This window comes from Oncorhynchus kisutch, linkage group LG10 (genome assembly GCF_002021735.2).
Source record: "Oncorhynchus kisutch isolate 150728-3 linkage group LG10, Okis_V2, whole genome shotgun sequence".
NCBI classification, from domain to species: domain Eukaryota; kingdom Metazoa; phylum Chordata; class Actinopteri; order Salmoniformes; family Salmonidae; genus Oncorhynchus; species Oncorhynchus kisutch.
Window position 1 is genome coordinate 20,564,926 of NC_034183.2, and position 114,235 is coordinate 20,679,160.

The following is a 114,235-nucleotide window of genomic DNA, read 5'->3' on the forward strand; positions in this document are numbered from 1 at the left end:
GCCTGAATTCTAACATAAGATGTTCTGTTATTGTTATTAACCATTAATGACAGATACATTTGTCAAGTCTTGTTCAGAACATTTTTAACTACAGTGGAATTTGTGAATCAAATTCTGTTGTAGTACAGAATGACATACAATCACAGTGCTCATCTGTCTTTGCCCCCCCCCCCCCCCCCCCCAGAGTGGACAATGAATGGCCTATCTGTCAGTGAGCTATGCTGCCTGTTCTGCTGCCCCCCCTTTCCGAGCCGTATTGCTGCCAAGCTTGCCTTCCTGCCTCCTGAGCCTACATATTCCCTCCTCCCAGACCTAGAGGGGTCTGTAGCCCCGGGGACAGCAGGGACCGCAGGGCTGAGATCCAGAGCTAGTGGGGTACCTGGAGCTGCTGTAGGGGGTTCAGTCAGCACTGGTCCTGCAGAAGGAAAATGGAAGCTCCACCTGACAGAGCGAGCCGAGTTCCAGTATTCCCAGAGAGAACTGGATGCTACAGATGTGTTCCTTACCCGCTCCAGTCGTGGAAACAGAGTGGGATGCATGTACATCCGCTGTGCCCCCACTGCCAGGTTAGTCACACGTGTGTATGTGTGTACACACCTTGGCTCATTGAGGCTCTATTGTTTCACCATGTGTCACACATCCTCTGATAAACTCACCCCCTGTTCCTCTTGTGTTGTTTTTGTTATGCCATTATTTTGCTTGTGTGCTATTTCTTTACTTCCTGTACTTGCTTCCTCATTGTGTCAGGCTATCTCAAACCTGTTCTCTTCCTGCTTTCCTCATTCATTGTTCATGCCATCTTCTTTGACCTACCGATACCATTCTCCTTGTTTTTACCCCAATTCATGCTCTCATTTTTTGCCTGTGGTTTTGTAAGATGATATTGGTGAGTTGTGATAATCTAATTTGTCTATTGGTGATCGATAGTCTGGTTTTCAGAGTTTATACATTATGTTTTCACATGGTATGGCTTCAGGTAGCCTACTTGTTGCACCTGTTGATTTATTTCAGTAATCAGCTCAATTGATTGGCGAAGGCATGGACTGGGTCCTGTTACACTTGATGTAGTGCCAGTGTCACACGTGAATGTAATATGGCACTCATTGTTCAGGGTATTTTGAGTAAAAAGCCCAAGAGCAAAGCAATTACTTACTGTATGGGAGGGGCCAAGTCTCTTTAGGGAATAGAGAGTATCCAGTGGCTTTAGGGAGCACAGCTTGCATTCCTGAATAGAAAGCACATGGCTGATGCTTGGGGAATAGCAACCCTATTATTCATGTAATACAGAACAAGTAAAAAGACAGGAGTTAAACTTAGTGAACTAGTCCTCTCTTCAGTCTGTGGCCGTAACCGGTTTACCTTAATCAGCACATTCAAGTCCCATTCAAATCGGTAATTCCTGAGGTTTTAATGGGAATCTGCTGTTCACACAGTACAGGTCAGGATAGGTAAAAAGACCAGGTACGGTCTATCTTGGTAACCTAGTTGTCTCTCTGTGGCCTTTCTCACCAGGTTCACAGTGCTGTTCTCTCACGGCAATGCAGTGGACCTTGGCCAGATGAGCAGCTTCTATATCGGCCTGGGAACGCGTATCAACTGCAATATCTTCTCCTACGACTACTCCGGCTACGGTGTCAGCACGGGCAAGCCTTCAGAGAAGAACCTCTACGCTGACATTGACGCCGCCTGGCAGGCCCTGCGCACACGGTACTTACCCAACTCACAGGGCTCTGGGCAGGCTGGAGCTCTATACATCATCATGTCAGGGAGGGACGGCTGTGTCGTCAGTGGGAGATGTCACCTTACAGAGAAGGGGGGGGGGGGTGTAATGTCACACAATGACAGGCTCATGCAGCTAATGGACTGTCTCATTAGTTTGATGGGATGCTGTGTTATCAATGGCTGTCCTTGGATAGATGTTATGGAGCTACAGCTGGTTTTTATGTTATGCGTGCCATGTTCGCAGACATTTTACTCCTAGATCTATATGATAAAAGTATGTTATCATTATATATTATCATAGTTTAGGCTTCATAGGAGTGAAGCTTTCCTAGCTTTTCCCTGACATGATTGTGTTTAATTCCTCTTTTTTTCCTGGTTGTGATCAGATATGGCATCAGCCCAGAGAACATAATCCTGTACGGGCAGAGCATTGGCACCGTGCCCACGGTCGACCTGGCATCTCGGTATGAGTGTGCTGCCGTGGTGCTCCACTCCCCCCTCACCTCTGGCATGCGGGTGGCCTTCCCAGACACCAAGAAGACCTACTGCTTTGATGCTTTCCCCAAGTGAGTAACCTATAACACCATAATCCTTATCTCTTTATCTTCAACTCTGACTGCTTGTCTGTCTGCCTTTTGGCATTTTCACATAATATCACATGATGAGATTAGGAAATAAGTGTAGAAATGTAAGTGTCAAAAGATTTGTCCAACTAAAAGAAGAAGAACTGCAATCTCTTTCATGTATTACATTATTCAGTCTCTCTCTCTCTCTCTCTATGGGGAAACAGCCTCATCACATCTGAGTCACAACTGAGTCATCTCTCACTCTGCATCAGATCATAAGCAGGTGTTGTAAACACTGACTCCTCCAGTCATTTTATCATATCATCACCCTTTATTATGTAAAGTGTGATGGTGTGGTATTTGAGCCATTAGAATCACGTTTGTTCACTGAATAGAATTCCATTACAGTCCAGTACAGTACCAGGCAGTGCCAGTGTAGGAGTAGAGTAGGTGACGAGGATGCCTCTGCTCTGTGGTGAAAGCCTCCAGTGTTCTCCTCCACCCCCCTGAGTTCTCCCACCACTGGGTGCCTGTTGCCTAGCTGGCTCTCCCCACTCTTCAGCCCACACTGACTCCCATACTCCAGGAGTAGGTAACTAGAATCAGCCGAGGACCGATGTCCAAGCGGATGGTCGGGGGCCAGAAAATTCTGATCATTTGTACACTTGAACAAGTATTTATAGGAATACAACGTTTTTGCTGAGTTCCTTGTGATTTGTCTTTTTTGATAAACTAAAATCACTCGCAGGCCGGTTTTGGCCCGCAGGCCGCCTGTTTTCGACCCCTGCCATATGCCATCCGGTCAGTGGACTCCCAGTAATGTAATACTAGCTTGGTTCAGAACTGTATGTGCTTATAGCCAACCCACAGTTATGTGTGGGACAGAGGGAGGACTATGAGTACTCTCTTCCTTCTGAACTAGTTGATTGAGCTGAGCTGGGAGATGCATTTACATGCAGCAATATTGTGCTCTCGTTTATCTACTGTCTGTCCTGTTTGTTCCTCGACCTGTTTGGCAACAGTCGCTGGTCAGTGCTCACAGTTGCAGAGGGCAGATTGCACTAACAGGCCATGCTAGAACAGACAGACGTCTGTACAACGCTTTCTGTCCACGGTTATCCTTTAAGAACATACTTAGTTATAACAGTGTTGTTACACACATGGTAATCTAGTGACTACCTTTGCTTCCCTTATCCCCAGTCTCTAACTCCATTTCCTCTCTCTCTATCAGCATTGAGAAGGTGTCTAAGATCACGTCGCCGGTGCTGATCATCCACGGGACGGAGGACGAGGTGATCGACTTCTCCCACGGTCTGGCTCTGTTCGAGCGCTGTCCAAAGGCCGTGGAACCACTCTGGGTGGAGGGGGCGGGACACAATGACATCGAACTGTACAGCCAGTACCTGGAGCGCCTGCGCCGCTTCATTGGCCAGGAGCTGGCCGCACAGCACGCCTGATACCACCTGAGCCCCCAGTCCTCCTCTGGCTCCGTGCTGTTCCCCTGGTCGGAGTGGGTCAAGCCTGGCCTCTCAGAATGAATAATCATTCACCTTTTGGTCAACTTTGTCTGGATGCTCTCAGCCCTGTCTTTTTGTTGTTTTCCATCTTTTCTGTCTCTGTCATTAATACTGGTCAGGGATTCTCTAGTCCACCTCCCGCCCCGGGGACAGTGCAAGAATGCAACCCAGAGACATGGAGGGCTCTCTACTGGTCTGTCTAAAGCCCCTCTCTCTTACCCCAGCCTAACACAACCTCAGATAGGTCAGGTGTTCCAAACATGTACTGTTTAACCTCTTCTGAGACATTTACACATGATTCAACTTTAACTAACAACCCTAACATGGACAAATAATTGTGTGATGAATATTTGTCATTTTATCTTTTATAACACATGACACTGAGCCACTACTTTACAAATCATGTGGTATTGACAGATTAGTATAACTGTCCTGTTTGAAAGCAGGTTTTTTGCTCATGTTTTGTGTGGAATCTTCTTAGCTCTCTCTCGTTTACAATTAAGATGTCAGATTAATAGTCTATGAATCATTTGTTTCATAGACATATAAATCAGACATTTTTATCATTATTAAGCATAGATTCATTTGAATCCATAAAGTGATTAGAGCAAAAAGTTGCTGGATTTTTGCTTTGGCTGAAGTTCAGCCAAATTAATTGTTTCAAAAGCATTCTTAAGTCTCTTGCATATCTCTAAGGCACTATTGATTTCTAGCTTGGCAACCACTCTTATGTTTCTAGCTTGGCAACCACTCTTATGTTTCTAGCATGGCAACCGCTCTTATGTTTCACGCACTGAACTAAATTCACCTCTTACTGGGTTTCTGTCTGAAATGGTAGTTCCACATCCAGCTTCAGATGTTTTCAAAGGCTTTTTTGTTAGTGATTTACAGAGTTGTACAAACAATTTCACTTTAGGTATTTCTAAATCAGTGAGTTTATTTCATACCTCCAAAAACACTAAATCATTGTGAATCACTAAGCTTTTGCCAGTAATGGCCATTCACATAGTAAATTGGGTCGGGTCAGTTGAGACTAAGCTGGATGGAGTATTAACTGAACTTGCTGCTAAAGATTAGGATAAAATGGATTGAAAAGGGTCACACTCTCCACATCCATTAATGCAGCTTAGTTTGATGGGAAATTGAACAGTCATACATGTTTCAATAATGTTTTTTACGCTGTACAGTAGAGTGGAGCCAATACACGCTGCTGGTCCCATATGACATTTGAAAACACTTATTCAGCCATGTCATGTTACATGTGTGATTAGTTTCTTGTTTACTTCATTTTAGGGTAAATAACACTTCATTATAACATTAGTAGAGCTATGGAATAGGATGTGCTCTATTTTGTTATTGACCACGTTTATTTTGAGCAGGCTCCCTTTTCAGCTCCAACTAGCCCTTTTCACTCACTTCATCCTGTTGCCACACTATTTCAGACAGACTTGGGATTCCACCATTTCTGTCCGTCTGTGTGTGAAAGTTGACTTGGACGAATGCCCAACTTCTCTGGCATATGGGGTCCACCACCACAAGATAGTGGAGATCCTTGGGTTGGGTTTTGGGGGAGTCAGGATAACATGTTCATAGAAACCAAAGTTTAACAGGAAATGTTCTGTCTTGAACAAAGCGGGCCTGCTTTTCTAATGGTATGTTCATCAGAACCAAAGAGAAAGTCCATCACATCACCCATAGTACATGGGTTTCTTATCAGCCACTGCATACAGTTAGGGAACAAAAGTGAGTGTTTACTCCCTATGATGGACTATTGTATCGAGAATACAAGCAATACAACTGATTTCTGTGTCTGGGTGGTCTGAGAGAGGAGCATGTGTCTGGGAGGTAGGGTTGCAAAATTCTGGGAACATAGAAGAAATTCACTTGTTTTCCCGAAATCCCAGTTGGAGGGTTCCCCGGACGCAGGAGGGAGTAAGCAGGACTCAAGTCATCCATCCAGGACTCATGGAAAACAAGGGAATTTATTGAAAGTTCACAGAATTTTGCAACCCTAGTGGGAGGTGACGGACTGACTGTACTTCGAGTGTGAGACGAGTTCCAGACCCACATTCAGAGCTTTTGTTTGAAGAAACTAAGTTATGGAAATCCATTTTTGTAATCAAACGTAATGTGGCTTCAAATGTATTCAGATCCCTTGACTTTTTCTACATTTTGTTAGGTTACAGCCTTATTCTAAAGTTGATGAAATTGTTTTTTTTTTCCCTCATCAAGCTACACATAATACCCCATAATGACAAAGCAAAAACAGGTTTAAACATTTTTGCTATTTTATTTTAAAAAATCAAACGTAAATATAACATTTACAAAAGTATTCAGACCATTTACTCAGTACTTTGTTGAAGCACCTTTGGCAGAGATTACAACCTCGAGTCGTCTTGGGTATGACGCTACAAGCTCGGCACACCTATATTTGGGGAGTTTCTACCATTCTTCTCTGCAGGTTCTCTCAAGCTCTGTCAGGTTGGATGTGGTGCGTTGCTGCACAGCTATTTTCAGGTCTCTCCAGAGATGTTTGATCGGGTTCAAGTCCGGGCTCTGGCTGGTCCACTCAAGGACATTCAGAGACTTGTCCCGAAGCCACTCCTGCATTGTCTTGGCTGTGTGCTTCGGGTCGTGGTCCTGTTGGAAGGTGAACCTTCACCCCAGTCTGAGGTCCTGAGTGCTCTGGAGCAGGTTTTCATCAAGGATCTCTGTACTTTGCTCTGTTCATCTTTGCCTCGATCTTGACTAGTCTCCCAGTCCCTGCCTCTGAAAAACATCCACACAGCAAGATGCTTCCACCACCACGCTTCCCTGCAGGGATGGTGACTGGTTTCTTCTAGATGTGACACTTGGCATTCAGGCCAAAATGTTCAATCTTGGTTTCATCAGACCAGAGAATCTTGTTTCTCATGATCTGAGTCTTTAGATGGCTCATGGCAAACTCCAAGCTGCCATGTGCCTTTTACTGAGGAGTGGCTTCCGTCTTGCCACTCAACCATAAAGGCCTGATTGGTGGAGTGCTGCAGAGATGGTTGTCCTTCTGGAAGGTTCTCATCTCCACAGAGGAACTCTACAGCTCTGTTAGTGGGACCATCGGGTTCTTGGTCACCTCCCTGACTCCTTCTCCCCCGATTGCTTAGTTTGGCCGGGCGGCCAGCTCTAGGAAGAGTCTTGGTGGTTCCAAACTTCTTCCATGTAAGAATGATGGAGGCCACTGTGTTCTTGGGGATCTTCAATGCTGCATAAATGTTTTGGTACCCTTCTCCAGATCTGTGCCTTGATATACAATCCTGTCTTGGAGCTCTACGGACAATTCCTTCGACCTCATGGCTTGGTTTATGCGCTGACATGCACTGTCAACTGTGGGACATTTATATAGAAAGGTGTGTGCCTTTCCAAATCATGTCCAATCAATTGAATTTACCACAGGTGGACTCCAATCAAGTTGTAGAAACATCTGAAGGATGATCAATAGAAACAGGATGCACCGGAGCTCAATTTCGAGTCTCATAGCAAAGGGTCTGAATACTTATTTTGCATAAGGTATCTGGTTTTTATTTGTAATACATTTACACACTTTTAGAAAACCCTGTTTTTGCTTTCTCATTATGGTGTATTGTGTTTAGATTGCTGAGGATTTATATCTATTTAATCCATTTTAGAACAAGGCTGTAACATAACAAAATGTGGAAAAAGTCAATGGGTCTGAATATTTTCCGAAGCCACTGTATGTGCTATCTCTGGATAATTTTTTGGGGTGAGTATTTGGATCCAAGGTGATGATGGGTTGGTGTGTTATTCTATCCAGTTATGCATTGTTTATTATTTACAACCGTGTTATGTTACATTATAGAAATGTTTTATCTTTACTCCAAAAATAAAAACAAACATCATGAATTGATAAAATAAACCTTCTGTGTCTGTCGTGATTCCTATTATGTTTCTCACATTGATATAGAACTGATCTCTGTAAATTATGTTTAAGTCAACTCTATTCACCATTTTCCCATTAATCTTTGTGATTCACCTTTGGAATGCTATAAAGAGCGAGCAGCATAAGTGTTGGAATAGGCCTCAGAGGGCTCGTCTACCAGCTGCTATACGGCTGGTGGGTTTTACGGGCTCCTAACCAACTGTGCAATTTTGTACTTAATGTTGCTGCTACCGTCTCTTATGACCGAAAAGAGCTTCTGGACATCAGAACAGTGATTACTCACCTTGAACTGGACGAAGATTTCTTATTTATCATTGGAAAACAAACTGGACAATCTACGATTAAGACTCTCCTACCAACGGAACATTAAACTGTAATATCTAATGTTTCACTGAGACGTGGTTGAACGACACAGGTAATATAGAGCTGGCTGGCTTCTCGATGTATTAGCAGGACAGAGCAGCTATGTCTGGTAAGATGAGGGGTGGGGGTGTGTGTCTATTTGTCAATATCTGCTGGTGCGCGATGTCTAATATTAAAGAAGTCTCGAGTTATTGTTTCGCTTGAGGTAGAATACCTCACGATAAGCTGTAGACCACACTATCTACCAATAGAGTTCTCATCTATATTATTTGTAGTCGTCTATTTACCACCACAAACCGATGCTTGCACTAAGACCGCACTCAACGAGCTGTATAAGGCCATTAGCGAACAAGAAAATGCTCATCCAGAAGTGGCGCTCTTAGTGGTCGGGGACTTTAATGCAGGCAAACAAATCAGTTTTAACCTAATTTCTACCAGCATGTCACATGTGCAACCAGAGAAAGAAAAAAATCTAGACCACCTTTACTCCATACATAGATCTCCCTCGCCCTCCATTTTGCAAATCTGACCATAATTATATCCTCCTGATTCCTGCTAACAAGCAAAAACTAAAGCAGGAAGTACCAGTGACTCACTGGTATACGGAATACAGAAGTGGTCAGATGATGCGGATGCTACGCTACAGGACTGTTTTGCTAGCAACGACTGGAATAAGTTCCCTGGATTCATCCAATGGCATTGAGGAGTATATCACCTCAGTCACGGGCTTCATCAACAAGTGCATCGACGACGTCGTCCCCACAGTGACCATATGTATTTCCCAAACAGAAGCCATGGATTACAAGCAACATCTGCAAAGAGCGGGACACTAATCCGGACACTTATATGAAATCCCGCTATGCCATCAGACGAACCATCAAACACGCAAAGCTTCAATAGAGGACTAAGATTAAATCCTACTACACCGGCTCTGACGCTCGTCGGATGTGGCAGGGTAAGAAAAATATTACGGACTACAAAGTAAAACCCAGCCGCCGAGCTGCCGTGTCGCGAAATACCTGTTATACTCGCTTCGAGGCAAGCAACACTGAAGCATGCATGAGAGCACCGGCTGTTCCAGACAACTGCGATCACGCTCTCCGTAGCCTTTAAACAGGTCAACATTCACAAAGCTGCTGGGCCAGACGGATTACCAAGACGTGTACTCAAAGCATGTGCGGACAAATTGGAAAGTGTCTTCACTGACATTTTCAACCTCTCCCTGAGTCTGTAATACCTACATGTTTCAAACAGATGACCATAGTCCCTGTGCCCAAGAAAGTGAAGGTAACCTGCCTAAATGATTACCGCCCCGTAACACTCACGTCAGTACCCATGAAGTGCTTTTAAAGGCTGGTCATGGCTGACATCAACACCATCATGCCGTAAACCACAGATGACGCAATCTCAATCGCACTCCACACTGCACTTTCCCACTTGGACAAAAGGAACACCTATGTGAGAATGCTGATCATTGACTACAGATCAACATTCAACACCATAGCTCAATACAAAGCTCATCACTAAGCTAAGGACCCTGGGACTAAAAACCTCCCTCTGCAATTGGATCCTGGACTTCCTGACGGGCCACCCCCAGGTAGTAAGAGTAGGCAACAACACATCTGCCATGCTGATCCTCAACACTGGGGCCCCTCAGTGGTGCGTGCTTTGTCCCCTCCTGTACTCCCTGTTCAACTACGACTGCGTGGCCAAGCACAACTCCAACACCATCATTATGTTTGCTGACAACATAACAGTGGTAGGCTTGATCACCGACAACGATGAGACAGCCTATAGAGAGAAGGTAAGAGACCTGGCAGTGTGGTGCTAGGACAACAACCTCTCTCTCAATGTGAGCAAGACAAAGGAGCGGATCGTGGACTATAGGAAAAGGATGGCCGAACAGGCCCCCATTAATATCGACGGGGCTGAAGTGGAGCGGGTCGAGAGTGTCAATTTCCTTGGTGACCACATCACCAACGAACTATTATGGTCCAAACACACCAAGACAGTCGTGAAGAGGGAACGACAAAACCTTTCCCCCTCAGGAGGCTGAAAATTTTTGGCAGGGGTCCCCAGATCCTCAAAATTATACAACTGCTCCATTGAGAGTATCCTGACCGGTTGCATCACTAGGCGGTGTCAGAGGAAGGCCCAAAAAATGGTCAAAGACTCAAGTCACCCAAGTCATAGACTGTTCTCTTTGCTACCCCAGGGTAAGCGGCACCGGAGCCCCGAGTCCAGGACCAAAAGGCTCTTTAAAAGCTTCTAGCCCAAGCCATAAGACTGCCAAACAATTAATCAAATGGTCACCCGGACTATATACATTGACTGACCCCCCCCCCCCCCACCGCCGCTGCTACTCACAGTTTATTATCTATGCATGGTCACTTTACAAATTACTTTGACGAACCTGTACCCCCGCACATTGGCTCGGTACCGGTACCACCTCTATATAGCCTCGTTATTGCTATGTCATTTTCTTGTAACTTTTTTTCCCACTTTAGTTTATTTAGTAAATATGTTATTAACTGTTTCTTGAACTTCAACATTCTTATTGGCAGACTTGACAGCCTTGGTTTCTCAAATGATTGCCTCACCTGGTTTACCAACTACTTCTCTGATAGAATTCAGTGTGTCAAATCGGAGGGCCTGTTGTCCGGAACTCTGACAGTCTCTATGGGGGTGCCACAGGGTTCAATTCTCGGGCCGACTCTCTTTTCTGTATACATCAATGATGTTGCTCTTGCTGCTGGTGATTCTCTGATCCACCTCTACGCAGACGACACCATTCTGTATACTTCTGGCCCCTCCTTGGACACTGTGTTAACTAACCTCCAGACGAGCTTCAATGCCATACAACTCTCCTTCCGTGGCCTCCAACTGCTCTTAAACCTAAGTAAAACTAAATGCATGCTATTCAACCGATCACTGCCCGCACCTGCTCACCCGTCCAGAATACGTGGACAACTACAAATACCTGGGTGTCTGGTTAGACTGTAAACTCTCCTTCCAGACTCACATTAAGCATCTCCAATCCAAAATTAAATCTAGAATCGGCTTCCCATATCGCAACAAAGCATCCTTCACTCATGCTGCCAAAGATACCCTCGTAAAACTGACCATCCTACCGATCCTCGACTTCGGTGATGTCATCTATAAAATAGCCTCCAACACTCTACTCAACAAACTGGATGCAGTCTATCACAGTGCCATCCGTTTTGTCACCAAAGCCCCATACACTACCCACCATTGCGACCTGTACGCTCTCGTTGGTTGGCCATCGCTTCATACTCATCACCAAACCCACTGGCTACAGGTTATCTACAAGTCTCTGCTAGGTAAAGCCCTGCCTTATCTCAGCTCATTGGTCACCATAGCAGCACCCACTCATAGCACGCGCTCCAGTAGGTATATTTCACTGGTCACCCCAAAGCCAATTCCTCCTTTGGCCGTCTTTCCTTCCAGTTCTCTGCTGCCCATGACTGGAACGAATTGCAAAAATCTCTGAAGCTGGAAACTCACATCTCCCTCACTAGCTTTAAGCACCAGCTGTCAGAGCAGCTTACAGATCACTGCACCTGTACATAGATGGGCTGTTTACCTACCTCATCCCCATACTGGTATTTATTTATTTATATATTTTGCTCCTTTGCACCCCAGTATCTCTACCTGCACATTCATCCTCTGCCGATCTACCATTCCAGTGTTTAATTGCTATATTGTAATTTACTTTGCCACCATGGCCTATTTATTTCCTTAACTTACCTCATTTGCACTCACTGTATATAGACTTTTTGTTTTCTTTTGTTCTATTGTATTATTGACTGTATGTTTTGTTTATTCCATGTGTAACTCTGTGTTGTTGTATGTGTCAAATTGCTACGCTTTATCTTGGCCAGGTCGCAGTTGCAAATGAGAACTTGTTCTCAACTAGCCTACCTGGTTAAATAAAGGTGAAAAAAAACTGCATTGTTGGTTAAGGGCTTGTAAGTAAGTATTTCACAGTAATGTCTACACTTGTTGTATTCCACGCATGTGACAAATAAATTTTATTTTATTTGACCAGAGAAGAGGGAATGGTAATTGGGGAGCCCAACAGATGTGCTTAGCTATTATCTATGACAAAAATATTAAAATGACTGGTCTGTTTTCTATATACAAATGTTAGTCTCACCAACCTCTCTTCATAGAGCAGGAAGATGAGTAGGGGGATGTAGCACTGCCAGATGGATCGTAAGCCCTGCTCCACCTCCACCCCAAACACACAAGTGTCTCCCAACTCTTCCTCAATGGGCTGCATAAATGAGCACAGTCTCTCTCACACAAATGCTCTTATGGATTGGCACTGGGATTAAGGCAGATGCAACAACACTCCCCTTCTGTCAGGCTGCAGTGTACAGCACAATAGGAAATTGGAGCAGAGTGACTCACTGTAGCATCACGATCACATCCACTGTCACCCATGCATCCATGATAATTTAAACACGCAGCTAGTAGGTTTCAAATTGAAATTGAGAAACATCCCACTCTGTTCTTGCAACCCATGTCAGATGCGTAATTATGTTAGTGGGCGTGCATTTTACCGTCTCCCAATACACCACAATGACCCGACCAGAGTCACACTGTACGTTGGTGGACCTGAGAATTTGCCAGCTGGTAAGTGACACTGACTATCGCACTCTCCAGTTGTTAAAAATAAGCGACATGTTGATAGCTGTGTCAAGGTCTTAGGTAAATTCTCTCACCTGAAGTCGCATATAAGGACACGCACAGGTATGTGCGTAGTTTAGCAGTTAGTTTACCATCCTCCAAAGAATGTACTGTATATTATATTGACAAGATATTCCAGTGACCGTGCTCATAATGGAAATACATGTCCTTGAAGATGGGAGGAGAGATCAGGTGGGACAATTCTTGCCAATAAGAGGGCAGATAGAGGACTAATCTTTGGATCTATGCAATTATAGCGTCTGTGACCTCATTGGCAGTGCCATCAAAGCTATCTTCATTTTAAAGTAGCACATTTTCTTCTTCATTTGCTGATTGCTCCCAACCAATAGGAATCCCCAACCAGTTGACTACTTTAAAATGGTGGAAGCCCTCAATAGAGTGGTGAGGGGGAGCTCCTCACACCCTTTGTGTCCAGAAGTAATTTAGCCATTAATTGTACTCATTGTGCTCTGTAGAGTTGCTATTTTCTCCAGTTTTCTTGTGTCAATGAACTTGTGCTTACTAATTATATTAATAAAGTTTGATTTAAAATCAACAAATACAATAGTCAGTTTAAAAAAAGTTTGTTACAACACTGTGTACATACAGTTGCCGTCGGAAGTTTACATACACTTTGGTTGGAGTCATTAAAACTCGTTTTTCAACCACCACAAATGTCTTGTTAACAAACTATAGTTTTGGCAAGTCGGTTAGGACATATATTTTGTGCATGACACAAGTAATTTTTCCAACAACTGTTTACAGACAGATTATTTAACTTATAATTCACTGTATCACAATTCTAGTGGGTCAGAAGATTACATACACTAAGTTGACTGTGCCTTTAAACAGCTTGGAAAATTCCAGAAATTTTTGTCATGGCTTTAGAAGCTTCTGATAGGCTAATTGATATCATTTGAGTCAATTGGAGGTGTACCTGTGGATGTATTTCAGGCCTACCTTCAAACTCAGTACCTCTTTGCTTGACATCATGGGAAAATCAAAAGAAATCAGCCAAGACCTCAGAAAAAAAAGTTGGCCTCCACAAGTCTGGTTCATCCTTGGGAGAAATTTCCAAATGCCTGAAGGTACCACGTTCATCTGTACAAACAATAGTACGCAAGTATAAACAACTTGGGACCACACAGACGTCATACCACTCAGGAAGGAGACGCGTTCTGTCTCCTAGAGATGAACATACTTTGGTGCGAAAAGTACAAATCAATCCCAGAACAACAGCAAAGGACCTTGTGAAGATGCTGGAGGAAATATCCAAAAGTAAAAGTAAAAGTATCTATATCCACAGTAAAACGAGTCCTATATTGACATAACCTGAAAGGTTGCTCAGCAAGGAAGAAGCCGCTGCTCCAAAACCGCCATAAAAAAGCCAGACTACGGTTTACAACTGCACATGGGGACAAAGATCGTACTTTTTGGAGACAGCTCTGCTCTGATGAAACAAAAATAGAACTGTTTGGCCATAATAACCATCGTTATGTTTGGAGGAAAAAGGGGAGGCTTGCAAGCCGAAGAACAACATCCCAACCGTGAAGTAAGGGGGTGGCAGCATCATGTTGTGGTGGGGCTGTGCTGCAGGAGGGACTGGTGCACTTCACAAAATAGATGGCATAATTTTTGGAAAATGATGTGGATATATTGAAGCAACATCTCAAGACATCAATTAGGAAGTTAAAGCTTGGTCTAAAATGGGTCTTCCAAATGGACAATGACCCCAAGCATACTTCCAAAGTTGTGGCAAAATGGCTTAAGGACAACAAAGTCAAGCTATTGAAGTGGCCATCACAAAGCCTTGGCCTCAATCCTATAGAACATTTTTGGGCAGAACTGAAAAAGCGTGTGAGAGCAAGGTGGCCTACAAACCCAACTCCGTTACACCAGCCCTGTCAGGAGGAATGGGCCAAAATTCACCCAACATATTGTGGGAAGCTTGTGGAAGGCTACCCGAAACGTTTGATCCTAGTTAAACCATTTAAAGGCAATGCTACCAAATAAAACATTTGATCCTAGTTAAACAATTTAAAGGCAATGCTACTAATTGAGTGTATGTAAACTTCTGACCCACTGGCAATGTGATGAAAGAAATAAAAGCTGAAATAAATAATTCTCTCTACTATTATTCTGACATTTCACATTCTTAAAATAAAGTGGTGATCCTAACTGACCTAAAACAGGGAATCTTTTACTTGGATTAAATGTCAGGAATTATGAAAATATGAGTTTAAATGTATTTGGCTAAAGTGTATGTAAACTTCAGATTTAATTTGTATCTGGCTGTGTCAGTACATATCCCATCGAGCCAAGCAGGGAGAGGCTGCTCATTGTCACAAAACCAATCAGAAACGTCCAGTTTACCGTACACCAATGACGCCGGTGGATCTAAAATGTTTACTTGGGTCCGCGATAAGTAGCAATATAATCCTTTGCCACCGTTTTTTTACGACAGATATCTTGAACCAGTCATGATAACTCAATAAATAATTTGAGTTTCTTTCCCACAAATGTCTTAGTTACATGATTGTATAACTAGAAAAATAGTTTTAATTTTGAAGGTGCAGTAATTATGAAGTTTGGCAATGAGGACGAAAACTAGCATAGTCAACTAGTGTAGCCAGGGATTAGAAGTTTGGAGACAGATTGTAGTTTTTATGCCCTGATATCAGGAGTTGGCAGCGTAAAAGTTTGATTAAACAATTCAGACAAACAAATCAGATGACTTATATTTAAGGAGAGTGAATACAATATACAATCCCGAAATCAGCAATACAATTGTCAATAGTAAAACAAAGCTTAAAACAATGATTGAGTGGACCCTGAATATAGAAAATTAATGGTGAAATCACTTCCAATGTCCATGCTAAAATTAGTTATATCCATGATGACCAACTCAGACAGTCGTTTTTTGGTAAATTGCCAAAATGCCACTTGCATCAATTTATACGAGTGCAGTCGCATCGTTTTTAGGCTACGTTCGATCGCAGGAAAGTGTCGTACCAGAAGTGGTAAATAAGGACAGACAGGTAGGCCTATGTGCATACCTTAGCAGTTAGCCTCCATGCTTCGTCAACTATTGGCTACAGTCCAATGTAATAGACATCTGAGCGCTAAAAGGATGCATTGGTGGAAAAAGTATCCAATTGTCATACTTGAGTAAAAGTATTGATAATTTAATGGGAAGTTACTCAAATAGGCTACCCTGGGCTACCCATTTACAAAATAATCCCTAGTGGTTAGAGCGTTGGACTAGTAACCGAAAGGTTGCAAGATCAAATCCCGAGCTGACAAGGTACAAATCTGTCGTTCTGCCCCTGAACCAGGCCGTTAACCCACCGTTTCTAGGCCGTCATTGAAAATAAGAATTTGTTCTTAACTGACTTGCCTAGTTAAATAAAGGTAAAAGTCAGCCAGTAAAATACTTGAGTAAAACACTTAAGAATCAATAGTAAAAGTATAAATCATTTAAAATTCCTATTATTTAGCAAAGCTGTTTATTAAAAAAATTCAGATAGCCAGGGTCCCACTCCAACACTCAGACATTATTTACAAAAGATGCATGTGTTTAGTGAGTCCACCAGACCAGAGGCAGTAGGGATGACCAAGTGTTCTCTTGATAAGTGTGTGAATGACTATTTTCCTGTGCTGCTAAGCATTTAAAATGTAATGAGTACTTTTGGTAGTCAGGGAAAATGGTGTAAAAAGTACAATATTTTCTTTAGGAATTTACACCACTGCTTAAAGCAGCAATCTGCAGTTGCTACATCATTTTTTGGGACAAATGAATGCTATGTACCCATTGATTCTTCAATAATATTATTAATGCCTCATGAGCTTAGTTAAACTGTTGTACATCAGAACCTAAAATATACGATTGTTTACAAACATTGGAGTAAAACAAAGGAAATGTAAACAAACACTACATAGCCTCACAACATGGTTAAAACTATAATTTTGATATAATGGATGGTCAGTACTTGCATCTATAGCTCGGGCTATGAATTTGAGAGTGGTTACATTTCTCCAGCTCCATCCCTCAGTTTTTTACCCAAAACAGGGGCGGGAAATTTCTTATTGTTTCAACTGCAGATTGCATGGAAATTATTCAAGTAAAAGTGAAAGTCACCCAGTAAAATAGTACTTGAGTAAAATTCTAAAAGTATATATATTTTTAAATATACTTAAGTATCAGAAGTAAAAGGAAATGCTAAACTATACTTAAATGCTATAAATCATTTCACATTCCTTATAAGCCAACCAGACTGCACCATTTTTTTATTTGACAGACTCCAGCACTCAGACATCATTTACAAACAAAGCATTTGTGTTTAGTGAGTCCACCAGATCAGAGGCAGTAGGGATGACAACATGTTCTCGATAAGTGTATGAATTAGACCATTTTCTTCCTTCTAAACATTTAAATGTAATGAATACTTTTGGGTGGCAGGAAACATGTAAAGAATTACATGATTACATTAGGAATTTAATGGAGTAAAAGTTATCAAAAATATAAATAGTAAAGTACAGATACCCCCCAAAAAACAAGAATTTCTTCAATACAGGTTTACTTAATTACTTTACACCACTGAGGGTATGCGTGTTGCATACAGAGTAGCAAGTATGTTGGTTGTGAATAATAACAGTTTCTTCATCCCATCCCAGGTGAGAAGCCCTACAACTGCTCCTGGCCCGACTGACGAGAAGTTCTCCCGTTCTGATGAACAATTCCGCCACCGGTGGACTCACACGGGCGAGAAATGGTTCCAGTGCATACTGTGTGCCATGCGCTTCATGCGAAATGACCACCTGCTCAAACATGCCCGTCTCCACCCTGGCTTCGAACTGTCCATGATCAGTCGTTAGGGGGAGTAAGGCCTGGGGTTTATTCATTAGTCAGATTCTGTTCAAAAACATTTCTCCAAACAGAAAACATTTAGCAAAGAAAACAAGAGTTTCTATTGGACAAATTCAGGTAGGTTCTGTTTGCTTCCGTTTGGTTTCTAGAGTAAACGGTAGCAAAATGTTTTGCGAAAGACCAAACGTTTTGCAATGGAATCCGACTAATGAATACACCCCTGGTCAGACCAATGGATAACTAGATCTCCACTGTGGGGAAGCAGAAGTACAGGATAGGAGAGGAAGAGTTTCTGTAGCCGTGCCCTGGTCCCAGATCTGTCTTAAGAAAACTCCTGTGATTATTGTCATGATGCCATACATTCATGTTTGGCTTGACAAGGACCACACATGGCACAGCAGAGTTGGCTAAAGCACACATACAGATGGGATCAGGTAGCCTACTTCACTCAGCCAACTCTTGGATTTGGTATGGTATTTGACTGGTAATCTGAGCTCTGAAAGACAGGCCGAAGACATACCATTTTCCAACGATTGAGAAAGCCCTTTCTGATTACAGTTTATTTTTTCTCACTTTGGTGCATTTCACAAGTATATGGTACATTTTTACCACGCTTTGTACAGAACATCAAAAATGCATTTGTTTTGAAACTCTGCAGGTTTTTCTATTGACTAGGTTCAACACCCAATCAGTTATTCACCAAACTTAAACAGTGTTTCATCTAGAAATACATGTTCATATTAAGTAGTAGCTTTTAACAATGCAATACTCATTACTTTTAGTATGATTGTCTTCTCATTTGTTAAAATACATATAATTGACTTAATCCAACTGCTCTTAATTGATAATCATTGAACTATTTGGTAAACCTATTTAGATTTAACAGATTGAGAACACAATGAAAATGTTTGATAAGTATAAACACACATACATATATACACACACACAGTAATGTACTATTATGACTTATGATTTTACTCCACAGTAAATAAATACAAAAATCTGATAGACAAGATGTGTAATGCATCCCCTATACAGTAAACATATATCCAAAATGAAGTCTTTCAGTGGGGTTTTTCACACTGCTTTGCTAAAATTGAATTGGCCAACACAGTAATGTAATACCTTAATAAAATGGCATGTACATAGGCGGCCTTTAAAACCAAAGTGACAGTGAGTCCACACATTGTAAGTGACCCCAGAGGGAATCGAACCCACCACTCTGGTGTTGCTAGTTCCATTTTCTTACTACACAACTGAGCCACACAGGACCACTACAATACAACACATGTGGAAGGTATATGATCGCCATTCCCGTGAGCGTGCCACCCTCCTCCAGGCCATGGATGAGGCATGCAATGACATCAATCCAGACCTACAGTATGACAGGCTTTGATTCGCCTTGCCAAAAGGGATTTTCTGAAATTATGTGAATGAGAACCTATGGCCAAATGCTCAAGACAGACTTTATGTAAACTAATGCGGCCAAATGTCATGTTTCTTTCATTTGATTACAGTACACCTACAGTGGCTTGTGAAAGTATTCACTCCCTTGGCATTTTTCCTATTTTGTTGCCTTACAACCTGGAATAAAACATTTATTTTTGGGGAGGTTTGTATAATTTGATTTACACAACATGCCTGCCACTTTGAAGATGCAAAATATTTTTTGGTGAAACAAGAAATACAAAAAAATAAAAAATAAATAGCATGCATAACTATTCACCCCCCCCCAAAGTCAATATTTTGTAGAGCCACCTTTCTCAGCTGCAAGTCTCTTGGGGTGTCTCTAAGCTTGGCACGTCTAGCCACTGGGACTTTTGCCCATTCTTCAAGGCAAAACTGCTCCAGCTCCTTCAAGTTGGATGGGTTCTGCTGGTGAACATCAATCTTTAAGTCATACCACAGATTCTCAATTGGATTGAGGTCTGGGCTTTGAGTAGGCCATTCCAATATATTTACATTTTCCCCTTAAACCACTAGTGTGTTGCTTTAGCAGTATTCTTAGGGTCATTGTCCTGCTGGAAGGTGAACCTCTGCCCCAGTCTCAAATCTCTGGAAGACTGAAACAGGTTTCCCTGTATTTAGCGCCATCCATCATTCCTTCAATTCTGACCAGTTTCCCTGTCCTTGCCGATCAAAAACATCCTCACAGCATGATGTCACCACCATGCTTCACTGTGGGGTTGGTGTTCTCGGGGTGATGGGAGGTGTTGGGTTTGCGCCTGACATAGTATTTTCCTTGATGGCCAAAAAGCTACATTTTAGTCTCATCTGACCAGAGTACCTTCTTCCATATATTTGGGGAGTCTCCCACGTGCATTTTGGCAAACACCAAACATGTTTGCTTATTTTTTTCTTTAAGCAATAGCTTTTTTCAGGTATTCCAATCACCGCTGTGGAGCTTTGTAGCTCCTTCGGGGTTATCTTTGGCCTCCTTGATTAATGCCCTCCTTGCCTGGTCCGTGAGTTTTGATGGGCAGCCCGCTCTTGGCAGGTTTGTTGTGGTGCCATATTCTTTCCATTTTTTAATAATGGATTTGATGGTGCTCTGTGGGATGCTCAAATTTGTTATATTTTTTATAACCCCAACCCTGATCTGTACTTCTCCCCCACTTTGTCCCTGACCTGTTTGGCGAGCTCCTTGGTCTTCATGGTGCCGCTTGCTTGGTGGTGCCCCTTGCTTAATGGTGTTGCAGACTCTGGGGCCTTTCAGAACAGATATTTTATACACACACAGATTCTGTGACACTTAAATAAAGTCCACCTGTGTGCAATCTAATTATGTGACTTCTGAAGGTAATTGGTTGCACCAGATCTTATTTAGGGGCTTCATAACAAAGGGGGTGAATACATATGCTTCTCGGTTTTTATTTTTTGAAACAAGTTATTTCTTTCTATTCACTTCACCAATTTGAACTATTTTGTGTATGTTACATGAAATTCCCCACCCTAAAAATTAAGTACAGGTTGTAATGCAACAAAATGTTGTAATTACATCTGAACAATACATTTATTTTAGAAATCAATGAAAGAGGTCTTCAATCATCACACATGGGATAGGAACAATGGACATTTTATTTAACATTTTTGATGGATCAATTTTGATAGTGCAAATGTAAATTACAGTACAGTAGAATATTACTGTCATGACTGTCCAGTGAGGAGCCAAATGGGTCAGATCAGCTTGGCAATGGATGACAGTAACCAGACATTCTCTTACCGACAGAAGATGGGAGGGAGCTGCTGCCAGGTTGACAGCTCACGCCCAGTTATAAATTAAAAGGGGAAGACTCTCTCCCCCCTCCAGTATTAACCAAAGGAATGTACTTTGTTAACATACTTTCCCCGCCAAAACTCAAACGCACTCAAGTGAATACTGGAACAATATTTCTAACATAAGAATGTTGGAACTGGTCAGTGGTGAGCAATAGAAAACTAAATGTCATTAAGTGTTAAAAGGAAATACTGTAACTTGAAAAGTATATACACTACATGCATGAAGTCTCCATCCTTAATGTTGTATATGAAATATGAACATATTTTTGTTAAGATATGGATGAGATTTAAGAAGGCTGGGATTTTTGCAAATGCAGGAGGTTACGACTGTTCAGAATGATATGAGACGAGGTTATGATTAATACGTTGACTGTTTTATGGATGCGATAGGTAAAGACCTTAAGAGTTTAATTCGGGAGATGGTAACTCTAAACAATCGTTCTCGTGGTGCCCCAAATCCTAATGAGTTAATTGTTACCAGTGGCGATTTTTGCATGTAAATCTTGGTGGGGCAAAACAAAAAAAGGTGGAATGCATGCCAGCAAAGCCACTGCACAACACAAAACAATACCTGAATAGCACTATACAACACTTAACAATACCTGAATTGCACTATACCACTGCTACACCTGGCTATCAGTGGAGCCTTCTCTGGTAGTGAAACAATTCAGCCTCAATTACGGACTTAATAAAATATAGCTGGCTTGTCCCATGTAAATATCATTTGTTTTTTTGTATGGCTGACTTGCAAACAAATGTGGTTTCTACTGACAATTGAGATGCACAAACTATGGCATAAGGGGACGACAAGCGGATAAGAGGCAATCCGTCATTTCGATTGACAATGAGCAAGCTAGGACGGACGTAGTCAATATAACTATTTGTTGAGCACTTTTGAAATGTATAGCGACAGAATTCAGTACATGGGCCGTTCTTACAGTGTTCTCCCTGTACACCAAGTCAGAACCGTAGGATAAATAAAAGGGGGCAAATAAGCAGACAATGAAAGCTCTTACAATATTCAATGATTATATTTCTCAAGAACAGGTTATAGACTACATGTGCACCAAGTCAGAACACTAGGTGGAATTAAGAGGTGAAAAAATATACCAAATTATTAGGGTGAGTCACATGGGCTACTAACAGCTTACCACACAACATACACTTATTTATACTGTAGCTAAGAAAGTAATACTATCTCGCTAGCATATTACATAATTTATTCAGCCGATAGTTTTGGGCTCGTTGTGCTGTGCTCACTTGAACAGGAAAGTGGCGCGGCGGTCCTTCATGGGCAAATTTGGTCAATTCTCTGGATTTATGGTGCTTTCAAGACAACTGGGAACTCCGGGGGGGTTGAATCATGATGACATCAGTGATTTTCAGGTCGTAGCACTAGAAAGAGGCCCGAGATCCCGATTTACAATTCCAAGTTGGATGATCGTTCAAAACGTATTTTCCCAGCCGTAGCTTGTCCTTGTAAGACGGTTCTGACTTAGAATATGTGGACAACTACAAATACCGAGGTGTCTGGTTAGACCATAAACTCTCATTCCAGACTCACATTAAGCATCTCCAATACAAAATAAAATCTAGAATCGGCTTCCTATTTCGCAACAAAGCCTCATTCACTCATGCTGCCAAACATAACCTCATAAAACTGACTATCCTACCAATCCTTGACTTTGGCGATGTCATTTACAAAATAGCCTCCAACACTCTACTCAGCAAACTGGATGTAGTCTATCACCGTGCCATCCTTTTTGTCACCAAAGCCCCATACACTACCCACCACTGCGACCTGTACGCTCTTGTTAGCTGGCCCTCGCTTCATACTCGTCACCAAACCCACTGGCTCCAGGTCATCTATAAGTCTTCGCTAGGTAAAGCCCCACCTTCTCAGCTCACTGGTTACCATAGCAACCATAGCAAGCGCTCCAGCAGGTATATTTCACTGGTTACCCCCAAAGCCAACACTTCCTTCGGCTGCTTTTCCTTCCAGTTCTCTGCTGCCAATGCACGGAATTGGAAAAAAATGTATCACTGAAGATGGAGACCTAGATCTCCCTCGCGAACTTTAAGCATCAGCTGTTAGAGCATCTTACTGATCAATGTACCTGTACACAGCCAATATGTAAATACAACACCCAACTACCTCATCCCAATATTATTTATCTTTTTGCTACCCAGTATCTACTTGCACATCTATCACTCCAGTGTTGACGCTAAATTGTAATTATTTCGCCACTATGGCTTATATATTGCCCTACCTCCCTAATCTTACTGCATTTGCACACACTGTATATAGATTTTCTATTGTGTTATTGACTGTACGTTTATCCCATGTGTAACTCCGTTGTTTTTGTCGCACTGCTTTGCTGTATCTTGGCCAGGTCGCAGTTGTAAATGAGAACTTGTTCTCAACTGGACTATCTGGTTAAATAAAGGTGAAATAAAAAAATTAATGTTTATTTTCTCAAGGTTAAAAAGATTTGCCTAAAATGCTTTTGTAAAAGATTTAAAGTAAAATCCTTAAAATAAAATAAGTGTTTGATACTGCATTCAAACGAAATTGCACTTGAGCAGTAGCTTTGAGAGGTCATAACTGCATTGAAGTCAGTAGAAATGTCTTTAACTCAAAGTCCACAAATTCTATTGTGCTTTACAGGACTTCTCATTGTAGCACTTTATTTTATGGTAAAGAAATGACCAAGTAGATAATTAAATGGTAATTACACTGTAATAACCCATTTGTTACACTACTTGTTTGTACCAGAATAATATTTGGAAGTATCGTTCAACTCCGTAAATCTTATAAGTTGTTAAAGGGTCGAACAAATAAACAACATCATAGTAATGATCATTTATTTAGATAGAGAATTTTGGCAGTGAAGACACACAGAAACTGAGTTCATTAGAGAAAATTCACAAGTGTTGCATGAGAATCAACACAGGGAGAATCGACCACAGTACATCTTGCCCAGCATTTAGTACTGAATGACCAATAACAGTCCAGTACACTGCTCAGTGAGATGGCCAGAATGTCAGTATTAGAGAATGAGCGTTATAGTAATAACCAGTGTGATGGAGAGAATAGATGAAACATAGGAGTGTATATGGTAGGGACCGGTTTTCACTGTGTGGGTTAGACAGGTGGAGGTGTTAATGCTGGTTAGGCAGTGTGGGAGAGCCGGTATCCGTGGGATTCCGTTAAAAGGGGGGTGGGTGTCAGTGTGTAGAGGCCTCGGCACAGGAGGAACTGAATTAGTGTCAGTGTGTAGAGGCCTCGGCACAGGAGGAACTGAATTAGTGTCAGTGTGTAGAGGCCTCGGCACAGGAGGAACTGAATTAGTGTCAGTGTGGGCTAGTGTGAAAATGTAATTCATATCGACTGTGACAAACTATTGGGGGTGAGTGTTTGTTTGGGTGAGGCTCGGTGCACAGGGAGCTGGCTGTTCAGAATGTTGTAGATAGAAAAGTAATGTAAGAACGGACATGTCTATTCTGAATGACAGTCTGTTCTGCACAGTACATTTCCAACTGAACATCCTGTAAGAGGTTCGGCACACATTACAGTTCCTGCAAATGGAGTACAACTCAATACGTAAATGTCGTATTTGTCAAAATGGGCGGTTTCTTTTTTGCCTGCTACGCAGATTTTCACTGCTCAAAGTTTGAAATGAAACGTACTATTCCTTACCCCCTGGTGGGAGGCACTCATGTAGATAATGAGGCTGTATCACGCCAAACTCACTTGGTTAAAATGAAACCAGAAACATAGTTCCTCTTTCGGCACAAAGTTGTTTCTCTTCACAAAATTATCATCAACTTATAAATTGCAACAACATTTTTTTTAACAAGCACCAGTTCTGGTATAAATCCTTGAAAACAAAAGTGCTGAATGTACAGACGCCGTTTATAAACTTTCAAACCGCAACATTTTCTCAAAGCTCCATGGAAAAATGTGTAGCTACAATTGTAAGAAATGAACTTTAAAATTAAAAAAAGTGACACCAAGAAAAGGGCTCTAAAATGCTGACCCACGGCCACATTCAGCCACGTTGAGAGGCTGAACAGAATCGGAATTAACATACAATTTAAAAACATTGTCCTCAGTCACCCTCTACAAGTTTGATTGACATACACTGGTGTACAAAACATGAGGAACACTTTCCTAATATTGCGTTGCACCCCATTTTGCCCTCTGTTGAAAGTGTACCACAGGGATGTTTTTGACACTCAAACCGGTGTGCCTGGCACCTACTACCATAGCCCATTCAAAAGGCACTTAAATCTTTTTGTGTCTTGCCCATTCACCCTCGGAGTGGCAAACACATAATCCATCTCTCAATTATTGCAAGGCTTAAATATCTTTAACCTGTGTCCTCCCCTTCATCGACACTGATTGAAGTGGATTTAACAGGTGACATCAATAAGGGATCATAGCCTTCACCTGGTCAGTGTCATGGAAAGAGGTGTTCCTAATGATTTGTTCATTGTGTGTGACACGGTTTTCTGCCCTGTAAAAAAAAAAAAAAATCTAAGAGAAACTAAATGATACTCCATTTTGATCTGAGGTGAAAAGAGTTTAAGATTAGGTCACTCATTCCATCTACTTCCCACCTCCCGAAGTCACCCAAACACTAAGAAATGCATTTCTATTAGGACTGCTAATCAATGCGTCAGGCAGCGCAATCCGGGCCTCACAGAGACCCATCCTATTTGTGTCACTACACCATAGAGGTGAGATAGGACAGCTAGACAATATTAAAAAGGAAATATCTTGTTAAAACCAAGTAGTATCCTATCAAACAGCTCACAATGAGGTGCAGCCCCACGTGGTACACAGTGGACAGGAAGGCCACAGTCTGCTACTGGTGTGGGGGAGGGGGGCACAGCGGTGGGGGTCCGATTGGGGACAAGGGAATAGGTAATTCAGAGTCTACCTCATTGACTTGAACTCATTCCCCATGTTTGGTCCTTGTCAGTCTCCCAGCATATCGGGGGGGGGGGGGGGCTGGAGCACTGTACAGCAGTGCAGCAGGAAGTCAAAGTTGGCTGAGGTGTTCATGGCATAACACAGGCTTACTAGGATGATGCAGGAGGCCTGGGTGTTTTAGGCAAGGGACATGGCCAACAGGAAGACCAAGCGACAGTACATGCAGGGAGGGCCAGGCTGTGTTTCACTCAACGGGGAACTGGCTGCTGAGGAGTCAACTCCCTGGAACAGTCTGGTGACAGAGGGGAAATGATCAGGTAAAAAAAAGGACCATCTGTATGGGTCAGATACATCTAATATAAAAACATTTAAAAAACACTGATAACTGATTCCTGTTCAAACCTGTCAAAGACCAAGTTTACAAATCTGATTGAATTCCTCTGACTACGTCTATTTCAGGGTAGATTTATTTTAAATACATGTTAATTACAGTAAACCTCATAGAGGGAGATCAGTGTTAGTCAGGTCAATCGAGCAGACACTAAGATCATTAATGACTAACTAATTAGTAAGTTAAGAACAGGTTGTAAATGACTAACCTGTCACCTATTCTCAAAGTTGAAGAGTTCCCCTTGCAGGGAACAAAAATGACAGTGTGAAAGACTGAACGCTGGTAACACGCTGTGCTGGTGAGACAAACAGAGGTGAAGGACGAGAAAAACTGCCCAAAAATACTAATGAAACACATGCTCTAGATGCAAAAAGCAGTTAGTCACAACACATACAGGAGAAGTCTCTACAACAGTCACAGTCGGGGGAGCCTATTGGGTGCACGCGCTTGTTTTTTTTTATGGGTCTAATTGTAAAGACATGTCATTTAACAGTAAAAATTTATTACATTTTAATGTGGAAAGAACACAAATAGTAATGATGTGGTCATCTGATTAGCTAGCATCAATCATGTCACCAGAATAAAACCCTTGATATTTATTGGAAAGGGGTAACAAGCCTTTCCAATAAAGCATCACCACACTGTGAAGTTCATCATAACTCATTTAATCTATAGCCTAATAAACTGCATGCTTTACCGAGTGGGAAGACCACACCATATCATCTCATAATACCACGTTTACTTCAATTTGATGGTTATTATATAAATATTTGCACATAACGGAATTTCTATCATAAATTCTCATAATTAATTTGACAGACAAGATCCACCTTGTCGAGAGTGTTTTGTTTTGTCAAATTGGAAAGTTTGCCAACAAATTAGGTGTTTCCATCAGGCCTGTCGTGACATTTATCTGGCATGTACATTACTTACATTACTAAGGTTGGATGGAAACCTGGTTATTGTAAAAAAAAAAGATTTCACTTAAATCAGCTACCTGCAGCTGTGCACATTCATCTACACAAATATAATTCCAGCATCCATTTGATGAATGGAAATCTGTTCCAAACACCATAATGACATTCATCGATTGCTATTAGGCCTACTACTAGTGGATGATTGCTATTAGGCCTACTACTAGTGGATGATTGCTATTAGGCCTACTACTAGTGGATGATTGCTATTAGGCCTACTACTAGTGGATGATTGCTATTAGGCCTACTACTAGTGGATGATTGCTATTAGGCCTACTACTAGTGGATGATTGCTATTAGGCCTACTACTAGTGGATGATTGCTATTAGGCCTACTACTAGTGGATGATTGCTATTAGGCCTACTACTAGTGGATGATTGCTATTAGGCCTACTACTAGTGGATGATTGCTATTAGGCCTACTACTAGTGGATGATTGCTATTAGGCCTACTACTAGTGGATGATTGCTATTAGGCCTACTACTAGTGGATGATTGCTATTAGGCCTACTACTAGTGGATGATTGCTATTAGGCCTACTACTAGTGGATGATTGCTATTAGGCCTACTACTAGTGGATGATTGCTATTAGGCCTACTACTAGTGGATGATTGCTATTAGGCCTACTACTAGTGGATGATTGCTATTAGGCCTACTACTAGTGGATGATTGCTATTAGGCCTACTACTAGTGGATGATTGCTATTAGGCCTACTACTAGTGGATGATTGCTATTAGGCCTACTACTAGTGGATGATTGCTATTAGGCCTACTACTAGTGGATGATTGCTATTAGGCCTACTACTAGTGGATGATTGCTATTAGGCCTACTACTAGTGGATGATTGCTATTAGGCCTACTACTAGTGGATGATTGCTATTAGGCCTACTACTAGTGGATGATTGCTATTAGGCCTACTACTAGTGGATGATTGCTATTAGGCCTACTACTAGTGGATGCCAAGTTTCCCCCAAAAATGTTTTTTTTATTTATTTTTTTAAATACATGAAATGTTTCATAAATTTCCTTCAATACACAAGTGGCTGAATCTCAGCGCGAGCAAACAAGCATATCAGTCTGTGTAGCCCATATATCCAGTGCTGTCTCGCCCAAAATACTATGACAGGCGCCATTTCGCTCGCAAGGATGCTTTCTCCAGTGAGATTGATGCGTTATGCTCTTGTCTTGGTCTAATTATAAATATTTAGTGACCCCCCGCTCCCCAGTTTGCCTATTCAGGGGAATAGATCATCCCTGTGGCTCCCCCGTAATTCGCACTCCTTGTATCTAGCATGGTCAGTCAGGTCTGTCAGGAAGGTGCCCAGGTAAGGTATTGTCCCCTGCAGTGCACCCTGTGAAAAGTAAAAGCATAGGATAAACCATACCAATACATCTGCAGCCACTGCCAAGCTTCTCACTTTGACCTCCCTCCTTAAAATGTAAACACAAACAGGGCCTTGAACACAAACTGCCAGTGGCTTGCTCCATCTCTCACCATTTCGTTTTCCCTCTGGAATCGTTTGGGACTGTGTTTCTGGTGCTCCTTAGCACAGCCTACCTGATTGACAAACTTAGAGGTGCCCTCCTGTAGTGGAAAAAGTAGATCGCAGTAGTGATTTGATATTTACACAATCAATTAAATCATAAATCAATCAACCACTACACCAATAGCCAAACCTTCTCATATAATTGTATTAATTAACAGCGCAGTCTCTCACCCCCCATCAGCAGCTCTCGGCTCGTCAGGTAGTTGTTGTGATGTGAGAAGACGTCTGATAGCTCCTCAAACGTAGACATGCTGTCTCTGGGGGAATTACATAGAGAAAAGATTAGAACTAATTGGGAATGCATTGGAACTCCTCCACATAAGTTGTGACGAATCAGTTCATATGCATTCAGGTTGTGAAAGAGACTCACTTGGGCACCCAGGACCAGGCCCTCTTCAGTCTGTAGAGTGGGTTGGACTGCAGTGCAGACACAATGGCACGCAGCGAGGAGAAGTTCTTAAGCACGCGACACTCCTGAGCGATGTCTATCCAGCGCTTGATGACCCGTGCCCTGAGAAGCGGGTGGATCTGGCGTCGGTGCAGTATGGTGCTGACCACACATGCTGCCACAGCGTTGAACTGGGTGATGGTGGCACGGATGGTGGGAGCACTGTGCTTGTTCTGTTTCTTATCCCTCTGGGACCAGATGGAGCCCAGGCAGTGGTGAGGAATCACCTTATTGAACAACAACTGGAAACAGACAAACTAATTAAGCCGTGTTCACATTGGCTTAATTTCGTAGGTGGTTTGAAGTCCGGTAGAAATCTGATTCCTTGTCCATGTGACTTGTGTCTGAACGGTCAAATCTTATATATTTGCCCTCAAGTTGTTTTTAGACTTATTTGTCATATCTTGTTGCTTGCTAGCTACTCTAACAGTTTGACAAGAACATGTGGTAGCTAACTAGCCTGTTAATTGTTTACAAACAAATTAATGTGCTAGAACGCTAAACAGCTACCTAGCTAGCTAGTTGATTGCTGTGGCTAGCCTAAAATAATTTGTTTTGAAAGTTGAATCAACTTATCCTGAGCTTTTAAAAGTGTTCTTACACTATCATTTTGAACATTCAAAGCAACTGGGAAGATTCCATGCCAGGTATTGTTGTCACCTTAGCTTTCTACATAACCTCTGAGTAATAGGATGCACGAGCACCACCACCAATCAGCCTACACCACTGCGCACACCCATCATTACTATGCCAACTAGCGTAGCCATGTCAGGAAATGGCTGCTGTCTGAAAACAAACAAATCCGATTTGGTCTCTTGTAACTTACTGTTTGGACAGTACGTAGTCCAAAACGGATTTGAAAAAACCCAACAGATTTTAGCATTAAGGCCTGCATTGTGAATAAGGCTTTAGACTATTAGGTTGCGTTCATACGGGCAGCCCAACTCTGATCTTTCGTCCACTAATTGGTCGTTTGACAAATCACATTAGATTTTCACATCAGATCTTTTCAGAGCTGATCTGATTGGTCAAAAGACCAAACAGTGAAAATAAGAGAATTGGGCTTCCTGTCTAGACACAGGCATAGTATTAAAACACTTAAACGTATATTTATCGTGCATTGTTCAAATCCCACCTGGGAATCCATACTCCCACCCAGACCCCCTCCCTCAGCCTTTCCTTACCACATCCATATAGGTCAGTTGCTCTGCCACCAAATCTATATCAAATGACATGAAGTCCTCCTGGACCTCAATCTCCACTTCCTCATCCTCACACAGGCCGAAGGAGCGTATGCTGTCAAAACCGCTGGAGAAACCTACCAGGAGTAATGATCAGATTAATGATGGAAGGCCAAACATGGAGATCAAATCAAAGTTTATTTGTCACGAGCGCCAAATACAACAGGTGTAAACCAGGTGTAAATGCTTACTTACAGGCTCTAACCAATGGTGCCAGAAAAAGGTGTGTGAGTGTGTAGGTAAGTAAAGAAATAAAAAAAACAGTAGAAAGACATTTGAAAAAAAAACAGTAGCAAGGCTAAAAACAGACACCTGTTGGTCAGGCTTATTGAGGTAGTATGTACATGTAGGTATTGTTAAAGTGACTGTACATATATGATGAACAGAGAGTAGCAGAAGCGTAAAGAGGGATTGGAGGGTGGTGGGACACAATGCAGATAGCCCGGTTAGCCACTGTGCGGGAGCACTGGTTGGTCGGGCCAATTTAGGTAATATGTACATGAATGTATAGTTAAAGTGACTAAGCATAAGATAAACAGAGAGTAGCAGCAGCGTAAAAGAGGGGTTGGGGGGGTGGCACACAATGCAAATAGTCAGTGTAACCATTTGGTTAAGAGTCTTTTGGCTTGGGGGTAAAAACTGTTGAGAAGCCTTTTTGTCCTAGACTTGGCACTCTGGTACCGCTTGCCATGCAGTAGTAGAGAACAGTCTATGACTGGGGTGGCTGGGGTCTTTGACAATTTTTAGGGCCTTCCTCTGACACCGCCTGGTGTAGAGGTCCTGGATGGAAGGCAGCTTTGCCCCAGTGATGTACTGGGCCATACGCACTACCCTCTGTAGGGCCTTAGGCCAAGCAATTGCCGTACCAGGCAGTGATGCAACCGATCAGGATGCTCTCGATGTTGCAGCTGTAGAACCTTTTGAGGATCTCAGGACCCATGCCAAATCTTATTAGTTTCCTGAGGGGGAATAGGCTTTGTCGTGCCCTCTTCACAACTGTCTTGGTGTGTTTGGAACAATCTAGTTTGTTGTTGATGTGGACACCAAGGATTTTGAAGCTTTCAACCTGCTCCACTACAGCCCCGTCGATGAGAATGGGGACGTGCTCGGTGCTCCTTTTCCTCTAGTCCACAATCATCTCCTTAGTCTTGGTTACGTTGTGGAATAGGTTGTTCTGGCACCACCCGGCCAGGTCTCTGACCTCCTCCCTATAGGCTGTCTCGTCGTTGTCAGTGATCAGGCCACTGTTGTGTCGCCAGCAAACTTAATGGTGTTGGAGTCGTGCCTGGCCATGCAGTCATGGGTGAACAGGGAGTACAGGAGGGGACTGAGACATGCATCTCTGGGGAGCTCCAGTGTTGAGGATCAGCGTGACAGATGTGTTGCTACCTACCCTCACCACCTGGGGGCGGCCTGTCAGGAAGTCCAGGATCCAGTTGCAGAGGGAGGCGTTTAGTCCCAGGATCCTTAGCTTGGTGATGAGCTTTGAGGGTACCATGGTGTTGAACGCTGAGCTGTAGTCAATGAACAGCATTCTCATATAGGTGTTCCTTTTGTCCAGGTGGGAAAGGGCAGTGTGGAGTGCAATAAAGATTGCTTCATCTGTGGATCTGTTTGGGCGGTATGCAAATTGGAGTGAGTCTAGGGTTTCTGGGATAATGGTGTTGATGTGAGCCATTACCAGCATTTCAAAGCACTTCATGGCTACGGACGTGAGTGCTACGGGTCTGTAGTCATTTAGACAGGTTGCCTTCGTGTTCTTGGGCACAGGGACTATGGTGGTCTGCTTGAAACATGTTGGTATTACAGACTCAATCAGGGACATGTTGAAAATTTCAGTGAAGACACCTACCAGTTGGTCAGCACATGCCCGGAGCACATGTCCTGGTAATCAGTCTGGCCCCGCAGCCTTGTGTATGTTGACCTATTTAAAGGTCTTACTCACGTCGGCTACGGAGAGCGTGATCACACGGTCGTCCGGAACAGCTGATGCTCTCATGCATGCCTCAGTGTTGCTTGCCTCGAAGCGAGCATAGAAGTGGTTTAGCTCATCTGGTAGGCTCGTGTCACTGGGCAGCTCACGGCTGTGCTTCCCTTTGTAGTCTGTAATAGTTTGCAAGCACTGCTACATCCGACGAGCGTCGGAGCCGGGGTAGTATGATTCAATCTTAGCCCTGTATTTGCCTGTTTGATGGTTCGTCGCAGGGCATAGCGTGATTTCTTGTAAGCTTCCGGGTTAGAGTCCCGCACCGTGAAAGCGGCAGCTCTACCCTTTAGCTCAGTGTGAATGTTGCCTGTAATCCATGGCTTCTGGTTGGGGTATGTACGTACAGTCACTGTGGTGACAACGTCCTCAATGCACTTATTGATAAAGCCAGTGACTGATGTGGGGTATTCCTCAATGTCATAGGAAGAATCCCGGAACAAGTTCCAGTCTGTGATAGCAAAGCAGTCCTGTAGTTTAGCATCTGCTTCATCTGACCATTTTTTTAAAAGACAGAGTCACTGGTGCTTCGCTTCCTGCTTTAATTTTTGCTTGTAAGCAGGAATCAGGAGGATAGTGTTGTGGTCGGATTTACCAAATGGAGGGCGAGGGAGAGCTTTGTACGCGTCTCTGTGTGTGGAGTATAGGTGATCTAGAACGTTTTTCCTCTGGTTGCACATTTAACATGTTGATAGAGATTTGGTAGAACTGATTTAAGTTCCCCTGCATTAAAGTCTCCGGCCACTAGGAGCGCCGCCTCTGGGTGAGTGGTTTCCTGTTTGCTTATTTCCTTATACAGCTGACTGAGTGCAGTCTTAGTGCCAGCATCTGTCTGTGGTGGTAAATAAACAGCCATGAAAAGTATAACTGAGAACTCTCTAGGCAAGTAGTGTGGCCTGCAGTTTATCACAATATACTCAACTTCAGGTGAGCAAAATCTATTGACTTCCTTAGATTTCGTGCACCAGCTGTTTACAAATATGCAGAATACGGTTGCAGAAACAGTGTACAAAATAATTTACAAATATCGCGAAAAACCCCCACATAATAGCACAATTGGTTAGGAGACAGTAAAACGGCAGCCATCTCCTCCGGCGCCATCTAATAAAAGGTATTTTTAGAGAGAAAGAGAGAGATAAAAACTAAAGAATTGAGAGGATAGAGTACTAATTAACGAGATATCTTACTGTTCCACCCACCCTCTGAGTCTACATCCAGACTGGCCTCAGCCTTCAGCTGCTCCAGTAGACTCTGTGCTTTACGCATGGGCTCCGATCCAGGCAGGGCCCTCTGTAGGTAGGCCATCACCCTGTGGAGGCAGGGGTAGGATGGAGGCTCCTGGAAGTCCTCTCGATACTGGCCCATCCAGGCTCTCAAGATGGAGGCAAGGGCACTAAGGGGGATGAGGGGCAGCAAGAGTCAGGGAGGGCTGCTGGGGGTAAGCTGCTGCTGACAGAGGGCAAAGCAGACAGAAAAGCTACACAGTAACAACTCAACTTCACTTGAATCAATATGGAAATCAAGCGAAGACAGACCAAGTAAAGCAGGAGATGTTGAGAAATCTTACATCCGAACAGTTCCTTTGGTTTCAGAGGGTCTACATTGCTCAGTCTGTCCTTCACTATCCTCTGGAATTCCATACCTGAGAGAAAGACAACAAAAAAATTCAGCACCACTATCTACCATCAGTCTAAAAGCAGTGAGACCAGTAAGTCTCCTCAGCCTCTTCATATAGAGCAGTAGTGTTCTTCAACCATGGTTCTGGAGAGCCACAGTCTATACACACTTTGTCTCAGCTCAACACTTACACATACGTGACTTCATCAAAATCATGTTGATTATTGAACTAGGTGTTATAGCACTATGACTGGGACAAAAGCCTGCACACACTAGGTCCCACCAGGACCAGCTGTTGTCAGCTCCTGCTATACACTCTAGCCACCCTGTGCCCCCAGCCCAGAACCAGACGTACTTGTCTAGCAGTAACTGCAGCACGGTGTGCGTGCTGGCGAAGGTGCGGTATGTGGACAGGAAGATGCTGGTGTAGGTGAGGTCATTGCCCCGGAACCCCGTCAGCAGGGTCTCTACCAGCCGCTCCAGAGTTCCAGCACGGATCTTCCAGGTTTCTAGCTGACTCACCGTGTGGCCGGGTGGCAGCCGGTCTCCCGTTGCCTGTGACGAGACAAGATGGAAAGAACCAGGGATATTAGAACAATGAGAACGGTGAAAGAGGTTGAGACAAAGGCACCCTATATTTACATTTTTAGGCAGATGTGTCAGAGTATAGTCTCTGCTGGGAGAAAGGGAGTTGGCGAGAGAGAAACGGGAGAGGGCGAGAGAGAAACGGGAGAGGGCGAGAGAGAAAAGGGAGAAGAGAGAAAAAAGGGAGGAGAGAAAAAAAAGGGAGAAGAGAGAAAAAAGGGAGAAGAGAGAAACCTTTGTGCTGCTAGCGCGCTACAATAGGGAACTACAACAGGTGACCTTGCTGAGGCGTAGGCTGGCACGCTGCTGGGCGCAGGGGAGTGTGGAGGCATAGCGACTCCTCAGCTGGACAGGCCACCCCGCCGTGCCTCGCACACGCAGCAGGAAGTCAAAGTTTGCAGAGGTGTTCATGGCGTAAAACATATTAGCGGTGTCAGGAATCACCAGTTCTGGAAAACGAAGGATATTATGACAATATTATCACAAGTCGGTAATTACAAATGAAAGTATGAAAGACTGAGTGTGTGATATTTGAGTGACAGGGAGAATATTTGTACCTCTTTCGTCAGAGATGACCTGCACCAGCTCGTATCCCTCCCCAGGCTCACTCTCCAGGTTGTGTTTGGCCACGGCTCTAGAGATCACTGCTGGAGTCTTATCCTGACTCGTCAACTGGGGAGGGAACAACACCATGTACCAATCAAAAACCACTAAAAGGGTTCCATACATTTATTAAAAATGTCTTGGCCATCTGAATCAAAGTACTAATCTCCTGCTGAGACGTACCATGATGCTCTTGTAGAGGTTGCCGTTGCCGTTGCCCTGCTCCAGGCTGACTCTGATGATGCAGGCGTCCTGAGCCTGGGTGTTGTAGGCAGGGGGCAGGGGAGAGGAGGGGGACATGGGCGTCAGGGAGAGCAACCGTCTTGTGTGTGACTGCCTGGTGACAGAGGGAAAATGTTCAGGTTAAGAAGAAAGGACCATCTATAATGGGTCAGATAAATCTAAATATAAAACACACTGATATAACTGATTCCTGCTAATACATATTGGGCTATATTTGAACTAATCTAAAGCAATGGTAAATATTAGTGCTGGCGGTAGAGTTATAGGTTCAGGGTGTCTCCAAAATATTTTTGCTATTTTCACAAACTGAATAATGACACAAAAGGACTGGGTTTTGATAAATAAACAAGTTAAGGGTGTGTCAAAGACTGGCCCCTCACTGGCCTATCAATGTGCTCCATGGTTAAATATGTGCTTGCTTCAAGTTGTGTATTCCCAGTATTGAGTTGTTAGTCCATTAAATAGTTCACCCCATATTTGCTAAATATGTTGAACATGTTTGCTGTCCACATGGTTCTAATTGCATTGCTAAACATAGGCTATAGCATTCACACTGATATAGGAGCTAGGCCTACTATAAATTGTAGTCTGGACATCTGCCACTAGCACAGTCAGTGTAGTCAGCTCAGCTACTCCCATTGAGACCGTGTCTGTGCCTCGACCTAGGTTGGGTAAAACTAAACATGGCGGTATTCGCCTTAGCAATCTCACTAGAATAAAGACCTCCTCCATTCCTGCCATTATTGAAAGAGATCGTGATACCTCATCTCAAAATAGGGCTACTTAATGTTAGATCCATCACTTCAAAGGCAGTTATAGTCAATGAACTAATCACTGATCATAATATTGATGTGATTGGCCTGACTGAAACATGGCTAAAGCCTGATGAATTTACTGTGTTAAATGAGGCCTCACCTCCTGGTTACACTAGTGACCATATCCCCGTGCATCCCGCAGAGGTGTTGCTAACATTTACGATAGCAAATTTCAATTGACCAAAAAAAAGAAAGACGTTTTCGTCTTTTGAGCTTCTAGTCATGAAATCTATGCAGCCTACTCAATCACTTTTTATAGCTACGGTTTACAGGCCTCCTGGGCCGTATACAGCGTTCCTCACGGAGTTCCCTGAATTCCTATCGGACCTTGTAGTCATAGCAGATATTCTAATTTTTGGTGACTTTAATATTCACATGGAAAAGTCCACAGACCCACTCCAAAAGGCTTTCGGCGCCATCATCGACTCAGTGGGTTTTGTCCAACATGTCTCTGGACCTTCTCACTTCCACAGTCATACTCTGGATCTAGTTTTGTCCCATGGAATAAATGTTGTGGATCTGAATGTTTTTCCTCATAATCCTGGACTATCGGACCACCATTATATTATGTTTGCAATTGCAACAAATAATCTGCTCAGACCCCACAACCAAGGAGCATCAAAAGTCATGCTATAAATTCTCAGACAACAAAGATTCCTCGATGCCCTTCCAGACTCCCTCTGCCTAGCCAAGAACGTCAGAGGACAAAAATCAGTTAACCACCTGAGGAACTCAATTTCACCTTGCGCAATACCCTAGATGCAGTTGCACCCCTAAAAACATTTGTCATAAGAAACTAGCTCCCTGGTATACAGAAAATACCCGAGCTCTGAAGCAAGCTTCCAGAAAATTGGAACGGAAATGGCGTCACACCAAACTGGATGTCTTCCGACTAGCTTGGAAAGACCGTACCGTGCAGTATCGAAGAGCCCTCACTGCTGCTCGATCATTCTATTTTACCAACTTGAGGGAAATAAGAACAAGCCGAAATTTATTTTTGATACTGTTGCAAAGCAAACTAAAAAGCAGCATTCCCCAAGTGAGGATGGCTTTCACTTCAGCAGTAATAAATTCATGAACTTCTTTGAGGAAAAGATCATGATTATTAGAAAGCAAATGACGGATTCATCTTTAAATCTGCGTATTCCTCCAAAGCTCAGTTGTCCTGAGTCTGCACAACTCTGCCAGGACGTAGGATCAAGAGAGACACTCAAGTGTGTAAGTACTATATCTCTTGACACAATGATGAAAATAATCATGGCCTCTAAACAATCAAGCTGCATACTGGACCCTATTCCAACTAAACTACTGAAAGAGCTGCTTCCTGTGCTTGGCCCTCCTATGTTGAACATAATAAAACGTCTCTCTCTCCCCGGGATGTTTACCAAACTCACTAAAAGTGGCAGTAATAAAGCCTCTTGAAAAAGCCAAACCTTGACCCCGAAAATATAAAAAACTAAAAATCGGCCTATATCGAATCTTAAATTCCTCTCAAAAAATGTTAGAAAAAGCTGTTGCGCAGCAACTCACTGCCTTCCTGAAGACAAACAATGTATACGAAATGCTTCAGTCTGGTTTTAGACCCCCTCACAGCACTGACACTGCACTTGTGAAGGTGGTAAATTATCTTTTTATGGCATCAGACCGAGGCTCTGCATCTGTCCTCGTGCTCCTAGACCTTAGTGCTGCTTTTGATACCATCGATCACCACATTCTTTTGGAGAGATTGGAAACCCAAATTGGTCTACACGGACTAGTTCTGGCATGGTTTAGATCTTATCTGTCGGAAAGATATCAGTTTGTCTCTGTGAATGGTTTGTCCTCTGACAAATCAACTGTACATTTCGGTGTTTCTCAAGGTTCCGTTTAGGACCACTATATATATATATATATATTTTACCTTTTGGGGATGTCATTCAAAAACATAATGTTAACTTTCACTGCTATGCGGATAACACACAGCTGTACATTTCAATGAAACATGGTGAAGCCCCAAAATTTCCCTCGCTAGAATCCTGTGTTTCAGACATAAGGAAGTGGATGGTTGCAAACTTTCTACTTTTAAACTCGGACAAAACAGAGATGCTGGTTCTAGGTCCCAAGAAACAAAGAGATCTTCTGTTGAATCTGACAATTAATCTTGATGGTTGTACAGTCGACTCAAATAAACCCGAAGAAAAAAAACCTGTGTTACTCTGGACCCTGATCTCTCTTTTGACGAACATATCAAGACTGTTTCAAGGACAGCTTTTTTCCATCCATAACATTGCAAAAATCAGAAACTTTCTGTCCAAAAATTATGCATAAAAATTAATCCATGCTTTTGTTACTTCTAGGTTAGACTACCGCAATGCTCTACTTTCCAGCTACCCGGATAAAGCACTAAATAAATTTCAGCTAGTGCTAAATACGGCTGCTAGAATCCTGACTAGAACCAAAAAATATGTTCATATTACTCCAGTGCTAGCCTCCCTACACTGGCTTCCTGTTAAGGCAATGGCTGATTTCAAGGTTTTACTGCTAACCTACAAAGCATTACATGGGCTTGCTCCTACCCATCTTTCTGATTTGGTCCTGCCGTACATACCTACACGTACGCTACTGTCAAGACGCAGGCCTCCTAGAATTTCTAAGCAAACAGCTGGAGGCAGGGCTTTCTCCTATAGAGCTTTTTATGGAATGGTCTGCCTACCCATATGAGAGACGCAGACTCGGTCTCAATCTTTAAGTCTTTACTGAAGAATCATCTCTTCAGTGGGTCAAATGATTGAGTGTAGTCTGGCCCAGGAGTGTGAAGGTGAACGGAAAGGCTCTGGAGCAACGAACTGCCCTTGCTGTCTCTGCCTGGCCGGTTCCCCTCTTTCCACTGGGATTCTCTGCCTCTAACCCTATTACTGGGGCTGAGTCACTGGCTTACTGGTGCTCTTCCATGCAGTCCCTAGGAGGGGTGCGTCACTTGAGTGGGTTGAGTTGCTGACGTTGTCTTCCTGTCTGGATTGGCGCACCCCCCCCCCCCCCTTGGGTTGTGCCGTGGCGGAGATCTTTGTGGGCTATACTCAGCCTTGTCTCAGGATGGTAAGTTGGGGGTTGAAGATATCCCTCTAGTGGTGTGGGGGCTGTGCTTTGGTAAAGTGGGTGGGGTTATATCCTTCCTGTTTGTCCCTGTCCGGGGGTATCATCGGATGGGGCCACAGTGTCTCCTGACCCCTCCTGTCTCAGCCTCCAGTATTTATGCTGCAGTAGTTTATGTGTCGGGGGCTAGGGTCAGTCTGTTATATCTGGAGTATTTCTCCGGTCTTATCCGGTGTCGTGTGAATTTAAGCATGCTCTCTCTAATTCTCTCTCTTTCTTTCTCTCGGAGGACCTGAGCCCTAAGACCATGCCTCGGGACTACCTGGCATGATGAATCCTTGCTGTCCCCAGTCCACCTGGCCGTCCTGCTGCTCCAGTTTCAACTGTTCTGCCTGTGGCTATGGAACCCTGACCTGTCCCAGACTTGCTGTTTTCAACTCTCTAGAGACAGCATGAGCGGTAGAGATACTCTCAATGATCGGCTATGAAAAGCCAGCTGACATTTACTCCTGAAGTGCTGACTTGTTGCACCCTTGACAACTACTGTGAATATTATTATTTGACCATGCTGGTCATTTATGAACATTTGAACATCTTGGCCATGTTCTGTTATAATCTCCACCCGGCAGAGCCAGAAGAGGACTGGTTCCTCTCTAGGTTTCGGCCTTTCTAGAGAGTTTTTCCTAGCCACCGTGCTTCTACACCTGCATTGCTTGCTGTTTGGGGTTTTAGGCTTGGTTTCTGTACAGCACTTTGATATATCAGCTGATGTAAGAAGGGCTATATAAGTCAGTTTGATTTGATTAACTTTTCCAATGCTAGTTAAAGGATGCAGTTTCCCATTGAATTAACTACAAAAAAGGTAAGATGTTTTTTAAATTCTAGTGCTGCTCTGCAAACAAGGTTGTTAGCTAGCTAGCTCTGGTCCAACTTTAATCAAACTCTGAAGTTCAAAGACGTTTCAAAGTTATAATTCTGTGGGACGAAGATAATGCATGTCATAAAAAGATGCCCAGCGGCAAGCTTCCTCCATCCGCTCTTGCAAAATCTCTGTTGCATCTCACGCCCTACACTGTGACTGGCAGCACTATGATTAAACCATGCCGTTACGGCAAAATACAATTTGCTCTTAACAACTTCCCTATATAGCTTAGAAAAATCTGCCATAGCAAGCTGCTCCATCCGCACTGATTGGTGAAGTAATTTAATGTCAAACTAAATGTTTAAAAATATATTTACATTTCAGAGGTTAAAAAAGGAACAGAAAAGAACGTTTGTCTTTTTTTGAAAAATTTTCTGTTTAGAAAGAAAAGATTGGAACCAAAATTGGAAAACTACCATACACAAACAGACCCCATTTCAAAAGAAACAAGCACTCAGTAAGATCAGGTGTGGCCAATTAGGGGGCGCAGCCAATATGCCTGAAGACACTTAAGAGTTTTGTTGATGCTGAGAACGGAATGTGTTTATTTTACCTCCTTTTTTTTCTCCCCAAATTTGTGATATTCAATTGCAATCTTGTCTCATCGCTGCAACTCCCCTGTACTGAGAATGTTCCGAAGCAAGCAACAATCATGGTGTAGGTGTCCTGGAGGGCGCCTACACCATGATTGTTGCTTGCTTTGGGACATATCCAATATCACAGGAAGGCCATAAAGATCATCAAGGACAACCACCCGAGCCACTGCCTGTTCACCCCGCTACCATCCAGAAGGAGAGGTCAGTACAGGTGCATCAAAGCTGGGAACGAGAGACTGAAAAACAGCTTCTATCTCAAGGCCATCAGACTGTTAAACAGCCACCACTAACATTGAGTGGCTGCTGCCAACACATTGAATCAACTCCAGCCACTTTAATAATGGGAATTGATGGAAATTGATGTAAAATATATATCACTAGCCACTTTAAACAATGCTACTTAATATAATGTTTACATACATTACTCATCTCATATGTATATGTATATACTGTACTCTATCATCTACTGCATCTTTATGTAATACATGTATCACTAGCCACTTTAAACTATACCACTTTGTTTACATACCCTACATTACTCATCTCATATGTATATACTGTACTCGATACCATCTACTGCATCTTGCCTATGCCGTTCTGTACCATCACTCATTCATATATCTTTATGTACATATTCTTTATCCCTTTACACTTGTGTGTATAAGGTAGTAGTTTTGGAATTGTCTCATCGTTAGGTTGTTAGGTTAGATTACTCGTTGGTTATTACTGCATTGTCGGAACTAGAAGCACAAGCATTTCGCTACACTTGCATTAACATCTGCTAACCATGTGTATGTGACAAATAAATTTGATATGCAGAAGGTTGTGGGAAGGTGGTATGCAAAATAATCATAGGACAACCACACTCTCACCAAGCTCTAAGAAACATCTGTTCTCAGAACATTATGTGCTACCTGGGTAAAGCTCCAATATAAAGAGAAAGGGTGAACGTCCACTCACCATTATACTGCTTTCAAATGTAATGTTTTGTAAACATAATGGAACCATCTTACAGATCATATTTGCACTTTTCCAGAAATAGCCGATGAAATTGCATTGCAGTCGAGCCATAAACCCATGACAACAATATTTCTAAATAAGATCGGGTCAGAAGCACGATATCATAAAATCCCTTCGCTCGTTCCATGGCACTGTGCACACGTACTGTAGGCCTAAATGTCTTTATGCGTACCAGTCGCACATCTATCTATACAATATACTAGGCTCCGGTCAATTGTATCATTGCCCATGTGCGAAGCAGATTTTTAAAAATCTGATGTTGATATGGCATTACAGGAAGATTGAAGAGATTGGAATTGCGTGTCTTTGGTAATCAGGGGTGCTCTTTGAAAATAGGGATGGAGAGCCTACTTAAACAAGCAAAATGCAGGTATGTCAATAATGAAAAGGCATGAGGACAAAAACCTCCAACATATTTCGAAGCACTATGTAGACCATTTAAAACCCATTTATTCATAGGCTACTTTTGAGTAAATGTCCAAGTTAAAGAGACACCTTTGCGATTCTGCTAAACTAGCCTTGATTGGGGGCAGGGTAGGCTTTGCTTGTTTTTTTTTTATGCAAATAAACAATAAACAAAAAGGGGGGGAACTAATCATTTTTGGACATTTCTAAATACGAGATTCACCGGCATAAAATTCACATCGCTCCTTCCATGGGCACCGTGCTTCATGGCTGGATAGGCTACACTTCCACTCTCAAAATCAATGCCATTATCAACTGCATTACCCACAACCTGCTTTTTGTGAGTCTGAAAAACGTCCCATTAGCGCTGCATGAAATTGTCACTTTGGGGTTGTTTTTAGGACACAACTTAAATATTGCCACCCCTCCCAACTCAGCTGATTTTAGACAGATAAATTGACAGAACTGCCATTAGAGCTGGAAAATGCCAGTGTTCCAGTTAACGTCACAAAATTGCAAACTAACAAGAGTTTGACACTTAAGCCTCCTCAGCAGTCAGACAGAAATAGAGACCAATAAGGCTACGGTTCCAAATCTGATTGTAGTCAACAGAATTTGATCATGTCTATTATTTCAGGTTAGATTTATTTTAAATCCCAATGTTACGTACAGTACACATCATGTTAAGTCCTCCAGTGTGTACTTACTGGCTAAGTCTCTTGACAATGCCCTTGCAAAGTTTGCATAAAGTCTTACTTCTGTCTCCCACTCCTTCAATGTCACACGACATGGCATGGCTGCAGAAGACAGAGAATAATCATGATATCACTACTACCAGTCCACTTATCCCGAGTAGGAGTCAAACAATCAGAAAGACATGGAGCAGAGAGGATAGAGGAAGTAAGATCTGATTTAGAGAGAGTGTGAATGATTACTGACACTTGTACCTCTCCTCCTCTCTGTGTTGAGGCTGGCCCTTGAACCAGCGCAGGAAGGCAGCATTGGCAATAAGACAGTAGCTGTTACACGCAGACTGCAGCAGCTTGATCCGAGCTATCACCTCAAACTCCCGCAGAGTCAGAGAGAGATCAAGGTCACAGTCAATTTTTTATTTAACTAGGCAAGTCAGTTAAGAACAAATTCTTAACGTAAAAAGCTGACTACTAACAATGACCTTTCACCCTTTACCTAATTAGTGGGTTAGAACGGGTTAAAAATGACACTCACCCTTCGCATCTTCTCAAAGTTGATTAGCCCCCCCTGCAGAGAACACAAAGAGGAGTGTGAAAGACTGAACAATGATACCACACTGTGCTGGCTAGACAAACAGTGGTGGTAGACTAAAAACTGTCAAACACATTCCTCAAATACTCATGCTCTATATGCAAACAGCGGCCACAACACACAGGAGAATTCTACAATCAAACAGAATGAGTGAGTAGGATGATAGTAAGGCTCACCTCTACTAGGTCTGACCGGGCCGTATCTAACATGGTCAGGTCTGTCAGGAAGGTGCCCAGGTAAGGTATCGTCCCCTGCATGGCACCCTGGGAGGAGAGACGGAGCAATGGTTCAAAATCATACCGATACATCAGCAGGCACAGCCAAGCGTATCTCACTGACTCCCCTCCTGAAACAAACAGGGCCTTGACCACAAACTGCCAGTGGCTTGTAGCTTGCTCCATCTCTCACCATTTCTAATTTCCTCTGGAATCGTTTGTGAGTGTGTTTCTGGTGCTCCTCAGCACAGCCTACCTGATTGGCAAACTTAGAGGTGCCCTCCTGTAGGGGAAAAAGTAGATGTGTAACTATCAAATCACTACTACATTCAATCACTACACCAAAAACCAAACCCTCTCATATGATGGTATTAAAAGAGCAGAGTCTCACCCTCATCAGCAGCTCTTCACTGGTCAGGTAGAGTTTGTGATGGAAGATGTCTGATAGCTCCCCAAATGAAGACATGCTGTCTCTGGGGAATTACATAGAGAAAGACTAGAACTAATTGGGAATGCATAGGAACTCCTCCACATGAGTTGTGACTAATCAGTTCATATGCATTCAGGTTGTGAAAGAAAGACTCACTTGGGCACCCAGGACCAGGCCCTCTTCAGTCTGTAGAGTGGGTTGGACTGCAGTGCAGACACAATGGCACGAAGAGAGGAGAAGTTCTTAAGCACGCGACACTCCTGAGCGATGTCTATCCAGCGCTTGATGACCCGTGCCCTGAGAAGCGGGCGGATCTGTTGTCGGTGCAGTATGGTGCTGACCACACACACTGCCACAGCGTTGAACTGGGTAATGGTGGCACGGATGGTGGCACCACTGTGCTTGTTCTGTTTCTTATCCCTCTGGGACCAGATGGAGCCCAGGCAGTGGTGAGGAATCACCTTCTTGAACAACTGGAAACAGACTAAATTTGACTATTAGTATTAAAACAACATATACTGATCCTGCATTGTTCCAATCCCACCAGTAACAGTCTCCTCAGCCTCTCAATGTAGAGCAGTAGTGTTATTCAACCATGGTTCTGGAGAGCCACAGTCTATACACACTTTGTCTCAGCTCAACACTTACACATACGTGACTTCATCAAAATCATGTTGATTAGATGATTTCTGAACCAGGTGTTATAGCACTATGACTGGGACAAAGCCCCATATACTACCCACCATTGCGACCTGTACGCTCTCGTTGGCTGGCCCTCGCTTCATACTCGTCGCCAAACCCACTGGCTCCATGTCATCTACAAGACCCTGCTAGGTAAAGTCCCCCCTTATCTCAGCTCGCTGGTCACCATAGCATCTCCCACCTGTAGCACACGCTCCAGCAGGTATATTTCTCTAGTCCCAAAACCAATTCTTTCTTTGGCCGCCTCTCCTTCCAGTTCTCTGCTGCCAATGACTGGAACGAACTACAAAAATCTCTGAAACTGGAAACACTTATCTCCCTCACTAGCTTTAAGCACCAACTGTCAGAGCAGCTCACAGATTACTGCACCTGTACATAGCCCACCTATAATTTAGCCCAAACAACTACCTCTTTCCCAACTGTATTTAATTTTTATTTATTTATTTTGCTCCTTTGCACCCCATTATTTTTGTTTCTACTTTGCACATTCTTCCATTGCAAAACTACCATTCCAGTATTTTACTTGCTATATTGTATTTACTTTGCCATCATGGCCTTTTTTGCCTTTACCTCCCTTCTCACCTCATTTGCTCACATTGTATATAGACTTGTTTATACTGCATTATTGACTGTATGTTTGTTTTTACTCCATGTGTAACTCTGTGTCGTTTTATCTGTCGAACTGCTTTGCTTTATCTTGGCCAGGTCGCAATTGTAAATGAGAACTTGTTCTCAACTTGCCTACCTGGTTAAATAAAGGTGAAATAAAAAAATTAAATAAAAATTTTTAAAAAAGCCTGCACTCACTAGGTCCCACCAGGACCAGCTGTTGTCAGCTCCTGCTATACACTCTAGCCACCATGGGCCCCCAGCCCAGAACCAGACGTACTTGTCTAGCAGCTGCAGCACGGTGTGCGTGCTGGCGAAGGTGCGGTATGTGGACAGGAAGATGCTGGTGTAGGCAAGCTTATCGTCCCTGAATGCCATCAGTAGGGTCTGCACCAGCCCCTCCAGTGTTCCTTCCCGGATCTTTACAGCTGGTTTCCTTTCTTTCACAACCCTCCACCTGCAATGGGACAAGATGTAAAGAACCAGGGATAGGTGTTGAGACAACGACACCCTATATTTAATTCTAAGCCGATTTGGGAGAGAGAACTTGCTGCTACAACAAGAAACACCCCAATCTGATTGTAATCATGGAACAGAGCGCCCCTCATTGAGCCTGTCCTCTGGCTCAAAGAGGGAGGCAAAGAGGACAGCAGACTCTGTCCAACTTACCAGCTCTTTACTCTCAGTCAGCACTGCTCTCTGGCAAATATCTAGCCACTGGAAATGTACTGACTGCCGAGTAGCAAAAATATACATTCACACTGTATTTGCATAGAATTTCTAGTTGGATGGCACTCTGAAAAGTGCCACAACAGTAAAAAAAAAGCACCAGTGTGGCTCACCGTTTACATCATCTTGCTTTCCACTAAACAAATAATATTACAAGGCAACAGAAAACAAAACCACCACACAGACAATAGCTAGGTTTCCATCCAACTTTCATGCAAATATTCTAAAATCCACATACATTTTCCCACCAGACATGTGTCCGTCAAATGTACTTGTTGCAGATTAAAAGCTGTGCACAAAAAATAACCAGCTAAATGGGTTTCAATCGCATTTTCAACTCTACTGATGGTTTTGTCAAAAACAATGTTGGGTCATGTACTCACTCAGGTCATGGCAGGTACACGCTAGCCAACAGCTTGCAGATAATGGCCTACATGTGATTATTATGGACATTTTTATTTGTCAAACGGCAGCCAAGCATTGATCATCATGTCACCAGAATAAGACCCTCAATATTTATTGTAAAGGAGCAACAAGCTCATCACCTTGCACTTTCACCACCCTGTGAAGTTCGTAATTTGTCATCTGTAGCATAATAAACTGCATGGTTTCCTGAGTCGTAGTGGGAGGACCACACACATCGTCATCGCTTGACTCTTGGAAAGTTCACAAATGTGTTGTTTCCATCAGGCCAGTCGTGACATTTTTTAACCAACGTTTACTTTACTCGCATACAACAACAAAAGTTTGGACAGAAACCTGGTTATAGTGTTGCTTTCACTGGCTTACTCATATACATAACTCCCACTCAGGACCTGGATAATGCTCTAATGTTCTGAGCACAAATTGCTTCGCCTTGCTTGTGGTAGGCTGGATGAAAGTTTCATCATCCAATTATTTCAGAGCTACAGAAGTGCAAGTTTCACCATTGCACAGATTGTGGTGATACATTGGCACAATAATTATTAGAATATGGCAAATATGAGTACATTCTTGCATTCTAGCCATGCCTGCCAGCCTACCTGAGACAGGAAACCAATAGGTTGGAGGGGATAATGGCTGTTGCCAATTTAATAAATGCACAATTAGACTAAATGGGTAATGGAAAGACTTCAACCACCTACATTTTTATTCGACATTCCAGGTCTTTGCGACTCATATATTTTTAGCTGTGACGTCATTACATCCATCTGTTGTTAATATACAGTTACAGATCAATGGAAATGCACCGCAGCGGGCAATTGTTGCCTCAATGTTCTATGCAAACACTCTACATGTCGGGAAAAAAAGTCTGGTTTATTTTCTCATCCATAGACTATTTAGCTGCAAGACAATAACACAGCAAGGCAAATAAACCAAACCTTTTTGGGGGAACTCAGTTGGTCTCACTTTACTGTTGAGAATTAGAATAGAATACACAAGGTGTACTTTCAAATTTTGGTTGCGCAACAGCAGTCACTCAATTAGCCCATGTCAGCAAAACATTTCTAGATTGGTAAATTCGTCTAGCGGCCAGCTATCTAAACTTGTAGTGAGTATAGTCGAAAAACCGACCAGGGTGGGCCCCATTGATAATCAGTTATATTTATAAACCGAAAACATTTTCCTCTATCCTATGGCAAAATGTTTAGAGTTGTTGGAAATGAACTGTAAAACTGCTAATTTCTCTCCGCCCCCTGGCAAAACGCGCCGAATTGCAGGGGAAAAAAACTAACTTCCATTTGTTCTCTTCACTGTCACGAGTAAATGTTTTGATCGCATGGTGGGGCGCATGTGGGTACACAGACCCACGAACCACTGCAGGCCCCTCATGAGTTCAGTTTTTTTTTGTGGTCCCCACTGCTTAAAGTTGCCCCTCCCTGGTCTAGAGGGTGTAAGGAGTGTCGAATTTGATCAACAATTTTACTAATTTGCTACCCACGTGAGGCTTATTAATCGAATAGAAGTTTGATAATGGTTAGGTTTTACGAATGCACCGATACGTTTTGGAAACGTTAAAAAAGCCACTATCAGAAATGTGCCAGTTCACACGAGTACGTGGTCACTAATTGGCTAGAATGGCCCCAATTGATCTCGCCTCCCTTCTATCTTTTGATTATTTATTTATTTTAATTTTTAGAACAGTAACTCGACTGGCTTGTCAATATAATAAAATATTTTAACTCAATGTTATAATGTACCCCTCTATTCCATTATCTGTTACATTCCCAAGCCTAATAGCCCATCAACCTCCAGCCTCTAAAGATGACTCTTAAAACGCAAAATAGTCTGCAGCACAGAAAGAAAAAAAAAACTTTCTTACCATCTTAATTTTTCAGGTGAATCTCATGACCAGCGCTTTATGATCCGAGGACAGCATCAGAATACGGTAAATCTACCCTGGGCAGAAATATTTCAAGTCCCCAGCCACATGGTCCTGCTCTGTAAAATATTTTCTCCTCCACTACACACACACACAATCTGTCACAAATCTGTCTGCATTGTCCCCACTTGGTTTCAAATCTTCTTGTTCTCCTTCTGTGGATTTTATATGGCGGATGGCAACCAACGTTAAGGCGCATTACTGCCACCAACTGTACTGGAGTGTGGACCATTGTCAAGGAAGGCAGAGAGGAAGGGGAGCGGGAGGGATATTTCGGCCAACAATGTCTTCTCCAGCAGGCGGCATTTTTTTCGCTCACCAAGCTTGAATTTTTGTGCGAAGTTTATTTGGTCAAATATAAGTTTTGTAATGCTTAGGTTGTTATGAGTATACCGATTTATAAGTAGGACAAGTGACATCCCAGCAACTGTGATAAAAAAAACACACTTTATATTGGAGTTGTGCCAGTTAGTTCTATAGGGAATCCTTGGGACATCTCTAACCTTAACCCTTACAGGTACCTTAACCATTTTACATTTCAACATCTATAGAGCCCCACAGTGCTGGTGTCATAATACCCATAAAACCTAGCGGTCAGACGGAAATGGTTTGTTGTTTTTTTCCCCCATTCATTTTTCCCATAGGGAATTTTAGAAACAATTCAAATAAGGGCTGTGTTTCATGTAGGCTTACCCTGGTGGAAAAACAATTGGAACCATTTCTGTTTGACCTCTAGGTTTTATGGGTATTATAAAACCTCCACTCTATAGAAGTTGAAACAAAAATGGTTAAGGTACCATTTGGGTAAGGGGTTAAGGTTAGGGACATCTCAAAGTTTCTGTATAGCCAGCATAAACTAGTAGCTAGCTGGGAAGGGCTTTTGACGACTGACTGAACTGAATCCATTAGTCTCCACTCGACTCTCAGCTGTGTGACATTCATCATCAATTTGGGCACCAAATTAAACCCTCTTCAGACATCTATCCAACATATTAGCCCAACACATAATACATTTCTGAAATCCTCAGATGTTTCCTAATCACACAAAATGTAATTGTCATTGGGGTACAATAATAATGGTGTCCCAGTCTACCAATTGCGAACTGAAAATATGGTTTTGATTCAATATACACAAATGGGTGTGTCATGTCTCCTGTGAATATGAGGCATGATTTTTTTTCAGTTAGGAAACATCTTGAGGATTTCAGAAATGTATCATGTGTTGGGCTAATATGTTGGAAAGATGTTGAAAGAGGTTACAGAAGATGGAAACGCAAAATGTGTCCCACTATTTCCGAATTCTCCCTACACAATTAAATACTGGGTCACCTGAAGATTTATTCAGCATCTCATTTAAGCTTTTCTCTTCAACACCATTATTCCTTTAATGTACACTGAGCAAAAATAAACACAACATGCAACAATTTCCAAAATTTGACAGAGACAGTCAGGAAATCAGTCGATTGAAATAAATTCATTAGGCCCTAGTCTATGGATTTCACATGACTGTGAATACAGATATGCATCTGTTGGTCACAGATACCTTAAAAAAGGTGGGGGCATGGATCAGAAACCAGTCCGTATCTGGTGTGACCACCATTTATCTCATGCAGTGCAACAAATTTCCTTTGTAAAGTTGATCAGGCTGTTGATTGTGGCCTGTGGAATGTTGTCCATTCCTCTTCAATGGCTGTGCGAAGTTTCTGGATATTGGTGGGAATACGCTGTCATACACATCGATCCAGAACATCCCAAACGTGCTCAATGGGTGACATGTCTGGTGAGTATGCAGGCCATGGAAGAACTGGGAAATGTTCAACTTCTAGGAATTGTGTACTGATCCTTGCGACATGAGCAAGTGAATTTATCATCCTGAAACGTGAAGTAATGGCGGTGGATGAATGCCACGAAAATAGGCTTCAGGATCTCGTTAAATTGATAAATGCAATTGTGTTCGTTGTCCGTAGCTAATGCCTGCCCATACCATAACCTGACCACCACCATGGGCACTCTTCACAATGTTGACATAACCAAACCTTACATGATGTCTGCCATCTGCCCGGTACAGTTGAAACCGGGATTCATATGCTGGAGAAGTGTGTTCTTCATGGGTCAGTGGCCATCGACGGTGAGCATTTGCCCACTGAAGTCGGTTACGATGCCGAACTGGAGTCAGGTCAAGACCCGGTGAGGACGAAGATTACGCAGGTGAGATTCCCTGAGACTGTTTCTGACAGTTTGTGCACAAATTCTTTGGCTGTTCAAACCCAGTTTTATCAACTGTCCAGGTGGCTGGTCTCCGATGATATCACAGGTGAAGAAGCCAAATGTGGAAGTCCTGGCGTGGTTACACGTGGTCTGTGGTTGTGAGGCCGGTTTGACGTACTGGCAAATTCTCTAAAATGACGTTTGGAGGCAGCTTATGGTAAAGAAATGAACTTTCAATTCTCTGGCAACAGATCTGGTGGACATTCCTGCAGTCAGCATGCCAATTACACGCTCCCCCAACTTGAGACATTTGTGGCATTGTTGTCTGATAAAACTGCACCTTTTAGAGTGGCCTTCTGTCCCAAGCACAAGGTGCACCTGTTTAATGATCATGCTGTTTAATCAGCTTCTTGATATGCCACACCTGTCAGGTGGATGGATTATCTTGGTAAGAATAAATGCTCACTAACAAGGATGTAAAAAAAATTGTGCACAGAATGAGAAATAAGCTTTTTGTGCATATGGAACATTTCTGGGTTTTATTTCAGCTCATGAAACACGGGACCAGCACTTTATATGTTGTGTTTTATAGTTTTTTTCTCCAGTGTAATAACAATCTCTCCCTTTCCCTCCCATATTGCTGGCACTGAAATAGAATGTGTTCCATTGTCTCCACCTACCAATTTCCATGTTTTGTTGAGCATTGTGTGGCCCAGTCACAGCCATGTGATTACACTTTCCTACCTTCTCTCTCAAACCGAGGACCTCCCCACCTTTTCCTGGATATTATACAGGCGTCTTCCCTTTCCCACCCTGTTCCACACCTCTTGCCATTTGTTTTTAACCGCTGTTTATCAACCCTTTGGCTTCTGCTTTACTAATAATTCCATTTCAACATTAGGATGTTTGAGAGCCTGCTCGGTGAGAACATCCACCTCCTTATTCATCTCTACTCCCACCCATCTGTCCCACCCTATACAAGAACTGCACAATCTCATACAATACATCTTGTCTGCTTTTAGACACAAATTAATTTAAGCTCATCAGTGCTGCACAGGAGTCAGAGCAGACCTTGTCTGGCCTCACCTCCTCCATCCACTCAACAGTCAATAGTATGACCAGCAACTCCATTGCTCTGTTTGTCACTGCCACCTTAAACTCAGGAACACTAAAAGCTGCAACTGTCGTCCCTGTTTTAGGGTCCTTAGAGCCATCTGTGAATATATTCAAGCAAGCATTGTACTGTGTTAATTGTTCACTTACAAAATGTACTTGATCTACTCCTTCCTCTCAAGCAACCCTAAGTCATTAGCTGAGGGAGGAACCAATGTGGGATAGCAGGAAAAACCACAGAGAGGCTGAACTCCTTCCCAAACAGCCCCATCTCTCTCGCATTGCCATTACCTATCCTCAGTCTCCCTTCTGCCTCTTCATGTGTTGCTGTTGAATGGCTGAGCTCTGCCCAGTGCACTGCAGTCGTGGTCCTCCCCATAACTCATCCTCTTTCCACTTTCTTTTTTCAGGGAGAAAATGAAAGATACAATCTGACATATATTATAACGTGTACGCTGGGAAGCAAGTACAGGGAGTGCAAATGTAATAATAAATAGTACAAAAAGCATACAGACATGAAACAGAGTCAATAACACCTGAGGAAAGAACCAAGAACCAACATAATAGTTTAGCGCCATCGAGCATTCTGTGAAAATTACGCTTGAATGCTTGTGTGTAAATCTTAAGCCAGATTGTCCTAGCAGAGTGAATGAATGCAAGGAAGACTGGCGATGCAGTCACTACTGTGTATTGTTTGTGAATAGTGTATGTGTGGGAGAATAGTGAACAACTGTTACACTGTGTATGTGTTTGCACATGTAGTCAACCACTTGTGTGAGTCAGTGGAGAGATTGAAATCAGGTGGTCAAATATTTGGAGAGTTTTATGAAGCTATTAGGATGATCGATAGTAGTATGTCTCTCGTAATAACTTCAGCCACACAATGCACTGAGTGAGCCATGTACTGTACTAATAGGACTAGGCTGCTAGAGGACAATGGGAGCCCTGTGAGGGGTTTCTCTCTGTGGGAGAGTAGGCTGGTCATGCCGTGGCCCATGTCCTCTGACTCTCATACACTGGCCCATGCAACACACGTCACACAGCATCACACACAACGTCACACACAGTGTCAGTCGGTACCCACACACATACAGGTCAGCCACGGTGTCACTGGCCCCCAAACAGCTCAGTCCAGGGTGGCTGCAAGTGGGGCTGGAGGCTGCCTGCCTGTAGGGTCAGGGGTCCAGGGAAGCCCTGTGTACCCTGTCTGGAGGCCAGTTCCCAGGCTGGCCCGACCCACCATCCTCAGGTCTGGGAAGCATCGACAGGCAGTGGGAAAGGTTGTGACCCCTGGCCCTCCCCTGGAGACAGTTGTGACCCCTGGCTCTCACCTGGAGACAGTTGTGACCCCTGGCTCTCCCCTGGAGACAGTTGTGACCCCTGGCTCTCCCCTGGAGACAGTTGTGACCCCTGGCTCTCCCCTGGAGACAGTTGTGACCCCTGGCTCTCCCCTGGAGACAGTTGTGACCCCTGGCTCTCCCCTGGAGACAGTTGTGACCCCTGGCTCTCCCCTGGAGACAGTTGTGACCCCTGGCTATCCCCTGGGGACAGTTGTGTTGCTCTCAGAGGGAATAATGTCATCCTTCTGCTCACAACACTTCTTCTGTCAAAGTGACAGGCGCGGCTCAGATCAACTGGACCAATGAGAATACGTCTTCCATTTCACAAGAGTTGGTTTGGGATGCAGAGAGAGCGAGGGCTGTTCAATGGCCCAATCGATGCAGTTTGGCGCTGCAGTGTTCAGATTAAGTAAGAGACTGTTTGTACTGCGTCTGCTGCTTGGGGATGAGAAAGCCACCTATCTGATTGATTGACGGTACTAAGATCCTACAGATATTATAATCCAGAGCAAGTCTGTGGAAAAGGAAGTTTGTTTATCTGAGGTGCCGGAGGAGGGGTACTGTTTTTCCTGAGATCTGATACGTTAAATACACAGCACAGACTGGGGTACTGGACAGAGGGGTCAGCTCTCCCCCTGGCTTGACCCCTGGACACCCGGCCTCCAGACTTCCCTCTTGGGGACCCACATCACTCTCCCCCATCCTCCCCTCTGTCTCTCTGCCACAGAACCAGGACAGGGATCAGCAGCGTGGAGTGGAGCGGGACAAAAACAGGAGAAGCGCAGTGCTGTTATTGCTCCACTGTGGGGGAAAAGGCACATTCCAAGAAATCTCCCACTTCCTGTCTCCAGCCTCTGGACTCCACAGCACCTGCTGTTCTCATACCTGACTGGCTGGGCTAGAGACATAAAAACTCAGGGAGGATGGGACAGGACAAGAGATGAAAGGACAGGAGAGGAACGGAGAGGAATCATAAAACCCTACATCAAGGGGACAGAACAGCAGCAGCTCACTCACTCACAGAGAAGATAAGAAAGGAAACACTCAGTACAGCACTATAGGGATCTAACTATCAGAGCCAACAGAGCCAACAGGGTTTACAGATCAGACAGTCAGACTGTGTGATATGGTTTGAAGCTGCTCTGTTTAAGTGAAGAGGATTAAGAGGTCCATGTCACAGAAAGTCTACTGTACTGTTGGAGAACATGTTGTTTAGTGTGTGTGTGTGTGTGTCATAGAGTTCACAGCATGGTCGGGAGCGCATAGAGAAGAGCAAGAAGGCAGAAGAGAAGAAGCCCAAAACAATAACAGAATCATCAGATTTAAAAAACTTAGGGGCTGATCCGGGAGAAAAGAACGGACACGAGTAGAGAGCTATAGGAGCCAGTGGATAAGGTTCAGCCACCATAGGTCTATCTGGCAAGAACAAAGTCCTGGATATCTTCAAACAATAACCATCAAGTGCCATGATGAAACTGGCTCTCATGAGGACTGCCACAGGACACAAAATACATCACCAGGCTGTGTAAGGGTTATTTGACCAAGAAGGAGAGTAATGGTGCTGCATCAGATGACCTGGCCTCCACAATCACCCGACCTCAATCCAATTGAGATGGTATGGGATGAGTTGGACTGCAGAGTGAAGGAAAAGCAGCCAACAAGTCCTCAACATATGTGGGAACTCCTTCAAGACTGTTGGAAAAGCATTCCAGGTGAAGCTGGTTGAGAGAATGCCAAGAGTGTGCAAAGCAGTCATCAAAGGTGGCTACTATGAAGAATCTCAAATATATTTTATATTTGAGCTTTTCAGTATTAGCTTATGCTTTCAGTGCTAGATTCATTCTCTGATCCTTTGATTGTGTGGACAACATGTCAGTTCATGCTGCAAGAGCTCTGATAGGTTGGAGGACGTCCTCCGGAAGTTGTCATAATTAATGTGTAAGTCTATGGATCGAGGTGAGAACCAAGAGCCTCCTAGGTTTTGTATTGAAGTCAATGTACCTAGAGGAGCACAGAAGCTAGCTGTCCTCTGGCTACACCCTGGCGCTACCCTACAGAGTGCTGTTGAGGCTATTGTAGACCATCATTGCAAAACTGTGTATTTTAATCAATTATTTGTTGACGTGAATATATTTAGTATAGTTTTATCTAAAAAGGATAACTTTTTAAATGTGTCACTATGTTATTTTTTATGAAATTCACTAAGGAGGATAGTCCTCCCCTTCCTCCTCTGAGGAGCCTCCACTGGTCTAATCAGTAGGGGAGATTCCATATTTACCTGGTTTTAATATAACTGAAAGTGCTGTTTGATACAAAGTACTGAATTTAGTGCAATGTGTGTCGTCAATTCTGTAAATAGGGGAACAACTTTGTCCCAAAATGTTGAATACATTTCTATGGGAAAGCCATCCATTCCTGGTGCTTTTCACAACACAAATGTTTTAACGGTATCTAATACTGTATATATTTTGGGGTGATCTCTGTTTTTAGTGATTCTTTTAGTCTGCAGATAATTGCTTCAGCGCTGTTGAGTCTAAGAAAGCTATAGGAGCCGTCCTAAATAAGTTCAAGAGTAAAAATGTGCTCAACAAATCGCATAATAAGTTGAATCGACTCAATAATGTGTGCAATAATAGTGTTTAACATTATTTTTGAATGACTACCTCATCTCTGTACCCCACATATACAAGTATCTCTAAGGTCCCTCTGTCGAGCAGTACATTTTAAACAAAGATTCAACCACAAAGACCAGGGAGGTTTACCAATGCCTTGCAAAGAAGGCCACCTATCATCAGTAGATGGGTAAAAAAAAGCAGACATTCAATATCCCTTTGAGCATAGTGACTTTGGATGGTGTATCAATACACCCAGTCACTACAAAGATACAGGCGTCCTTCCTAACTCAGTTGCCTGAGAGGAAGAAAAAACACTTTTCAATGGTGACTTTAAAACAGTTAGAGTTCAATGGCTGTGATAGGAGAAAACAGGATCGATCAACAACATTGTAGTTACTCCACAATATTAACCTAAATAACAGAGTGAAAAGAAGGAAGCCTGTACAGAATACAAATATTTCAAAACATGTATCCTGTTTGCAACAAGGTAAAACTGTACAAAAAATTGGCAAAGAAATGAACTATATGTTCTAAATAAAAAGCATTATGTTTGGGGGCAATCCCAATACATCACTGAGTTTTAGGACTCCCATATTGCTCCATGACACATTCAACTTTGCAATCAGGAAATTGTCCTAGAAATACCGATCCAGAGATAATTTTATTGCAATATGCTGTTTTGCACATTTGTAACTCCATTACTATGTAACCATCTCTTTGGATTATCTGCATTTTCATGAGGAAATATTACATCAAATGATACAAAAACTGCGAAAAGTGCAAATCAATCCCAGAACAACAGCAATGGACCTAGTGAAGATGCTGGAGGAAACCGGTACAAAAGTAACCATATCCACAGGAAAACGAGTCCTTTTTCAACATAACCTGAAAGGCCGCTCAGCAAGGAAGAAACCACTGCTCCAAAACTGCCATGATAAAAAAAGCCAGACTACGGTTTGCAGCTGCACATGGGGACAAAGATCGTACTTTTTGGAGACATGTCCTCTGGTCTGATGAAACAAAATAGAACTGTTTGGCCATAATGACCATTGTTATGTTTGGAGGAAAAAGGGGTAGGCCTGCAAGCCAAAGATCACCATCCCAACTGTGAAGCACGGGAGTGTCAGCATCATGTTGTGGGGGTGCAAAGCTGCAGGAGGGACTGGTGCACTTCACAAAATAGATGGCTTCATGGGGATGGGAAATTATGTGGATATATTGAAGCAACATCTCAAGACATCAGTCAGGAAGTTAAAGCTTGGTCGCAAAGGGGTCTTCCAAGTGAACAATGTAACCATTGTAACCCCAAGCATACTTCCAAAGTTGTGGCAAAATGGCTTAAGGACAACAAAGTTGTGATGGAGTGGCTATCACAAAGCCCTGACCTCAATCCTATAGAACATTTGTGGGCAGAACTGAAAAGGCATGTATGCGTGCCAGTTACACCAGTTACACCAGCTCTGTCAGGAGGAATGGGACAAAATTCACCCAACTTATTGTAGGAAGCTTGTGGAAGGTGACCTGAAACGTTTGACCCAAGTTAAACAATTTAAAGGCAATGCTACCAAATACTAAATTCTGACCCACTGGGAATGTAATGAAAAAAATAAAAGCAGAAATAAATCATTCTCTCTACTATTATTCTGAAGGGGGTCTGTAGGTAGCTTAAGACCATTTCTTTTGATTTTTAATATCTAACTCATTGCTAGAAAAAGCTTTGTCCAAATCGAATGTTAGGTACTATATTTATTGAATATTATATGAATCCTACAAAATAAAAATTGACCATTTGGGTGCAATCAATTAGCTTAATTTCTCAGATCAAAGTATACAGTATTTCCACAAAATAATGTTGCAGGAATGCTAATCTTATCTGTTTTTTAACATAATATTCTATTTCAGAACAATCTGTTATGGTGGGTGTCGTAATCCTCTTTCTTGTGATTTTTGAGGTGGAATGACCCCAAATACATACAGAGGGGAGTATGTTTTGGTAGTTTCATTGTTGGGCTGAGATGTGAGAGACCCTGTACAAAGGGATTCATGAAATTGACAGAAAAGTAGACAGTGACAGATGATTCAATGTCCAAAGTATACTAAGATTAACAGTCCAATGTGATTGTGTACAGTAATGATGGTCGAGGAGAGACGGAAAGCAGAGAGAGAGAGATCCACCTTCACAGGGAAATGTGACCTGTAGTTCTGCTGAGCTCTGTTTATACCTCAAATGTCAGTCTGTGTGGTTGTGGTGATTTAAGGAAACGGGAGGATAAGGAAGGGGTTTGTTGAGCACGAAATCGAAGCCTCATCTCTTGCTCCCACCAGCAATTCTGCTGCACAGTCACATGTAGTTAGCAGTGACCGCTGGTAACACACTGTTGCTTTCTCTGACCACCCCTGACCTGCTGAGTGGCCATCCATGCATTCAGGCAACCTGCATCACTGCTTCACAGTTTATCAGCCATGAAGCTGGAACATGACCCGTGGTTGTGTGTACGTGTGATGTGCTATTAGTGTGTGCTTATTACAGTGAGGTAAACAAATAACAGTTTATTATCCATGTCACTTTTAAGGTTTGCATGAGAGATGCAAGCATGGATGTCTATACCTATTGTATCCCTGAATCTTTTTAATATGGAATTTACTTAAACATTGTTGATATGGTGTTGGAAAATGTAGGTCTTTGGATGGTCTGTGTATGTTTGACCAATACAACTATTAGTAGGTCTGTGGCTCAGTATTAAAGGGCAATTCCACAATAACAGAGTGATATTGAGACTCGTATTTTTCACTTTAAAATGTATGTCAAACAAAAATCAATGATTGCAAAGTTAAACAAACCATACAACTCTATGCACAAGGATGACTTACATTTTGACAAAAACACATTTACTTGAAGAACAGTGCAAATGCAAAGTTTGTTCACAGAATGACGGCACAAACGGCACAAACCGTGATTCCATTACCAAACTTTGCATCAGCACTGTGTGTTTTTGTGGCATATTATAAGCTAGTTTTGGCACTGACACACCAAACAATGAGTCTGTTTGTGTTAGAGGCACTCTGAATCCTGTTTGTTGTATTGTTTATCAGAGATGGCACACTCTCTTAACCTATATTCTCTATTGGAATTACACAGGTATATGTATTATTGCCTTTTTGTTTATGACTGCTCTTCCTCCTGTTATTGGTTACAGGAGAAGTAATGCTCCAGTTGAACATTTTAATAGACTACAGTTACATAACATGTATGCCTGTTATGCATTTATGTCCACTAGTACTGCTCCCTTGGCATGTGAAGTGTTGTTGTAATGTGCCCTATTATCTCTCTCCCACCCTCCTCTCCCCTTCTTAAAGATCAGTTCTGAAACTAGGCGAGTCATAAAATAAAGCTGTGTTTGAACTCAGTTTTCACATGGCAGCGTTATTAACCTGCAAAACCCCCGTCTCGATGTTAACAGTGAAGAGGCAACTCCGGGATGCTTGCCTTCTAGGCAGAGTTGCAAAGAAAAAGCCATATCTCAGACTGGCCAATAACAAGAAAAGATTAAGATGGGCAAAAGGACACAGACACTGAACAGAGGAACTCTGCCTAGAAGGCCAGCATCCCGGAGTCGCCTGGTGAGTCAACATTTTGAGATGGTAGCTCATTCGAATATAATGTATTTGTTTTCCTATTTGTAACATTGTGTGGTGATTTTCACCTCCCTAGAGTGATGGGGAGGAAATAGTCTTCCTGGGGCCCAGAGTTTTTCCTGCTCTGGTAGGCTAATCTAACCAGGTAAATAAGCTGTAAAAAAACAAACTCTTTAAAAACAAACTCCTGGAAAAACTACTGCCCCTCTGGAAGATAAAAACATTACTTTGTTCCTCTTTTCAACACTTTTGACAATGAAAAGAAAGAAGCTTGTACAGAATATTCCAAAACATGCATCCAGTTTGCAATAAGGCCACCAAAGTAAATTAACTTTATGTCCTGAATACAAAGTGTTACATTTGGGACAAATCCACATCACTGAATACCACTCTTGTAACGGTTCTCTTGTGGTGAAGGAGAGTCGGACCAAAATGCGGCGTGTAGATTGCGATCCATGTTTAATAAACAAATGTAAAACACAAAACGTAACGAAAACCGAAACAGTCCTATCTGGTGCAAACACAGAGACAGGAACAAGGACACTAAGGACAATCACCCACCAAACACTCAAAGAATATGGCTGCCTAAATATGGCTCCCAATCAGAGACAACGATAAACACCTGCCTCTGATTGAGAACCACTTCAGACAGCCATAGACTTAACTAGAACACCCCACTAAGCTACAATCCCAATACATACACACCACATACAAAAACCCATGCCACACCCTGGCCTGACCAAATAAATGAGGATAAACACAAAATACTTCGACCAGGGCGTGACAACTCTTCATATTTTCAAGCATGGTGGTGGCTGGGTTATGTTATGGGTATGCTTGTCATCGACAAGGAGTATGAAGTTTTTTTAGGATAAAAAGAAACAGAATAGAGCTAAGCCCAGGCAAAATCCTAGAGGAAAACCTGGTTCAGTCTGCTTTCCAACAGACACTGGGAGACAAATTCACCTTTCAGCAGGACAATAACCTAAAACACAAGGCCAAATATACACTGGAGTTGCTTACCAAGAAGACATTGAATGTTCCTGAGTGACCTAGTTACAGTTCTGACTTAAATCGGCATAAAAATCTATGGTAAGACTTCAAAATGGCGGTCTAGCCATGATCAACAATCAACTTGACAGAGCTTTAAGAATTCTTTAAAGAATAATGTGCAAATATTTTACAATCCGGGTGTCAAAAGATCTTAAAGACTTACACAGAAAGACTGAGCTGTAATCTCTACCAAAGGTGATTCTAACATGTATTGAATATTTATGTAAATGAGATATTTCTGTATTTCATTTTCAATACATTTGCAAAAATTTCTAAACACATTTTCACTTCATCATTATGCGGTATTGTGCTAGATGGGGTGAAAAAAAATCAATTTTATCAAATTTTCTATCAGGGTGTAACACAACAAAATGTGGAATAAATCAAGGGGTAGAAATGGTTTTTGAAGGCACTGTATGAGTATTTTATTTTTAAGTTGTGGGAATGTGTTCCATATAAAACAGCTCAACATCTCAACTCCCCAGTGAATTATCATTATACCTACGTTTTCAGTAGAAATGTGCTCTTACCACATGTACCCTAATGATTTGCATGATACTAAAATAAATTATGCATGGTTTGTTGTAAGGTAGACCTAATGTAATTTTATATTCGTATTAGCGGGGTAATCATACATAAAAGTGTATGGACATATTATGTAAATAGAAATCTATTCCCGATAATTCTATTCAGTGACAATAAGCCCTTAGAATCTGTGTTTGAATGGCCCTGTTATGTAGCCCTATGGGCTATGGGTGATGGGCGACAGGTTCAACGTGCAGGTCAGACAGAGAGTTGTAAGGCTGAGCTGTCCCTGTTCCATGTCATGAGGGTGGCGACAGGTTCAACGTGCAGGTCAGACAGAGAGTTGTAAGGCTGAGGTGTCCCCGTTCCATGTCATGAGGGTGGCGACAGGTTCAACGTGCAGGTCAGACAGAGAGTTGTAAGGCTGAGGTGTCCCCGTTCCATGTCATGAGGGTGGCGACAGGTTCAACGTGCAGGTCAGACAGAGAGTTGTAAGGCTGAGCTGTCCCTGTTCCATGTCATGAGGGTGGCGACAGGTTCAACGTGCAGGTCAGACAGAGAGTTGTAAGGCTGAGGTGTCCCTGTTCCATGTCATGAGGGTGGCGACAGGTTCAACGTGCAGGTCAGACAGAGAGTTGTAAGGCTGAGCTGTCCCTGTTCCATGTCATGAGGGTGGCGACAGGTTCAACGTGCAGGTCAGACAGAGAGTTGTAAGGCTGAGCTGTCCCTGTTCCATGTCATGAGGGTGGCGACAGGTTCAACGTGCAGGTCAGACAGAGAGTTGTAAGGCTGAGCTGTCCCTGTTCCATGTCATGAGGGTGGCGACAGGTTCAACGTGCAGGTCAGACAGAGAGTTGTAAGGCTGAGCTGTCCCTGTTCCATGTCATGAGGGTGGCGACAGGTTCAACGTGCAGGTCAGACAGAGAGTTGTAAGGCTGAGCTGTCCCTGTTCCATGTCATGAGGGTCTAAGGCTGCGTTTACACAGGGAGATCAATTCTGATATTTTTCACACTACTTGGTCTTTTGACCAATCACATCACATCAAGACAGATAGAGCTGCTTCTTGGCACTTGGAAGATGATACTGTGCTCTGTTCTCCCACTCTCAGTGGTTGTATTCATGACCAGCGAGCATCCCTTGATTAAAAAAGTATAAAATAATAGCCAATCAGCCTTGAGCTAAACTGAGCGAGCTCAACTGTGAATGGTGCTGGTGCACCAAAAAAAGGGAAGCCAGTTTGGATTTGGCATCACACCTATCACATTGAGAGCGTACATAATTGACAGAAGAAACTTGAATTGTTGCACCTCGTTGTGTTGTCCTCTGGTGGCTGGCTGGCTAGCTAGCTAAAATTGTCCCTTTCCTAAATGAGCCATGGATGGAGATAGAGATTTGGACTTGTAGTTTTACTTAATTCTCCGTACTGGCCAATGATTATAATGGCGATTCTGATCCAACAATTAATTAATACATTTTTGTGCGCCTGGCCTGAGAGGTTTGAAGTTCAATATGTAGCTAGATGTACAAGGCACATTTTAACGAGCTAACGTTAACCATGAATGGAAGTTAGGCTAGCGAGCAAGCATTTTAGCCAGGTAGCCTTGGACAACAAAAAATAAAAGCGTGTACTGTATGACGGAGTGATAGACCGTTTCATCAACATGAAAGAGAGGAGGACGGCATTGGTGTTTCTCTACAAGTAGGGTGAGTCAACATGTTTTTTCTTCATGCACAAACGCGCGCGCACACACACACACAAATCAGAACCATGGACAGCCACATCATATTTAGCTTACGTTGATTGGACTAAATTGTTTTTGGTATATTTTAGTTGTCACTTTATTAGACTAAGCAGAAGTGATCTGAAGATGTTTAATTTGAAATGGAATAGTGGAGGCAGCTCCTGTTTTTTTTTTGCGACTTGTGGTAACTCTCCGTGGTTCTAAATCAATAGTTGTTCAATTGTCTTAAATGTGGGAATCATTAACTGGCTTGACCATGCTGTAGGTCATGTAACTGTCTGTTACATACAATATGCTTTGCGGACTTACCTGACAGAGGTTGCTCTCTGGTTTTGTAAAGAAACAAAGCTGTGGTGGAATTTATTCTGCACTGTGTCTACTTATTCTCTTGGCCTTTAGGCCATTATATCACGATCGCAAGGCATATGAACAGGTAATAGAGCAAACAACGCAATAGGCTAGGTTATTATATGGCTATCTTGAACTATCTGAAGCAATAGCAGATCAAGAGAGTAAATCTACAACGATGATGTGGTTTCCAAGGAAAAACAGAAAAGCTGACCAAGCACTCCTCCTTCCCATTTTGTCTTATATTCTTGCGCTTTCTTGTGAGGTTAAAATGTTTCCTTTCTAGCTCACTTTTTATTTCTTGGCACTGCAGTCATGTGTCAGTACGCCGTGTCAATGGATGTGGGTCATTTCGACACAAAGGAGAACTGAGTGTGTCTGTCAAAACACTGTCATTTAACAAACTCCCATAGCTACAACCCATGGTTGGAAACTGACACTCAATAGTCATTCATAGAAATGTGTTTCTGTGTTGACCTAAAAGTACGGAATAATGGTGACTACTACGCCAACCTTTTTAAAATCAAACAGGGAGGGGAGTGATGGGGCTGATGTCCAGGTGGGCAGTGCAGGGGGGTGTACAGGACAGTTATTCATATGCATGGTCAGCACTAGTGCAATCTGGCATGTCAGCATCTCACCCACTTGCAGTCAGAACCCTCCAGCCATAAAGTGTTTGCATATTTAGTGTGTCTATTTGAAGGTATTACGGTCTAGCACTATTTAATGTAGACTGGAGTCACATTTGGAGCGATCAGTGGTTATATGGATCCTTGTTTTGGTGCCGAGGGCAGCTCAAGACTAGATGAACACCGTAGAACACTCTGGATCAGCCTTTAATATTACCTCTCTGAAAGCTTTGGATATCAGTTCCCTTTAGGCACAGATCTAGGAGAAGCTATGTTAGAGGAAATGTAAAACTGACCTCCGCATGTAAGAGCCTTGTCATCCTACTCTTATAGGCAGTTCTAGGATCAGTTTGTATAACCCATGGTGTATCGTTGCCTGTGTGCTCCGCAAGATTACTGTGAGACAATGCGACCCCAGCCCGGTGGTCGTCCAGAGGGGAGGAGCTCTTAGTGTCTTAGTGGGGTTTACTGACAGGGGTGATGTTATTCCTCTGGAGCCTGGCCGGCTATATGAATCACTGTGCTGCTGAGGCCAGGAGGTCACTGGTAGAGCCTCACATAGGGCTCTGGGAACAGTAGATCAGAGACCAGGCTGAGACGGGCTGCTGAGACAGGAGAGAGGAGAGGAAGGGGCAGAGAGAAGGGGCAAGGCAAGAGAGAGGAGTGAAACACAGGAGGAAGGGGAGAAGATAAGAGTGAGGAGAAACACAATCCATGGGGATAAAGGGGAGAAAAGAGAGATGGAAGAGCATGTAGCAGTAAGGGTAGAGTACAGGAAGAAGAGCGAGGAAAGGAAGAGGTGGGGGAGAAAAGGGGAATGCAAAAAAAGTGGAGCGGGGAGTAACACATGAGGAAGAAAGGGGAGAGGGGTAGAACAGGGGAGAAACATGGAGGGAGAGGGGGGAAGCTGTAATCTACATGATTGAACAGTCATAGAGATTCCGCCTGTTAGTAGGCACTGACTTTGTGCTCTTTGATTTCTCAGCTCTTAGGTTTTATGAAGCTATGACCGATTATAACCCAAAGTCATACAAACAAGCAACTCCTCTGGCATTATTGCACCTGCACATTACATTGGAAAACCCAGTGCTGACTCTGGAGAAATTCACCATTTTACATACACACTGCCCCCTACTGGACACTGGACAGTGTGGTAAAAACACAAACAAACATGCACACACACTAATCTGCATGCGCAGACAACATAATTCACACACAGACAGATACAGCATGACACCCGGCCCACCTACACACAGGCACAATGTGTTCCAGACCCAACGTAGTCACATTAATGACAGTAGTAGTGGGAGTAAAGACATCGGGAAGTGATCACTCCCTGTATCTATCAGGCAGGCAGGCAGGCAGGCAGGCAGGCAGGCAGGCAGGCAGGCAGGCAGGCAGGCAGGCAGGCAGACAGACAGACAGACAGACAGACAGACAGACAGACAGACAGACAGACAGACAGACAGACAGACAGACAGACAGACAGACAGACAGACAGACAGACAGACAGACAGACAGACAGACAGACAGACAGACAGACAGACAGACAGACAGACAGACAGACAGACAGACAGACAGACAGACAGACAGACAGACAGACAGACAGACAGACAGACAGACAGACAGACAGACAGACAGACAGACAGACAGACAGACAGAGACAAACATTGGATGCTGAGAGGTACTTCCTAGTACTGCTTGCTATGCAATGATGCAATGACAGAGTTGCCACTGGGTTACTGTGAGACAATGCGACCCCAGCCCGGTGGCTCTCTGGCTCTAACTGGTGCCAATGCTTTAATAGTGAGGATGAATCGTCTTTGTTTGCTCATGTCAAGCTTAAGGAAGGCACTCAGTGCTATTCTTTCCATCCAGTCCAATATATAATTATTCTTCCTAAGTTGCACTGAGAAATCTTCTGATGATTCATTGTTTTGGGCTTCTTCTCTTCTTAGAGGGCTTCTCTATGAGCTCCTGACCGTGCTGTGAACTCTCTATGACGCATACACACAGAGACAGAGCGAGAGAGCTCTGATAACACCCACTAAGCGGCCTATTCTCCAACAGTACAGTAGACTTTCTCTAACAGTGACCTCTTGATCCTCTTCACTTGAGCAGAGCAGCTTCAAACCATCCCACACGGTCTGGCCCCATACGGTAATAAAACTCAATCTTTGCTCAAATGCATGTAATGCCTGACAATATTCCAAAAATTGCAAAAAGAGTAAAACCAGTTCATCTGCTTTTACACGATCATTTGACTATTAGATGTTCAATGTTTATTTTCAAATAAATATTAAAAAAGGAATAGTTTTAAATATTCCACGTATATCCTAAAAAAAAATCTTTCAATATCTGTTTTAAATGTATTTTTTTCAGTTTGGGGATGTCGGATCTGTAAAACCCTCTTTGCTCTATAGATAGTAAGTTCTATTTTCTCTGCGAGTGTGCAGCTGCAGTCCTGTCCCCTTGATGTAGAGTTTGATGGTTCCTCTCCCTCTGATTTCCTTTCCTATCCGTTTCTTTCTTCTCCTTTCATTTCCTATCCTGTCCTTTCCATTCCTTTCATCTCTTGTCCAGTCCTGTCCTTTCCTCCATGAGTTGTATGTCTCTAGCCCAGCTAGATCAGCCAGTCAGGTACAAGAACAGCAGGCACTGTGGAGTCCAGAGGCTGCAGGCAGGAAGTGGGAGATTTCCTGGAATGTGCCTTTTTCCCCACAGTGGAGCAAAAGCAGTGCTGTGCACCTCTTTTTGTCCTGCTCCACTCCACGCTGCTGATCCCTGTCCTGGTTCTGTGGCAGAGAGACAGAGGGGAGGATGGGGGAGAGTGATGTGGGTCCCCAAGAGGGAAGGCTGGAGGCCGGGTGTCCAGGGGTCAAGCCAGGGGGAGAGGTGACCCCTCTGTCCAGTACCCCAGTCTGTGCTGTGTATTTAACGTATCAGATCTCAGGAAGAACAGCACCCCTCCTCCGGCCCCTCAGATAAACAAACTTCCTTTTCCACAGACCTGCTCTGGACTATAATATCTGTTGGCGCAGCAGTAGGATCTTAGTACTGTCAATCAAAATTATTTATCATCCCAATGCAGCTGACACAGTACAAACAGTCTCTTATTTAATCTGAACAGTGCAGCTGGGAAATTCCACTGTAACAGAGTGACACTGAGACTGATTTTTCACTTTAAAATGTATGTCAAACTAAAACCAATGATTTCAAATTTAAACAAACCATAAAACTCTGTGCACAAGGAATACTTTTAACAATTTCCACAGACAATTTTACAAAAACACATTTACTTGAAGAACAGTACAGACGTTAAGTTCGGTAACAGAATGACTGTTTGTGCTGTTTTTCTGTTAACATTCTCTTGACATACATTTTAAAGTGAAAAGAATTTAGTCTCAGTGTCACTCCATTATCATGGAAATTCCCAGCAGCAAACTGCATCCATTGCACCATAGATCTTAGCCCTCTCTCTCTGCATCCCAAACCAACTCCTTGTGAAATGAAAGATGTGTCCTCATCGGTCCAGTTAATCTGAGCCGTGTCTGTCACCGGGGGCAAACTACCTGCCATCCACGACACCTACAGCACCCGATGTCACAGGAAGGCCAAAAAGATAATCAAGGACAACAACCACCTGAGCCACTGCCTGTTCACCCCGCTACCATCCAGAAGGTGAGGTCAGTACAGGTGCATCAAAGCTGGGACAGAGAGACTGAAAAACAGCTTCTACCTCAAGGCCATCAGACTGTTAAACAGCCATCACTAACACAGAGAGGCTGCTGCCTACATACAGGCTTAAAATCATTGGCCACTTTACTAAATGGATCACTAGTCACTTTAATAATGCTTACATATCTTACATTACTCATATCATACTGTATTTTATACCATCTATTGCATCTTGCCTATGCCGCTCGGTCATCGCTCATCCATATATTTATATGTACATATTCTTATTCTATCCCTCTAGATTTGTGTGTATTAGGTAGTTGATGTTGGATTATTTGTTAGATATTACTGCACTGTCAGAACTAGAAGCACAAGCATTTCGCTACATTCGCATTAACATCTGCTAACCATGTGTATGTGACAAATAACATTTGATTTGATTTGATTCGATTTGAACTCCTTGTGAAATGGAAGATGTGTCCTCATTGGTCCAGTTGATCTGAGCCGTTTCTGTCACTTTGACAGCAGGAGTGTTGTGAGCAGAAGGATCACATCATTCCCCTCTGAGAGCAACACAACTGTCTCCAGAGGAGGGCCAGGGGTCACAACTGTCTCCAGGGGAGGGCCAGGGGTCAAACTGTCTCCAGGGGAGGGCCAGGGGTCACAACTGTCTCCAGGGGAGAGCCAGGGGTCACAACTGTCTCCAGGGGAGGGCCAGGGGTCACAACTGTCTCCAGGGGAGGCCCAGGGGGCACATCCTTTCCCACTGCCTGTCAATGCTTCCCAGACCTGAGGATGGTGGGTCAGGCCAGCCTGGGAACTGGCCTCCAGACAGGGTACACAGGGCTTCCCTGGACCCCTGACCCTCCAGACAGGCAGCCTTTGGGCCCTGGCCCTACCTGCAGCCACCCTGAACTAGGCTGTTTGGGGACCAGTAACGACATGGCTGGCACCGACTGACACTGTGTGTGACGTTGTGTGTGATGCTGTGTGACGTGTGTTGCATGGGCCAGTGTATGAGAGTCAGAGGACATGGGCCACGGCATGACCAGCCTACTCTCCCACAGAGAGAAACCCCTCACAGGGCTCCCATTGTCCTCTAGCAGCCTAGTCCTATTAGCACAGTACATGGCTCACTCAGTGCATTGTGTGGCTGAAGTTATTACGAGAGACATACTACTATCGATCATCCTAATGGCGTCATAAAACTATCCAAATATTTGACCACCTTCTGATTTCAATCTCTCCACTGACTCACACAAGTGGTTGACTACATGTGCAAACACATACACAGTAACAGTTGTTCACTATTCTCCCACACATACACTATTCACATAAACAATACACAGTAGTGACTGCATCGCCAGCCTTCCTTGCATTTTCTCTCTCTAGTCTAACTAGGACAATCTGGCTTAAAGGTCCAATGCAGACATTTTCATCTCAATATCAAATCATTTCTGGGTAACAATTAATAACCTTATTGTGATTGTTTTCAATGAAAATGGTCAAATAAACAAAAATAGCTTCTTAGCGAAGATACATTTCTAAAGCAAGAATTTTGCTAGGACTGTCTGGGGTAGGGAAAAAACTGAAAGCTAGCTGTTATTGGTTTTGAACTCCCTTTCTTATTTGCCTAGTTAAGGAAAGGTTAAATAACAACTAATTAACCTCCTGGGGATGTCACCAGGCAGGCCAAAACTCCATTCCATAAAAACAGGCTGAAATTTGAGGTTGATCGTTTCAAACAGCTATTACACTAAAAGGGCATTATCATCATTTTAACAATTTCACAGTATTATTCCAACCTCAGTGTGTAAATATATATAAAACACAGGCAATCACATTTGTTTTACTTCGTTGGGCATTTGATCACAAGCATTCATGCGCAATTTCCATGAAAATCTCAGTAGTCGGTAAATTATTATTTTATGATTTTTCTGTATTTTGTCAGATTGTATCTAAAATGAAACATTTTAAGGGGAAAGGGGAATGAGGAGGGGTTATGGGGAGGACCGCGAGTGCAGTAGGCGGAGCTCAGCTAATCAAAAGCGGGACGAAGGAAGAGGATGTGTGAAAGACAGGAGGAGGAGGAGGATTCGAAAGCGGGGGCAACACAAACAGAGGTGTGACTGATTGTGTGTGTAGTGGAGGAGAGCATATGTTGCTGGGAACTGGAAACATTTCTTGCCTGGATGGACTGTTAGCATCTTTTGATGAGAGAAGCGCTGACAATGAGATTCGCCTGGAAAGATAAAATTGTAAAAAGTTACTCCGTTTTCCGTGCTGCAGACTTTTGTTGATTTTGCGGTTTCAGAGTCAGCTTTTAGAGAGGCTGGGAAGGGAGAGGGTATTAGGCTTAGGAAAAAGGATAAAGGAAAGGAGGAGGGGACAGCGAGAGGGATACATTTGAACATTTAGTTGTAATTTTTCTTCTCACCCTCGACGCCATCGTGGTGTACTTTAAATAGTCTTCATTAATCTCTTGCGCGTAAACGTTTTGCGTAAAGACGCGCTCTGGAAATGTTACTCTGGCCTAATATGACAGTTCGTTTTTCGCTGAAGACAAAACACTTGTCTCTGAGCCGAGAGTGAAATGAGCCCTGAGGCGATCTCTCTACCGGTCCTAGTTGCGTCTGGAACAATCTGAGCACAAAGCCAACACCAGATAAGTCCAAAGACTTGACACCGTTGTTACCTTGAGCGTATTCTTTTCACATTTGGTTAATTAAACCAGTGTGTGTTATGTGATGTTTTCAGTAGGGGGTTGAATACATACTGCTCCTATATTTGCCCGAGTTTAATAGTCTCTTCTGTAGTCTGCATCCCACCTCCACTGGGTTGCAACATCCTTCCAAACTGGAGCCTGTCCAGCAAGTCTGAAATGTGAGTTTATATCTTGGGGTCATTTACTATACCTTGTAGTATCTAAACTCATTCTTATTCACAACTGTATCTTTCTCAGATTTGCAATTGTATACTAGGCCTTTTAGGTCCTTTTTAAAGGCTAAAATGTACACTGCACGTAACTGTACATAACTTGTTTTAATCTCTCTTTTTTACAACTCAGCCCAGGGCCTTTGGTACACCATGTGCCCCAACTTGGTCTACAAAGCAGGTAGACTTTTAAACCTCTGTCTGAAAAACATTTCTGCCTGGCACAAAAAAGCAGTCTCTGTGCACATACTGTGGACTCAGCAGGCTGGGCCAGTGAGCAGAAGGACCTCCTGATATTGTTTTGGAGTGGACTAGACTACATAACTCAGAGTTAAGTATTTAACTCACAGAGAGGCAGCACTGTATGGGAAATTAATGGGAAATGCATACATGCTGGGCCATTTTTATCTCCTGCACTCAATTACCCCTCTGTGGCCTTCTTGCTCTCTCTCTCTCTCTCTCTCTCTCTCTCTCTCTATTTCTCTTTCCACCAGAGCCCATTGCCATCACACACTGTTTATCAGTGTCTGGCTGATTGTTTGGGGTGGGTTCCCTGCCTGGCCCTGTGTGCTTTGTTTTTAATAGAACCCAAACAGCCACCCGCAACCACCCCGGCCCTGGGCTAAGTGCCATTGGCCTTCAGAGCTGGCCATTGAGCCTGACCTTTAACTCTAGCTGCCACCACTCTGTTTGGGGAGAGAGTGGACTTTGTCCTGCTGTTGTGATGCTGGTGGAAAGTGAGAGTGTGGACTTGGCTGGAGTGCGCTGTCATCTAAACAGCTCCTCTTTATGGGTTTAAAATTAGCCCTGGTCGCCGTCACACTGGATGTGGCTCTGTTGCCTGCCTTTGTCCCTGACTGGGCATATTTTTGAATTTGAGAGGGTAAACTGCTGTTCTGTGCCTGTGTGCTCTGCATAACTGATGTGTCGCCAATACGGATTCAGAGCCAGAGAGTAGAGACTGCACAGTGAGGAGTACAGGTTGAGAGCTTTAACTTCCTCGTTGTCCAAATCACTAAGGACTTAAAATGGTCCACTCACGTGCACAGTCGTGAGAAATGCGCTACAGCTCCTCTTCTCCCTCAGGAAGTTAAAGGTTTTACAGCCGCATCATTGAGAGCAACTTGACTGGCTGCATCACTGCTTGGTATGGCAACAGCACCGCCATCGATCGCATGGCGCTACAGAGGCTGGTGCGGACAGCCCAGTACATCACTGGGGCTGAGCTCCCTGCCATCCAGGGCCTCTATATCAGGCAGTGTGGTAGGAAGGCCATGAAAATCATTATAAATTCTAGCCAGCCAAGCCATAGACTGTTCTCTCTGCTTCCGCACGGCAAGCACCACCGGTGTATCAAGTCTGACACCAACAGGCTCCTGAACCGCTTCTATCCCCAAGCCATAATACTGCTAAATAGCTTAAGGAATGGCTGCACAGACTGAGTTGACCCTTTTATTTTTGTACTGTCTCTATGCACACTCACAGGACTCTACACGCACACTGACACTCCAACACACACATAACATGCACACATTTGTACTGACTACGCAAACACACTCACATACGATCACCATTTACATTGCTGCTACTCAGTTTATCATATATCCTGATGCCTAGTCACCTTCCACTATCAACACACCCTATTGAACACCTTTGTGATGAATTGGAACGCCGACTGCGAGCCAGGCCTTATCGCCCAACATCAATACCCGACCTTACTAATGCTCTTGTGGCTGAATGGAAGCAAGTGGAAAGCCCTCCCAGAAGAGTGGAGGCTGTTGTAGCAGCAAAGGGGGACCAACTCTACATTAATGCCCATGATTTTGGAATGAGATGTTTGACTAGCAAGTGTCCAAGGCACAGTCCATCACCACTAAGAGGTGCTACTGAAATTGTATATGGTTATATTACTTAAATGATGGTGCAACACTAATCAAAATGATCTTATTTTAGAACAAATGCGCTTTCTCCCTAGTCGGATAGCGGTCGCTGTCTGCGTTTCTGAAACATCACTGCACTGTTGAATTGCCGCTTTTTCCTAGACCATGTTGCTATGTGCATAATAGCAAAGTTAAACAGCATATTGGGGTTGAGAACAATGCCGCGGAGGCAGCAGCAGAATGAGGAGAGGGGAACAGACCTTGTCTTAATTGTCTAAGAAAAGTGAGGAGGAAACCCCAACTTAATTAGGTCTTTAATCAATAGCCAACTGTTAAATGTGCCTGACTTTATAAACTATCAATATATCTACATAAGACAGATCCTGCTTCTGCTGCCTGTTTGAGTGTTTGTTTAATAACCTACTGATTACGTGAGCACCAAGCCTCACACAACCACATGTCGGATAAGCAATTTCACAAATTCGGCTGTTATTAATCTTTGCTTTGATGTAATAAAGGCTTTACACTTTTGTTGTTGTTAGAACAGCCGGTCTGGTATTATTTATTTCGTGTTTACAGCTTCCAAATTGTCAAATTATATTTATAATAATAACTTGAATTTTTCTTGATCTCTTTATTATTATTATTATTATTATAAGTAATTTCATTATCATTAGTAGGCTTAGTCTAGCAGCCTTGTATAACCACCATCAAGCTGTAGGCCAAAGAGTGCATCCTGTTTAGTCTTAATACAGTTACTCATGTCTATATCTCAATACTTATATAGGCTGCTGTATCAATCATTCATTCATGTCATCACATACCATCTGAGTCATTCATGATTTGAAATGCAATCAAGCATTTCTGTTTTAAAATCAAGCGACCTTTGAATAATTAGCGTAAACAATAAATAAACCGTTCCATTTCGGAAATTGCATTCACGAATGAATGCTGCTGTTTTTAATGTTTGCTGTCATGAAGGCTTTACAACAACAAAAACATTACAACAGACTCTGGTACACTTCTCATTTATTTAGTGTTTACATTGTTCCAAACTATCAGAAAAATGATATTGTAATCAAACAGCACCGGTTTCACAGCATTTGCTCTTTACCATCTTTTTCTTGATTTCCAACTTGATGAGCAACCAGTAAACATTCCCCCGTTTCAAGTTGATTTGTGATGTCCACTGCATCCATTTTGCTGTCACATGTTTTTGGACTTTATCATTTTTCTTTCTGTGATTATGATAAGCTATAGGTCAGGCATTATTGGTCACGTGCATGCGATGCATAGATGTGTCACAAAGAGAGCAAGGGGAAGGGAATGTTTTCCCTAAACAAATTAGGGATTTTGGTAACAGAACTTTTCAGTCAGAAATGACTGTAATTATGTTGCAGCTTCAGCAACATGGACATTGTGATAAACACTGAAGTTCTGTAGTGGTTGCTGCAGCATGGAGGGGAGCGAGACAACGGGTGCTCGTCACACAGTCACTTGCTGTCATTTGTTTTAACACAATGCAGCAAGTCTGAGCACAATCAAATCAATTGCGTTTGGATTTCCTCTAGTCATTTGTGTGTCCCAATTATTTCATCAAACAGTGCGCTTAAAGCATCAGACAAGCTAAGTGCATATAGTTGATTTCAACACATAAGATGTCTATATATGGAAAAATACACATTTTCAAGTTTCGACCAATCCAGTGGTTAACTCCCTCCGCACATTTGGACTCATCAGACCAAAGGACAGATTTCCACCAATTTAATGTCCATTGCTTGAGTTTCTTGGACCAAGCAAGTCTCTTCTTATTATTGGTGTCGTTTAGTAGTGGTTTCTTTACAGCAATTTGAACATGAAGGCCTGATTTCACAGTTTCCTCTGAAAAGTTGATGTTGACGTGTTTGTTACTGGAACTCTGTGAAGCATTTATTTGGGCTGCAATCTGAGGTGCATTTAAGGCTAATGAACTTATCCTCTGCAGCAGCGCTAACTCTGGGTCTTCCTTTCTTGTGGCAGTCCTCATGAGAGCCAGTTTCATAGCGCTTGATGGATTTTGCGACTGCACTTCAAGATCTTTCAAAGTTCATTACATTTTCTGTATTGACTGACCTTCATGTCTTAAAGTAATGATGGACTGTCGTTTCTCTTTGCATATTTGAGCTGTTCTTGTCATAATATGGACTATCTTCTGTATACCAACTCTACCTTGTCACAACACAACTGATTGGCTCAAACGCAATAACAGGGAAAGAAATTCCACGAATTAACTTTTAACAAGGCACACCTGTTAATTGAAATGCATTCCAGCTCATGATGCTGGTTTAGAGAATGCCAAGAGTGTGCAAAGCTGTCATCAAGGCAAAGAGTGGCTTCTTTGAAGAATATCAAATATAAAAAATATTTAGATTTTGTTTAACACTTTTTTGCTTACTACGTAATTCCATATGTGTTATTTCATCGTTTTTTGTCTTCACTATTATTCTACAATGTAGAAAATAGTTTTTTTTAAATAAGAAAAACCCTTGAATGAGTAGGTGTGTCCAAACTTTTGACTGGTACTTATACTTATAGCTTTATTTTTTTTCTTCTTTTTGGATTATGTGTATTGTTTTTCAAGGTATTACTGCTCTGTTGTAGCTATAAACACAAGCATTTTGCAGCACCTGCAATAGCATTTGTGTACGTGACCAATAAACTTTGATTTGTGGTCCTGTGTTCTAATCTAGAGGATGGTTTGTCTTTGTGTTAACAGCTCATTATGGCTCTCCCACAGAGCTCGGTGCAAGACCGGGGGGAGGAAGTGGAGGAGGGGGCCATATACAATGTGACACTGAAGAGGTGCCAGATCCAGCAGGCCGCCAACAAGGGAGCAAGATGGCTGGGGGTGAGTGGACCACTCTGCTCTTTCACTACAACACACTGGTTGAGAGCAATCGAACTTGTGAGAGACCTTGTCAGGTTCAAACAATAACCCTGCTGAATGCATTATGTCCATAGATAGATTTAATATTGGACAGATTGTAGTAATTTGCTGAGTTATATACAGTTGAAGTCGGAAGTTTACATACACCTTAGCCAAATACATTTAAACTCAGTTTTTCACAATTCCTGACAGTTAGGATCACCACTTTATTTTAAGAATGTGAAATGTCAGAATAATAGTAAAGAGATTTATTTCAGCTTTTATTTCTTTCATCACATTCCCAGTAGGTCAGAAGTGTACATACACTCAATTAGTATTTGGTAGCATTGCCTTTAAATTGTTTAACTTGGGTCAAACGTTTCGGGTAGCCTTCCACCATCTTCCCACAATATGTTGGGGGAATTTTGGCCCATTTCTCCTGACAGAGCTGGTGTAATTGAGTCAGGTTTGTAGGCCTCCTTGCTCGCACATGCTTTTTCAGTTTTGCCCACAAATTTTCTATAGGATTGAGGCCAGGGCTTTGTGATGGCCACTCCAATTCCTTGACTTTGTTGTTCTTAAGCCATTTTCCACACCTTTGGAAGTATGCTTGGGGTCATTGTCCATCTGGAAGACCCATTTTAGACCAAGCTTTAACTTCCTGACTGATGTCTTGAGATGTTGCTTCAATATATCCATATCATTTTCTTTCCTCATGATGATATGTATTTTGTGAAGTGCACCAGTCCCCCCTGCAGCAAAGCACCCACACAACACGATGCTGCCATCCCAGTGCTTCACTGTTGGTTTGGTGTTCTTCAGCTTGCAAGCCTCCCCCTTTATCCTCCAAACATAATGATGGTCATTATGGCTAAACAGTTCTATTTTTGTTTCATCAGACCAGAGGACATTTCTCCAAAAAGTACGATCTTTGTCCCAATTTGCAGTTGCAAACTGTAGTCTGGCTTTTTTATGGTGGTTTTGGAGCAGTGGCTTCTTCCTTGCTGAGCAGCCGTTCAGGTTATGTTGATATAGGACTCGTTTTACTGTGGATATAGATGCTTTTGTGCCTGTTTCCTCCAGCATCTTCACAAGGTCCTTTGCTGTTGTTCTGGGATTGATTTGCACTTTTCGCACCAAAGTACGTTCATCTCTAGGAGACGAACGTGTCTCCTTCCTGAGCTGTATGACGGCTGCGTGGTTACATGGTGTTTATACTTGCGTACTATTGTTTGTACAGATTAACGTGGTACCTTCAGGCGTTTTGGAAATTGCTCACAAGGATGAACCAGACTTGTGGAGGTCTACAATGTTTTTCTGAGGTCTTGGCTGATTTCTTTGGATTTTCCCATGATGTCAGGCAAAGAGGCACCGAGTTTGAAGGTAGGCCTTGAAATACATCCACAGGTACACCTCCAATTGACAAAAATTATGTCAATTAGAAGCTTCTAAAGCCATGACATAATTTTCTGCAATTTTACAAGCTGTTTAAAGGCACAGTCAACTTAATGCATGTAAACTTCTGACCCACTGGAATTGTGATACAGTGAAATAATCTGTCTGTAAACAATTGTTGGAAAAATTACTTGTGTCATGCACAAAGTAGATGTCCTAACCGACTTGCCAAAACTATAGTTTGTTAACAAGAAATTTGTGGAGTGGTTGAAAAACTAGTTTTAATGACTCAAACCTAAGTGTATGTAAACTTCTGACTTCAACTGTAAGTCTATAGGCTAATTCATTGTGCAAAGTGTATGACAATAGTTTTGTGGATAGAGCTTGTCAGCTTCATTGTAAGATATACAGTAATACCAATTTGCAATCACAGGGTGTCTCATCCTGCGCAGGCCATAGAAAAAACAACTGTTTCATGAGTAGCCTACTCAACTGTTTAGCTAAATGGGATTTCCTGATTTGCCGGTTCCAACTGCCATCATAATTCTTCTTTCCCTGCATGTTGCATCCTGTAAAAGCAAGGCATATAGAGGAGTACAACTATGCTACATTAACACATGACAGTACATATCTGAGTACTGGAGCATTATCCAGGCCGTGAGTGGGAGTAAGTGGGTGTTCTGTACATGTGACCTACCAGCTCGATTCAGTCTTATGTAGCAACATTTTTAATTGTTTTATTTTTAAAAGTATAGACTCAGAGCTAGAAAAGTGTATATCATACACTATAGATGAGGAACAATGGGAAAGTAATTCTGCTTTGAAAGTTGATAAACTTGTAACCCCACTTCTGAGAAAATGGCTATTGAATGTTTTGGTACACCTTCTGGAGAGCTCTTTTTTGTCTACACCCATTCACCATCGTTCACACCCTCTTAAGCCTTAGCCCCACCCATCTCTTTAAGGATTCACATGTGAGGCCATGTGTTTAACAAAGTCAGTACGGTAGTGTACTAAACAAACAAAAGATTTCAAGATTAAGGCTGGTTTATACTCCGTTTATCCACATGTCTGTGGACAGTTGTCGCAGTGACATCATGAACATTCTATTGTTGTCCAACATCAAACTTGTTATAAACACAAAAACGACAGGCTGCATGACATCTGGAGCCTGGGGTCCAAAATAACATAACTGGAGTATTTTGTTTATAAATTCATTTAGTGTATGTCAATCTAGAAAACCAGGCAACTAAAAGCAACTTTCTAAACAATGTTTAGTTTGTTTCTAGCTTGTTAGCTAGCTAGCTAAAGTTAACTTAGCTGTCTAGCCAGCTCAATAATGACCATATCATAGCTGACAACAACTTAACTTTAGCAAATGTTTATTAATTTTTACAGGAATATAAACTCACATCAAGATCATTATTTACAAGTTAATGGTGAACTAATTAAAGAAAATAGCTTACGTTTGTGAGTGTGACAAAATCAAAGCAGGGCATTCTGCCTGAGAATTTTAGAACTTGAACACTGTCTCGTTGGCCTAACATTATATCCTAATTTGTCTTCAGTGCAGGTCATGTTGTTCTTCACAATACTGTCTCTGGTAAACACACACCATATCAAATAAAATCAAAGTTTGTCACATGCACAGGATACATAAGGTGTAAATGGTACAGTGCAATGTTTACTTGCATAGTAGACATGTACAGTGGGGAGAACAAGTATTTGATACTCTGCCGATTTTACAAAGCATGTCTGTAATTATTGTAATTTTTATCATAGGTGGACTTCAACTGTGAGAGACGGAATCTAAAACATTTGATACATCAGAAAAGCAGAACTTAATATTTGATATAGAAACCTTTGTTTGCAATTACAGAGATCATAAGTTGCCTGTAGTTCTTGACCAGGTTTTCACACACTGCAACAGGGATTTTGGCCCACTCCTCCATACAGACCTTCTCCAGATCCTTCAGGTTTCGGGGCTGTCGCTGGGCAATACGGACTTTCAGCTCCCTCCAAAGATTTTCTATTGGGTTCAGGTCTGGAGACTGGCTAGGCCACTCCAGGACCTTGAGATGCTTCTTACGGAGCCACTCCTTAGTTGCCCTGGATATGTGTTTCGGGTCGTTGTCATGCTGGAAGACCCAGCCACGACCCATCTTCAATGCTCTTACTGAGGGAAGGAGGTTGTTGGCCAAGATCTCGCGATACATGGCCCTATCCATCCTCAATACGGTGCAGTCGGCCTGTCCCCCAAAGAATGATGTTTCCACCTCCATGCTTCACGGTTGGGATGGTGTTCTTGGAGTTGTACTCATCCTTCTTCTTCCTCCAAACATGGCGAGTGGAGTTTAGACCAAAAGGCTCTATTTTTGTCTCATCAGACCACATGACATTCTCCCATTGGCAAACTTCAGACAGGCCTGGATATGCGTTGGCTTGAGCAGAGGGACCTTGCGTGCGCTGCAGGATTTTAATCCATGACGGCGTAGTGTGTTACTAATGGTTGTCTTTGAGACTGTGGTCCCAGCTCTCTTCAGGTCATTGACCAGGTCCTGCCGTGTAGTTCTGAGCTGATCCCTCACCTTCCTCATGATCATTGATGCCCCACGAGGTGAGATCTTGCATGGAGCCCTAGACCGAGGGTGATTGACCGTCATCTTGAACTTCTTCCATTTTCTAATAATTGCGCCAACAGTTGTTGCCTTCTCACCAAGCTGCTTGCCTATTGTCCGTTAGCCCATCTCAGCCTTGTGCAGGTCTACAATTTTATCCCTGATGTCCTTACACAGCCCTCTGGTCTTGGCCATTGTGGAGAGGTTGGAGTCTGTTTGATTGAGTGTGTGGACAGGTGTCTTTTTATAACGAGTTCAAACAGTTGCAGTTAATACAGGTAATGAGTGGAGAACAGGAAGGCTTCTTAAAGAAAAACTAACAGGTCTGTGAGAGACGGAATTCTTACTGGTTGGTAGGTGATCAAATACTTATGTCATGCAATAAAATGCAAATTAATTACTTAAAAATCATACAATGTCATTTTCTGGATTTTTGTTTTAGATTCCGTCTCTCACAGTTGAAGTGTACCTATGATAACAATTACAGACCTCTACATGCTTTGTAAGTAGGAAAACCTGCAAAATCGGGCAGTGTATCAAATACTTGTTCTCCCCACTGTAGCTAGCTAGCTATTATACTCTGCTCCACCGGGCATTCCACTGATTTCAAAACTCGGTCATCTTGTTCCGGGACAACAACACTGTTGATCACTGTTTCTTCCCCATCACTGTCATCAGAAGACTCTACAATGTCTGGTTCAATGAAAAATGTTTTTACCTAAATCTGGATTTCCTCATCGTCTGATTCATTTTCAGAGTCCAAGAGAGTCTGCATGGCACGATCGTCCTCCAGAAAGTGGAGTGCATAAGCAACACTTTTACAGTTCTTTGTAATATCTTTCACAAAATACTCGATAGAAACTATTACCTGTCTCTTGAGTGACGCAGTGGTCTAAGGCACTGCATCACAGTGCTAGCTGTGCCACTAGAGATCCTGTTTCGAGTCCTGTCTCTGTCGCAGCCGGCCGCGACCGGGTGACCCACGGGGCGGCGCACAATTTGCCCAGCGTCATCCAGGTTAGGGGAGGGTTTGGCCGGCAGGGATGTCCTTGTTCCATCGCGCTCTAGCGACTCCTGTGGTGGGCCCGGGTGCTTTTATGCTGACACGGTCGCCAGGTGTACGGTGTTTCCTCCGACACATTGGTGTGGCTGGCTTCTGGGTTAAGCGGGCATTGTCAAGAAGCAGCGTGGTTTGGTTAGGGTGTGTTTTGGAGGACGCACGGCTCTCGGGCCTTCGCCTCTCCCGAGTCTGTACAAGAGTTGCAGCGATGAGACAAGACTATAACTACCAATTGGATACCATGAAATTGGGGAGGAAAAAAATAAAGGATTACCTACACATACTGAGCAGCTCATGTTAAAGACCGAAGCATGCTACATGGCAGACCAATCTGAACTCCTCTCGGCATGTCCAGCCCATCCATTATCTCAGCCAATCATGGCTAGTGGGAAGATTCTTTTTTCAAGGCTAAACCAACTAGGCTCATCATTTAACCATTGTATTTGTATTTACAGATGGCATACAAGTGTGTTATTAAAGCTCACATGTTCCAGAGAGCATTTTTCCCAGAAAAGCAATTTTGATTAAAAATATTAATGTTTACGTTCAAATGCCTCTCCTGTGAAGTAGTGACAAGACATACACCTAGTTTTCTGAAATGAGTCATATGAGTAAGCAAGATGTTGTCTTTCTGTGGTTGTTGATTGTAATCCCCTCATTTATTTAGTGGGAAAGCAAGATAATGTAAACGGTGAGCCACACTGGTGCTTTGTTATACAAATGCAAATAGTGTGAATGTATATTTTTGCTACTCGGCAGTCAGTACATTTCCAGTGGCTAGATGTTTGCCAGAGAGCAGTGCTGACTGAGAGTAAAGAGCTAGTGAGTTTGACTAAATGCTGTCCTCTTTGCTTCCCTCTTTGAGCCAGTGGACGGGGTGGAGGAGGGGCACAGATTGGTGAGTTTCCTGTTGTAGCACCAAGTTCTCCCTTCCTTTTCTCTTTCACTCTCTTCACTCCCCTCATTCTTCCCAACAGACACCATACTCGGACACATCTTTGGAATTCAATATAGAGTGCCCTTTGTCTCAACGCCTCTCCATCTGTCCCTCCATCTCCCTCTCCCCCATTCTCATCGTTCTAATATCCCTGGTTCTTTCCATCTTGTCGCATCGCAGGCGGAGGGGGACCGGCTGCCTCCCGGCCACACTGTGAGCCAGTTGGAAACCTGTAAGATCCGGAGTATCCGGGCGGGAACGCTGGAGCGTCTGGTGGAGACCCTGCTGACTGCATTTGGGGACAATGACCTCACCTACACCAACATCTTCCTGTCCACATACCGTGCCTTCGCCAGCACGCACACCGTGCTGCAGTTGCTGCTAGACAAGTACGTCTGGTTCTGGGCTGGGGGCCCATGGTGGCTAGAGTGTATAGCAGGAGCTGACAACAGCTGGTCGTGGTGGGACCTAGTGAGTGCAGGCTTTTGTCCCAGTCATAGTGCTATAACACCTGTTTCAGAAATCATCTAATCAACATGATTTTGATGAAGTCACGTATGCGTAAGTGTTGAGCTGAGACAAAGTGTGTATAGACTGTGGCTCTCCAGAACCATGGTTGAAGAACACTACTGCTCTATATGAAGAGGCTGAGGAGACTTACTGGTCTCACTGCATTTAGACTGATGGTAGATAGTGGTGCTGAATTCCTTTTTGTTTTGTCTTTCTCTCAGGTATGGAATTCCAGAGGATAGTGAAGAACAGACTGAGCGATGTAGAACCTCTGAAACCAAAGGAGCCGTTAGAACGTAAGATTTCTCAACATCTCCTGCTTGCTTTTTACTTAGTCTTGTCTGTCTTTCCATATGGATTCAAGCACAGTTATTGTTACTTTGTAGCTCCCCAGTCTGCCATGCTCTCTGTCAGCAGCAGCAGCTTGCTCCCAGCAACCCTCCCTGACACTCTGCCCCCATCATCCCCATCAGTGCCCTGGTCTCCATCCTGCGAGTCTGGCTGGACCAGTGTCCAGAGGACTTCCAGGAGCCTCCATCCTACCCCTGCCTCCACAGGGTGATGGCCTACCTACAGAGGGCCCTGCCTGGATCGGAGCCCATGCGTAAAGCCCAGAGTCTACTGGAGCAGCTGAAGGCTGAGGCCAGTCTGGATGTAGACTCAGAGGGTGGGTGAACAGTAAGATATCTAGTTAATTAATACTCTATCCTCCAGAGGTGTGGACTCGAGTCACATGACTTGGACTTGAGCCTTTTGACTCGACCTGACTTGATACCCTCCCTAAGCCCAAATATTAAAAATCATGCTATTAAAAAAGTGTGCAGCTCATCAACTCTTAATTTAACGGATTACAGTTTGAATCGGACAGCAGCCAATCAAATTGTGCCAGTTGAGAAAAGGTTGCATGTGGCAGTGCAGAGGAACGTTGGCGAGTGAATTCAGACGGAGCCTTTGGAAAGATGATACCCAAAGTTATTATTTTTGGATATAGACTACGCTGTATCAACAAAAAAACGGATTGCAACTTGCAAAACATGCAGGAAGAAAAGGGCAGACGGAGGCGCAACAACTTCCAACTCTGTTCGACATTTGAAGCTGCACAAAGAACGGTAAGTTGTGGCCAATATAGCCGACAGCTATATCATTCATAACTTTGCCAGTGTTTGCATGTTGGCTAACGTAACATTAAATCAATGAGCCTCCACACAGTCAGTCAGTGCGGGAACGTGATCATTGCATCCAAGATTGAGCTACAACTGGTTACTGCTGTTCCTAAAGCCATTGACATATGTTAGCCTACTGTAACCACACACAGTTTGTGTGTTAAGGTCGGGCGATTGTGTACAAGCCTACATTGCCTGAATGCGCCCCATAGCGATAGTCGATCACTATTGGGGGGGGGGGGGGGGGTCTTTCTTATGGCTACCCTTGTATTTCAATGGAAATATAAAATGTATTTGGAAAGTAATAAATAATATATTTTTTAAAGCATTCATGATTGGCATAAATGTAATATCCTAACTACTACTATTGTTAAAAATATGAAATGGTATTACATTTGGTGAAGAGCACATTATGACTTGTTTAGGACTTGATACTTGACTCGGCCCTGCCTGTCTTGACTTGAGTGCTAAGACTTGACATACTTGTGACTTGTAAAACAATGACTTGGTCCCACCTCTGCTATCCTCTCTCAATTCTTTAGTCTTTTTATCTTTGCATCTCTTCCTTTCCTTCCTTTCTCTCTCTAAATACCTTTCTCTCTTTTTGGCCTTCCATCATTCATCTGATCATTACTCCTACTCCTGATAGGTTTTTCTGGTGGTTTCCACGGCAACAGCTCCTTCTGCCTGGCTGAGGATGAGGGAGTAGAGATTGAGGTCCAGGAAGGCTTCCTGTCATTTGATGCAGACTTGGTGGCTGACCAGCTGACCTATATGGATGCGGTAAGAGAAAGGCTGAGGGAGAGAGTCTGTGTGGGAGTATGGGTTGCCAGGTTGGATTGGAACAAGGCAGGATAAATAAAGTTATGTGTTTTAATACTAATCGTCTCATTGTTTGTCTGTTTCCAGTTGTTGTTCAAGAAAGTGATTCCTCACCACTGCCTGGGCTCCATCTGGTCCCAGAGGGATAAGAAACAGAACAAGCACAGTGCTCCCACCATCCGTGCCACCATCACCCAGTTCAACGCTGTGGCAGCGTGTGTGGTCAGCACCATACTGCACCGACAACAGATCCGCCCGCTCCTCAGGGCACGGGTCATCAAGCGCTGGATAGACATCGCTCAGGAGTGTCGCGTGCTTAAGAACTTCTCCTCTCTCCGTGCCATTGTGTCTGCACTGCAGTCCAACCCGCTCTACAGACTGAAGAGGGCCTGGTCCTGGGTGCCCAAGTGAGTCTTTCTTTCACAACCTGGATGCATAATGATTAGTCATTATGTTGCGGTGACTTTATTACTGGCAGTCATGAGTCATGACCGCATTAAAATTCCATGTGACCGTTGAGTCACAGTAATCTAATTTACAGCAAAGAATTGTTACAGGGGATTAATGAACCAATTCAAAGCTGGGGATGATTAGGTGGCCATGGAATTTAGCCAGGACACTGGGGTTAACACCCCTACTTTTACAATAAGTGTCATGGAATCTTTAGTGACCACTGAGTCAGGCCACCCATTTAACATCCCACCTGGAAACCCACACCCTACACAGGGTAATGTCCCCATTCACTGCCCTGGGATATTATATAGAATTTTTTTAGACCAGAGGAAAAAGTGACTGATCAGAACCTACCCTGCTTAGCTTCAGAGGCAGTGTGATTCAGGGTGGTGTGCTGCTGGCATATAGCCATAGGCGATACTGTTGATTCATTGCCTAGTAATTGTGCATATTTTATACATTCATAATGAATAGGCTGACACATTACCTTTTAGCTACAGAATATCTCACCATCGGGAGTTTCCATCTCCTCTCCTTCCTTCCTTTCTCCAGCGTGCAGAGAGAGGTGCTGTCAACAGTTTAATGAAATGTGTTTCGTTGTGAAAACATTTGACTATTGATGTTTCTAAACAGATTTCACTAGGTTTCCCAAATGAAGCACTGGGTAAATGCAGGAACAGGGTTGGAGAGTTTGGGCAGAATTATCACCTGTCGCGCGGCAAGAGGCTGCATGCTCCTCAAACAGTGGTTGATGCATGGAGTGGAATAACCGGAGGAGCCTGAAAAACAAACCAGCGGGAAAACGGCCTCCATTCATTATTTCAGGGCATATGGATGACATGTCTTTTTGTCCCTGTCCCTGTTCCTGTTCCTGTCCCTGTTCCTGTTCCTGTCCCTGTCCTTGATAATAGGCCATTCTAAATCAAAACTAATTTAGCATATTAGTAAAGACCAGATTAAAGTTAGAATAGAGAAAATATGATCACTTGATAAGAGTGATTGCTGTTTATTATCTATGCATAGTCACTTTATAAATGCATATTGAATCGGTACCCCCTGTATATAGCTTCTTTTTTGTTATGTCATTTTCTTGATCCTTTTTTAAATTGTATTTTTTTTACTTTGTTTAATCAATATTTTCTTTAACTCTATTTCTTGAACTGCATTGTTGGTTAAGGGCTTGTGAGTAAACATTTCACGGTAAGGTGTTGTATTCTGTTGTATTTGGCACATGTGACAAATTTAAAATTTGATTTGAAAACTGCATGTCCAGCCTGAGACAAACAAGAGCGCAATATTTTTTTGCTTCTTTCTCAAATCATCAATAGCCTATAGTCACCTCATGCAGCCCATGTAAGTTTAGATTTTTAAGACATTCTGAGGATTGTATCATTAACAACTAAAGTTGCCAAATATCTCTAAATCTAGCATATACGACCTGTTTCAAATCATCACTTTTATGCTCAACATAGTCACTTCATACGCGCATTCATGCCGGAGTGGGAAAAATATCCTTTCTGTTCTTATTCAGCTACGTTCAATATTCTTCTTCTTACTACAAAATCATATAATAGCTTATAAAATAATGTCACGGGACTTATAAGCATATTGTATCTGCTAAATGAACAAGCCTACAGCCTGTATCATGGTGCATAGCCAGATTACATACAGTAGGTCAACTCCTATTCTGTTCCTCTGAAAAAAATCAACTATTCATATCATAATGTTTCTTTAGACCTGTGTAAAATAAATGGATTTATTGTGATGGTGTGTATAACATTTATTTATTCTACTTTTTAAAACATAGATGTTTCAAAGGTGTGCATTAGCGGCTTGTATGCATGGAGGCCTGGAGACCGGAGCTCTTTTGCATGACAATAACCAGCGGACCAAAATGTCATGTCACACCTCATGTGACAGAATTCAAATGCATTCCCAATTAGTTCTAATCTTTTCTCTATGTAATTCCCCCAGAGACAGCATGTCTACGTTTGAAGAGCTATCAGACGTCTTCTCACATCACAACAACTACCTGACAAGCCGAGAGCTGCTGATGAGGGTGAGACTCTGCTCTGTTAATACCATCATATGAGAGGGTTTGGTTTTTGGCGTAGTGATTGTGTGAATGTCGAATCACTACTACAATCAATCTACTTTTTCCCCTACAGGAGGGCACCTCTAAATTTGCCAATCTGGAAGGCTGTGCTAAGGAGCACCAGAAACGCACTCACAGACGACTCCAGCTGCAGAAGGAAATGGTGAGCGATGGCGCCACTGGCAGTTTGAGGCCCAGTTTGTTTCCGTTTCAGGAGGGGATTCAAAGTGAGATAAGCTTGGCTGTGCCTGCTGATGTATCGGTATGATTTTGAACCATTGCTCTGTCTCTCCTCCCAGGGTGCCATGCAGGGGACGATACCTTACCTGGGCACCTTCCTGACAGACCTGACCATGTTAGATACGGCCCTGTCAGACCTAGTAGAGGTGAGCCTTACTATCATCCTACTCACTCATTCTGTTTGGTTGTAAATTCTCCTGTGTGTTGTAGGGATTGGCACTCAAATGGACGTCAAAACCCGATCTTTAACTAGAGATTTAGCTTTTTCTTCAAATATTGTAAAACTATTTGGTGGAATGTCCTTTTTGCCTGTCCCAGAAAAACATATTTTGTCTTAATTTGCTTTGTGTACATGTGCATTTGTGGGACACAACAAAAAAGAAACCAAGGCAAGCATCACACAGTTATTCTCCCTAAATTCCCATTCCCCTCAGTGTCTCACTCCCTCAATTCCATTCAGACCGCTCCCTATACACACACATGCTGAGTTTCCACACATCTCCTGTTAGGCCTACAGAAATAAATGCCTATAATAACAGTGGGACGGTGGGGATACACAAGCTACATTCCTTGCCAAATGATGACAGTTTTATCACAAATTAAAAATGGACAACAATGAGCTGCTGTTTTGGAATAATTGTGTCACGTCTGTTTTCCTCTACTTTGAGAACTGCTAGTGCCCTTTTAGAATTGGTTAGGCCATAACCTCCCTAAACATAGATAGGTTCCACACTGAAAATAGGAAAAAACATTTGTTTGATAAAGACAGAGCGTATTTTCATCAGAATCATTAAAACTAGGCCGACTCACGAAGTGGATGTTGTGGCTGTAATTCATCACCATGCAGAGTTCAATTTGGAATTGTTCTTCCGTTTAGAAAATTCCAAAGAACAGTCAGAATAAACTAAATGATATGTCTATCGGCCTATTTTTATTTGACCTTTTTAACTAGGCACGTCGGTTAAGAACAAATTCTTATTTACAATGACGGCCTAGTAACAGTGGGTATACTGCCTTTTTCAGGGGCAGAACGACCAATTTTATACCTTGTCAGCTCGGGGATTCGATCTAGAAACCTTTCGGTTACTGGCCCAAAGCTCTAACCACTAGGCTACCTGCCACTCCCTCTCTAACCACTAGGCTACCTGCCACTCCCTCTCTAACCAATAGGCTACCTGCCACTCCCTCTCTAACCAATAGGCTACCTGCCACTCCCTCTCTAACCAATAGGCTACCTGACACTCCCTCTCTAACCAATAGGCTACCTGACACTCCCTCTCTAACCACTAGGCTACCTGCCACCCCCTCTCAAACCAATAGGCTACCGGCCACTAACCTCTCTAACCAATAGGCTACCTGACACTCCCTCTCTAACCACTAGGCTACCTGCCACTAACCTCTCTAACCACTAGGCTACCTGCCACCCCCTCTCTAACCAATAGGCTACCTGCTTCCCCCTCTCTAACCACTAGGCTACCTGCTTCCCCCTCTCTAACCACTAGGCTACCTGCCACCCCCTCTCTAACCACTAGGCTACCTGCTTCCCCCTCTCTAACCACTAGGCTACCTGCCACTCACTCTCTAACCACTAGGCTACCTGCCACTCACTCTCTAACCACTAGGCTACCTGCTTCCCCCTCTCTAACCAATAGGCTACCTGCCACCCCCTCTCTAACCACTAGGCTACCTGCCACCCCCTCTCTAACCACTAGGCTACCTGCCTCCCCCCCTCTAACCACTAGGCTACCTGCCACCCCCTCTCTAACCACTAGGCTACCTGCCACTCCCTCTCTAACCACTCGGCTACCTGCCACCCCCTCTCAAACCACTAGGCTACCTGCCACCCCCTCTCTAACCAATAGGCTACCTGCCACCCCCTCTCTAACCAATAGGCTACCTGCCACCCCCTCTCTAACCACTAGGCTACCTGCCACCCCCTCTCTAACCACTAGGCTACCTGCCACCCCCTCTCTAACCACTTGGCTACCTGCCACCCCCTCTCTATCCACTAGGCTACCTGCCACTCCCTCTCTAACCACTAGGCTACCTGCCACTCCCTCTCTAACCACTAGGCTACCTGCCACCCCCTCTCTAACCACTCGGCTACCTGCCACCCCCTCTCTAACCACTAGACTACCTGCCACCCCCTCTCTAACCAATAGGCTACCTGCCACCCCCTCTCTAACCACTAGGCTACCTGCTACCCCCTCTCTAACCAATAGGCTACCTGACACTCCCTCTCTAACCACTAGGCTACCTGCCACTAACCTCTCTAACCACTAGGCTACCTGCCACCCCCTCTCTAACCAATAGGCTACCTGCTTCCCCCTCTCTAACCACTAGGCTACCTGCTTCCCCCTCTCTAACCACTAGGCTACCTGCCACCCCCTCTCTAACCACTAGGCTACCTGCTTCCCCCTCTCTAACCACTAGGCTACCTGCCACTCACTCTCTAACCACTAGGCTACCTGCCACTCACTCTCTAACCACTAGGCTACCTGCTTCCCCCTCTCTAACCAATAGGCTACCTGCCACCCCCTCTCTAACCACTAGGCTACCTGCCACCCCCTCTCGAACCACTAGGCTACCTGCCTCCCCCCCTCTAACCACTAGGCTACCTGCCACCCCCTCTCTAACCACTAGGCTACCTGCCACTCCCTCTCTAACCACTCGGCTACCTGCCACCCCCTCTCAAACCACTAGGCTACCTGCCACCCCCTCTCTAACCAATAGGCTACCTGCCACCCCCTCTCTAACCAATAGGCTACCTGCCACCCCCTCTCTAACCACTAGGCTACCTGCCACCCCCTCTCTAACCACTAGGCTACCTGCCACCCCCTCTCTAACCACTTGGCTACCTGCCACCCCCTCTCTATCCACTAGGCTACCTGCCACTCCCTCTCTAACCACTAGGCTACCTGCCACTCCCTCTCTAACCACTAGGCTACCTGCCACCCCCTCTCTAACCACTCGGCTACCTGCCACCCCCTCTCTAACCCCTAGACTACCTGCCACCCCCTCTCTAACCAATAGGCTACCTGCCACCCCCTCTCTAACCACTAGGCTACCTGCTACCCCCTCTCTAACCAATAGGCTACCTGCCACCCCCTCTCTAACCACTAGGCTACCTGCCACCCCCTCTCTAACCACTAGGCTACCTGCTTCCCCCTCTCTAACCACTAGGCTACCTGCTTCTCTCTCTCTAACCACTAGGCTACCTGCTTCCCCTATATAGAAGAAAATTAGACAGATTTTGGTTTGTAACCCTTACATTGTTTTCCTTTCAATGCCCCAAACGAAGCCCTGTTTCAAATGATCCCTCTTTGAGAAGAACTGTTTCAGATCACTTCGCACTGGCAACTTTTTTTCATTTGTAAAAATATTCTGTTCTATTTTATTCTGTTATTGTCTTGACTGTGATAAGGGCTTTGGAAATAAGAGTCTTGTCTGCTAAATTAACAAAACAAGTCTGTCATTGCACAGCCATAGGCTTCTTCAAGTTAGCACCACTGCTGAGGTTAGTGCCTTTTTTGAAGACTGTGTTCCACAATATAATATAACCAGTTGATATTAGGCTTTACATAAATTTGTCGTAAACGGCAATATCTTTTTATTCTGAATATACAGTGCATTCGGAAAGTATTCAGGCCCCTTGACTTTTTCCACATTTTGTTACGTAAAATAGATTGCATTTTTTCTCCTCATTAATCTACACACAGTGGGCCTCCCGGGTGGCGCAGTGGTTAAGGGCGCTGTACTGCAGCGCCAGCTGGGCCATCAGAGACTCTGGGTTCGCGCCCAGGCTCTGTCGTAACCGGCCGCGACCGGGAGGTCCGTGGGGCGACGCACAATTGGCCTAGTGTCGCCTGGGTTAGTAGGGAGGGCTTGGCCGGTAGGGATGTCCTTGTCTCATCGCGCACTAGCGACTCCTGTGGCGGGCCGGGCGCAGTGCACACTAACCAAGGTTGCCAGGTGCACAGTGTTTCTCCGACACATTGGTGCGGCTGGCTTCCGGGTTGGATGCGCGCTGTGTTAAGAAGCACTTGGTTGGGTTGCGTATCGGAACCTTCGTCTCTCCCGAGCCCGTACTGGAGTTGAGACAAGATACTAAAAACAATTGGATATCACAAAATTGGGGAGAAAAAGGGGTAAAAAAGGGGTAAAATTCAAATAAATAAATAATCTACACACAGTACCCCATAATGACAAAGTGAAAACAGGTTTTTAGAAATGTATTAAAACTAAAAAACAGATACCGTATTCAGAACCTTTGCTATGAGACTTGAAATTGAGCTCCGGTGCATCCTATTTCCATTGATCATCCTTGAGATTGTAGTCCATCTGTGGTAAATTCAATTGATTGGACATGATTTGGAAAGGCACTCATCTGTCTATATAAGGTCCCACAGTTGTCAGAGCAAAAACTAAGCCATGAGGTCGAAATAATTGTCTGTAGAGCTCCGAGACAGGATTGTGTCGATGCACAGATCTGGGTAAGGGTACCAAAACATGTCTGCAGCATTGAAGGTCCCCAAGAACACATTAGCCTCCATCATTCTTAAATGTAAGAAGTTTGGAACCACCAAGACTCTTCCTAGAGCAAGCCATCCGGCAAACTGACCAATCGGGGGAGAAGGGTCTTGGTCAGGGAGAACCTGATGGTCACTCTGACAGAGATCCGAAGTTACTCTGTGGAGAAGGGAGAACCATCTCTGCAGCACTCCAATAATCAGGCCTTTATGGAAGAGTGGCCAGACGGATGCCACTCCTCAGTAAAAGGCACATGACAGCCCACTTGGAATTTGCCAAAAGGCACCTAAAAGACTCTCAGACCATGAGAAACTAGATTCTAGACTATTTGGCCTGAATACCAAGCGCCATGTCTGGAGGAAACCTGACACCATCCCTACGGTGAAGCATGCTGTGGGGATGTTTTTCAGCGGCAGGGACTGGGAGACTAGTCAGGATCGAGGGAAAGATAAATGGAGCAATGTACAGAGATCCTTGATGAAAACCTGCTCCAGAGCGCTGAGGACCTCCGACTGGGGGAGACCCTAAGAGCACAGCTAAGACAACGCAAGAGTAGCGTTGTCTTAGCTGTGTCATGCTGAAACAGGAAAGGGCTTTCACCAAACTGTTGCCACCAAGTTGGAAGCACAGAATCATCTAGAATGTCATTGTATGCTGTAGCGTTAAGATTTTCCTTCACTGGATCTAAGGGGCCTAGCTCGAACCATGAAAAACAGCCTCAGACCAATATTCTTCCTCCACCAAAGTTTACAGTTGGCACTATGCATTGGGGCAGGTAGCATTCTCCTGGCATCGGCCAAACCCAGATTCGTCCGTCGACTGCCAGATGCTGAAGTGTGATTCCTCACTCCAGAGAACGTGTTTCTGCTGCGCCAGAGTCCAATGGCGATTTTTACACTCTATGCGCTTCAGCACTCGGCAGTCATGTTCTGTGAGCTTGTGTGGCCTACCACATTGCGGTTGAGACGTTGTTTCTCCTAGATGTTTCCACTTCACAATAACAGCACCTACAGTTGACCAGGGCAGCTCTAGCAGGGCAGACATTTTACAAACTGACTTGTTGTTAAGGTGGCATCCTATGACCGTTGAAAGTCACTGAGCTCTTCAGTACGGGCCATTCAATTTGTCAATTTTTGTCTATGGAGATTGCATGGCTGTGTTCTCGATTTTATACACTTGTCAGCAACGGGTGTGGCTGAACTAGCCGAATCCACAAATTTTAAAGGGTGTCCACATACTTTTGTGGTGTATCTGCGTTCAGTCTGTCACACTGTCGCGTTTGTGTTGTCTGCAGGGGGGGCTAATCAACTTTGAGAAGAGGCGAAGGGTGAGTCATCTTTAACCTGTTCTAAACCACTAATTAGGTAAAGGGGACAAGTCATTGTTAGTAGTCAGCTTTATTGATATGACTGACCTTGATCTCTCTCTCTTATTCAGGAGTTTGAGGTGATAGCTCAGATCAAGCTGCTGCAGTCTGCGTGTAACAGCTACTGTCTTAGTGCTGATGCTGCCTTCCTGCGCTGGTTCAAGAACCAGCCCCAACACAGCGAGGAGGAGAGGTACAAACAACATCATCAATCATTCACGCTATCTGTACACAGTGCCTTCAGAAAGTGTTAATAACCCTCGACTTATTCTACATTTTGTTGTTACAGCCTGAATTTAAAATGGATTCAATTGCAAAAAAAAAAAAAATGGTCACTGGCCTACACACAATACCCTGTAATGTCAATGTAGAATTATGTTTTTAGAAATGAATTAAAAATGAAAACCTTTAGTGTCCTGAGTCAATAAGTATTCTACCCCTTTGTTATGGATAGCCCAAATAAGTTCAGCAGTTAAGATTTGCTTAACAAGTCACATAATAAGTTGCATGGACTCACTCTGTGTTCAATAGTAGTTTAACATGATTTTTGAATGACTACCTCATCTCTGTACCACCAAAAATACAATTATCTGTAAGGTCCCTCAGTCAAACTGTGAATGTCAAACACAGATACAACCGCAAAGACCAACAAGCCACTAAAATAATACTGCAAAAAAGATTGGCGAAGCAAATAACACTTTGTTTTCAGGACAAAAAGTAATGTTTGGGGCAAATCCAGTAACAATAACCTGAAACAAAAGGCCAAATCTACACTGGATGTTTCTGAGTGGCCTAGTTAGTTTTTTTTTTTTTACATCTACCTGAAAATCATTGGCAATGGTTGTCTAGCAATGTTCAACAACCAATTTGACAGAGCTTGAAGAATTTCAAAAAACGAATAATAGTCTAATATTGCACAATCCAGGTATGGAAAGCTCTTAGAGACTTACCCAGAAAGACTCACAGCTGTAATCACAGACAAAGGTGCTTCTACAAATAATTGACTCAGGGGTGTGAATACTTATGTGAATTAGATATTTCTGCATTTCATTTTAAATAAATTTGCTAAAATAAAACATGTTTTGGGGTATTTAAAAAAAATTATACAATAAGGCTGTAACACAGCAGTGTGGAATTACTCAAGGGGTATGAATATGTTCTGAAGGCACTGTGTGTGTGTTTCATAATTCATGACATTTAATCCTAGTAAAAATTCCCTGTCTTAGGCCAGTTAGGATCACTACTTTATTTTAAGAATGTGAAATGTCAGAATAATAGTAGTGATTTATTTCAGCTTTTATTTCTTTCATCACATTCCCAGTGGGTCAGAAGTTTACATACACTCAATTAGTATGTGGTAACATTGCCTATAATTTTTTAAATTTGGGTCAAATGTTTCGGGTAGCCTTCCACAAGCTTCCCACAATAAGTTGGGTGAATTTTGGCCCATTCCTCCTGACAGAGCTGGTGTAACTGAGTCAGGTTTGTAGGCCTCCTTGCTCGCACACGCTTTTTCAGTTCTACCCACAATTTTTCTTTGGGATTGCGATCAGGGCTTTGTGGCCACTTTAATACCTTGACTTTGTTGTCCTTAAGCCATTTTGCCACAACTTTGGAAGTATGCTTGGGGTCATTGTCCATTTGGAAGACCCATTTGCGACCAAGCTTTAACTGATGTCTTGAGATGTTACTTCAATATATCCACATCATTTTCCAGCCTCATGATGCAATCTATTTTGTGAAGTGCACCAGTCCAGTCTCAACGTTAACAGTGAAGAGGTGACTCCCAGATGATGGCCTTCTAGGCAGAGTCTCAAAGAAAAAGTAATATCTCAGACTGGCTGCTAAAAATAAAAGATTAAGATGGGCAAAAGAACATAGACACTGGACAGAGGAACTTTGCCTAGAAGGCCACCATCCCGGAGTCGCCTCCTCACTGTTGACGTTGAGACTGGTGTTTTGTTCTATCTCTATGCTTTGCTCTCTTTCATTCTGATTGTTTGATTCATTGTGCTGAGGCTAAATAGGCTGGTAGCAGTGACGTCATAATGATTCTTTGTTCATCTCCTGTAGCCATGCTATGTCTTGTGACATTGAAGGAGTCGGAGACAGCAGTCCAACCTTACCCAAACTTCGCAAGAGCATGGTTAAGAGACTCAGCCTGTAAGTACACACTGGAGGAATTTAAAAATGAAGGATACTGTACTTTACATTTAGATTTACAAGATATCTACCCTGAAATATAGACTTGGTATTGTTGTAGAATTCCTAGTACTATCAGATTTGGAACCTTAGCCTTTGACATAATATTTGTTATGTTTTAACAGGAAACAGTTATATCAGTGTGATGTTAGATCTATCTGACCCATTTGCTCTTCTTTTTTTTTTTACCTGACCATTTTCCCTCTGTCACCAGACTGTTCCAAGGAGCAGACTCAGCAGGTTGTTCCCCAGTGAGAGAAACACCTCGGTCGCCCCCTACTGGCAGCTCAGGGGAGAGCGTGGACTCAGTCAGTGTGTCGTCCAGTGACTCCAGCCCTTCAGACAGCGAGGGCCTAGGCATGACACCTATACACACTTCAGATGCACAGCAGAACAAGGTAAAGCACTAACACCCACTCCCCTATTGTTATATTACTTCAAGTATGTTTTACTAGCTAAGTTGGTGAGGGATTTACACACTCCATGTTTTACATTTACTTTGTTCTGTATTGTCACATTTAGTTTTCCCATCATGTGTAAATAATTCTAGGTATAAATTAGTTGTTGTAATTATGTCAGCATTGTGTGCTAACTAATGTATCTGTTTGTGTCCAGGTGTCCGAGTCTTGCTATTGCATTTCTCTCCACTCCATGGACACTACCTTGTCCTCAGCCTTCCTCCCTGGCCCACCCTGCATGCACCATCGCTTGAACTCCCTGATGCCCATGTCCCCCTCCTCTCCCCTGCCCCCTGCCTACAACACCCAGGCTCAGGACGCCTGCATCATCAGAGTCAGCCTGGAGCAGGGCAACGGCAACCTCTACAAGAGCATCATGGTACGTCTCAGCAGGAGATTAGTACTTTGATTCAGATGGCCAAGACATTTTGAATAAATGTATGGAACCATTTTAGTGGTTTTTGATTGGTACATGGTGTTGTTCCCTCCCCAGTTGACGAGTCAGGATAAGACTCCAGCAGTGATCTCTAAAGCCGTGGCCAAACACAACCTGGAGAGTGAGCCTGGGGAGGGATACGAGCTGGTGCAGGTCATCTCTGATGAAAGAGGTACAAATATTCTCCCTGTCACTCAAATATCACACACTCAGTCTTTCATAATCTCATTTGTAATTACTGACTTGTGATATTGTGGGAAAAATCCTTCCTTTTCCAGAGCTGGTGATTCCAGACACCGCCAATGTGTTTTACGCCATGAACACCTCAGCCAACTTTGACTTCCTGCTGCGTGTGCGAGGCACTGCTGGGCGGTCGGTCCAACTGAGGAGTCACTACGCCTCCACATTCCCCCGTGCCCAGCAGCGCTCCAGCCTGTTGCTGCGCCTCAGCAAGGTCACACTGTGACCCCCAGGACAAGGGCACTATGCCTGGAGGGACACATTCAAATGTTTTTGTCATTTAGCAGACACTCTTATCCAGAGTGACTTACAGTAGTGAGTGCGTACATTTTCGGACACCCGACTGGATGGGCTGGGAGTGGTGGTGGGAGACTGAAAAGGACCAAACATGGGGGAACGAATTGAAGTCGATGAGTTTAGACTCTGAATTCTCTATTCCCACATTCCCTTTCCCTAATCAGACCCCCATCTCTTAGTGCTCCCTCTCCCAACATCCCTTCCAGTAGTAGCCTGTGGCCTTCCCTTTCTGGCACTTCCCCCAAACCCCTATGGACTATTATGGATGTGTAGTGGGACAGTGGTGCCATATAGATGTCTATGGCAGAGCGAGACAGTCGTCGTCCCCCCTCTCCACATGAAGAGGTTTTGCACAGGTAGGAAGAGTGACTCCAGCCCCCATCAGTATTCAGCTTTTTTATCGACTCTTTTCTTTCCTATGGAGCCTGTATGTTTCCTATTAGAGGGAGCTGGGAGCCTGGACAGAGAGCAAGACTGAGATGTCCTGTTGCCTTTATTAACGGTGATGAATGATCGGCTCCTGTGTCAGTGTTAATCTGTGTGATTGATTGACAGGAGCTGTGTGATGTCTTCTTTGTTTCCATTATTTCATAGTGTGCACTGTGTGTACCACTCAGGACTGCACCTCTCATTGTTAACTGTGTGATGAATGCCAGTATAGAGGCATTCTGATAGGTTACTACTTGGTTTTAACAAAGTTTTTGTCCTTTTGATATTGTTTAGCTGTCCTATCTCACCTTTTAGGGTGTATTGACACATAGGATGGGGCTCTATGCGAGGCCCGGATTGCGCTGCCTGATGCATTGATTAGCAGTCCTAATAGAGATGCACTTGTTAGAGGCTAGGTGATGTCCGGAGGTGGGAAGTAGGTGGAATGAGTGACATTTACATTTTCGTCATTTAGCAGACGCTCTTATCATTCATCTTAAGATAGCTAGGTGGGACAACCACATAACTCAATCATAGTAAGTACATTTTAGTTTATGAAAGGTAATATATTGAGGGGGATTATTTAAGATACTCTTTGAAGAGTTAAGGTTTTAGATGTTTTTGGAAGATGGGCAGGGACTCTGATGTCCTAGCTTCAGGAGGAAGCTGGTTCAAACATTGTGGTGCCAGGACAGAGAAGAGCTTGGACTGGAATGAGCAGGAGCTGCCCTCCCGTAGGGGTGGGAGGGCCAAGAGACCAGAGATGGCAGAACAGAGTACTTGGATTGGGGTGCAGGTTTTGAGCAGAGCCTGAAGGTAGGAAGGGGTAGTTCCTCTTGCTGCTCAGTAGGCAAGTGTCATGGTCTTGTAGTGGATGCGAACTTTGACTGGCAGCCAGTGGAGCTGACGGGACATGACAAGTGCCTGGATTAGGACCTGCACCATTTCCTGTGTGAGGTAGGGTCGTACTCTACGGATGTTGTAGAGCCTGAACCTGCAGGAGCGAGTCACTGCTTTGATGTTTGCAGAGAACGACAGAGTATTGTCCAGGGTCACGCCAAGGTTCTTTGCACTTTGGGAGGGGGACACCGTGAAGTTGTCAACTGTTATAGAGAGGTCTTGGAGCAGGCAGGCCTTCTCTGGGAGGAGGAGCAGCTCTGTCTTGTTGAGCTTGAGGTGGTGGTCTGACATCCATGCTGAGATATCTGCCAGGCACGCAGAGATGCGTGTCGCCACATGAGTGTCGGAAGGGGGAAGTAGAAAAATGGTTGTGTCATCCGCATAGCAATGATAGGAGAGACCATGTGAGGATATGACAGAGCTGAGTGACTTGGTGTAAAAAGAAAAGAGAGGGCCTAGAACCGAGCCCTGGGGGACACCAGTAGTGAGAGCAAGTGGTGCAGACACAGATCCTCTCCACGCCACCTGGTAGGAGCGACCTGCCAGGTGGATGCAATCCAGGAGTGCGCAGAGTCTGAGATGCGTAGCCTTGAGATGGTGGAGAGGACGATCTGATGGTTCACGGTGTCTAAGGCAGTGAATTGATCTAGATGAGAACTGAGAGAGTCAGCGTTGGCAGTGCGGCGAGCCTCTATGACACAGAGGAGAGCAATCTCGGTGGCGTAACCAGTCTTGAAGCTGGTTGGTTCAATAAGATCGGCACGCTCAATTGTTTTAGAAATAAAAGAAAGAAGGGATACCTGTAAAAAATTTACATAGTGTTGGTTTCTAGAGGAGGGTAGCGACTCTGGCCATTTTGAAGTCAGAGGGGAATACAGCCAGTGGTCAGGGATGAGTTGATGATTGAAGTGAGGAATGGAAATTGTCTGGAGAAAGGAGGTGGTGATGGGGACGAGTGGGTAGATTGTCGGGCTGCCGGACCTCACTAGTCTCAGGATTTCATCTGGAGAGAGAGGGGAGAAAAAGGTCAAGGCGTAGGGTAGTTCTGTGTGAGTGGGACCAGTGGACTGGTGGCTGAATGAATGAGGAGCGGATGTCGTCAATCTTCATTTCAAACTGGTTGACAAAGTCGTCCGCAAAAATGGAGGGAGGGGGTGGGGTATTGAGGGAGAAGGTGGAAGAGGAGTTTCCTAGGGTTAGAGGCAGAAACGTTATATTTTGAGTGATATAAAGTGGCCTTAGCAGCGGATACAGAGGAAGAGGAGGAAGTGAAAGGATGTTAGGTCCTCCGGAAGTTTAGTTTTCCTCCATTTTCGCTGTAGCCGTTCTGTAACCTCGCAATAAGTCACTCAGCCACAGAGCAGGAGAGGAAGGCCGAGCCGGGTGGGAGAAAAAAGGACAGAGCAAGTCATAGGATGCGAAAAGTGAGGAGAATAGGGTCGAAGATTAGAAGGGAGAAATTACAGGATAGAAGAGAAGAAAGTAGTGGGAGAGAGCGAAGTTTGAGACGGGCACATTAGCATCTGGGTAGGGGATGAGTGGGTAGGGTTGGAGGAGAGGGAGACGGAATAGGAACAGCAGTGATCAGACCTGGAGGGGGGGGGGGGGGGGGGGGTGAGAGTAGTAGGCGAACAGTCATCTGCTCCTCTCCTTTTCACCGCTGAACAAAGTGAAGTGTCGTTTTGTTTCTCTTCTATGTGTTTTTTAAGGGGAAAACTTGAAGAGGGTAATGCAAGACAATGGTTTTAAATATGTGAATTCAGATGTCAGAAAAAAGCCAGTGTCAGATTTGCTGTGATGCATTTGGAATGGTGACAGAGGGACAGACTCTCCCACTCTTAATGCTCAGTGTTTGCACACTATATTCAGTACTGGGGCTTATTCAGGTGCAGCGTTAACGTCTATCCATAGATCATTCTATCACTTACTGTGTGTGTACTCTTGGGTGGAGTCAGATTTTCAGGAGCAACGCGCACCTTTTGGTAACATGATACCCTCGCCGGTCCAACATGATACCCTCGCCGGTGTTCCTAGACCCGAGAATAGCAACATTCACAAGTGTGCGATAGCAGATATTTTCTTGTCATCTTCCCATTTGTAGTAAAGCAAAGAAGAATCACGTTGAAATCATCACCACTGAGTTAATAAGAAAAAAGAAAAACTGCATATTTGATTAATAGCTACATGTAATGAAAGTTTCGGTTCTTTACATTACCTCATCAAGCAAGCCCTTTAGCTTCCCACATCTTCCCCATGTGAAATAATCCGATTTGTAATTAAATAATGAGGGTTTTTTTCTGGATCGAAAAGTGGCTTAGGGCCTCCCGAGTGGCGCAGTGGTCTAAAAGTGGCATAGGGCCTCCCGAGTGGCGCAGTGGTCTAAAAGTGGCTTAGGGCCTCCCGAGTGGCGCAGTGGTCTAAAAGTGGCTTAGGGCCTCCCGAGTGGCGCAGTGGTCTAAAAGTGGTGTTTAGGCATTACTACAGATCTGGGTTCATTCACTGTCCGGGGCCGGAAGTCCCATAGGACGTCGCACAATTGGCCCAGCGTCATCCGGGTTAAGCGAGGGTTTGGCCGGGGGGGGGGGGGGGGGGGCTTTACATGGCTCATCACACCCTAGGGGCTCCTTGTGGCGTGCCTGCAGGCTGACCCCGTCGCCATTTGAACCGTGTTTCATGCAACACATTGGTGTGGCTGGCTTCCGGGTTATGCTGGCTGGTGTAAAAGAGAGCGGTTAGGCAGGTCATGTTTCGGAGGACTCATGACTCTACCTTCGCCTCTCCCGAGCCTGTGGAGAAGAGAGGCGGCGATGAGTGGAGTTGCAGCGGAGTTGTGGAGTTGCAGCGATGAGACAAGATCGAAGAAGGGGGTAGTACTTTTTTTTTCTAAATCTATTTAAAAAAGGGGGCATTAGGCGGTGGACATGGCTGTGGGCGCTTTCGGCCTGTTGACGCGGCTGAATGTAGTCGGGGCCCTGAGCAAGAACATTCTAGAGCCTTCTTGGCAGCGGAGAGAATGTTGCTATTTTAAAGTACATTTCTTACAGTTCTAGTCACAAATTCTTCCATAGAGCTTAGAGAATGTGCAGTTTATAAACAGCATTTCACCACTTTCATAACTTTTGTTTTCACGGATTTATAGCAGCACTGGTGCTTATTTCTTAGAGCAGTTTAAATTGATAGATGTCAAGTTAATTATTTTGTGAACTTAGTGCCAAAAGAGAAAGAGGAACAAAATCTGTTTCTGGTTCCATTTCAACCAGTGTGGCGCAATAAATAATACGTTCTGGTTGAAACTTTGAGTGGAGAACACCTGCGTAGACAGGCCTACATACTACAGAGCCATCCATTTTGTGACAAAATATGACATTCACGTATTGCTTCGTACTCCATTTACAGGAACTGTAATGTGTGCCGAGCCTCTTACAGGATGTTCCGTTGGAAATGTACTGTGCAGAACAGACTGTCATTCAGAATAGACATGTCCGTTCTTACATTACTTTTCTATCTACAACATTCTGAACAGCCAGCTCCCTGTGCACCGAGCCTCACCCAAACAAACACTCACCCTCAATAGTTTGTCACAGACGATATGAATTACATTTTCACACTAGCCCACACTGACACTAATTCAGTTCCTCCTGTGCCGAGGCCTCTACACACTGACACTAATTCAGTTCCTCCTGTGCCGAGGCCTCTACACACTGACACTAATTCAGTTCCTCCTGTGCCGAGGCCTCTACACACTGACACCCACCCCCCTTTTAACGGAATCCCACGGATACCGGCTCTCCCACACTGCCTAACCAGCATTAACACCTCCACCTGTCTAACCCACACAGTGAAACCGGTCCCTACCATATACACTCCTACGTTTCATCTATTCTCTCCATCACACTGGTTATTACTATAACGCTCATTCTCTAATACTGACATTCTGGCCATCTCACTGAGCAGTGTACTGGACTGTTATTGGTCATTCAGTACTAAATGCTGGGCAAGATGTACTGTGGTCGATTCTCCCTGTGTTGATTCTCATGCAACACTTGTGAATTTTCTCTCATGAACTCAATTTGTGCGTCTTCACTGCCAAAATTCTCTACCTAAATAAATGATCATTACTATGATGTTGTTTATTTGTTTGACCCTTTAACAACATAAGATTTACAGAGTTGAACAATACTTCCAGTTATTATTCTGGTACAAACAAGTATCATAAATGAGTTATTACCATCTACTTGGTCATTTCTTTACCATAAATTAGTGAAACAGTAGCTAGGTTTCCATCCAATGGATGACAGATTTTCAGGTGAATATTCTAAAATCTGCATAAAAACAAAATGCGCATTTTCCCACCAGATCTGATTCCATCAAATTTGACTTGTTTCATATAAAAGGCTGTGATGTAGTGCACTATAAATACCTTTTGTGGTTCAATTCCCATGTACCGAATACATTTTTTTTAAAAACAAGTTAAATGGGTTTCCATCACATTCAACTCCACTGATGGTGCTCACCAAAAATGTGCCCACTCTGGTATTGGCATGTGCACTCTAGCCAGCAGGGTGCAGTATAGCCAGCAGGGTGCAGTATAGCCTACATGAGATTATTATGGACAAAAGAGTGATGTAGTTTTATTTGTCAAACGGCAGCCCAGCATCGATGATCATGTCACCAGAATAAGACCCTCAATATTTATTGGAAAGTCACATCAAGCTCATCACCTTGCACTTTCACCACCCTGTGAAGTTCATCATGATGAGATTCGAACACACAACCTTTGTTAACGCCCACCCATTCTCCCCAACCAACCACCCTGCTATCGTTTGTCTGTCTCTGTGATTGTAATTCACTGTATACAAAAAGACTTTTCCACATTTCCAATAAGCAATTTGTGTGTTTCACAATCTGATACTGGGTTGCTTGATACACACGGGAAACTGTTGTGTGAAACCCAGCAGCGTTGTAGTTCTTGATGCACTCAAACCGGTGCTGCTACCATACCACATTCAAAGGCACTTGTCTTACCCATTCACCCCCTGAATGGCACACACACACTGTTCATGTCTCAAGGCTTAAAAACCCTTCTTTAACATGTCTCCTCCCCTACACGGATTCAGATTGAAGTGGATTTAACAAGTGACATCAATAAGGGTTCATAGCTTTCACTTGGCCAGCCGGTCATAAAAAGAGCAGGTGTTCCTAATGTTTTGTACACTGTAAATGTACAAATTGCCCTTTTTGAATAATCTTCTACAGAACAGTAAATTACAATTCACATTTGGCAGTACTCGCACAATCAATGTTAAATTAATCTTTCTATCCCATGTGTGATCATTGAAGACATCTTTCACGATCAATACATTTATTTTAGAAATCAATGTTTCAGATATAATTATCAAATGAAAGAAACATGACATTTAGCAGGCACTAGTTTGAATCAAGTCTGTCTTGAGCATTTGGCCATAGGTTCCCATTGACATCATTCGTTTCTGTAACATGCCATTAGAAAGCAGTTTGAAACAAACACCACACAAAGACCCCAGCAACTTCATTTTGGATACATGTTTACTGTATAGGGGATGCATTACATACATCTGATCTTAATATCAGATTTATTAACTTACTGAAGTAAAATCATTCATAATATTACATTACAGTATAACATACATTCATTATTCTCAAAACCATTATATAGGTTTACCAAATGGTTAAGTGATTATCAATTAAGAGCAGTCTGATTAAGTCAATTAAATGTATTTAAACAAATGCAAAGACAATCCTATCAAAAGTAATGTGAGCATTGCATTGTGAAAGGCAATTACTTCATATGAACATGTATTTCTAGATGAAACACTGATTACGTTTGAAAAACAGACTGTATGATTGCGTTGTACTTAGTCAATCGAATAATGAGACTTGTGAAACGGCCTTTTTGATGATCTGTTTTGAGTTTGGTACAAAGTGTTGTGAAAAATGCCCCAAAGGGATCAAATAAATCATAAAAACACTTAGTGCCATTATTGATCTCAGAGCTCAGTTTAACACAAAGGTTTAACACATCTATAGTACAGTACCAGCAGTAAGTTTACCAAATATAACAACTGTTCCATAAATAATTGCTATCCACAGTAATCGTACTATTATCTCCACTATACCAAAAGCTATAAAACATACAAAACTTAAACATGACCTATTATCTTAGCATTAACGAAACCTAACCAGTGGGTATTGAACATCAATAATACAAGATGAGTTATCTGAGACAGGCTGAGTGAACTAGGCTACAGTAGCCTGATCCCATCTGTATGTGTGCTTTAGCCAACTCTGCTGTGCCACGTGTGGTCCTTGTCAAGCCAAACATGAATGTAGGGTATCATGACAATAGTCCCAGGAGTTGTCTTAAGACAGATCTGGGACCAGGGCATGGGTACAGAACCTCTTCCTCTGCTTCCAGTGGAGATCCATTGGTCTGACCAGGGGTCTATCCATTAGTCGGGATTCAATTGCAAAACGTTTGGTCTGTTGCAAAATGTTTTACAACGGTTACTGTTTACTCTAGGAACCAAACAGAACGAAATAGGGAGGGGCCTACCTGAATTTGTCCAACAGAAACTCATTTTAATTTCAAAAATGTTCTGTCTGGAGTAAACTGTTGCAAAATGTTTTGCAACATACCAAACATGTTTCTATTAAATACACCCCAGGCCCTACCTCCCCCCTTTATGGTAGCCCTTGATCATGACTCACAGTTCAATTACATTACAAAAGAGTCATTGGACAAAAGGAGTCTTCTGTACGAGGGAAAGAGCGCCGAAGCTTGGTCTTAACATTAACACACATCGCTTGCGGTACAGTTTTAGAAGCATAATGACCCTATTTTTCATGTCAGCAATAAATCATTTTCTAAAAACAAATGGTTCAATTGATACGCACCTTTTATAGGGTTAGGGTTCCCACACAGCCTTATGTTAGTGCTTGTTTACAGAAAAGACAGAAGACCGAGTGGACTACCTTTGCCAATTAGCAATCTGTCTCCGAACACCTGTGTGTAAACGGAAGGACACCACAACGTGTTGTCACTGAAGAAAAAAAACACTCGGCTGCAACTGTTAAAATCAGTTAAAACAGTGAGTATTTGTGAAATTATTTTGATGTGAAATGAAAATAAAGGGATTTATGTTTCTAGAACCGTACGGCAATTGAGAATCAATTCACGTTTAGATTGAGTATTTGGCTGTTTTGGCTTCCAGAGCCAATTTGCCTTTAAACAGCATGTAATGTCCTTGGACTATAAGGAGTACTGTTAGGCTCCTTTAGTCCATTATTGGGTTACCCTTGTGGCTGATCATGGACGGTTCGAAGCCAGGGTGGCGGCGGGCATGCTTAAGCAGGTGGTCGCTTCGCATGAAGCGCATGGCACACAGTGGGCACTGGAACTGTTTCTCGCCCGTGTGAGTCCGCAGGTGGCGGATTTGTTCATCAGAACGCGAGAACTTCTTGTCACAGTTGGGCCAGGAGCAGTTGTAGGGCTTCTCACCTGGGATGGAATGAAGAAAGTTAGTATTCACAACCAACATCCTTGCTTCTCTGTATGCGATGCACACACACGGTAAGCATAGCCTCGATTGCTCGGTCATCCATTACATTGGACTGTAGGCTAATAGATGACCAATGGAGGCCAACATGCTGACTACACCAGGCGCGCGTGTCCACCATTGGGCGCATGTTGATTCTGTCCATCCACACCTGACGTGATCAGGACATGCAGGTTTAAAATAGCAAACTAACTCTGAACCAACTATTCATTTGGGGACAGGTCAACATACATGAAGCATTCATGGACATTTTATCTAGCTTGTACAATGTCCTCTTTTTTGTTGGATCTTTATAGAATTTTGCCCAACTTTGAGTCAAACAAAATGGTGTTCTCTACTTTGACAATTAATCAACAGATAAAAGGGGAAGCCTAGTCTCTCCTCTAGTTTTCTGTGGATTTTATAAGGCCATTGGCAACCAACTGGACTGGAGTGTGGATAAGGTTGCCAACGGTCCCGTATTAGCCGGGAATCCCTTATATTGGGCTAAATTGGTTTGTCCCATACAGGACCTCCCTTGTCCCGTATATTCATCCAATCACATTATAGTGTAAATACGGCAATTCCTACAAAGTAATTTGTTGTTGTTGTTGTTCGGTCAGTTTGGCATATCAAGGAAATATGGATAAACCTGAAAAAAAGACTGGAGTTACTACAACAAACAATGGGAAGCAAAAAAAGATGTGGGTTAAGTGGTGACTCAACGAAAGCTTTCTGTACTTCATACCATCGGGAATTCTCAAATTGGCCATGGAGGGGAATGACCTAACTCAGCATGCATCCACATAAATGCACAAGGCCATGCTAGCTAAACGTGCTAGCAGTATTGGCACATTCTTCGTGACGTCTACTGCGGAAAATGACAAAAATCACGGCCTTGTATGTGTACCATACTGTTAAACATGGACTCAGCTACAACAGTACCGACTGTCTTGTTAAGCTCAACGATGTTTTGTTTCACGACTCAAATGTTGTGAAGATGCACTTGGGAAGAACGAAAGCTGAGATGATTCCAATTAATGCGGGATATACGGGATATTTTGGAAGATCTGTCCCCGAACGAAGGTGAGCCCGTGTATTTCTCAGTTGCCAGTGATGCCTCAAACAAGGGAATAGAAACATGTTTCCAGTGTGCGTTTAGAAACATGTTTCCAGTGTGCGTTTAGAAACATGTTGTTTCCAGTGTGCGTTTAGAAACATGTTTCCAGTGTGCGTTTAGAAACATGTCTGGAAAAGCATGAACTGGAGATTACACATCCCAGTCTATGCAGCAGATAATGCCAATGTCAACTTTGAAAAACACCACTCCGTTTACCAGTTATTGAGCAGTGCCAACAATTGCATTCTGAAAGCTAATTGCCCAGCTCACATAGCTCATAATGCCTGCAAGCACGCCTGCGATCAGCTGTCAGTGGATATTGAGGCAATTGTTTTAATGATCTACAGCCACTTCTCAGTATCTGCTTCCCGAAGAGAGGAACTGCGTACATTTTTTCCCTTTGTTGAGACATTGAGTGGCGTGAAATTCTGCGACATGTTTGCACACGATGGCCCTCTTCATCCAGCTGTCGATCGTCTCCTGCAAAGCTGGCCAGCTCTTACATCATACTTCGTGTCCCTTGGGGAGACCTGTCCTGTGGCACTGAAGAGTACTTTTAAGTACGAAGAAAAAACGGAAGCTGCTGAGATTTATCTGTGCTTTTTACACAACGTGGTGTGTGTTTTTGACCAACTCGTAAAAAACCTGGAGGAAACAACACTCTGCATCACAGATGTTTACGAGGAAGTCCAAAATGAAGATGCTTCAGCGGAAACAGGACAGCTTTTTTAGAAAAAAACAAGCGGCTGATGAACAAACGATTGTCAGCACAAAGGTCCAAGCAGTAACAGGACGTTGAAGTTCTATGACACTGTCATTACATACACTGACGAGTGGTATGACTTCTCACCGGAAAATGTAATGGTGAAACTGAAACCAATTGGCCACTATGAGGAGCTCTCCTTCACTGACCTGGAGCAGGTGGTGGTGGCCCTCCAAATGACAGACAGTCAGTATGGACCAACTCTATGAAGAGTGTTGTGCCGGGAGGAAATACAGACAGGATACCACAAAATACACTAGTGAGTAGGTGGCAGTTTTCCAAAACCTAGGAAAAACCAACATGTTCAGGATTGTCTCATTTGTCCTCAGTGTGCCAGGCTCAGATGTCTTTGTAGAGAGGATTTTCTCTCTGATGACCATTAAATGATCAGACTCAAGAAACAGATGCAGCACAGAGCTGATCAAAAATGAACTTCAAATATCTGTGAACTGTGACTAGTCATGTAAGGGTTCTCTCTGGCTATACAACATGACAAAGGACTGCTTGAATCAGTCAAGAGCAGCAAAAAGATATCAAAGTAAAGACCTGTGTGACTCATGCCCCTCCTTTCCCTCCTTTCGCATTTGAATTTAAAAAAAGAAATTGCTGTAAAAAGGTCCAAATTGTGATTTCTTTGATCATTTAGTCACACGTTTACATAATGATACAGTTTGAGTAAAGTTATAGAATAAATGGAATATAAAAATGATTTTACTTTCCAATTGAGTATACACTGTATATTCAGTCGCACAACACCATATCCACACCGCCGTGGCACCGTTCACTGGCACGCCACCTTTTGTCCCTTACTTGGTAGTGAGAATGTTGGCAACCCTAAGTGTGGACCTTCATCTTCCAATCACCCGCATGAGTATATGTTTCTAAAAAAAACAATGAGATGGGAGAGACAGGACTTGCAGCACATCAAGCGTTTAAAATAGAACCAAGTTCTACTTTAGCGCTTGGCTACACAGACGATCCTTGACTCGTGCGAGCAGTTGGGATGAAATGATTGAATAACATGTATGTGTACATTTATTTAGCAAAACTCGCGCACGCATCCAGGCCGGTGTGGTCAGCATGAAAACGACCTGCTAAACTTCGCACATACATACCTGTATGTGTCCTTATATGCGACTTCAGGTGAGACAATTTTCCGTAGGCCCTGACACAGCCATCAAACGTACAAACATGTCGTTTCTTTTTAACAATTGGAGAGTGCGATAATCCGTGTCGCTCACCACCTGGTATGAGCGATATGCGCGCGAGTATGGATACAGGCGTCGGTGTTGGATTGGTGGAATCGGACATCGTGTTGTAGCCGCCTTCCCCGCATGAGATGTTGACGTCTGTATCAGTTCCTCCAAATGAAGAATTACTATAATCCTGCAAAGCCAACATAGGCTGAAATCTTCCATGCTCATCAATAACTCCGGCAACGGCCATGATGTTGAATCTTCTATTTCTTCTTCTATGGGATTATGTTGGTCCCTGAAACATACGTTAGATGTGCATGCCGGCACCTACTGGATGGGGTGAACACTGCAATTTTATCATAAATGATCTGGGAAGGGGGAAAGCATACTCCTAATTTTCCACAAAAAAACACAAATGTACTCTTTCAGTCGGGTTCAAATGTATACTCAAATCTTTACATAGCCTCAGGAGCGTGAAAGAGGGAGACATCATGCAATATTTCCTGTACTGTTTTAAATCCTGGGGATCCAAAAATCCTTTCACTGTCTTCACAATTAATGTCTAGTTTTTTAAATGGCACAGGACAAACTAATACAAAATCTATCACTTGTGCAATAAACCAACAATGTCAACCTTCCTCAACGTCTCACACATTGCACCAAATGTGGGTGTAGCAGGGTCTGACTGGGAAGAAAAATCGACCCTGGCATTTCGGGCTGCTATTTATTAAATGCAAGTCATCATATTTTTCAACAAAACACTGAATTAATGCATAATAATTGCTCAATGTGTATTTTCTCCTTTGCCAAGATAATCCATCCACCACATTTCAAGAAACTGATTAAACAGCAGGATAATTGCACAGCACCTTGTGCAGGGGACAATAAAAGGACATTCTTAAATGTGCAGTTTTGTCACACAACACAATGCCACAGATATCTCAAGTTTTGCGGGAACATGCAATTGGAATGCCGACTGCATTCCAATATCGTTTTAGAGAATTTGGCGGTACGTCCAACCGGCCTCACAACCGCAGACCAAGTGTAACCACGCCAGCCAGGACCTCCACATCCGGCTTCTTCACCTGCGGGATTGTCTGAGGAGGGTTGGGGGGGATTTGTTCAGTGTATATACAACATTTATTCAGTGATTTTCTTCTTTGTCTAACATATGTGTTTATTCATTCACTACTAGGATGTGTAACACTTTATTTTAAGGGTCCGTAATAAACCATTTATAAGGCATTTATAAATTGTGTGTTCACCATTTAGTAATCATTACCCCCACATTAACAAATAATTTACTACTCATTAGTAAACTATTTTTGCATTCCCTAAAGTGAATGCTATTTACATGTTATTAATACTTTATAAATGTTTTGAGTGACCAGTGAAATTTTGCACAAAAAGATGGACATGCCGTTGGTAGACATTCCTTCAGTAACTGGTAAAGAATAAGCACACAAACCAGGTTGCTTAAGGAAATATATATAGATGTGTGAATAACCAGCTTAATAACATTTACAAATGTAGGAGTATTGATGAATAAATAATGAGCAAACGGTTTGTAAATGCCTTATAAATGCCTGTTTATTACAGATCCTTAAATAAAGTGTTACTCTTGGAGATAGCTGGGCCCAGCACAGACAGTGTGGCCCCCTGGTCTTCTGGTCCCAGTGATGCTAGGCTTAGCACCACAGACAGTGTGGCCCCCTGGTCTTCTGGTCCCAGTGATGCTAGGCTTAGCACCACAGACAGTGTGGCCCCCTGGTCTTCTGGTCCCAGTGATGGTAGGCTTAGCACCACAGACAGTGTGGCCCCCTGGTCTTCTGGTCCCAGTGATGCTAGGCTTAGCACCACAGACAGTGTGGCCCCCTGGTCTTCTGGTCCCAGTGATGCTAGGCTTAGCACCACAGACAGTGTGGCCCCTGGTCTTCTGGTCCCAGTGATGCTAGGCTTAGCACCACAGACAGTGTGGCCCCCTGGTCTTCTGGTCCCAGTGATGCTAGGCTTAGCACCACAGACAGTGTGGCCCCCTGGTCTTCTGGTCCCAGTGATGCTAGGTTTAGCACCACAGACAGTGTGGCTCCCTGGTCTTCTGGTCCCAGTGATGCTAGGCTTAGCACCACAGACAGTGTGGCCCCCTGGTCTTCTGGTCCCAGTGATGCTAGGCTTAGCACCACAGACAGTGTGGCCCCCTGGTCTTCTGGTCCCAGTGATGCTAGGTTTAGCACCACAGACAGCTCAGCTGCTGCTGCTGCAGTAGTCAAGTGCAGTGGAGGTCGGAAGAACAGAGCGAGAGATTTAATATTTGACAGTTTTAATATTTTGGCTCTATATATGTAATAGTAATTAACCCTTCGGGTGGGGGGGGCGTGTCATGGTCTTCTTGTACCAGTGCCGTGGGAAAGGATGCTAGCCTTAGCAGAGACAGCTCAGTGGTGAGTGAAGGTAGGAAGAAAACATAGAGACGCGGATATACTGCCAGTTCCTTAATATGTTGGCTTTATATGTAATAGCAATTTACACTTAGGAGTGACAGACTGAGTGACAGACTGAGTGACAGCAGAGAAGATACAGAGTCAGACTGCACAACAAGGAGGTAACAGAGGCACCGTTATAGTGGTGAGTTGTATCTGTGTTTTTACATGAGCTGGTTAAAAAAGGTGGAGGGCTATGTTTTTCACTGGTCACTGGTACAGTGTACTGCCTATGTTATGTGTCACGTGCATGGTGAGGTGGGCTGGTGTGGCTAAAATGCCAGAGAACATTTTTTTGTCCCAGTCCGCCCCTGATTGCTGTTGCTCTTAGATGGCAACTCAGAGCAAATGCGACTGTGTCATTTGAATCTCAACAAGAAAGGTGGTTGTATTTGATAATGTTTATGGAAAAAGTATGGATTTCAGCAAACAAAGAAAGGCACTCAACTAGAGGACAAACGTAGGTACACGGTAAGCGTTGCATCATTATAATTTTCTTGTATTGATCTTGGGTGAATCGATGTCTGAGCTGAATTCATCAACGCCTGGTCTCTGCTAGAGAGGAAGAGGCTAAGTGGGAGGGATAACGGTCAAAAATCTGTCTTCTCCAGCAGGTGGCATTGAGAGCTCACCAAACGAGGGGTTTTTGTATGGAGGTCAATGAGAGCTCACCAAGCGAGGAGTTTTTGTATAGAGGTCAATGAGAGCTCACCAAGCGAGGAGTTTTTGTATGGAGGTCAAGGAGAGCTCACCAAGCAAGGAATCTTTGTATAGAGGTCAATGAGAGCTCACCAAGTGAGGAGTTTTTGTATAGAGGTCAATGAGAGCTCACCAAGCGAGGAGTTTTTGTATGGAAGAGATCAATGAGAGAGTGTCGAATTTGGTCAACAAAAAAATGTTATGGCTTATTTGCTACATGAGGTTTATTTGATTGAATAGAAGTTCCGTAATACTTACTTAGGTTGTTAAGAGTGTACTGATATAAGTAGGACACTTGGCATCCCGGCAAACTTGGAGAAAGTTTTCTCAAGATGGCTATGCATATTTATGGCATGAGGCTAGTAGCATAACATCTCCATTGAATACAGGTGGTTGATGTCAACACCGCTCATCGAATATTCAAAAAAGTATAAAAATAACGAGATGTATCCACCAACCTAAAGAGAGAGGAAAAGGCAGGAGTGGACAACGAATCTAATTATTAGGGCATCATTATATTCACATCTCTCTGCTCATCAGAAACTCCCTTCACCATGGAGTGGAGTTTAGTCAGCGACGTAAATACCAGACTGATTCACGCTTCGCTATCAAGCTCGCGGGATCAGGTGGCTTTGTAAAACTAGATGCCAGGAGCAGTAAAAACGAGTTTGTTTCGATAGCATAGATAGCTCTAGATCTAGCTAGAAGATTTACATCATCATTCGCTATGATCAGCTGATAGCCACACTTCCCCTGATTTGAATAATCTCTTGTTAGTAGGCCTAGAAGTCACTGGCACTAGCTTTCTTACAATGTGTGATCAGTGATTGTGTTGTTAAAGAAAATAAATATCCCCTCAAAGCTCTGTGCACGGCTCTGTAGGCCTGCAAATGCCTATTTGGGTGAGTATCTTCATGTGTTTTGCCTGACAGTACTTTATAACCACAGCTTGAGAGTGAACCAAAGTATTTTAATAAACAGAATGCAACCTTGTACCATATGGTCGTTGAATGCACAGAGAACTCAGGGTAAGTGACCCAAGCCGTTGTTGATTTAGAGCTAGATTTGATCAGATCCGAGTTAGCCGACTACCACATAAAGGTTGTTTTGTTTTGTCCTAGGTGGAACTGCATTAGAGCTGTCAAATCCACAAGGGGCCCTAGCATTAGGGGAGAGGTAAGTTGACACATTTTGTACCACTTCCTTTTAAAACCATGTCTATCTTTATTTCTCAAACACAGTTCAACACAATCAAAATAGCTTTTTTGTCTTTTAATAATTTTAAGCATATTTATGCACAAGCTTAACACCTAACAAACACTTTGTACATTTTTTAAAACACTTGTAACATAGGCCAGACCCTGTTGTTACCTCATATCCCAGTGCTTCAATTAGCTTAACTTAACCCATTGCCATTGGCTCAACTTACCACAAGGCAATCATTTTGACTATGTTAGCCCACACAGCTACAATAATGCACTTTCATGCTAGGTTTAGGACCTCATATTGTAGGTTATAGAGACCGAACGATTAATAAAACAATCTTAAAATAATATACTTAGATTTAGATACAAGCATCATAAAATCTCTAACAAAATACATTAATTTGACTTGGTGGAAATCAATTTTTGGGACTTTATCCATGTGGTTTCTTCCTTCACAGACTTCAGGAAATGGTGACCTCTTCCTAAATATTTGGTCAAATGATACATTGTGTTTATGGTTTCCTAGAAACAAGTGGGGCTCAGATGACCTCTTTGGCTCAATTTACCCCATTCTCCCCTATACCTGAAGCGAATATGGCTGTGAGAAAAATCCCATGCAGCCTTGTTTACAAAATTTCACACGGGAATGTGAGATGTAATCTATACCTTGATTAGGCTCTTAGAAATCCTCATTATGGAGTTGAATGATTTTTTATTTGAGCATCATTATTTCTATACAGCCAACACTCTCTTCTCTTGTTCTGAACTTCTAATGTGAGAGGGGCAGGTGTGGCTTCGTGACAATGATCAGAAGAGCAGCTGCACACTGATTTGACAGCTCCAACGCAATTACACCTCCAACCCTGACAAACCATCAGCTATGTGGGTGTCGGCTATCGCCGGTTAATGCTTGATCTGATGGAATTTAGGCCTTAGTCAGACTTTCAGTACCGTCAGTATCCCCTGGCTGGTTGTCCTTCTCATTCAGGCAATAACTCTAATCAATGATAACTTGCAGTATTACTCATGACCAGTGGTTAAATTGAGCACGAGCTACCTGGAGCCAGGCCCCTGCACCTTGGCATGAAAAGTAGGAAAAGGGTACAATAAACCAGCGCTATGGCCAGTGTTGGGATTGAGCCAGGGTGTGGACATGAAGCTAGGTTAAGTGTTCGGGTTATGGCCAGTGTTGGGGTTGAGCCAGGGTGTGGACATGAAGCTAGGTTAAGTGTTCGGGTTTTGGCCAGTGTTGGGGTTGAGCCAGGGTGTGGACATGAAGCTAGGTTAAGTGTTCGGGTTATGGCCAGTATTGGGGTTGAGCCAGGGTGTGGACATGAAGCTAGGTTAAGTGTTCGGGTTATGGCCTGTGTTGGGGTTGAGCCAGGGTGTGGACATGAAGCTAGGGTTAGAGTTATGGCTAGGGTTTAGCCAGGGTGTGGACATAGGAAATGAAGAAAGTGTGGAGAGACATGGCAGATGACAGTGAGCATGGCTCAACCCTAATCCTAACCCTCCCCCCAATAGGGCTCCTCCACCTCTGAGTTCCCAATTCAACCACTGTTCATGACCAGAAGGCCTCTTTTTGCATGACCTCTCTTTCTGCTTCTGCTGAATGAGACAGACATTGTCAACACAGACAGAATAACAACATGTTCACAGGTATTTTTGCAGTTAGTTAGACCATTAAGGCAAACAAACACCGCACTGGGCCCTCATAATAGCTAGCTGCTGTTTGTGAATGGTCAG

The 114,235-nt window shown here is 43.4% G+C and overlaps 4 protein-coding genes across 5 annotated transcripts in view; 2 read left to right on the forward strand and 2 right to left on the reverse strand.

Moving 5' to 3' along the window:
* The window catches only part of LOC109897890 (alpha/beta hydrolase domain-containing protein 17A), an 8,694-nt gene extending 976 nt beyond the window's left edge, over positions 1 to 7,718 (forward strand). For both annotated transcript variants that reach the window (XM_020492537.2, XM_020492536.2), the window contains exons 2-5: positions 185 to 566; positions 1,513 to 1,707; positions 2,109 to 2,288; positions 3,520 to 7,718. In XM_020492537.2, the coding sequence (XP_020348126.1) occupies positions 193 to 566; positions 1,513 to 1,707; positions 2,109 to 2,288; positions 3,520 to 3,745 (975 nt within the window). In that variant the 5' untranslated portion in view covers positions 185 to 192 and the 3' untranslated portion in view covers positions 3,746 to 7,718. The remainder of the gene's footprint in view (positions 1 to 184; positions 567 to 1,512; positions 1,708 to 2,108; positions 2,289 to 3,519) is intronic.
* A 13,027-nt stretch (positions 7,719 to 20,745) lies between these two features.
* LOC109898774 (ral guanine nucleotide dissociation stimulator-like 1) lies at positions 20,746 to 50,749 on the reverse strand. Its single transcript, XM_031832856.1, has 21 exons — positions 50,736 to 50,749; positions 45,802 to 46,060; positions 44,449 to 44,786; positions 44,254 to 44,335; positions 44,056 to 44,145; positions 43,824 to 43,910; positions 43,591 to 43,623; positions 43,311 to 43,432; positions 43,071 to 43,160; positions 35,474 to 35,627; positions 35,245 to 35,359; positions 34,967 to 35,136; positions 34,458 to 34,657; positions 34,053 to 34,127; positions 33,673 to 33,878; positions 30,445 to 30,578; positions 29,183 to 29,502; positions 28,984 to 29,069; positions 28,761 to 28,850; positions 26,503 to 26,589; positions 20,746 to 26,195 (listed from the first exon to the last, which is right to left on the reverse strand). The coding sequence occupies exons 1-19, from the start codon at positions 50,747 to 50,749 to the stop codon at positions 28,837 to 28,839; spliced, it is 2,589 nt and encodes an 862-aa protein (XP_031688716.1). The 3' UTR covers positions 20,746 to 26,195; positions 26,503 to 26,589; positions 28,761 to 28,836.
* An 18,903-nt stretch (positions 50,750 to 69,652) lies between these two features.
* Positions 69,653 to 104,077, forward strand: LOC109898775 (ral guanine nucleotide dissociation stimulator-like 1). Its single transcript, XM_031833294.1, has 17 exons — positions 69,653 to 70,465; positions 75,152 to 75,283; positions 81,492 to 81,700; positions 82,043 to 82,117; positions 82,295 to 82,488; positions 83,634 to 83,767; positions 83,894 to 84,213; positions 86,234 to 86,318; positions 86,428 to 86,517; positions 86,654 to 86,740; positions 92,419 to 92,451; positions 92,562 to 92,683; positions 94,564 to 94,653; positions 94,907 to 95,090; positions 95,308 to 95,529; positions 95,644 to 95,758; positions 95,865 to 104,077. The coding sequence occupies exons 2-17, from the start codon at positions 75,158 to 75,160 to the stop codon at positions 96,050 to 96,052; spliced, it is 2,274 nt and encodes a 757-aa protein (XP_031689154.1). The 5' UTR covers positions 69,653 to 70,465; positions 75,152 to 75,157; the 3' UTR covers positions 96,053 to 104,077.
* On the reverse strand, positions 103,000 to 108,392 carry LOC109897891 (Krueppel-like factor 9). Its single transcript, XM_020492539.2, has 2 exons — positions 108,025 to 108,392; positions 103,000 to 104,989 (listed from the first exon to the last, which is right to left on the reverse strand). Exons 1-2 carry the CDS (start codon positions 108,353 to 108,355, stop codon positions 104,766 to 104,768), a joined length of 555 nt encoding a protein of 184 aa, XP_020348128.1. The 5' UTR covers positions 108,356 to 108,392; the 3' UTR covers positions 103,000 to 104,765.
* Between the last annotated feature and the right edge of the window lie 5,843 nt (positions 108,393 to 114,235).

What these genes read in the sequence shown, in the direction of transcription:
- LOC109898774 (XM_031832856.1), bottom strand. An exon ending in ATTGTCAAGAGACTTAGCCA is followed by an intron (nt 35,628 to 43,070) that starts GTAAGTACACAC and finishes CTCTGTCACCAG; the next exon opens with GCAGTCACACACAAGACGGT. An exon ending in ACCTCTACAAGAGCATCATG is followed by an intron (nt 35,360 to 35,473) that starts GTACGTCTCAGC and finishes TTCCCTCCCCAG; the next exon opens with TTGACGAGTCAGGATAAGAC.
- LOC109898775 (XM_031833294.1), top strand. Translation starts at nt 75,158, where the DNA reads ATGGCTCTCCCACAGAGCTCGGTGCAAGACCGGGGGGAGGAAGTGGAG. An exon ending in AGGGAGCAAGATGGCTGGGG is followed by an intron (nt 75,284 to 81,491) that starts GTGAGTGGACCA and finishes GTCGCATCGCAG; the next exon opens with GCGGAGGGGGACCGGCTGCC. An exon ending in CCCTGTCAGACCTAGTAGAG is followed by an intron (nt 86,741 to 92,418) that starts GTGAGCCTTACT and finishes TGTTGTCTGCAG; the next exon opens with GGGGGGCTAATCAACTTTGA.
- LOC109897891 (XM_020492539.2), bottom strand. Translation starts at nt 108,355, where the DNA reads ATGGCCGTTGCCGGAGTTATTGATGAGCATGGAAGATTTCAGCCTATG. An exon ending in GCATATAAGGACACATACAG is followed by an intron (nt 104,990 to 108,024) that starts GTATGTATGTGC and finishes ATTCCATCCCAG; the next exon opens with GTGAGAAGCCCTACAACTGC.